General features: G+C 36.9%; 6 protein-coding genes across 9 annotated transcripts; 4 read left to right on the top strand and 2 right to left on the bottom strand.

Moving 5' to 3' along the window:
* Positions 1 to 20581: 20581 nt before the first annotated feature.
* Positions 20582 to 22215, top strand: LOC117314847. The gene is made up of 3 exons (XM_033868966.1): positions 20582 to 20731; positions 20880 to 21169; positions 21876 to 22215. Exons 1-2 carry the CDS (start codon positions 20701 to 20703, stop codon positions 21167 to 21169), a joined length of 321 nt encoding a protein of 106 aa, XP_033724857.1. The 5' UTR covers positions 20582 to 20700; the 3' UTR covers positions 21876 to 22215.
* Positions 22216 to 35794: 13579 nt separating this feature from the next.
* LOC117345369 (sialin-like) lies at positions 35795 to 53817 on the top strand. Its single transcript, XM_033908443.1, has 11 exons — positions 35795 to 35889; positions 39721 to 40388; positions 40756 to 40989; positions 41419 to 41506; positions 42502 to 42597; positions 44099 to 44226; positions 45409 to 45558; positions 47027 to 47159; positions 48554 to 48704; positions 51719 to 51810; positions 52326 to 53817. The coding sequence occupies exons 1-11, from the start codon at positions 35868 to 35870 to the stop codon at positions 52502 to 52504; spliced, it is 1941 nt and encodes a 646-aa protein (XP_033764334.1). The 5' UTR covers positions 35795 to 35867; the 3' UTR covers positions 52505 to 53817.
* Positions 53818 to 53935: 118 nt separating this feature from the next.
* Positions 53936 to 66831, bottom strand: LOC117345370 (sialin-like). Of its 4 annotated transcripts, XR_004536421.1 has the most exons (8): positions 66735 to 66831; positions 64266 to 64492; positions 63632 to 63865; positions 63204 to 63291; positions 62001 to 62096; positions 59698 to 59847; positions 59047 to 59179; positions 58102 to 58214 (listed from the first exon to the last, which is right to left on the bottom strand). XR_004536421.1 is itself a non-coding variant. In XM_033908446.1 (7 exons), the coding sequence occupies exons 1-7, from the start codon at positions 66754 to 66756 to the stop codon at positions 59109 to 59111; spliced, it is 888 nt and encodes a 295-aa protein (XP_033764337.1). In that variant the 5' UTR covers positions 66757 to 66831; the 3' UTR covers positions 58799 to 59108. The 4 variants fall into 4 exon arrangements, 3 of the variants coding, with proteins under 3 accessions (XP_033764338.1, XP_033764337.1, XP_033764336.1); XM_033908446.1 differs by lacking the exon at positions 58102 to 58214 and having other exon boundaries at positions 58799 to 59179; XM_033908445.1 differs by lacking the exon at positions 58102 to 58214 and having other exon boundaries at positions 58799 to 59847.
* A 1057-nt stretch (positions 66832 to 67888) lies between these two features.
* LOC117344451 (uncharacterized transporter slc-17.2-like) lies at positions 67889 to 78546 on the top strand. Its single transcript, XM_033907192.1, has 11 exons — positions 67889 to 67943; positions 68378 to 68607; positions 69447 to 69680; positions 70277 to 70364; positions 70867 to 70962; positions 72378 to 72505; positions 74202 to 74351; positions 75015 to 75147; positions 76693 to 76843; positions 77080 to 77170; positions 78169 to 78546. Exons 1-11 carry the CDS (start codon positions 67928 to 67930, stop codon positions 78403 to 78405), a joined length of 1554 nt encoding a protein of 517 aa, XP_033763083.1. The 5' UTR covers positions 67889 to 67927; the 3' UTR covers positions 78406 to 78546.
* Positions 78547 to 80191: 1645 nt separating this feature from the next.
* Positions 80192 to 97277, bottom strand: LOC117344747 (sialin-like). Its single transcript, XM_033907575.1, has 9 exons — positions 96981 to 97277; positions 96590 to 96677; positions 93558 to 93689; positions 89902 to 90032; positions 87559 to 87708; positions 85422 to 85554; positions 83989 to 84139; positions 83038 to 83128; positions 80192 to 81374 (listed from the first exon to the last, which is right to left on the bottom strand). Exons 1-9 carry the CDS (start codon positions 97275 to 97277, stop codon positions 81132 to 81134), a joined length of 1416 nt encoding a protein of 471 aa, XP_033763466.1. The 3' UTR covers positions 80192 to 81131.
* Positions 97278 to 110153: 12876 nt separating this feature from the next.
* On the top strand, positions 110154 to 117255 carry LOC117344577. Its single transcript, XM_033907367.1, has 2 exons — positions 110154 to 110235; positions 116744 to 117255. Exons 1-2 carry the CDS (start codon positions 110200 to 110202, stop codon positions 117161 to 117163), a joined length of 456 nt encoding a protein of 151 aa, XP_033763258.1. The 5' UTR covers positions 110154 to 110199; the 3' UTR covers positions 117164 to 117255.
* The last annotated feature ends 4641 nt before the right edge of the window (positions 117256 to 121896 follow it).

A 121896-nucleotide genomic window follows, 5' to 3' on the forward strand; every position in this document is an offset into this window, starting at 1 on the left:
CACCAATCATATTCATCCCAACTAGCCACCCAGACAGACGGCAGCAGGTACCAAGTTTGAGACAGCTTTCGTTTGTCTCTACCAAGGCCAGAATCATTCACATTTCTAACTGGGGCGGATGCTGATCAACACGTTCAGAAAAGTCAGAAATTTAGAAATAGGGAGAAAATACAGATTATAATGGTGGCATGGTCATCTCCAAACAGAGGGTACCTTCAAAAATCTCTAACATAACTCCTAACACGAGGCATTTCTGGGTTCTGGTCAGAGATTTAATACACAAACCCTCTACCATAACAACATTTCCTTCTACACACAAAAAGTAACTGAATTGTGACGTCAAACGATTACTTAGGTACTGGGTTTTCTCTGTTTTAAAAGGCAATTTTACTTGTGTTTAATCCAAGTTCTGTGAACCTCGGATACACCTCATACTTCACCAGTATTTCATCACTAATGCAAGACCGTATCATACAACCCTAACGACCAGAAACGCATATAGTTGTTGAAAGAGGTCAACTGACGCAGTTTAAGTTCAATTTAAGTTTTAAAAAATGCTACAAATCACTTTTCGTTTCTGAAGCATGTTCCAGGATAAGATAGATAAGCTACGTAAAGAAATGTTCTGATTGGCTGGAATGTCATTTGTTTGCTTGTTATACTGGATTATGACGACGCCTTTTTATTTGAAAACTACCACTAACATGAAATGAGTTCTGTTTGTGGACAAACGACCTAAATACATCTGACACAACCATTGTAATAATAATGATCAACCTGTCGTCATTATCAATGTAATTGTCTAAATCCTAATGTCACATATGACAATAAAATTCTCTCCATTTTCATCCAAGTGCTAATCATCAAAGCAGGTTGTAGACTCCGTTCCTTGGATAGACTTGCTAAAGTCTTTAATACGTATACTTAATAATCTTCGTTTTATTTTCCAATTAAGTGGGTTTATCTTGTAAGTACAGTGTGACCGGGACGGCTGGCATTTAAATCATTCAGTTTGATGTATATGAGCTCGACAGGCACTTTGTTATGTTAAGCTCATGGCGACTTTACTGTCAGAATGGTTGTAATACGTCATATATCAATGCCTAAATTGATGTGATTTGGATTAATTTTCATTACTTTGTCAGACTACATCGACACTTATCCCCGACAGGAGAAATCGCATTAATAATGATAGCACGTCGATCGAATAAAAACAACATAGATAAGTATTATCGAAAATTGAATATAAATAACGGCTCGTCTTACAGGTAGCGGTCGAGGGATCGATCCGTGTACCGAGAAACCCACTTGTCAATATCAGAGGCGTGAAACAGATTCTGTGATTCCCAATATATTCAAGGCAGTGTCGGTATCCATACGAAATGTTCTCCATCACAAACGCGAGGCCCAACGCAATAGTCTGGGCTTAATGACGTTTAAACTTTGAATCGTCTAAGCCTGTCTACATGTACGGAATTGGATTGGCGTGTATCTCTAACTTCCGGTTTCTAGCCAAAGACAGCCGCTTTTGCCAGCAGTTAGGAGTGTCACTCGGAACACCTCGGCCGATTATCTAAGGTATGACAGTAGGGAACCGGCCGAGGTGTTCCGAGTGTTAGGAGCGTGTTGGATAAAGGGCCAGTCTCTAACGCCTAACCATGTGATCATCCATCTTATTCACTCTCTTACCAAGTGTCAATCACACTTTGACATTCAATAGACCTGTCGGTTAATGACGTGGAGACATGCGCATTCGTCAGATAAGTCGATTAAACACACGCTTACATACGTCCTATTTTATCTATATCATATTTACACAATCAAACTGACCAGACATCTAGGTCAACCAAAAAAACATTTATCCAAATTGTAAAACACAAAACTTAATCGACGTCTTCATATCAAAAATCAAGGTTCAAACAAAACGTAATTGTAATAAATGCAGTAAAAAAATCTCGTTTGTCAAAATCCGTATATTCTATTTACTACCTGCATCTTCAGCTATTTGCAGTCAAAACGAATTAAAGATTAATAAACAGTTGATATTAAAACTGAGATCACGTAGGATGAAACCATCTACGACGACATTTTTTAGTGTCATTAGACTATCCACCCGGTCACACAATACTGATACCCACCCGTCACACATTACTGATACCCACCCGGTCACACAATACTGATACCCACCCGGTCACACAATACTGATACCCACCCGATCACACAATACTGATACCCACCCGGCCACACAACATTAACACCCACCCGGTCACACAATACTGATACCCAACCTGTCACACTCACAATACTGATACCCACCCGGTCACACAATACTGATACCCACGGTCGCAAAATACTGATACCCTACCGGTCACACAATACTGATACCTACCCGGTCACACAATACTGATACCCACCCGGTCACACAATACTGATACCCACCCGGTCACACAACATTAACACCCACCCGGTCACACAATACTGATACCCTACCGGTCACACAATACTGATACCTACCCGGTCACACAATACTGATACCCACCCGGTCACACAATACTGATACCCACCCGGCCACACAACATTAACACCCACCCGGTCACAAAATACTGATACCCAACCTGTCACACTCACAATACTGATACCCACCCGGTCACACAATACTGATACCCACGACCGCAAAATACTGATACCCTACCGGTCACACAATACTGATACCTACCCGGTCACACAATACTGATACCCACCCGGCCACACAACATTAACACCCACCCGGTCACACATTACTGATATCCACCCGGTCATACAATACTGATACCCACCCGGTCACACAATACTGATACCCACCCGGTCACACAATACTGATACCCACCCAGTCACACAATACTGATACCCACCCGGTCACAAAATACTGATACCCTACCGGTCAAACAATACTGATACCCACCCAGTAACACAATACTGATACCCACCCGGTAACACAATACTGATACCCACCCGGTCACACAATACTGATACCCAACCTGTCACACTCACAATACTGATACCCACCCAGTCACACAATACTGATACCCACCCGATCACATAATACTGATACCCACCCAGTCACACAATACTGATACCCACCCGGTCACACAATACTGATACCCACCCAGTCACACAATACTGATACCCACCCGGTCACACAATACTGATACCCACCCGGTCACACTATACAGATACCCACCCGGTCACACAATACTGATACCCACCCGGCCACACAATACTGATACCCACCCAGTCACACAATACTGATACCCACCCGGCCACACAATACTGATACCCACCCGGTCACACAATACTGATACCCACCCGGCCACACAATACTGATACCCACCCGGTCACACAATACTGATACCCACCCAGTCACACATTACTGATACCCACCCAGTCATACAATACTGATACCCACCCAGTCACACAATACTAATACCCATCCAGGTCACACAATACTGATACCCACCCAGTCACACAATACTGATACCCACTCGGTCACACAATACTTATACCTACCCACTCGGTCACACAATACTGATACCCACCCCGTCACACAATACTGATACCCCCCGGTCACACAATACTGAAACCCACCCGGTCACACAATACTGATACTCACCCGGTCACACAATACTGATACCCACCCGGTCACACAATACTGATACCCACCCGGTCACACAATACTGATACCCACCCGGTCACACAATACTGATACCCACCCGGTCACACATTACTGATACCCACCCAGTCACACAATACTGATACCCACCCGATCACATAATACTGATACCGACCCGGTCACACAATACTGATTAATCACCCGGTCACACAATACTGATACCCACCCGGTCACACAATACTGATACCCACCCGGTCACACAATACTGATACCCACCCGGCCACACAATACTGATACCCACCCGGTCACACAATACTGATACCCACCCAGTCACACATTACTGATACCCACCCAGTCATACAATACTGATACCCACCCAGTCACACAATACTAATACCCATCCAGGTCACACAATACTGATACCCACCCAGTCACACAATACTGATACCCACTCGGTCACACAATACTTATACCTACCCACTCGGTCACACAATACTGATACCCACCCCGTCACACAATACTGATACCCCCCGGTCACACAATACTGAAACCCACCCGGTCACACAATACTGATACTCACCCGGTCACACAATACTGATACCCACCCGGTCACACAATACTGATACCCACCCGGTCACACAATACTGATACCCACCCGGTCACACAATACTGATACCCACCCGGTCACACATTACTGATACCCACCCAGTCACACAATACTGATACCCACCCGATCACATAATACTGATACCGACCCGGTCACACAATACTGATTAATCACCCGGTCACACAATACTGATACCCACCCGGTCACACAATACTGATACCTACTCGATCACATAAAACTGATACCGACCCGGTCACACAATACTGATACCCACCCGGTCACACAATACTGATACCCACCCGGTCACAAAATACTGATACCCTACCGGTCACACAATACTGATACCTAACCGATCACATAATACTGATACCGACCCGGTCACACAATACTGATACCCACCCGGTCACACATTACTGATACCCACCCGGTCACACAATACTAATACCCACCCGGTCACACAATACTGATACTCACCCGGTCACACAATACTGATACCTACCCCATCACATAATACTGATACCCACCCGGTCACACAATACTGATACCCACCCGGTCACACAATACTGATACCCACCCAGTCACACAATACTAATACCCACCCGGTCACACAATACTGATACCCAACCTGTCACACTCATAATACTGTTACCCACCCAGTCACACAATACAGATACCCACCCGGTCACACAATACTGATACCTACCCGGTCACACATTACTGATACCCACCCGGTCACACAATACTGATACCCACCCGGTCACACAATACTGATACCCACCCGGTCACACAATACTGATACCCACCCGGTCACACATTACTGATACCCACCCGGTCACACAATACAGATACCCACCCGGTCACACAATACTGATACCCACCCAGTCACACAATACTAATACCCACCCGGTCACACAATACTGATACCCACCCGGTCACACAATACTGATACCCACCCGGTCACACAATACTGATACCCACCCGGTCACACAATACTGATACCCACCCGGTCACACAATACTGATACCCACCCGGTCACACAATACTGATACCCACCCGTCACACAATACTGATACCCACCCGGTCACACAATACTGATACCCACCCGGTCACACAATACTGATACCCACCCGGTCACACAATACTGATACCCACCCGGTCACACAATACTGATACCCACCCGGTCACACAATACTGATACCCACCCGGTCACACAATACTGATACCCACCCGGTCACACAATACTGATACCCACCCGGTCACACAATACTGATACCCACCCGGTCACACAATACTGATACCCACCCGGTCACACAATACTGATACCCACCCGGTCACACAATACTGATACCCACCCGGTCACACAATACTGATACCCACCCGGTCACACAATACTGATACCCACCCGGTCACACAATACTGATACCCACCCGGTCACACAATACATATATCCACCCGGTCACACAATACCGATTCCGCGGCCGTAACTTCAAACTTTAATGCAGTATAGAAATTCTTTCACTAAATTCTGAGCGAGATTGATCAATCTTTTTAATGAACACACTAATAAGCAAAAAAACCGGCATGTTATGTAAATTATTGACAGATGAAAGACATCATCAATTATTCGAAACAACATAATTATGATTGTTATGTAAGCCAATTCAGCTTAAGATTGTTTGTTGCGTTTCAAACATGTGATCCGGAGACTGCCATCCCAGGCCAATTAAAGCAAAATAATTCTTCACGGATGTCATTGTGTTGTTTATTGATGCTATCATATAATGATGGCTTCCGAGCGCTTTCTCCGGAGAACTACATTTTCCTCTGTTAATATAAAATCGTCCTGATCTAGCGATACATAATGCCATGAACGACAGTGCCCAATATTTGTCTGAAGCATGCCGCCATTCTTATCTGCTATTATCATTTTCCATAATACAAATCCGATAATAGAAAAACATGGAAAGCCAATTAGACTGGTCTGCAGTCCGTCATTACAAGACGATTAAACGACAACTATTCCTAAATCGTCAAATTGTGCTACAGGTCTAACGTGGAAGCATATTGATGGGAAAACAAAAGTAGCCAAAAGGCTTCTTATGGAACAGAAACCTGATCTGGTGGAATCTGTCAGTGTAGCTACCGTGATCCTACTCAAACTGGTTAACGTTCGCTGACAACGCGATCGTCGCTGCATTACTGACTTTCATTACTGAACTCGTCACGCACAACCACCTAGTTTGGAGTTCGAGCGGAAATTAAGACAGTTTCATTAAGTCTAGAATGATCATTCGACATTTAGTAAAAACAGGTGTTTTTATTTTGATTACATTTAGATATGTATGCTCCAGGAACTAAATGTTTGCCCTTTTGCCCATTGGAAACTGTATCCGTTAATGGTATTGTTCCATTTTTATGTATATAAAGACAAACAGAACATTGTGTTTTGTATCCGCAGCTTTCGTCGATTCCGCTTTATACATAATTAAGCACGTCCCCTTTCTAGCATACTGTCACTTTGATCAGGAACACTCCATTCAAACGCAAAAATCTTCATCGATCTCAAACTCAATCAGGGGATTCTTGATGCGAGGCCGAACTCATTTCTATATGGCCAGCTGAATTTTATTCCAAGTGATTCAGGATGCACGAGGTCTATGCCTCTCGTTTCAATGGCGAACACTTGGATACAAATCGTTTCGAGGCATGTCTTTGAATTCTAGATAAAGAATTTCCTGAAAGGGTAGAGAAACGTCAAATCGAAAGAAGTGGGAGAGTTCGGGAATGCATATATCTATATGATTATTTTGTATGACTGGTCACCGCGGGCTTATTATAACGATCCTTACTCGGTCACGTCCTGTCTCTTGTAATGTTCAGTGAGCGAACACAGACGCCCTCGTACAACAGTCATTCACGCGCCGGGCTTCCAATAGTTTACTGGCAATGTTCTCGATATTCACTCAAGACTATAGACTAAGAACAAAGCCGGACGATTCGTATCAATACCTCGGGAAGAATTAGTATCGAAATAAACTAAAAATTTCTACATTCAATAATATATTTTGTAGTTGTTTTCTCGATGTGACCGGTGGAAAATGCTTGCAACTCGTATGATCGTTTAGTGACTTATGTAGCGTTCGTATGGTCGTTTAGTGACTTATGTAGCGTTCGTATGATCGTTTAGTGACTTATGTAGCGTTCGTATGATCGTTTAGTGACTTATGTAGCGTTCGTATGATCGTTTAGTGACTTATGTAGCGTTCGTATGATCGTTTAGTGACTTATGTAGCGTTCGTATGATCGTTTAGTGACTTATGTAGCGTTCGTATGATCGTTTAGTGACTTATGTTGCGTTCGTATGGTCGTTTAGTGACTTATGTAGCGTTCGTATGGTCGTTTAGTGACTTATGTAGCGTTCGTATGATCGTTTAGTGACTTATGTAGCGTTCGTATGATCGTTTAGTGACATATGTAGCGTTCATGACAAAATGGATGTCGTTGAGATCACTTTTGATACATGAAACTAATCAAAATTTCACCCATTCACAGAAAATATGTGATCGGATGATGTGGTGTGCTGCAGGTGGTATGGAAAACAAAGAATGAAGTTGTTAAGTAAAGGGAGAAAAAAACGCCTCCAAAGTGTCACAATGGGTCTGTTAGTTCTGTATATGTTACTGTAAGGCCCTAATTAGAGGCCATGCTTCTCATTTATGCTGGCGTTTCCCGAATACGTTATCAGATTCAGGAATATCTATTTAATTTTTTAAGTAAACTCGAATGAAACTGATATGTTGTAGATTTGTCACTTGAAGCTATGACTTTTATTACAAAAACGACGCATGCTTTTAAGTGTTTTTAGGGTTTTGGCGTCCTCGTAACATGTGAGGACGGGTGTCAAGGTCACACGTGTAGAGGGAAACAAAGCACAGGAAGACAGCGTAGTGAAGGAAGAAAGGAAAGATCCAAGATCCCGTGTGCTGTAAAGGGGGCAGAAGATCTATTAGCAGTGAGGAAAGAAAGGAAAGAACCAAGATCCCGTGTGCTGTAATGGGGTAGAAAATCCATTAGCAGTGAGGAAAGAAACAAAGATCCAAGATCCCAGATCCCGTGTGTTGTAAAGGGGATAGAAGATCTATTAGCAGTGTGGAGATAAAGGAAAGACCCAAGATTCCCGTGTGCTGTTAAGGGGATAGAAGATCTATTTTGGGTCTCTTCAATGTGCCCTTAATAACAGACATCGAAGAAATTTCCGAATCTTCAAGGGACCCGAGTTTTAGTCGCATTCTACGACCAACATGAAATGGGATACAGTTGACCTTATTAGTGAGCTCTCCAATGTCCCTTTAACAGAAGACAAAGAAACGGGGCACAATAGCACAATAAATCGACTATTACGTCATACAGTGGACTGGTTAATTTGGATGTAATCTTTGGAAAACAAGGCTGTTGTAACCGGCCATTTCACGGTCCTTTACCGCCATGGTTCCGACAGTAGTCAGTGTTACATTTTATTTTTCTATGTGCAAACTGAGACGAATGTTCATCAGAGAAGACTTCAGATTTCTACTTGAATTCGCTCGTTTGCCACTCATTACAAAGGCTGTTTTTTGTTGTTATTCAATAAATCGAAAGAGAGTCTAATGAACTGTCATCTTTTTACATTTCACAGATGTATATTCTACAGATGTGGGCTAAATATGGAATATAAGGCTCGATGAACGACCGACTAATTTATTATCTATGCAAACACACATCAGACAGGCCCCGTTGTTTATCGCAGCTGGCGATGAGAGTCGACCAGTATAATGGTATAGGCCGCACGGTATAATGATTTCAAATTAACTTGTGCAATATTAAACATGTAAACTCATCGACTGAAGTATAGTAGGGCTATAAACATCCGGGTTATTACCAAAACATGACATTTGCTTCAATATAATATTATAAATGTGGCAGTAAAAGCCACAGAAAGATCTCGATATTGGGTGATCTGTTGTACGCTTTACTGTCGAACTGATACGCGTCTGACTACCTACCGGAGGGTTTACAAATACCGGCGCAATTCTTTCCTTATACAACACCATAAATCGTCTTTATACCCAGTAGCATGCAAGCGAAACTTGACTCGCTGAACGGCCAAACGACTGCTTAAATTGTTTTAAGTAATTGGTCTACTAAAGCATGACCGAACTATTCATTTATGATTCCAATTTATTATTACTATAATAAATCCTAGCCATATTATGTTGTCTAACTTCCTATTGCTGTTCCCAGTATATCACAAAATGTCATTTGATATCAAAAACTGATCGAACACAATTTGGATAAATGTATATCTGGTAGAGCAATGTAAATGTTTTATCGAGTGAGCCTTATTTATTATTTGTACTAAAAAACAATTGTCATAGGCTCGTCATAATTTTATTTTTCGCATATTAACATGTACATGTATATCATGGACATTTTTGTCTTTGACTCCTTGTTGTTGGAGGAAGGTTGGTTAATTTGATGGTTGGTTGTGATTGGTTGTTAGGTTGGTTGATTTGATGGTTGTGGTTGGGTGGTAGGTTGGTTGATTTAATGATTGTGATTGGCCGGTAGGTTGGTTGATTTGATGGTTGGTTGTGATTGGGTGGTACATTGTAGGTTGGTTAATTTGATGGTTGGTTGTGATTGGGTGGTAGGCTGGTTGATTTGATGCTTGGTTGTGATTGGTTGATAGGTTAGATGATTTGATGGTTGTGATTGGTTGGTAGGCTTATTGATTTGATGGTTGGCTGTGATTGGGTGGTAGGTTGGTTAATTTGAAGGTTGTGATTGGGTGATAGGTTGGTTGATCTGATGGTTGTGATTGGTTGGTAGGTTTGTTGATTTGATGATTGTGATCGGGTGGTAGGTTGATTTGATGGTTGTGATTGGATGGTAGGTTGGTAGCTGTTATTTGTATTACTATTTAACATCAGATCAACACATTTAGATCATTGTGTTTATAGGAATTTCACTAGAATACATTTGTATCTGACCAACCAATCCTAACGAGCTAACACACAATTATTAGTGAAATACATTTACTAATCGCTATCATTACTACTGTCATGAATATGGCCAGTCGCCAAAACTGACAATAATTTATTGATGAACATGAATCAGTGTTAATCATAACTCCATGAGGTAAGATTGACGCCCTTTGGGCTACATGTGGCGTGAGATATGTGATCGGGTGTTCAGGGCCCCATTCATCACACAGGCTCCCAGAAGACGTGTGTAATTACAAATGAGTTGTCAGATCGGTCTCAATTATCAAAAGGCGAATATTAATTCGTAATTGATCACGTTTTGCTGGTGGAACAACAACACACTGATATGATAATATTGATAGATATGTTAGTTTCACGCTTGATACTTCTAAAAATGACATTCGAATGGCCATTAATACATTGCATGTTGCTGGTATAAATTAATCCTGTTTGAAACAAGCATTCCTTTGGGCTAAGGTTTTGTTATGTAATCATTCCATAACTGGTTGTTGTTTGATACGCTGATGTTCAGGTTTACTAGGTGAGAAAAGACGATCTCAAAATGAAATGCATGATTCTCGACCCAAATGTTAAAAAAGTAAGTTTGTGTGATTAAGATACAGTTTTTGTTTTTGTTTTTTGTGTTTTTGTTTTTGTTTGTTTTTAATGTTTTTGTTGTTGTTGTTTTCTTTGCATGTACATGATTTCTCTTTTGTTTTATAAACGGGCCATTAAAATTGATATACGGGAAATCAAAATTAATGGGGATAACAATGAGAATGATATTTTTAAATAACTTGTATGACATAGGTATGGTCATTGTGAAATGTAACTGTGTATGACGTAGGTATGGTCATTGTGACTTTTAACTGTGTATGACGTAGGTATGGTCGTTGTGAAATTTAACTGTATATGACGTAGGTATGGTCATTGTGAAATTTAACTGTATATGACGTAGGTATGGTCGTTGTGAATTTTAACTGTGTATGCCATAGGTATGGTCATCGTGAAATTTAACTGTGTATGACGTAGGTATGGTCATCGTGATATTTAACTGTGTATGACGTAGGTATGGTCATTGTGAAATTTAACTGAAATATAATTGGGTATGAACGGCACATTGTATTGTCAATAAATAACTGTTTTGTAGGTAACTAAGGCTATTAGATACATTTTGTTGTATTCCCCAGATAAAAAAAATATATCATTGGATTTATTCATTGATTGATGATAATAGAATTAATGTTTTATTTCATTCTATACCATTGACACATTTCTCTATGAATAAGCTGATTGATGTCCAGTACTTAATTGAATTTTAATGATTAAGCTTACAGTTTGAGAATCAATCACCTAATTGATTTAATTGATTATGAGTTTTTTTATGGATTGCCGGGTCTGTCTATTGACAGACCTCTGTTGACAGACCTCTGTTGACAGAACTTTTCACGGGCGTCTATGCAATAAAAGCTGTGACCATTTTTTTTTTTTTTTTTCAAAAGCTTGATTATTTTTTATTTTTGCATGATTTAATCAAGAATTGTAGTAAATATTACTAAATTTAATATACGATTCTGTAAACAGATACAAAACATGTACAGACGATGCCATAGACATTCAACGTTTGATAGATTGCATCTTGGAGTGAAAACAGTTAAGCATATCCAACTGATACTTTCCGGTCTGTAGAATTCCTCAATGATACATTGACGGATTACGCGCCAGTAAACGTCCTGATTCGACAGTTCCCGTCCCAAAGGCATGGACATCCACGTCACAGCTTCTCCTCCTTTACACATACAACTCTGGAAACCTTTTCCTCGGTATCATTCGATCCTTGAACAAATTTGCCAAGTAATTTGTCAAGTGAGTGTCACATGTCAAAATAAATTCAAATCGTTGCAGATAAATTTCGGTTAACATTGGTTTCTGGAACTGACAGCTCTGCGGTTAGTTTGTGATAATGTTGAGGAGAAGGCGTTATCAAACACCACTTTTAAGCTGAGTTTGCTTTGGGACTTCGATTCCGGGGAGATGATGGATGGGAGACTCGTGGAGGGTAGGGAGAGTATTATTTCTCTCTGTAAAACATTACACTGCGGAGCAAGGCACCATACTCACAAATCACTCCCATCACTCGTGTTTTTACAGACAACTGATAAACGACCTTCGATGTGACCTCGAGTTAAGACGATATTGCTTCTCCGGTGTGTATTTTGTCTTGTAATGAAGAAAATGAATGTTTGTCAGAATATAGTATAATAGATTTCTTTAGGGTGACTCCGACACAGACGTAGCAGGCGTTCCGCACACACTGCAATAGAAGACTTGAAGCATTCTCTCCGGAGATCATCTGTCATCGCAGAACATACTAGTAGACTTGATTTCCCTGTGCCATAACGTATGACAAAGGAACAGTTACCGCAATAACCCGTGATTACAAAACAGGGAACCCCGTACATCTAACTTTGTGGCGTATCAGAAGAGCGAAGGACATCTGATATTTATGACATGGTCTATGTCACGTGACTGACTTGTGGATTTAATCAATTGTTCAAACAATAACATCAAATACACAGTAACATTGTCCGTGGTATTAATCAACTTCAAACGATTTGTTTCGTTATTGTAAATAAGATCTCATATAGGCTGCAAATCAACATAGTATTTTTATATATATTTTTAATCTGTAACGAATGCTAGTGTTTCTGTGACCAAATACATACATGGTTTGGATTTGATACACAAGAGGCGATAGGGGAATCTATCGAAAGAAACGTCAACATCGGCATTGGAAGGTACAACTGCACCAGTATACAACAATTTGAAAATGTTTAATATTTTATTCCAGACGATCGTCAATCACAAAGTCCACAAATATTGCCTGACACATGAAATGTCACAGGATTGTGCAAAACAAAGCCTTCATCTAAGGTCCTATTATAACACCTTGCAGTAATAAGCCTGGCACTACCATTTTAATCAACCGACCAGGGTCACAATAAAAACCGACCAGGGTCATAGTAACAACCGACCAGGCTCACAATAACAACCGACCAGGGTAACAGTAACAACCGACCAGGGTCACAGTAACAACCGACAAGGGTCACAATAACAACCGACCAGGGTCATAGTAACAACCGACCAGGGTCACAGTAACAACCGACCAGGGTCATAGTAACAACCGACCAGGGTCATAGTAACAACCGACCAGGGTCATAGTAACAACCGACCAGGGTCACAGTAACAACCGACCAAGGTCACAGTAACAACCGACCAAGGTCACAGTAACAACCGACCAAGGTCACAGTAACAACCGACCAAGGTCACAGTAACAACCGACCAAGGTCACAATAACAACCGACCAGGGTCATAGTAATAACCGACCAGGGTCATAGTAACAACCGACCAGGGTCACAGTAACAACCGACCAAGGTCACAGTAACAACCGACCAAGGTCACAGTAACAACCGACCAAGGTCACAGTAACAACCGACCAGGGTCACAGTAACAACCGACCAGGGTCACAATAACAACCGACCAGGGTCACAGTAACAACCGACCAGGGTAACAGTAACAACCGACCAGGACCACAGTAACAACCGACCAGGGTCACAGTAACAACCGACCAGGGTCACAGTAACAACCGACCAGGGTCACAATAACAACCGACCAGGGTCACAGTAACAACCGACCAGGGTCACAATAACAACCGACCAGGACCACAGTAACAACCGACCAGGACCATAGTAACAACCGACCAGGGTCATAGTAACAACCGACCAGGGTAACAGTAACAACCGACCAGGACCACAGTAACAACCGACCAGGACCATAGTAACAACCGACCAGGGTCACAGTAACAACCGACCAGGACCATAGTAACAACCGACCAGGGTCACAGTTACAACCGACCAGGGTCACAGTAACAACCGACCAGGGTCACAGTTACAACCGACCAGGACCACAGTAACAACCGACCAGGACCATAGTAACAACCGACCAGGACCATAGTAACAACTGACCAGGGTCATAGTAATAACAACCGACCAGGGTCACAGTAACAACCGACCAGGACCATAGTAACAACCGACCAGGGTCACAGTAACAACCGACCAGGGTCACAGTAACAACCGATCAGGGTCATAGTAACAACCGATCAGGGTCATAGTAACCAGGGTCACAGTAACAACCGACCAGGGTCACAGTAACCAGGGTCACAGTAACAACAGAATGTTGTCCTGATTTCATTGTCATTATGGTATTGTACTTCCATTTGTTAAGGCTTTTTAATGTTACTTCCTTTTTTGCTAGCATGCCTTTCTGAAAGCCTTGAGAGTTGTTGGAAGTGAGTACGACTGCTTTGAAAAATATGTATTTGATTTGAAAAATACATGTTCAGTGTATACGTGTCATATATACAATATTTGTACTACATTATGTTTATTTCGTGGTACACATGTAAAAGCAAAAATTCTGTAGCCAAGAATCCCTTAGGTGTAAGTAAATCAGTGCAGTTATGATTATAATACTTTTTTTATTTTAAAAAAGCTATAAATACTGTGTAACTTTTAAAATCCAGTCATTTTTTCAAAATGGTGCACACAAAATAGCATCAATATCTTGCCATTGTGAAGACTGATTTTATGAGTTCACCGTCGCTTGTGGCTTCCATCGATGACAAATGAACAAAAGAAAACACTGGTCAGTAATTAGTCACGGCACAGTGAACATGCCACTCATCGTGTTTGCTTAAAGTCGACCATGCATACCTGATACTATTTGAATCAATATAGGCTAAAAGTAAATCTGAACACAGGTAAACGTTGTGTATTTCACACCTGATTACATTTCACACCTCAGCGAGATATGCAAAGAACAGAAAATGGGGAACTCGATAAATTATGAGTGTTCCGAGTGCAATTGTATCGAGAATTCCGAACGGAATTTTCCGAAAAGACATTTCTTAAAAGTAGTTTAGGGCGAAATTAAAACGGTGCGAATATCTTTTGTGTTATTCAAGGGCGAAAATAACCTGGGGCGAAAAATACCAGGTATACAGTAGTTTACATGTAGATTCGTCGTTGTGAAATGCAAACGCTTGTTGATATAAGTAATTAACCATTATCTTAACGAATGACAATACTTCATATACAGTTTATATTGTATTGCTATGTTTTCTTATCGTTTTAAGAGAAAACCGAGACTGGACCAGCTGTATAAAATACTACAATGGAGGGTTTAACTGAACTGATCGTTCAAAGGGAGGTAACTCTTTTTCTGAACCAATATCGTGTTTCTAATTTAGATGGTTTCACTGTTTAAAACCCGTGCTGTTCTTTACTTACCAGCTTCCGTATTTCTACATTTAAAGTGTTAATTTCATTTTGCCTCATTCAATTTTGTTTCCTATGATATTATTTCGATCATGCTATGACAGGTATCATTATGTAAAAGTTCAAGGAGTAGTAGTGTGCAGCCAGCCGGGATCGAACCCGCGACTCTTGGCTTACTTTTCCGCCGCTCTACCGACTGAGCTAAAGGGAAATTCATACATGGCCACATTAAGGGTGTCTTTTCTGATTTATCAGTGATCTAGTTACAATTTGTTAAATATGGCTCCAATTTAGCAATTTAGCATGTAGGGTTTATGGAAAAGACATCAAAGTAAAAAGTAAATCTTGCCCTCCCGTACCCCCACCCCCTCCAAAAAAAATGGCATGTCAGGACACAACCGCGTGACGTCTATTCGAATATTGTTGATTGACGTATACAATAAAAGATCAAGCATATAGCTCCAAGGTCACAAACAACGGAAGTGTACCTCAAATTATGCGAGATAGTAAAAATGGCGTAAGATTGTGTGATTTGAGTACGATTATCACAGATTATCCCTGCACCTTCCGGGACATTGTGACGTCATATTTTGGTCAAAATATAACCAATCCACGTAATTCTATGTCAATTTCACTATCTCGAAACGTCCGTGTTAAACAATCAAGCACGAATATCCTATTACCTAAGGTTGTGCAAACAATATCAAAATTATCACGAATATGTGGACGAATGGACAACTCATTCCTATGCGACGATGAATTGTGCGCTTATGTAATCCCAATACCTACTCAGAAGTGGTCGCTTACAGGGAGAGAGGCGACCAAAGTACCCCTGTATTGTATGTCAAATAGTAGATCGGTGAAACTTGTGTTGAACACTTAATTTTCAACAGACCATCCGTTGGGAATTGACCTTTTAAGCTGTCATTTTTCAACGACACGACCCACATTCAACAGCATTCAGGGTCCGAATTCAACGTTGAAAACTGACAAAGGATCCATATTCAACGTTGAGAACTGACCTAAGGTCAATTTTCATCGGGTGTCCATTTTCAACGTTACACCTTTCGTAGTGTAAAACCCAATTCAGGCCTTGACTTTTGATAACTACCAGCACGGTATCAACTGTACGACTTCAGTCATATCTCATGGCGACTTCTGATTGGTTAGACGGGGAAAAACATGCATGTAGTTCAAAACATGGTTTTGCTAAAATTTTATCCCGAAGCACAGTTTGATGAATTTTTTTTTTTTTTTTTTTTTAATAAAATCAATATTTTTCGATGCCTTTGAAGATAATGTTATTAACTTTTATATAAAGACTTGGAGTTACCGCCCTTACACCATACAAGACTATAAGATGTGCATTGTTATAAATGTCGGTCGCCTTGACAACCGTATTCAATATACAAATTAAAGTCGAACCTCCACAACCTATCTTAAACAGTGCTTTTCACTGTTTTCTATAGGCATGGTCCTCCATGATAAATTTATGATGAAAACACAATCTGATAAATGGGCAAAATCAATAGAAGCATGTTTTAAATTACACAACTTAAGATATTAATGACTTTTCTTAAGAGGCGACATTTAGAAACTTGTTGATATAATGTAACTCTTGTTAGGATGAGCTGTATTTTAATCAGATCGAAGCTTAACGGGAATATTAAATAGTGGTAATTTTGAAATGTTAGAATAATCAAGCAGATAATTTATTATATATTTAGAAAGCAATATTCAAGAACCATTTTCATTTTCATACAAAATAAAGATCGAAACTAAAATCTTTAGCGAGCATGTACGGCCGGCCAATCATATTTGTCCGTGAAATCGCTGTCTGCCAGGTAAAGAAAAGCTTCCGTTTTCCAGTGTTCATTAGGCATATGTTTCTGGAATAACAACATAAGATTCCTATCCCCGGCACAATACATTAATTACTGCCACTCGTCCCGTTGAAGCTGTGATTTTGTACTGTTATACGTTCGCTTTATAATAGTTCCTCATTGAAATCCTCGGGACATTCCGAATATCAATCCGTCCAAGTCTCGATATGATTAAATATCCTACCACAGATATTTTTTTTAACGAATTATCCTGCCTCTGAATATTTGTTATGAAGCTAATCTATCACCTGCCTTCGATATCGTGCCACATTTTAAATTACAATACCTATTATTGTGCCTAATGTTTATAACAGTGATGTGATTGGCCCAAACACATCACGTTGCCAGGAAATGAAACAAGCTATTTCCCTGATATGATCTGCGTGAGCCAGTGAAATAAAACAACCTATTTTCCTTGAGCTCGTGCCCCCATGGCGACCTTCTCTCTGATTCTCGCAAGAGTTGTCGTTCTTTTTAGTTTCGTAATGTAATCATTGTTTCGTTTTGTAATTATCAAAAAAAATGTGATTAAATTAAAAAAAAGACTATTGAACTTGACCTAGTCTTATGTATTTTTTCGGGATAATAAACAATTTATGGCCCTCTTGGTAGGGTGAAATGAAGATTCGTCTACTCTCAGCAGTCATATTCCCCTCGGCTAAGCCCTCGGGGGAATATTGCTACTTCAGATAGACAAACCTTCATATCGCCCTACCAAGAGGGCTAAGCCCTTGAGGGGAATATTACTACTTCAGATAGACAAACCGTCATATCGCCCTACCAAGAGGGCTAAGCCCTCGGGGAATATTACTACTTCGGATAACTAGCCCCGTAAGATAGTCAAAGTTACAAATCAACTCGACTAGCTTAGCATTGGGTACCATTTTGTGACCGGATTTTCTTTTTCTTTTGTATACCGTTTATGTCCAACACAAGCTGTCTAGAATATTGAAATCCAATAGGGTCCAAACGAGGTCCAAACTAGGTAGAAGTAGTTAAACCTAATTTTCCAATAGGGCTCCAAACTCCAAGGATACCCTTCATGTAATCATTATGCAGACAAGATTTATCAAAATTCCTTTATTCACAGAGAAGGTTTTGAAAGTAACAAATGGTGAATATGATCAAATTTCCCCAAGACGTTCTGGTTAAGTAGTAATTAGTTAAAAGCTTGCGGTGTAACTTGCAAAAATGATCCGGGTAGAAAAAGTTACCCGGAGTCATTGTTCAACGTAGATAACTTACCCGAGCAGCTGAAGAAAAATGGCCCATGGTTGTTAAAAAAGACCCGGTTACCGGATCAAATATTTACGGTTTAATTTTTCCTAAGGAAGAATAATATTACATCATAATCTAATGGTTCAATGATTTATCAACAAGCGGAAGTGAAAACATGCATGAAGGGCAATCTATGATTATTGATCAACAATCGCAACATCTCCCTGAATGAAGGCTGATTCAAAATATTACATCGGTGACACAGGGACTTGACACACGCGTTGATCGCATTCAATATGAATACATGTATATATATGTTCACGTAAAGAACTCAAAATGGCAATTGCTCTTGATTATCGCTAACGTTTTCAAACCAAGTCTGATAAAATTATGATGTCGGCGCTACAGGGGCTGGACATACACACACACCCTCTCCTCCATACATTTAGATATGTATTATGAAATCTGATACAAAATATGACGTCGGTGGTACAGGGGCTGGACACATGCATCCATCTCAGCGCTGGGTCTCGAACTAACGACCTCTCAGTGTCTAGGTGTTATTAGGCTACAGAGAAATTCCGGCTGACCTCAGCTATCTAGGTGTCTTATACTCTGTACTTTCACACTATCAACATTTGATTAACATGATGGAAGGGAAATTGATTATGATTAATTAACACAGCGAATCTTTTTATTAAAAAGAACGCCAATTAAAAAGATAACAAAGACATAATCAAAATATGCATGCATCCGTAGGCTGGCGTACACGTTCTTCTGCTACTCTGGACGGAGACAATAGTGTGACGTCATTACACTGATGACGAAAGGTTATTTGTGACGTCATGTTCATGTTGCTAAGCTGCTTAGCAATAGGCAAATGCGGAGATGATTAGTCTCTCCGGAAGTATCTACTTCTTATCTTAATTTTTGGATTACCACAATGGATATCAAGATTTTCTTGATATTTATGGTAATTCTGAACGCCATGCAGCAAGGTCCTGCTGCTTATCGGGACCTTACGTGGTAAGTTTGGACATTTTCTGTGATTTTGGTTTTTACATTGATTATATACGGTACCTACGTAGATGCATTTATGACACCCTTAATTGTGTCGCAACATTTCACCTAAACTTTATCACTTTATTTGTGTAGCGTGGAGCCCGATCCAGGATTCACCAAAAGAATGTTGTATTATTTCACCGCAAGAGAATTTGAGAAACTATGCCCAACGAAAGCCGACCTGGTGTGGGTAAGTATTGCATTCAACTAAGATAGATTGCCTTATGCCAGGAACGTCAGCTAGCTCAATATAATTTCCGACGTTGATTATACATAAATGTAATAGGATGATAAATATTTATATTGTGTAAGAATGATATTTTAGATGTTGGTATTATGAAGGTCTTGATGTAAGGAACCTAAAATGGTTGTGTGATGCCATAGTTATGTGAGGAAAAATAGTGGTGTAAGGACCCTTAATGTTGTGTGTTACCTGTACAGTATGTAAGAATGTGTGGAATGTGAGTACTTTTAGTCACATGACATCTACGGACATTCATATTGGTCATGGCTAACAACTGCATGATTTTTTACTTGGGAACTGGTAGAGTTTTACTTACAAGTACATACTGAGTGATATAATTTCCCATTATATGATTGGATGATTAAGACTAAAGAAATTCTGTAAACCCCTGCAGGATCTGTAGGTTTTTTTGTTTTTTGTTTTTTGTTTCTTTTTTGGTTTTGTTTTTGTTTTTTATTAAACACGGAATAAATGGCAGAAACGAACCCAACAGTGTTTTGGATTTATTGAAAACCGTTAGAAAAAGCACTGTAACATAAATGTAACTTTATTTGTTTTAGAGAATCGGAAATGAGGTATTCTGTACCCTTCTGTGTGGGATTATATCACTGATTTTAGTTTACACGTACATGTTTGCACCGTCGATTGGAAACCGCGCCAAGGAAGAGATGGACAGCCATGGTTTCCATGTTCCAAGCATGGAGAACTCGTAAGTAATATTGATATTCGTTACCATTTTACCCGGTTTCTTTACAATAACAGTAAGATCCATTCGGCGGGTAAAACTTTACGATAGGTTACTTGCTGTCATTTTTGTAGTTTTAATGTGTTAAAACACACATCATCTGTTTCTACAGGCCGTTCTCTCTGCCGTTTCTGCGGAACTGCTCCATGTCAGGCCAAGCGAACTTCCTGGAAGCGCTTCAGACCCCGTATCAAGAATGTGGCCGATTTCGAGGGGCGATCCAATGCCATGAGGTTGTTCAGCCTCGGACTGGAGCTGTCCGTTGACCTGACAAAAGAACTTCCCCGTGATGAGCTGTACTGGGCTAGGAAATACTGCGACCAATTCGAGGAGGACCACATGGTTCTGTTCCCGCTGTGTATCCAGCGTCAGATCAATGACTGGTACCCAGTGCCTTACTAGGTTTGTACCTGGCCCCTCACAAGTATACCCCTTTGTCCCTCGTCGGATAGGGAGTCCCCTTACGTACCCCGTCACCCGACTAAGTAGTCGGTTACTCGTAAAATCCTAACATGCCCATTACAAGGTAAAGCAATTTAAAAGTTCATTCAATCATCTTTACATTTGCTCCGAATTTTCCCAATGACACAATACTAAGAGGCAGTGACCACCATACGCCTATAACACCCAGTGCCTCAGGCTATAACACCCATTAAATAATTTGTTTGTTGGTTCAGTTTTAAAAAATGAAGAAAATGGCAAAGCAATGAAAATATAAGCAATGAACAGTGGCCGTAATGTTGTTATAGTCGATATGACAGCAAGATGTATGGTGGGCAAATGCAGCATGGGTACCCAACAGGTTTATCAATTTATAGATTTTTTTTTTTATAATAACGTTTAACGTCAAACGTCTTCCCATGCTTCATTTGCCAACCAAACATGTTGCTGTCATATCGACTATAACAACATTAAACCCACTGTTCATAATTAATAATTGAACATACATATTGCATATCATTAAATAACTGATCTAAACTTCAATTTCAACAATATGAAAACTATATCACGTGACAAACCTATCATGTTTAACAGAGCGGAACTACTGTACATGTACGTTAGTATTACGTTCAATCTGTTATTTTAATTTTTAAACATTTTCTTACAGATTCCTTGCAGCGTTTGGCGGCGATAAGAATGTCGATGATGGAACAGAAATGGTCGTAGTGACGTCATCGATTTGTGTGATAACGCCCCATTTGTCGCAACCGCGATTTTATTTTTGTTTTTTGCTTTTATTTCTAATCAATGAGAAAGTGTGACCTAGTGATATTAATGGTGTTTTCGTAACTTTAGTAAGTTTTACCTTGTAAAATTGGTACTTTGAAGAGAGGAACATTTTACACAGATAACCAGCCGATTAAAACTGCTCCATATTGGTCAGCTACAGGTTGTAACGTTTCTATGGTAACCATTTACAGGTAGTATAATAAAATGTCCTAACCTAACTCGGCTGTTTCATTTATTGTTTTGTTAACGTCTCTATCGGTTTTGATTGAAATTAACTCGTCTGAAATATCAGGACAGATAATTTGATGAAGGTTATTACTACATGTACTTTATCCATCGATCATATAATGAAAATACTGAGATTCCATCCCGTCCTACAATTTAGTTTAGTTTAAACATATTTTATTGACATATAATAATGACAAAGGGATTAGTCAGCAAGTTTTTCCAACTTATAGACGACTTCTCCCATAATAATAACAAAATAATTAACAATAACAAAGTCACATGATGGCATATACAAATATTCAGAAATTCGAAAAAGAAACGAAAATATAATGAGAGAGAGAGAGAGAGAGAGAGAGAGAGAGAGAGAGAGAGAGAGAGAGAGAGAGAGAGAGAGAGAGAGAGAGAGAGAGAGGTACATTTAAAGTTAAATGACTGCATCGGGAAAGATCACGACATATAAATGTTCTACAACCTTATAACATACAATGATTTGTCTTTGGGTCCCCCTCTATCCTCGGGCACGAGAGTCTGAGTAATGACCAAGGCCCTTCAATGCCATACCTTTCTGTACATGTCCAAGTCTGATTTGGCCTCAGATCACACAATTATACTTCCGGGTCGCCGTACTGTACCAATGTAGTCCAACAAAAATTTCAGGACTGTTACTAATTTTTTTTCCTGACTTGGCTGTTGCAGATATGTTAATAGTTTTAGTATAATACTAATACTTATATTAATTATAATTTCAATGGTATTTTGATTTTGCTTAAAACTTTCAATACAGATGATGTTGGACATTTTGAATTGCCAGCCTATCCGTGTATAGAATAGAGGATTTGGTTATGCTGTTAAATGTGTAAAGTCGAAAGAAAACTTTGATGATGTTATCTTCACAGACGAATCTACCATCAAAATTCAAACAACCACCATGAGAACACTTTATAAGCTAGGAGACAGAAACACCACCGCCTTAAAAATGAAGCCTAAACATCCAACTGCACGTATGGGCAGGAATTTCGAGGAGAGGTGCTATTGTCATACTGTACACATTTTAACAAGTAAAATGAACTCGTGCTATTACCAGGACATAGTGAAAACTCCACTTGTTCAATTAGAACTGTGTATTCAGATCATCATAGTATGATGCAGGATAAGGATTCAAAATAAGCTAGTCGATCAATTTTGACATTTATGGAAGAAAACCAGATTAATCACTACCCAACACCCCCAGATTTCCCCTACATGAACCCAATTGAATATATATGGACTGGTTTGAAACACCACATCCAAAAGGTTAAAAAGCCACGGAACAAACAAGAACTGTTTGAAGGCATTAAGGAATTCTGGTCAACAGTGACACCATCAATGTGCAACAGATGCATTAAGCATCTGTACAAAGTTGTACCAGAAGTTATCCGAGCTCAGGGTTTGGTTTATTTAGTTTAACGTCCTATTAACAGCCAGGGTCAATTAAGGATGTGCCAGGTTTTGGAGGTAGAGGAAAGCCGGAGTACCCGGAGAAAAACCACCGGCCTATGGTCAGTACCTGGCAACTGCCCCACGTAGGTTTCGAACTCGCAACCCAGAGGTGGAGGGCTAGTGTTAAAGTGTCGAGACACCTTAACCACTCGGCCATCGCGGGCCCTTAAAAGGGGTGGCCTGTCAGGGTATTAGTGTTTATGTTATCGCGGATGGAGAGACTGACAACTTAAACCTTACTTAGTGCTTGTACAAACATTATAAACTGTTAATACATATACATATATATATATATCTTGTAATACTAAAACAAAAGACACAATAACAATTTAATTTCATTTAATATGAAATACGAGGGGATGAGACAGGCCATAATTTTCTATTATATTATAATTTATCTTATTACTGTCACCATAATATTTATTGCATAGTTAAAACCATAGAATCATGTATTAGTAGTCTCCTATTGATTCATATGCCATATCACATATTTATAATTGCATGCTCATTATTGATAAGTTGTTTCACACAATTATTGTCGTTTGTTGTCACATATTGAGTCCTGCCGTTGAGTTTGTTTTACTGGAATAGCCTTTTCTCAGCACACAAGATTACTGTGTTGAAAATATTTAGTTTATATGATAGATAGTCCATAATGGCTGAAAGGTTGTAGTTCTTGCGAATCACATTTCACAGATAGACATTTGCCTTATCAATTCCTCGCACACAGCCTGACCTAAGTTTCTTCTCCTCAGAGGGTAGACCAGGGAAGTATGTGAATACCTCTAGTCGCACAATGTCAATCTTGTCCGGATTAAGTCTTCGCTTTGAAGGCCCAACACTGACACGCCCACTAAAATTCATGTTGTACAGTTCGTCCAAAGTAAAATAGACATTAACCAAGTTCCTCGAAAATAAATTGATCTGGTTCAAGCTTTCGGACTTAACCTGTGAAATCATATCAGTTTCCAGTACAACATTGCATCCTAGGAGTTTGGTAGCTGCACGTGCCAACACTTCATCAGGACTTTTCCTCAACACTTCTGACGGGGTCAGCTTCCAAAATCCAAGGTCTTCAACATCATAAACACGGGTCGTGGGGGAGGAGATCACAGGTGTGGGGTCTCTGAATACAAGGCGTCTTACTACGGGAGTAGATAATGATTCGTCATCCATAAATGTGTAAGGGTCCATCGGATCTGTACCAGAAGCATTCTGTCTGAGAACATCCACTGAAGACTGAAACGAATCCACCCTTCTTTCAAATCCATCAAGTCTGCTATTGATGCACGACTCCAGCTGGTCAATTCTACCTAGGACCGTTGCCAACAGGTGTTCTGCAATGGTGCTGTCTTGATGTGTCGGTGTTTGGGAAGTATTGTTGAATATTACTGCAGTTGATGTCTGTGTGATTGTGAGCGTGTGCTGACTTGGCAACTGTCTACAATTTCCTGTAAGTGGTCATCTAGTTGGTTCCTGTGGTTCAACATGAAAAGTAACTGTTGGAGTCGACGCTGGTCCTGATGCCAATGTCTGAGCCACAACAGTTCTGTAAGTATTAGTTTTCTAAAAACATAAACAGAAACATGTTCAATTAAACACTTAGTCTATCCTCAACTGTAGCTGTCACAGAGATTCTAATAATCGGGTAAAGTCATGTTCCGGAAATATTATTAAATGGAAAAGATACATTGTATACTATGGTGGCATATTTCTGCCATCGTGTTATTTTAGGTCGCGTTACGGTAACACGACTTGTCGAGATAATTATGTCGACAAGTCGTGTTATTAACACGGCAAGTCGTGTTATTATGACGACCTGTCGCGATAATTTATCACGACCGGTCAAGTTAGGTTATCGCGGATCTCGACCTAAACTGTGCTTTTGCCCAGATATGCCATCTACTTAACGTTGTCGAGATAAGTTATAAATGGACACCCAGCCGTTTCGGAACGTCTCGGGCTTTACACTAATATTATTACTCATGGCTGACAGGGAACAGTTGCTCTGACCTAAAGTACAAATGTAATGAATTTAAAACGTGTTGTTTTTAATCCTGTAATATTCAAACAATAATGTAAACTTGTAATTATTCATTCAAACTAATAACTTATATACCAAGTGCTATATTAGCTAAGTCCCTACCGTTACCAAACGGGATATGCACGAACCAAAGTCATTAAGATGTGTTTATCTATGAAATATTTGATCCCTCGACTTTAGTACCTCTTCCTATATTTCTATATAGATGACAAAGTTCCTTGCCAAACCCCCAGTTACAAATGGTTTTGGCTAAAGCGGTCATATTCTATGTCTGTTCACAATATAGCAATTAAACTTGGCTTATTTATTAAAGCCGTACATAAAAAAAAACTCCGTTTCCCCTGTGCATGGATATTTGTCTCCCATCCCCTCCACTTTGACACCCTAATCCACCTAATCCCGTTCATTAGTCCTCCCCGACACTCATAAAAATCGGACTTGGACAATATCAATGTCCCTCGTCCGTATCGAACATCCGATATATACATGTATACATAGAAAATTATAGAATTGGAAATTGGAAACACTTTTGATCAGTAAATCATGAGAACTTTAATATTGGTTTTGGAGATAATTATACACATTTCCAAATGGTTTTGGCTATATCGTGTACTGGCCATAATTGAACAGACTACCATAAAAATATGTATGACGTCATAATAGACAACCAAGCTGTTATTCAGGAAGTCATGTCTTGTTACCAAAACCATTGTTGTACAAAGCATCTGAAGACTGAAGAAAATAATTTCCGATTTTATTACATATATACAATGTATATGGATCGTGGGTTGAAAATGTGCCAAAACCATGTGCTTTTTTATGTCTCTGAATTATCCTAAAACCTAAAAATTCTTATTTGACACCCTACTGAAAATTACTTTCATGCAAAAATGACATTCCACTGCGATAGCCACCATTCTGCCGCTCGGATCCAATTGGTAGAGCGCAAGATCTGTAATCAGGCGCCCTGTGCTCGACCCGTCGATACAAATGGTTACTTAGGACTGTTACTATTTCACGATACTAGAAATGTGAAAATTCCACACAGCTTGCTAATATTTCGCATTACATGGAAGTAAATGTATTTCTTTATTATCTTACAGAAAGATAAACGGAAATCACTACTTTCGAGCTCGTTGGAGCTACATTGACCACACCCCTTAGTCCCTGGGGATGTGATACTGTCAAAAATGTCATAATATGAAAATCTTATCCCATGGTTATAATGCCATTCAAGTTTGAATGATTTCCAGTAGAAAATAAACTAAATATACCCAAAAGTATCATTTTCCTATATAAACTTTGCCCCTCCCCTGGGGCAAACGTGGAGTCTGGGGGTCATGAAATTCACAATTTTGATAAAGCACCTCAAGACCCTTCATCTATGAAGAGTATTCGTTTCTAGCATATCTGGACCTTTTTTTTTTAAATTTTAGCCCATTTGACCCCTTTTAGCCCCGCCCCTCAGAGCCCCTGGGGTGAGAACCTTATAATTAAGAATTCTGGTGCATATTTCACCAAAGATAGTTCCTGCAAAATTTCATTGACATTGAATCGGTGTTTTTTTAGAAGAAGTTGAAAATGTAAATTGTTTATGGACGCACGACGGACAACGACTTTATCTCAGGTGACATAAAAAGTTGATACACGACGGACGACGTACGACAAATGACGGCGGATGAAAGCAGATGAGAAAGTGGTCACCTAAGTTTACTCAGGTGAACTAAAAAGAGTTACACAATATTAGTAAAATAAACAGAGAAGAAAATAAACGTACCTCTATATTTGGATATGGTGGTAATAGGTAAAATGAATATTTTAATGTGTCAGTTAAGAAATAGTGCCAACCAACTTAAATATATTTTCCTTATTGTATCTGTGGATGTCAAATAGAAAATTTCTCTCATATCTTCTTTGAATGCCCATTATATACTGATGAAAAGCAAACGTTTATACAAGATGTACAGTTTAATAATGAACATGGCTGTCACTCAAGATATGACTTTAAATGGAAGTACTTATTTTACAGATGCACAAAATGAGTATTTGTTGAAGTGTGTGCATGAGTTTATCAATGCTACAAGAAGGTTAAAGATTTTAAAATGTTATTCATGTAATTTATTTTATTTTGTTATTCATCCATAACATTATAATAGTGTTACTATATAACATAACTTGTAAAATATATAATCATATACATGCTCCTGACTACGGAAGCGTATAGGGGACACGACATACTTATTTATAATACATTATGTATAGTTATCATATCCCGTTTTACACACATGTTTACTGTTATCTTGAAATAGATATGTCGACATAACATACTTTATCTTCACATTTTACAGTTAAATAATCCAACTTATACATATAAAATCATCTATCTAGAGTAAACATATGTCGATATACATAATGTCATTATAAGTCCTTATAACACTATCTTGAATTATCCATATACTTAGTTTTTTCAATATCTAATTTGTTGTATTAGAGCCTTGTACTTTCACATTTTAACTTAATGTTTGTGGTTTTTTATAGTTTTTTTTCATATCTCAAAATACTATAATTCGTGTTTGCGAAATATATCTTGCCATCCCAAGAAAAAAAAAACAGGTAAGAATAAGGTATAACATTTGAACACGATTTATATTATCTCGAATTTTAAGTTTGAAAGTTCTAACATGCTTAGTTTACCTGTTTGTTGTAGGTATTTGGGCCGTTCAGCTTCCCTGTCCAAGCCTCGTGTGCACTGGCGCGCTGAACTTCCGAATGGGGGTCACGTGACGTTGACAAGAAAAAATATATGTCAGTAGTAGCATCTAATGCGGCGAGATGTCGAGATAGCGACTTCGTAAACGCATTAAATTATCTCGCTATGTCGGTTGTTTTATCTCGCTATGTCGTTTATTACCTCGCTATTATTATCTCGCTATGTTGACGAAATTATCTCGTTATGTGATGGCAGATCTATGCCACCATAGTAAGTAGATGGCATACCTGGGCAAAAGCACATTTTAGTTCGAGATCTGCGATAACCTTTCTTGATAAATTATCTCGACATGTCGTCATAATAACACGACTTGCCGTGTTAATAATACGACTTGTCGACATAATTATCTCGACAAGTCGTGTTACCGTAACGCGACCTAAAATAACACGATGGCAGAAATATGCCACCATAGTATACATCAGTAATATTTCCATCAAAATGGAAAAAAAATGTTCTGAAACTAATTAAAATTTTATTTCTCAAGTATGTATTTGATTATATTCACTTAGAATTCTATTTCGCACTTGTTACCGGATTTGTGTTGTGCCTTTAGTACAAATCCCAGCAGACGACCGATGTTATAGGTACATTGGGCATTTCCCATTTTGTCTGACAAAGAACCACTGGCACCGACACGGACTTCAACGTTAGAGGGGATGTTTCGAAATATAAACTAAACAATTTTGAATATAATCAAATTATATTCACGCACTTGCAGGTTTTGATGCTCGGAAACGCGGTGTACATGCATGATAGCACAGGGACTCGGCACAAAATTCCAGTCCATATATACAGGTGTGTACGCATGCGCGTGTGATACATATGATACATATGGACAGCGGGTTTGAAATCTCTCCCTGTGCATGAGAGGCAGAAGCTAATAAATACGAATTTGATTTTATATGATAAAATGTGTATTCCATTGATACGAAATAGCCTACATTTGACAAAGCTTTGTTTAACACAATTTAGGGAAGTGTGGTTAGTTGTGTTTGATTGGGCACAATGCTACGTATTATATTAAATATGAAAATCCAACTCATGTTCATAAGTGCCTGTGGATCGTACAGGTAATGCATGTCATACTCTGTGTATACACGTGTTTCAGGACGATATCAGGAGACTATCATTTCCCGGCGTTTCGGAGAATTGTAGGAAAGGTTCGTCCCGTATACACGCAGAATACGTTGGCAAATGTCTGCACCGTGCAAGGGTTTCCGGCACATCCGATTGAAGAACATGTTACGGGTTACTACGAGTAGGTGAATGGTCATTCCAGCTTCGGACGTCCCACGGTACGATACGGGTGTTTTATTTTTTACAAATATATATAAATTCAACATATCGCCTTTCAATTGGTGCTTGTAGGGGCCTTGCTTCTTGGCTCGAACTCCCACCATCAATTTTGTTGAAAACCTTAAGGTTCATATAAATAGCAAATCCACTAATATTTTACAAGCATATACATCACTATTCTGGTGCAAAAGAACATTAATAACTTGACCAACTGTTAATATGTGTCATGGTTACCCATAAGTCTTGATTTTGATATCCTATCTGATAAGCTATCTGTAGATATAAAATGTAAGTTTCAGGAGAACAAAAAAAAAAGCTCATGTGGTTCAGTCCTATAGCACAAAATAACCATGCCGTTATGGTCACAGGTGTCTATAGCAGGTAGTGCAAGCGTTTGTTTGACCAGATTTTACTCTATAAAAACAAACGTTGTTTCTCTGTCCGGCTGGTACACTTCCTGTTCGCCTATTAAGGTTTTCAGGTTGGATGGCTTGCTTGGTTTTTATTATACAATGTAGATATACGGCGATAATCCCTGTGAGGGTATGATCGGGAGGAATGTTGGTGTGAAATGAAATGCAAAACGTATTTTCAATTAATTATATTGAATAAGTGCCGACTCTCAGTACTAACGGTGGAGGAGATCATTTATATAGATGTGTTGGTTTTATATTTTTTAGATGTTTTACGTGTAAGGAGTTATATAGAAGTCACTCTCTACTCATGTATCTAAGTATGGTATATATTTGCATACAAATGTCATATGGATGCGAGCACGGTCCGTGTAATATTTAAAATTTTAAAACGTTTTGGAATTTCAGATTTTTAGATTTCTTGACCAAAAACTTAAAATATCAACTTTCAAAAACTGTTTTGAGTTTTTAGATTTTTTAGATTTGTGACCCAAATTCTAAAATATCAAATATCCAAAAATGTTTTGAACTTTTGAGTTTTTGGATTTTTGGATTTTTAGACCTTTGAACAATTTGAAAATTTTCCTTTTACGATTACATCTTTTAATCAAAAGTGGTGTGTTCTGTAGAGGGTGTTTTGTCCCTCAACCATACGACTGTCTCTAGATTGTAAGGTGATTCCCCAACAAGGAAACCTTAATTAACCTGTCTAAATCAATTATGATGAGCTGTCTCTAAACATGGGAAGTAATTACCTGAAATACTTTAATTTCATCACACGTCCAAAATGAACACCTGACAAAATAGTGGCTAGTCGAGAGCTGTCATGTCTGCCGACGACATAGTCGGTCTTTTTCTTTACTGATTCATCCTCCAACAATGATCTGTACTATGGCGACTGTATACAACATGAATATACTTTCGATTTCGGTTTAGTCGGTCGGAATCATCATCACTCGGGTGCTTTGAACAGACCAACGTAATGTTTGGAGTTTTAGTATACTGTACCGTGTATCGTGTATACCGTACCGTGTATCGTGTATCCCGTACCATGTATCGTGTGTACTGTACCGTGTATCGTGTATTCCGTACCGTGTATCGTATATACCGTACCGTGTATCGTATATACCGTACCGTGTATCGTGTATACTGTAACATGTATCGTGTATACCGTACCGTGTATTGTGTAGATCGTATCGTGTATACCGTACCGTGTATCGTGTATACTGTAACATGTATCGTGTATACTGTAACATGTATCGTGTAAACTGTAACATGTATCGTGTATACCGTACCGTGTATCGTGTATACTGTACCGTGTATCGTGTATCCCGTACCGTGTACCGTGTATGCTGTACCGTGTATGTTGTTAACATGTCAATACACAAAGTACGTACTTAACCAAACGATAATCACCTTATATATATTTGAAGTTTGCTAGTTTTTTCTCTCCTTTCCAGAATACATCTATTAAAATATAATAATACAAATGAGAGAAGTAAAAGTTGTTTACATTAGCTATTGGATAAAATTGGTGTGTTTCGGGACATCCCCGGTAGATCGAAGTCAATATCGGCGTCTGTGTCAGTGGTCCATGTCGGGCAATATTAGGAATGTCTATTACTGACTAACAACAACTGCATGGTAAACAGTGATCGGAATAGCATTTGAACAACATGTGAACTCTGGGTTTTAGAAACAACATATCCTTTAAACTATTATCGGACAATCTACATAACTTGGCATAAGCCGTGCTCATACATACTTGCCCGGTACAGGCGCTCGGTTTCGACCAACTTTCGTGATTTTGAGTACATTAGCACTCGCACACTCGCCAAAACGGAGTTTCTTTTTGAAGATGAGAGTAGAAAATTATTCTATTTGTATTTTTTGACTGGTATATAACAGTTAATAACCGTAGTCCGATACTGTAGAATAAATTTCGAGGTTTGGCAAATAAAAATGTAGATAATAGATAATATCTGGTAAAAACCATGAAATGAACCTTTCAAGTCTGATATTATAGGACTATTAACAGTCACAACACGTAAAACTTGATGGTATCGATGTATTTCAAAAATGACTACCAGTTGTTGTTGTTTTAGATCCATTCTGAGGCCTAGTAAAACAAACTCAAATTTAGAGTGTTCGTACACATGTAGGCCTGCATTCTAAATCAGGGGGTGATGAACCATGACTAGAATATTGTGCAGGGCGTCACTGAGTTGGAAAAAACCTGTGTCCAATCCCAATTTTCAACAATTTATGACAATAAAAATATGTTTAAATCAAATCAATATTGTGCAGTTTTGAGTGAACAACTTACATGCATAAGCAATCTTAGCTGAAGTTGTGAAAGTAAATAAATATTGATCTGTGCAACAATATTACTACCTTATAATCACTTAAATTAAAGTGAACCCTTCTTGAGAAACTGATACAAACATAGATTATATCTATGTAATAAAACAAATCACAGCGGCTGTGCACGTGTGTATAACCCTTTATTTATTTTTAATGACACGACCATAACATTTTTGTTTGTGATTGCCATATAAGTACGCATTATGGTCATTTCCATATAAGTATCCATTATGTTCATTCCATTTAAGTATGTATTATGGTCATTTCCATATAAGTATGTATTATGGTCATTTCCATATAAGTATGTATTATGGTAATTTCCATATAAGTATCCATTATGTTCATTCCATATACAAGTATGTATTATGGTCATTTCCATATAAGTACGCATTATGGTCATTTCCATATAAGTATGTATTATGGTCATTTCCATATAGGTATGTATTATGGTCATTTCCATATAAGTATCCATTATGGTCATTTCCATATAGGTATGTATTATGGTCATTTCCATATAAGTATCCATTATGTTCATTCCATATAAGTATGCATTATGTTCATTCCATATAAGTATGTATTATGGTCATTTCCATATAAGTATCTATTATGTTCATTCCATATAAGTATGTATTATGGTCATTTCCATATAAGTATGTATTATGGTCATTTCCATATAAGTATGTATTATGGTCATTTCCATATAAGTATGTATTATGGTCATTTCCATATAAGTATGTATTATGGTCATTTCATATAAGTATGCATTATGGTAATTTCCATATAAGTATGTATTATGTTCATTTCCATATAAGTATGCATTATGTTCATTCCATATAAGTATGCATTATGGTCATTTCCATATAAGTATGTATTATGTTCATTTCCATATAAGTATCCATTATGTTCATTTCCATATAAGTATCCATTATGTTCATTCCATATAAGTATGCATTATGTTCATTTCCATATAAGTATCCATTATGTTCATTCCATATAAGTATGCATTATGGTCATTTCCATATAAGTATCCATTATGTTCATTTCCATATAAGTATCCATTATGTTCATTTCCATATAAGTATGCATTATGGTCATTTCCATATAAGTATCCATTATGTTCATTTCCATATAAGTATCCATTATGTTCATTTCCATATAAGTATGTATTATGGTCATTTCCATATAAGTATGCATTATGGTCATTTTCTGATACAAGCTATAACATTTTTCTTTGTGTTTTTTTTTTTTTTACATATAAATGCATATGCAGCCCAGAGATTGTCCTAAATTCTATTATGAGACTATCATGGTACTACTACGGTGGCTGATTTGTGCCATTTCGTCCTTTCGTCTTTTCGCCCAGAAAAAAGACGAAAATTTACAAACCTTGATTTTCGTCTTTTCGACTGTTCGCCTCGAAAAGATGAAAATTGATAAGCATAATTTTCGTATTTTGGGGGCGATTAGTCAAAAAGACGAAATTTAAGGTTTGTTAATATTCGTCTTTTTGGGGCGAAAAGTCGAAAAGTCAAAAAGACGAATAAAATGAACCCGAAAAGACGAGAATCAAAGTCGCTTATTTGCGTGCATTTATTTCGTCTTTTCGAGTATGATGTTTCATCTTTTTGTCTTTTCAGCCACCAGAAGTCACCGTAAAGATAGTCATATAATCTAAGACTTTGAAGATTAATATCTTGATTTTTGACTTTTATTATGGGTGTGTTGTTTACGATGACACGAGGAACTTTATTATATCTTCTGGAATATTCGGCCGTTCTTTGTTTCGAGCTTACTGGCGTCATAGGTGGAAAACTCAAACGCATTTTTACTTCAGTTATGGAAAAAACTGAATGAATGTAAATATAAGCGTTGAACTATTACCAGTTGCTAGTTTACAGTCGATATTAATACAATTTGGGTGACAGACAAATGGAATGTAGAACGACATAGATATGTATATGTCACCAAAATTGTATTTATATCGACTGTATATTAGCATCTGGTAACGGTTCAGTACTTAGCCGTGAAACGGTATGTTTTTCGAGGTATTGTCTCACTTGTTAGCTTAAACTGTCTTTTATTTTTCATTTCAAGTATATTAAATATACATGCAATAAACAAGACGACGTTGGAAATAGGAACAAGTGTCACGGATACTTACGTCTACCTATCAAAAAGTTCGACACATTAAAAAAAAAAATCCTCTGAAATGTAGATGTATGATATGAATGATTCGATATCTTCATATGAAAAAAAATATTCTTCTCCCCCCCCCCCCCCCCCCCCCCCCCCCCCTTTTTTTTTTTTACTCCGTTCAAATTTCTATGGTATTGTAACTTTCTATTTATTCTTTAATGCTAGTCCAAGTCATGTTTTCTCTACTTACCAATAAACTTACTTAAGCTTATTATAGGGTTCAGTAATTCACGGTTAATTTAAAGCGATAAGTTAAAAAATTATAGTTTTCCACTATAATCATAAGAAAAAAGATATAACTATATATGTATGTTGAAAACTGCATCATTTTAAGTAATCAACAAAAGATGGCGCCTTTTCGTGTATACAAGTCACCTATTGTGACGTCACTGTCACATTTTTAATGGTTTTAACTGGCCTGAATATTTCCATCAGTTGGCGACATCTGTCACAGAAATCCTGATTATGGGAACAAATCCTTAAACATCAAATCAAAAGGGACTATTTCTTTTCTGGCCATAGCTGGTCAGTACAGAAAGACAATTTTTATGTTTCGAAAATAATTCCACACACATATGACAATAGACATTGACCCTAATGGACTCGTTGATCGCATTTTGCTAGAATTTTGTATTCGAGATTTATCATTCATTTTACGACATGAAATATATAACAATACAAAAGGTATAAATAGAAATATGTAAAATATCTGTTGAGTGACCTATCGCCCGTATAAATAGAAATATGTAAAATATCTGTTGAGTGACCTATCGCCCGTATATACATTGATACAGCATTGATAGTTGCGGGGAAACTTCATTTAAACGGAACTCGATGTATTGGCACGTGCGTAATAATAGGATGGTCGTTACAAAATGATTGTAATGCAAATTAGCGGCCTTAGATAATGTGGTAAATTTCCTACTATAGCCCCATCTCATTATGCCAATTCATAATACAGCCTATATCCTGACACTATATTGTGAAACTTGTTATTTCATCAGATACAGATGTACATCATGTATATATAGATGTTTGTGAGAACTTTCAGGACTACAGAATATCTTGGAAGTGTGAACCATGGGACCGTTACACCGAACAGGTAAGTACTGGGCATCATATTGAGTATATTAACTATATGGACATATTTGATATATTTTATCATTTATACCTATAATTATAAACATTTACCAATTTGTCTGTGTTATTTAACATGAGAATGGAATTTTTCTACGGGGATTGAAGGAGGTTTTCATAATTGCGCCATATGTTTCACAAATGGTCAAAATGACACAACATCTGACGAAAATCAATATATTCAGTTCACTTTTTATCGTCCTTTCCAGGACTTTATCTGAATGTATAAATTAAATGTTATTGAAACGGGTAAAACGGGGTCTATTTATTCATAAATGTAACAATGTAAGAATCAGACTGTCCTGGGGTAGGTAGACGAACTAATTCATGCTTTTTTCTCTCTCGGAGTTGCACAACCTCCGGATATCCGTTGTCATATGAAGACAATGTAAAAAAAAAAAAAAAAAAAAAATCTCAAATACTTCAATAAACATTACGGATCAACTTTGGTTTAATTAAGGTCTATGTCGATTTGATAGTTAAGTTGTTTAGCTCAATTTTAGTGATCGGCGCTTTCTTGGTTAGATCAGTTTCCTAGTCCAATTCTACATAAATGTCAGGTCAAACGCACATTTCACATTTGGGTATACTAAGTATTTTTTCTACTATTTCTGTTCATGGCTGGGCGATTAACAAATAGATTGGCAGGTTTGATGTCCTTTTAAAAATAAAAGAAATTGAAAAAAAAAATCGGCGTTTATGACAAAACAGAAGCAAATACGCACGGACAAGAATTACAGGATAAAAAAAAATTCTAGTATTTTTTAAAGTCTTCCATTAAGTTAAAGCTGCTTCTGTGATTGATTCCGATCAACAGGTTGAAAAAGTCATGATGTTATTGGGCCGCTATAAATATATTGATATTCAGAATAACAGCTGGTTTAACATATACAAATGTAAAATGATATGCAGTTGCATATGAAAAGCTTGGTAATATTTGAAGCGATTTGCTACATTTATTGATTTGTATTCAAAATTCTATCCAGTATCATGTAGCCAGTATACATTAACATAAATTAAACATCTAAGATAGATATTTCTCTCATATCTCGCCATGTTGGATAGAGTTTGCCCATGTAAGATAGCTATGTAAGATAAATCTATCTTACATAGCATTTCACGCGCGCGGATTAATCTGCGTTCAAGGGGGACAACTCTCACAACGTCGTCTGCTTGTGTTCACATCCGACAGTCCTTTTCGTCGGTGTCTGTTTTGAAACGTTGGACTTAACTATAAAAATACATACATTCTTAGATAAATATATATCATATCAGCAGTAAATCAATAGGGCTACACGGTTAAACGATTAGACATTTCATCTGAGCGAACATATAACTCCGTTACTGTAACAAACAGTTAGACTACGCCTACAGGCCTGTTGTAACAGTTACAGTACAATACAGACTTGCCTACCCGACAGAATTGTCATTTGTCATTAAAAACATGTAAACACACACAATCACCTGGCAATGACAGGAAGTAAAATAAAAGCCATACATAAAAAAAATATAAAAAAGAAAATGGCAAACGTCACAACCTATGAAATGATTCCGTTTGCGTCAGCAGGGGGCCCTGGAATTTGTTTACTCTACTGTACTGTAGTACTGTACTGTCAGTAACTGTTAGGCCTACTCAGTAACCTGTGTATTTGGAAGTTGGGAATTGGCTCTTAAATGAACGAACATTCGGTAAAAATGACACCCCTCGATGTTCATATAAAAATATTTATTTTAATTGTAACTCAGAGTCTATATTTGTGTAGAGTAACCATGAAACTAACTCCCATCCTAGCCTTTCAATATGATCATCGTTAGCCTATCGACTGACCTACCTTCGTCATTCCATCAAGACAACCGGTTAAACACATATAATCCTATGTCACAGAAAAGATCGAATACTCGTATAGAGTCACTGTTCGCTGGTTCACACACGAAGTTGCCAAAATCACAGTGAATTTAAAATTACCTGCCACGAAACATCGCCACGTCATGGCGATCGAGATCGACATCACTCTCAATATCCTTGAACTATGAATGGAATTCCAATGACAGTCGTGACGTCATGCAGTGACGTAGTATTTTATAAAAAAAATTTGACTTGACATTTAAAAGTACAGTGTGTTCTGTGAAATGATTAAATATGTCGAGGTGCAAATCAAATTATATGTGAAGTTGGAAAACTCATTTCAGCGTTGGCTTTCAGTATTGTTGATAAAACTTCTTTTTCTCGGATGTCGACAATTTGATCACGGCCACGTAAAAGTCGGTCAAGTTACGGTAATTTTTATCGGCGAATAGTTCATTCGTTCATCACTTAACCACAAAATGAATTAAATTTGTGTTCAAACATAGTTTGTCAAAATAGGGTATGATCTTTCAGAATATCACAAGTATATTTAGTAAAAACGTCAAATAAAGAAATTAAAAAATTGAAGAAAATGGATGGCTGAGGGACACTTTCGCCAGAAATTCGGTAATGATATGAGAGAAAAAGACTCTTTCATTATGTGTGTATGTAGGATAGGGATATTCCACCCTCGGGATCACAAAATGTGGTAAAACCCTCGGCAAGCCTCGGGTTTCACCACATTTTGTGACCCCTCGGGTGGAATATCCCTATCCTACATATACACATATGAAAGAGTCTTATAATATTTTGACATTTTAATTACTATTATTCAAATTACAATGTACATTGTTTAATAGATAAAATATATATTTCCAGGCTATACGGACAAGGTCACGTTTGCTTTAATTAAACCTTTTAAATATAATTTTAATAATCAACATATGTCGATGGTAGTTTGTATCTAGTTAATCTTATTCACCGTCCGCGAGACAGCGAGTCTAGATTGTCCACGACAAAGTCAAAAGGTCAATCGTATTCGATAACGTGACCGGAATCTTCCACAGGGCCATATCGTCATACTGAGAGGTGTTAAAACTTCATTTTACATCCTCCCCACTGTTATTCGCATTTTTGGAATCCTAATTCAAATAAGAAGATACGACCACATGCCTTGCATGTGCATTTTAATAATTTACTGTAATGAATAGTGAAAATAAAGAGATGTGTTAGCTAGCATAGGGATTATGATGACTCGTTTTTCTTTCTTTTTTTATTTATTTATTTATTTTTATTTTTGAAGATTTTTCAACAGTACATAATACATTTACAATTCAATTTATACATACATCATACATACAATACTTCCATTCTTCATAATTAGTTAAAATTCAACAGTATATTGAAGATTATATATAAATGATCTACAATGTAGCTTTAAAAAATTGGTATGTACTATATTTATGAAAGAAAGTACGAGAGATAGAAGAAATTAAAGAAAAGAAAAACGAAAGTCAGTATGGAGAAAGAATTGTTGAATAAGAGGGAGAAGGGTACATGAGGATTTGACAATGGGCTTGATGTATTAAAAAATAAGTGAATCTGATCGTCATATTGCCAGTGACTTTGATAATTACTCGCTTTTCTGGATATGCATTTTCATCTGAAATTTTATTAGTTTGGACATAAAAAAGCGTAAACGACTATTAAAACATAACTGGTGATATCAGCCATATCTTTAACCTATCTGTTATCGATTTGTATATATTGTGATCTGTAGATTACTGATAATGCCATCTTATGATGTATATATATGCAATTGTACATATGTAAAGGGGAGGGCGTTGATAATGTTTGTGAAACTTGTGCCTAATCCTTTTGCTTTTTATGGTAATAAAATATGTTTAAACTAAACATTTTCTAATGATCGTTTTATTTGTGTATTTTCAGAATCAACAAACGATGACCGTTACCTGGACGAGAAGACAGTGTCCAATCATTTTACGTCATCAATAATGTCTGAATCCAGTCATTCAGAGAAAGCTGGCGTAAAAAATGGCGTAGTTCTGCAAATTACGTCACAACAATCAAACCAAGAAGAGGAAGGGGGGAACGATGTAGTAACGTCTACAAAGGGAATCATGGGAAGACAAAATGGCGGATTTGTCCGGGATCAGAATGACCCGCTACATGAAGTAAAAGGAGTCGTTAATCAGGAAAATGATATTTACCAATCTCAGAAACGACATCACAATTCACCATACGAGAAAACTGACAATTCCGGATCAATCCATGGCATCGACTCAGAAAGTAGTAGTTCAACCCCCGTGACGCAAAGAAGTCGAGCTCAATCGAAAGTTTCATTTTCAGACGACACAAAAATAGAAATATTCAAGAGGATGGACAGCATTCCTGCTGAAGGGGAAAGTTTTTGTGAGAAACTGACGTCACTTAGATGGCAGACGGCACTTATGTGTTGTCTAGTAGCGTCATTAAGTATCACAGTTCGACAGTGCATGAGTATGGCCATTGTGTGTATGACCGACCAGACGACCGAACTTCTCACCAATACCAGTCAGGATAATGTCTCTCTCTTTAATACCTCCGTCGAGAAGAGTGTAAGTTTTAAATGTGTACACTTAAGCCAACAGTTGATAAGTACCGCTCGCTTTTGTGCGGATGGCTGCCGTTTGCGTGTTTTTTCTCATATTTATTCCGATCCATCCATTTGGCACGGGTTCATAAGATTAAATAAATGATTCCTTTCAAAACATTTAAGTTATCAATAACGTTAAAATTCATCCAATTCATTCTTAATTTTCTAATGTGACGACACTGTGACCATTGATTTAACTGGTCATTCGCTATGATGTCCACGTGCAATCAGTAGGTCAGGTGATGGGGAAGGTGTTTGTAGGTTAAGGTCAACCCAATAAGCAATATCATATCTACATAATGTTTAATGCTATCTCTATTCTACAACAGAGCTACATGATTCAGTGGGATATGGAAACACAGGGACTTGTACTTTCATCTTATTACTACACGTTTCCCCTCACGCCTCTCATTGGTGGATTTTTGGCGGGAAAATTTGGCGGGAAATACGTTATCTTTATGCAGATTTTCCTCATGTGTGGAGCCTCTATTTCAATTCCGTTTGTCGCCTATATCGACCCGATATATGTTATGATTGCACGTGCTGTAGTCGGCCTTACATCAGTAAGTGTATTTCCTTCGTGTCAGCTCTTACATGCAAATATAAATATTCAAATTGGTATATCTCATCGATAGCAGCAAACGTATTTTAATGAATTAAGAATCATTTATTTAACGTTTAAGACACTTTTGAGTAGAGTTTAAAAGTGTAAGAGCAAGATAAAACTCGTTTCCCACGACTTAGTTATATTTGTTCTTAAAAGTGGCACGATAAGCTTTCGAACATACAAGTTTGCAGAGCGGGCTAAGGTAGCAGCGGATTCGTTATTCGAATCCCCAATCTGCTGACGGCAGCGGATTCGTTATTCGAATTCCCAATAACGAATCCGCTGCTAACTTCAGCCCGCTAATTTACAGTGGTTGGTCTCGATGTTTATTTATTTACAGAGGTAGGTTTTTATTTATTTTGTATATTTTATTTGCATTCGATAGGGAGGATTGATGCCAGCTACGGTTCAACTTTTATCCAAATGGGCTCCACGGTTGGAGCGTTCCCGGATGTTGTCCATCGTCAATTCAGGTAGATGTATAAGTATACTGTAGGTAATGTGATCTGTACTGTTATACATCACAGCGAGCATGTTATCTAGAACACCAGACGCTCAGTAACAATGTGCTATTGGTTTATATTCTGTTGAAACAGTTAAGTATTTAATCTTAGTACCACAATGATGGAATAACTCCAGAGAACAAGATCTTCAATCGAATGTCAGAGCTACATTTGAGTGCAACTTTTAAGAGTTATCCCTCTCTGAGCGCTGTTACATGTTAAATGTATTTTGGAAGCAAGTTAGGCTGAGGCAATAGGAAAATAACAGAGCAATTTCATTGTTACATTAAGCAGGACGTCAAACAGTTGAAATACTAAAAGGAAAATGTATAGAAATCCCTCCTAGCAAACAAAATCAAAAGGATATACAACATGTTCATTTAACATATCTTACCTGACGTAAATGTTTTATAGCTGAACGCTATTCATGGCTCAATATGTATTCAGAGTATTCAAGCAAAACTTGTCTGAAAGTGAAAGGGTGATAATATTAGTTCCTTTTAAAACGTTTCTATCGTCATGAGTAGCTTGATGACAGAAAAAATCGCTGACTGAATGTCCACATTGTTTCGGTTAGATTAAGTTGGTTTATAAGCACCTTTTCCGGAGCAATTTTTCCTGTTCGTAAATCGTAGATTTTATTTATATTTTATCCTCGATTTTTCGAATCATGGTACTTTACAAAATTTAAATGTGTCCGTCTCCTCTCTTTTGTTTGATTATTAATATTAACTTACAATGATGAAGTGCTCTCAAATAGTCTTTTTATCGATCCAACGTTTTGTTCATTGTTGGATACTGTAATGACCACTGACAATACTATTGAACAATGAGACCCCAACAAACGTGCCATGTTAAACGATAACGCCTAAATAAAATCCAACCGCATGTATTTATTCATTTATTATAAATCAATCGCCTGTGCATTCCTAACGGATATCTGACCATACCTATTTTATCTCCAGGACAAAGCATTGGGAATATCTTAACCTTTTTGCTGTCTGGTTTTATCTGCTTGATACCACTACAAGGAGGATGGCCCTTCATTTTCTATATATTCAGTAAGTATACGCAGCATTTGCCAAACGAAAATTGATATTTTAGATGAAGAAATCTTAACAACTTAGTTGAGTTTTCGGCAGAAACCAGAGCAAGGTAAAGACGCGAAATTGGTTGGTTGGTGGGTGCGTTTTCTGATATGGCTTCGTTGCAGATAACCGATGTGGTTGGCAAAATGCGTATTTGACCGCAATTTGTGTGAGTGTCAAATGACGTTTTTCAACACAAAACATGTTATTCGCTGGAACTGAAATAATGTTGCCTAGTAACACATGATAATTAAATTGCATATATCTAGACAGTGTGCAATCAACACATAGCAAACTATGCGAACCGATATCCCATTTGAAAAGAAAAACTAAGCACGATATTTCGAGAAAGTGTTAATAAAGTTCGTGATAACGTGAGTCGAATATATCCAAGTCTTATAGACTTTTAAAGTGTACAAATGCGCCAGAATAGCCAAAAAGGTTCATTTTTCAACGTGTTGACCATATGCGTTGACCACAACTATGTTTCGGGAGGCAGCGTGTAATTGCCGGATAATTAATTGGACGAAATATGGTTGTGGGCGACAAAAGCGGTCAAAGTGAACTTTTACAAAATACATGTAATAGACTTTTTGCGGCAAACGAAAAATTCCGAAATGTGTTTCCGGATCCTATTTACTGATTTCGTACAACCCTATTGCACTACAATGCCTGTCTGTATCTTAAAGGTACAGTAAGTGTTTTTTTCTATCTTCCTTTTTTTTCATGTTTTCACCGGGCCTTTTTGTGTTTTTGGTGGCTCTACCTCTTTATAATGAAATGTGATTATAGTTTTACGAACTAATGTTAAGACCCATGCTGAATGACAACAGTAATGTAATATATAAGAATTCAAATAATGACTTGAAGATTTTACGTGTCAATGATGTATCACAAAGTCAAAATTTAAAATAAATATGCGTAGAGTTCCTAAACATTCGTTCCAAAGATCTATATTAATCAAGAATAAGGCGGCCCCAAATGTTGCTCAAATATTGTGAGTTGTTAAAGTGTCGCACTTACAGAGGGTTGTGTCGTTTATTTTCATTCTGTATGAGTTCGCAGTTCTATGTTTGAATATGAGTGCAATTACCAAATTGTTGGTTAGACGTTGGCAGTGGCAGACAAGTATGGTCATGGGGCGGTAACTGTGCTAAGCTTTGAACAATTTCGTGGAATATTTGTTTTCATTTGTATTCAACCAAAGTTCATATTGGTGTTCATATAATATTGTACAGATATTGTACCGTCCGTGTTATAACATTAGAGTGGCCAAATACAACCGCAAATACTATTTTAACTTTAGCTGTTGCAATTCCGTAAAACCATTACTTCATGTTTGTTTTTGTGTTGAATGTCCAAAAATGATAATACATTTGTTGGTGGAATATTTAACGGATGACACCCTTAAGTTAAAGTATTCGCCGCCATGTTGTTGATATAAATATACCTTTAATGATTTGTATCGTTGCAGCTTCACTCAATCTTCTGGCTATTCTCCTATGGGCATACGTAGTCTATGATTCACCAGAAGTTCATCCCAGAGCAACTGTAAAGGAAATACTATATATCATACAGGAGAGGCGTAGCAGTACATCAAAAGTAGGTAGATTAATTAGAGCGACGTTATAAAAGATCAAAAGTAGCTAGATTTATTAGTGAAATTTAAAATTAAATCAAAATTAGGTAGATTTTTGGAGTGATGATATATTACATGAAAAGAGTGCATCAAGGGATTTGTTAAAAAATATAATCGTACATTTAAGGATTGAATAAAGTTATGTTGAGATGTATGGGAAGCAGTTCATAATAAATTTGTCTCAAGACCTATTGAGGTTTATACCACCATACACCTCAACATAACTTTATTCAATCCTTATATTTATATTTTTTTGATATTTTTGTGTAATATTTTGTCCTTGACAAATAGGGACTTGTGCAAGTCTACCACGGAACTTACCGAAATGTACGTCATCACTCTTCGTCTACATATGGTTATTACTTTCAGGATTTCTTTCGTGAACAAACTTAATAACTAATTAAAACAAATATTATTTTCAATGGAATTTATTTCATATAAATATGATCACTTTTGAAAAGGAATTAAAAAATATAGTTCCCTGCTTCTAGAATGACGAATGTATTCCTATGCCGGCTTGATATAGTTCATTGAAAAATGACTTGAGTTAACTGTGGTAGGTTCATTAATATTAATGGAAGGTTGATGCATTTAAGATTTTCTTGAACATTGGTCAAGATTAGACGTCAAGGCCGCACTTGACCACTTTTTAAGGGTTTAATTGTATAAAAGAGCCCATGCTCACTTTACTTTTTCTACGGATTGCACAAAACACACAATATATTAGCACATTTAAATAATTTAACCTGTCAGTGTTGCTAATGGCGTTATGGGTATGAGGATAGAAAGCGACCAAAACAAAACTCGAAATAGAATTAACGAAATGCCAAATTCTAGATAGGAAGGTGCAAAAGACTGATAAATCAATCAATTTGATAGTTTTCAACGACTTTAACAATTTTAAACATTGCATTTCCAAAGAACATGTGTTAATCTGAACCGCATCATTATTTGAATGAGTTATAAACAAGTAGATAAACTATTAAATTAATCAAAGTAAACACAACAGTTTGTAAGTAGTGGTTTATTATTGTTTGACGTCGTATCTGCAGCTAAGGTCATTTAAGGACGGCCTCAGGTGCGTGCGACAGGCATGCGCGTGGTGGGTGTGAATGTTGACACTTCTGATTTATTCTATGTTACAGATGCCATCACCACCATGGAAAAAACTGATAACTTCGGGACCGTTCTGGGCTATACTGACTGCACACACGGCGCATGGCTTCATCTTCACAGTGATAGGAACCTTCCTACCTCTCTACATGAAGGACGTCCTGATGTATGACCCTACCTCGGTAAGTAATTCATACAGAGATCACATACTTATATACAATATATTACAGGGTTGAAATGCCCTTTCAAAAACTAATGGGGTTGGTCATTTATTTCAGCTGTATACGTTTAAGGTCGTCATTTAACACGAAGGGTCAAGATGACCTATAGCCACCGTGTTTCGTTCGTTGTCGTGCGTCGTCTGGCATGCATACATTTTTCATGCTTCGAATTTCTTTTCAGGTTCCGAATTGTCCTGAATTGACCATGTTATGATTAGGTGTTGTTAATTATCAGGTTGAAATTCAAGATTCACTGAGGCAGCAATCTTTAAACTTGTCAGGAATGATCCTGCCATCGTACTTACACGTCCCTTATATGTCCGTCATAGCCGCCATTTCGAAAAACACATTTCAAGAAAAAAAGGAAGGAGTGATCCTGAGAAGGTCCTGAACACGTAATGCTATTTTCCCACCTGGAAAATACTCCAGTGGTTCTGAGTACAACTTTATTGCTTTGAGTATGATGATACGAGAACTATACCAGATGATCGCCTAGGGGCATCTTACTTTTAATAGGATAAACACTATGGAACAGAGGATATTGATGTACAACTCGATATATTTCAATTTTGAGAAGATATCTACCAGTTTCTTCAGTAATTCCAAAAATATTTTAAGAGTGTAGATAATATTAAAATATTAGCCACACGAGTAAAACATATTTAGTATTACTGAATTTACTTGTTGATATTCTGTTTATCATATTGTTCATAGCAAAATATACCGAGTCAGCTCAATCTCTCTCAGAATTCATCGTGTCGTTATGCATTCTATCTTGCATAATGACGGAGAGCTATATGCAAATCGTAATTTCTCCGTCGTTGTTTGTAAGCAGTGTTCTGATTGGTCAAATCAGAAAAGTTGATATTTTTTACTAGTAAAAAAATATCACTTTGAAAGAATGGATAATTTTCGATATTTCACTGGTGTAATTATTATAAAACTACCTATTTAACTTTTTTTTATCATTATTTCATCTTTTGCTTGGAAATCTCATGGAAATAAAGCAAGCTGCTATTTGGGAGCTTTACAATAACGATAACAAATTTAAGATTCATTGGAGACGGTATTTCTATAAGTGCATCACTTTGTAATATATTTTCTTGTCATCGGACATGTGTGCACGCTTGCGGAACAGCCGTGGAATGATGTTAAGTGATTGGAGTTCATTAGTTTTCTTGAGACGGAGTAAAAATGTAAATATTGGCCATTGAAGTCTTCATTATTTTATTACCTGGTTATTATAAATCAATTAAATTAAATTGATGCTCCGAAACTTCGTCATTATTTGTTTGAGTACGGTCTTTGTGATGGGATGATTTTTGATGCACCAAAGAAGTTGACTATGTTCTCAAATGTTAATCTAATTTAATTCAGATGTATATCAAATATATCAAATTGTCATTGTATACTATTTATTTGCTTCTAGAATGGTGTGTTATCCTCTCTGCCTTTCATTGGACGATTTATTGGAGCTTTTGGTGTAGGATTTTTGGCTGATAAATGTATGGAAAAGAAATGGTTCTCAACGGGAACGACGAGAAAGATCCTGCAGTGTATCGGTACATTTGAACTGACATAATGTCAATGCTAAGGGTTCATCAGCACAAAAAAGTAACAATAAGTTGCTGATAAAACGAAAAATGAAACTAGCATGTTGAGTATTGCTACAGTAATATATGTCCATTAACGGACCCGTCAGTTATTATATAATGACTTATAAAGAAATTTTTACTCCCGAATAGAAAGTACCGATAACCTTGACCTTCAGCCGACAGTCCTGAAACTGAAACAAACCGAAATTAATTCAATTCTTTGTAATTGTTTGAAGTTTGGTGGAAAGAAAACCCTTAAGAAATTAAGCTTATAGAGCACTGACAAACTTTAATTTTACGACTTACACCAAATAGTATACCAACAAATATCAAACGAAAGACGCTGATAGACATTATCTTCATGACCTCGTGTTAACGGTCTAATCAAGGAAGTGTCCATGAACCCGTGTTGACATCTGGGCCAAGTTGTTCAAATTGTCATTAGCTTAATTACTTGATTAGTAAACATATCCTTTCTCCTTCATATCAAATCTGTGTATGTATATTCTTACACTTAAGAGACTGGTGAGTTTTATACATTATTTTGATAAATTGCTTTACGAGAAATGATTTTATTATTATTTTGAAATTGTAGTTAAACTCTAATTAGCCTAATCACCATTTTAAACTGGGCCCTGGTCAACAGTCTAATCTGAGAAGGGTTAATGACTTCTGGTCAACGATTTAATCAAATAAGTGTCCATGACCTCGTGTTGACTGTCAACAGTCTACTCAGAGAAGAGACATTGACCTCGTAATGACGGTTAACGGTCAAATTAGAGAAGACTCAAGGATATATTGGTGACTTCTTGTCAACGGTCTAATCAGAGAAGTGTCCATGACCTGGTGTTGACTTCTGGTCAACGGTCTATTTAGAGAAGGGTTATTGACCTCGGGTTAACGGTCAACGGACAAATTAGAGAAGGGTCAAGAATATAGTGTTGACTTCTTGTCAACAGTCTGATCAGAGAGGTATCCATGACCTCGTGTTGACTTCTGGTCAAGTCAAATATTTGTACGATTAATTACCTCGTAAATGAAAAAAAAATGATTTTTTTGCTTAAAGTTCAAACCTATATGGGATCACCTTAGTCGGCCATCTTAAAAAAGATATTCTGGGAAGCGCTCAGTGATTATGCTGTACACGTTTCTTATTGCAAATGTTGAAGTCCTTCATGTCAGTAGGAAATCACGTCAGATAAAAAATGTAATATAAAATATATAATAATAAACATGGAATGTACTAAAAGCACAAAATATATCAGCACATTTTAAACAAATTGTGAGTTAAATGAAGTGGAACTAAAATAAACTGCACCTATAACTGTCCTTCATCCTAGTTCGCTTTATCTTCCTTACAGGTATGATTGGTTCGGCCCCATTTCTGATTGCCCTAAGTTACATGACTGTAGAGAGAAGGACATTGGCCGTTGTCCTACTGATATGCTACTGGACGATGCAGTCAACAACAAATGCTGCCTTTCGTGTCAACCATCTCGACATAGCACCGACGTAAGTACTACAAACTCAAGTAGGTAATGTTTAATGTACTATCAATTCTTTCCTGTCATTTCTTCCTATCATCTCTCTCCTAGCATGTCATCCTATCATCTCCATCATATCATCTCCTCCTATCATCTCTTTCCTATCCTCTCCGTCCTATCATCTCCATCATATCATCTCCTCCTATCATCTCTCTCCTATCATCTCCGTCCTATCATCTCCATCATATCATCTCCTCCTATCATCTCCGTCCTAGCATGTCATCCTATCATCTCCATCATATCATCTCCTCCTATCATCTCTCTCCTAGCATGTCATCCTATCATCTCCATCATATCATCTCATCCTATCATCTCATCCTATCATCTCATCCTATCATCTCTCTCCCAGCATGTCATCCTATCATCTCCATCATATCATCTCATCCTATCATCTCATCCTATCATCTCATCCTATCATCTCTCTCCCAGCATGTCATCCTATCATCTCCATCATATCATCTCCTCCTATCATCTCTCTCCTAGCATGTCATCCTATCATCTCCATCATATCATCTCCTCCTATCATCTCTCTCCTATCCTCTCCGTCCTAGCATCAAATCCTAGCATCTCTTTCCTATCATCGCTTTCCTATCATCTCTTTCCTAGCATCTCTTTCCTATCCTCTCCGTCCTATCATCTCTTTACTATCATCTCTTTCCTATCATCTCTTTTCTATCTTCTCTTTCCCATCCTCTCCGTCCTAGCAATCATCCTATCATCTCTTTTCTATTTTCTCGTTCCTATCCTCTTCGTCCTATCATCTCTGTCCTATCATCTCATTGTATATCAACAATTAGGCTATCGATCTCTGAAAAAAAAATCCTTTCTTTTGTTCACGATGGCTCTTTAAAATAGATGGGCAATGTCCTCGTATGACAGGGGCGGCACTCAAACACACTCACACAGAAAGGGCTTTGACACTCCTAGGCGTTGTGTCAAGTCTTTAGATAGCATAGTATGTATTGTTTATCGTACGAATCCTGAAAAACACCTGCAGTTGTTGAACCTCTTCCACTTGAAAGTTTATTACACATCCTGAAACGTTATCCATTCAAGGCCTATCTGTACTTTCGCCTTTTTCCGATTTGAAATGTAAAGGTGGGGTTTTCGCTCAACCTGTGAAATACTTCCTTATCTTCAATACGAACATATGTAGGCGCATGGGAAACATGCCTGCTGTATCGCAATTTTTATAGTAACCACTACAAAGTTCTGAGATGGATATCCACGGGATTTGACCCAAATGTGTTGGTAGGACGTCCAACCGTAGTTACTAAAAACAACATTATCCAGCATAAAAAAATAGTTATGTTTGAGTGCCTTATTCCAAGACCTCTGTGTTTCACCTTGTCCTGTCGGAAGGGCATGAACATTGTATTGCTCCAGCCATGGCAGGATTCGAAAAATGCGTCTAAAAGTAATTTGGTCTTTTTCTTCCTTTTTCCTAAGGTCTACTTTGTCATTGGTTTACATTCAAATTGAGCGTTTGTCCAAGTTAGAAATGCTTTGAGCTCTGTCCATTGGCTGAGAGATAGTACAGGCTATACTATTGGAAGAATTTTTCTGCTTAACACTTTGCACCTTGCGACCCCTTGTGTTTTAGAACTATAAAGTCAATAACAATCATGTAACCTCAAAAATGCATATACACTTACCACCCACATACAGCTCGCGTACAAGGGATATCTATATATGTTAAATAATTCTAAATTGAAGCGTTTGTGACCTCACGGTTAAAGATGAATAATTCCTATTTCATTTTCAGTTATGATCAAGAAAGCATAATTGTTCAGCACTTTAGAACGATAATACTAAACTCTGCTTATATCACCTCGATGGTATGACATATAACCAGTGTCTATGACAATTTTATTAATTATGATATGTATCATTTCCTTATTATTGTTCGGCAGGTCGAGTTATTGGTCTGATGACAACCACGTGGACCCGAGGCTGTCTAGGACCGTTAACTAGACCAGTACAGAAAACATAAGATAACGCTACATTTATCAATCAACTGATCATATACTACTTTTACTTGTTAAAAATTTCATTTCTATAACAACCTCAAACACTCTTACATATTAGCCTGTTCCTTATCTAGTAATGTTTTGGTGATCATTTCCGTCTTCCGAACCCATCATGATTATATCCGCGGTTATTTGTAGCAGAGACATACCGTATATCGGTTTTTTAGCGAGTGTCTAATTTTCGCGACCAGACTAGACTCGGTCGCGAATTATAAGATATCGCTACGGTAAGAGTTAGCTCCCTTGTATGGGTGTTGTCATGAACCGATCACCTGTTTACACATGCCGTATACAGACGTGCTTAATTGACCGTGACTCGACCGAACTTTGGTATTCGATAAAGATGTACTCACATTTGACCATATTTTTGTCCTTTGTATAGATCTATTTGAAATCATAACGAGAGTGGCATTGCCAAGTGAAACATGGCCATGCTACGATTTGTAACCGTTACACGGAAGGACAAAGAAAGTCCGGTCAGGGACAGACCTTAGTTTGCTGAAGCAAACAAACTGTACGTGTACTGTACTTCTGCGTTTTTGTTGTATATGAAAGATATGTACGGTAAAATTTGAATTACAGGTTGTGAAAACGCTTAAAATAAAATGTGTCATTTTGTACAGAAAATGCGAAATTTGGCATACGCTAAAAAAACCGATATACGGTATAATGTTCAAGTTTTCTGTATCAATCCAGGGATGCGAAAAAGCACTTCCAAACGGAAATCTTAATATTGGACGGTTTTGAAGCCTTGAAATTTCTTGTCCAAATTGGACGGTTATTCCGAAACAATTGAATAGACAGGTTTCTACGTATAACCGTCATTATCTATACAATTAATAATAGATCATAAAGAGTTTTTTCTTATATATTTGGTTGGCTGATACAACAGTGCAAAACACACATTTTATAAGTGAGGAAATGATTGAAAAAAATTGTGATATCATTACAGATATGCTGGCGTGGTTAACGGCATTACATTGACGTGTGCTTCCTTAGCGGCCCTTGGTAGCTCCTGTCATCACGGCAGCCATCACTACAAACGTAAGGCATACCCATTTTTACGGTCGACTGGTTATAATGTCAGCAACTGCAGGTTACAGTTCCCGTCTAATTTATTTGTTTCTTTTTTATGATCGACATTATTATTTCATTGTTATTTATTTTGATATCAGACCTGTTGGATATTCGTTGATATGGGTAGCAGTTTCGTTGTCAACGGCATGGTTGTGATTTTAAGAATGTGACTTAACCTGTATATGACCATAACTGAAGACACTAACTCTTCCGGATCATATTCCTTATTTTCTATTTAGTTTTAAATTGTTCATATGCCAGTCTATATTACGTTTTCTATTCTGACAATTTTTTGTATCAAGTTTTAGTTAGAATTACGGCTTCGTTTATATTATTCGACAATTAAGAAAAAATGTTTTAGCACTCCAGAATAGTATATATAGCTTCATGATACTATTTCTAGTCACAGGGCTATTTCATTAGTGTCATGTATTAAAGTCGATACGAAAAAATAGATAAAGTGAATTGTTATCATCTTATAGGGAACACGGGAGGAATGGCAGATTGTATTTTCCATATGCGTAGGACTAGGGGTGTTTGGTGCCATTGTTTTCTGTATACTTGGATCGGGAGAGGAGCAAGAATGGGCCAAGGATCCAAACCTCGACATAGAAAAGGAGATACGCCGAGTTTCTATGGATTTACAGGCACAAGCTGTTAACTCAAATGGGGTGCCATCTGGTTTTACATTAGGTGGTAAACGCAGAAAATCTTCAGAGCAACCGCTGACCGGCATCTCATCAATTAACGACCAGGAAAACAGTAGTAACGATTGTGTTAGTTCCAGTGTAGAAAAAATAAATTTGTCGTTTGAAATGGAGACAACTGTAAACAGTGTTTCTTCGACAAATAGCCAAGAACAACCGGAGATACGTTATCGTCAAGATAACGTAAATAACTATTTTGGTACGAAAGATCATCAGTTTCCAACATCACCAGTGAGTCCCACTTTTTCCTATGCGAGCGATGGCTTCGAAAAAACAGACGAAGTTGCGGGAACAGAACTCGTCCCTGATGAAAGCAGGCACACAATGATCGGCATGTATGAGACATTAGAGGCAGAGACAAACGCTAAGATATTTAAAGTTACAGAAGACGCTTCAGAGTCACGTAACAGTGAAGGCAACACGCAGAATTCTCATATGGATCCTAATAACATTATTAAGAACAAAAACCATAAAAATCTATGCGTTGTTCTGAGTCAAAATGACACCATATTAGAAGTTACACATCTCTAATGTATGTTATCAATCATGGTACCATTGTCATTTTTGTGTTTCGGGAATGAACATTTAATCAATAGTCATTAGCGCCCAGCAAACGATATAATGAAAATTATTTTTTATACGTAATCAGTATTAACACTGTAAAATTGTTCTTATGTACTGACAACATTCATAACATATTCAACTACACGTCAAAATGAAATTGTGATAAGTATGTAATTTTAATCATTCAAATCTGCTGCTGTCTAATGTTATTGAGAGAAGACACCTTATTATTTAAACTATTTAAACATCTTTATGTAAAATCATTCAAATTTACTGACACCAGTTATACCACATTCTTTTTGAACTACATGTCAAACAATGTTGTAATCATTGTGTAATTATATTAATTCAAATTTTCTGCTGTCTAATTTTATTGAGAAAAGACACCTAATTATTTATAATCTTTATGTAAAATCATTCAAATGTACTGACAACAGTAATATCATATTCTATTTAAACTACATGTCAAAAAATGTTATAATTGTGTAATTATATTACTTCAAATTTGCTGCAGTCAAACGTTATTAAACAAAGACACCTAATTATTTAAACTATTTAATTCACGATTCTCTATGGAATCTCCCCTGTGAGATATATTCATAAACTGTATATTTCGTCAGCTGATATCTTTAGTATGATTTTATACTTTGGTATACTTAATAAAGATGCCCTCTGTTAAATCGCAGGGTAGGCAATTATCACATATCCCAGATTTGTTCGTTTAATGATGACTTTTCAACCTGGGTGTCACCATGGTGGGCCCTACAGAAAACACCACACAAAACAGAGGTACAAAATAATACAAGGTTTATTCTTTGCTTATAGGTACAATAATAGTTGTGTCGGTGAAGTCAACCGCAGATTCTACCACACTCTCACCAGGGGAATCTCACCCTGGGTAGAAGTTACCAAGTTCTGGGGTGGACTTCACCCTAGACTGTTGGTAAACTCTCCCCTAATTGAGGCTACGACATGCTGTCTGCTCCACTAGCTGTAGTGTCACTAACTGAGGTCTGTTATCGCTCGGCCTGTCCACACTGGGTGCCTGACCCCTGATACACATGCTGCTTGACCCCGGTTAGGCAGTCAAGCATGACACAGGTGAACCAGTCACCAGAGTGACAATGCAGTGCTGTAGCAGACGACAGTTTATATCACATATTAACCAACATAAATTAACTCATTAGTTAACGCAGGTGACTAATTGCACATGAAGTAATACATGTGACCGTAAAACAATTAATTTGTTACAATATGTACATCTTAAGTCTCTTAGCTCTTGTGAGAATGTCACACCGCCATACGACAGATGAAGATCGCACAAACCCAACACAATCGTGCTTGTTGATATAAATAATAGATGGTCATACCATTACAAATACAAATTCAAAATAATTATTCTACATATATGTAGACTTTAATTAACTACACAAAAGCTTCTTAGTTAGTTCTGAAAATCTGTTTCACAAACAAACCAGCATTTTCTGAGATATAACAAACACAACATTATTTATCGAAATTACACATTGGCATAAGGCGACCAAGATAAATGTAGCCCTTCCTGAGGAAAAGCGATAGCAGACCTATCCGATTAGTGTATATTATATGTCAGGACCAAAAGAAACGTATATAGAAAATTAATAAAGATCAATACTATTTAGCGAAAGTAAATAATGAAATTCAGGAAACTAGAAACCTGACCTAGGAATAAAGAAAGCGAGATGGTTACTGATACAAATAACTTGAGCATTAAAGATCTTTTGAATAAGAGTAAATTTCTTGAACCACATTTGGTATGTTTAAATGAAGTTATTAACTGCATAAGAACGCGTCAGACTCCCTTCGTTTTTTGTTGTTTTTTGTTTTTGTTTTTGTTTTTTGTTTTTGTTTTTTAACTATGTTGACTTTACAAGTAAATGTCTAAATATGTTTTCCTCGATTATCAACCAGCGGTGTCGTATCTGCTGTGGTCGATCCATAAACCTTGCTGTTGTTACTGGTCACCATTACCTCCACATCGCTGATAGCCTCTGTATCCTTGGCCCATTCCTGTTCCTCTCCACTGGCCAACAGAACAAAAACGACAGCCCCCATCACAGAAACCCCAACACAACCATAAAACACCACTTGCCACTCCTCAGCGGTTCCCTGAAATGAAGGTGGTTATAAATTTTAAAAAGTCAACTACTTAACTAGAAACTCGAAAACAGCGGAAGCAGTTATTTGCATGTAGGACGCAGAGTTACATAACAATCAATCATGTGATTTATATTATTTGAATTTAATTATATTGATTTATATTTTTTCAGACATGTATGTGTTAATGTTAAGGCAATGCTTTGGAGTGGTTGTAATAGTCTCTCTGAGATCAGATTGAACTTTACACAGAATCTACATTATCATGTCATACATCAGTCAGACTCATCATCGTCCAGACAATCTCAGGGGTAAATATTACTTAATAAACTTACATTAAGTTCCATAAACGCAGTTTCTCAGTCATTTGCTTAGAATGTACTTGTGTTTATTCTTAACAGAAAGAATTGGATAGTGCCCGGAATAACGATATCGAGATATATAAATACCTACGTTTGGTGTAATTGTATAATGCCTTCTAATAAGGATATCGAGATATATAAATACCTACGTTTGGTGTTATTGGATAATGTCCCGGAATAACGATATCGAGATATATAAATACTTACGTTTGGTGTAATTGGATAATGCCTTCTAATAACGATATCGAGATATATAAATACTTACGTTTGGTGTTATTGGATAATGCCTTCTAATAACGATATCGAGATATATAAATACCTACGTTTGGTGTTATTGGATAATGTCCCGGAATAACGATATCGAGATATATAAATACTTACGTTTGGTGTAATTGGATAATGCCTTCTAATAACGATATCGAGATATATAAATACTTACGTTTGGTGTTATTGGATAATGCCTCGGAATAACGATATCGAGATATATAAATACTTACGTTTGGTGTAATTGGATAATGTCCCGGAATAACGATATCGAGATATATAAATACTTACGTTTGGTGTAATTGGATAATGTCCCGGAATAACGATATCGAGATATATCAATACTTACGTTTGGTGTAATATCGAGATATATAAATACTTACGTTTGGTGTAATTGCTGTCACTAGAATCGGGACAAATACGGATATAAACCCATTCAGACACATGCATATTCCATTTAATAATCCGGCAAATCTACAATATTAAATAACATTTGTACATTATCTCATAATATCATCACAATCAAGTCATACCTATTAGAATTGATGCGTGTCTGTGTTTATGTTCTTATGTATTTATGCATTAAAATGTTTTTTGAAAATAATAATAATTTTTTTTTTAAATGAAAACCTTTATACATTATCATATAGGATCATTAAACAAAGGAAACATCTCAGATTGTAGGACTTGGTTTAGTATTATTTAGTATGGACATGTTTACAGGATTTAATAGTAAAAATATACGAGGACAGGACTATCTACCTCGCTGTTTGTATTGTTTTATACAATAAGTTACACGACGGTATTGATTGTTAAAAATACGGAGGAATGTGGACATCACAAACAAATATCTAGTACGAAGAACATTGGTTTTTTAATTGTATCCCCCTTTTTACCGGCCTGTCACTTCCAGTTTGTTATTTTGCCTGGTTACCTGGGAGATGTAAAAAATCGTTATTTACCTGGTTATCTGGGAGATGTAAAAAATCGTTATTTACCTGGTTAACTGGGAGATGTAAAAAAATCGTTATTTACCTGATTACCTGGGAGATGTTAATAATCGTTATTTACCTGGTTACCTGGGAGATGTTGATAATCGTTATTTACCTGGTTATCTGGGAGATGTTAATAATCGTTATTTACCTGATTACCTGGGAGATGTTAATAATCGTTATTTACCTGATTATCTGGGAGATGTTAATAATCGTTATTTACCTGGTTACCTGGGAGATGTAAAAAATCGTTATTTACCTGGTTATCTGGGAGATGTAAAAAATCGTTATTTACCTGGTTAACTGGGAGATGTAAAAAATCGTTATTTACCTGGTTATCTGGGAGATGTTAATAATCGTTATTTACCTGGTTAACTGGGAGATGTAAAAAATCGTTATTTACCTGGTTAACTGGGAGATGTAAAAAATCGTTATTTACCTTGTTACCTGGGAGATGTAAATCATCGTTATTTACCTGATTACCTGGGAGATGTTAATAATCGTTATTTACCTGGTTATCTGGGAGATGTTAATAATCGTTATTTACCTGGTTACCTGGGAGATGTTAATAATCGTTATTTACCTGGTTATCTGGGAGATGTTAATAATCGTTATTTACCTGATTACCTGGGAGATGTTAATAATCGTTATTTACCTGGTTATCTGGGAGATGTTAATAATCGTTATTTACCTGGTTACCTGGGAGATGTTAATAATCGTTATTTACCTGGTTATCTGGGAGATGTTAATAATCGTTATTTTATGTCTTCGACCTTACTTCTGTTGATTTAATGAATCGTGTATAAAAATGAGGTTTGGCATAATATTGTTATCAAAATGTAGTCAAAATGTCTGAAAATTTGGCAGTCAGGATCGTGTGAATCGCCTATGGGACGTTTGCGGTTGAAACTGTCTAAGATGTTGTAAAACTTGCTTGATCATGTTACAAAGGTTATTTCAGCTGTAGGACTTTACTACTTAAACAGTGTAGTAGACACAAACATAGGCCCCTGAAGTGAAAATATGTCACCTTTTGGTGAAATAATCTCTATGGTGTCATATTCAAACCACCGCCTATCACGTCTAAAAAATGTACGTATTTACAACTGATGGATAATGAAAGTATACATTGTCCATTAACTGCCAAAAAAATTGAATTTAATCAAATGTCCGGATTCAATAAAATCTGAAATACCTTGGAGCGATGTCAGCAAAATTTACTCGGAATCCAGAGTTCATTGCCGTGAGAATAAACCAATAGACTACCATGAGGATCACTGCTAGGACCGCGTCATCCTTACCGAGGTATGTTATCCATATAAGGAATGGTGCAGCACCAACCAGTCCTTAAGTATATAGATATGCAAACTTATCAGGTAAGTGGTCGGAAGTCACATGCATGAACTCTCATCATGTTCTTTAATTACAACGAACAATATTTGCCTTGTATCCACCAAAAAGCAACGTCGTTCGAAAATTTAACATGAATTTTCCTATTTTTAATGTAGAGATTATTTTTATAAAAGACATGACCGCCCTTACCTGTTACTTGGAACCCCTTCCTTAGGTTTGCAATGGACAACGATCGTCTAGAGAAAATCTTACCTGTTACCTGGAATACCTTTCACAGGTTTGTAATGGACAACCATCGTCTAGAGAAAATCTTACCTGTTACCCCGAACACATTCCTCAGTATCATAATTGACAACCATTGTCTATAAAAAAAAATCGTACCTGTTACCTGGAACACCTTCCTCATGTTTATAATGGATAACCATTGTCTATAAAAAAATCTTACCTGTTACCTGGAACACCTTCCTCATGTTTATAATGGACAACCATTGTCTAGAAAAAAATCTTACCTGTTACCTGGAACACCTTCCTCATGTTTATAATTGACAACCATTGTCTAGAAAAAATCTTACCCGTTCCCCGGAACACCTTCCTCAGTATTATAATTGACAACCATTGTCTAGAGAAAATCTTACCCGTTCCCCGGAACACCTTCCTCAGTATTATAATTGACAACCATTGTCTAGAGAAAATCTTACCCGTTCCCCGGAACACCTTCCTCAGTATTATAATTGACAACCATTGTCTAGAGAAAATCTTCACCCGTTCCCCGGAACACCTTCCTCAGTATTATAATTGACAACCATTGTCTAGAGAAAATCTTACCTGTTACCTGGAAAACCTTTCTCAGGTTTGTAATTGACAACCATTTTCTAGAGAAAATCCAATCAGATATGTAACCAAACAAGATCGCACCAAATATTCGCCCGACAAATGGGAGGGCGGACACAAAACCATTCTAAAATTACAAAGATTCATGTTACTGTGACAGAAATATCATTTTTACTTAAAACATAATTACATAAATATAATAGGAGACAATTACATGTATGTTTACTTTAATTATGCATATTTGGTATTTTATCGCTGCTGCGCTCTAAAAGGACTTAAACGTGGCATTTACCGCCTCTGGAAGACGACTTTGGTCAGTTTGTTGTCGTTACAAAGAAAACGAACGGGTGTTACGATACAGTTTGCATTGTAATTAAGCTAGAAAAAGAGGTTATCATCTGTACACAGACGTGTTTTCAAAGAATGTTAAACAAAATTAGCAGATGACGCCATGGTGTCATTTAAGGAAAATATTATATTAACGAACCGGGGGTTTAAGCAATATGTATGAAACAAGATATTCAAAAGAAGAAGACATATGAATTCAATAATGATGCAAATGAAATACTATTAATTGGTTGAAACTGATGTTAGCCTGACTGTCGACAAGGCAAACAAAAATAGAAATAGGAAATGACCACTCACCAATGTCGGATCTAGTTCTAACACTTGTTCGAAATACAGCGGCAGACAAATGGCGAGGCTGATAAACAGAAGACCGTAGGTAAGGAACCCCAACACACAACCCCATACAGCCTTCGAGGTAATCAGTCGCACCCATGGTATTGTCAATGTCTTTGAAAAGAACATAAGCATTGTTTTACTCACCATCTACTTGGTAACAAAACAGGATAAAGAGCAATGTACTATTGTCATGCCTCTATATAAAACCTTAGTATGGCATGTAAACACGCGAGATGTAGTGTTCTGGCCAAATAGAATCTCTCGCCAGAATGGCCGACTAATATCTCAGTTCCCCCAGTTCCATCCTGATTTCTACTCTGTCACTATGGAGGGTGGTGTAATACCCCGCTCCCCAATCGACCCTGATTCCCACTCAGCCCCAAACACATCTTAAACTGGCACCAGGAAGGCGGTGTAATACCCCTAAACCGCCTTGATTCCCACTGAGCCCCAAAAAATATATAAACCTGTCATCAGGAGGGCGAACTACATGTAATACCCGGCTACCCATCCAATCTGATTCTCACTCCGCCCCAAACACAGCTAGAAATGTCGCCAGGATCGATAGTGGACTAATACAAAATGGCAGAGCAAAACTGTAAGCAACATACTTCGTGTATACCGAATACTCAATGTTCCATCCTTGGGTGTAAGATGTTGGAAGACATGTCTGGACACGATTACATCTAAAAACATGTGGAAGGGTAAGTAACTACCATCAAATTGTTTACTCAAAAACATAGAGTGTGATGACTACATCAGTGACATTTCACAAAATTTGAATAGAAGTCGTCCTATATAGATAGGCGGATGACGGATGGACAACCTGACTTCAGTGTACCCGTTGTCTTTGTGGCGGGGTATAATTAGAGATTAAATGATTAAACAAATTCAAAATGAACTACTTTGAGATTGGCTTCCATTATTTCTTTTTTTTTTATTGTTAGTAAATATATTATTCGTCAATATTTTATTTCTACAGATACATTATAACCATTCTTAGTGTGGTGCTGAAGTTTAGAGAACTGGAAATGGGTCTGGTCATACCCATAGACAACCGACTAAGACACCTGGTTCGACGGTAAGCTACACTACAAGATGTTACATATGTCGTATATACAGTATACCCCGTGAGATTCCCCTTGAGATTCCCCGTGAGATACCCCGTGAGATTCCCCGTGAGATTCCCCGGGAGATTCCCCGGGAGATTCCCCGTGAGCTTCCCCGTGAGCTTCCCCGTGAGATTCCCCGTGACGGCACTTTCAAGTAAATGCTCTGTATATTTGTGAGAGCTTCCAGGAATCTCTGTTTTTATCTACCTTTTTCTGTACAACCGACGTTTTATGTGAGTTTATATAAGCTTTTTCTGTCGCTGATATCCGTGGGTGAACATTTGGTGCATCATACACCAGGAAGATCCATAACAGCAATACTAACACATTCAGTCCACCTTGTCACAACAGAAATGTCAAAACATCAATATGTTACTATGGTTTGTATTAGCATCACTTAACGTAAACTTGTAGGTACGTTCAATGTACGATCTCACAACGGTCTAAGATATGTGTAGAATATATAGGTATAAATTGGCATTTAATGGTTATCGCAAATATGTTCGCTGAACTAACGTTGAGAGAAATTGAGAGAAACCTTATATACATTAATCATTAGTACAACTATGTATAGTTTCTGAAAAAAGTGATGCTATCTTATGTTAGACAAACCTCATCGCCTGTGTTTAGAAAAAAAAGATTACAGACTTTAACATCAAACTTAGAATCGACAAAATATAAATTGATATGGGAACCCCTGAAAAAAAGAGAGGAGAAAAATAACAGGTTTTAAGGCGGTTCAGTGTCTTCCGCTTGACTGTGACACCAACCATGTACATTTAGGGCAAATCAGGTGTCGAAAAGAGATCTATGGTTTTCATCAACTGCACATCTAGAAACACCGTGTTGTTATTTTTAACGATAGAGTATTTATAGTTACGTTCCTGTATGTCAAGCCCCAGTGCATCTTGGAAAAAGTGATTATGGACAGGTATTTGAATATCGAATCAGTAGGATAGGTAGGAATGGTACTATCCAGAAATGGAAAATTAACTACCCTTGCTGGTTAAATTGCAAGAAAATGTCAAGGTAAGCCGTTGATGTTGAAGAAAAGTAATGTCTTTGATGTCTTTGATAAAAACATCAATATTTGGCCATTATAGAGATTGAAACGTTCTAAAAATGGTCAAGAAGCAAAATGCGTTTACTTACTAAAAACGAAGAAAATGAACGGCCAGCCACCGAAAAAAGGTATTGAGCAGAGCAATCCTGCCAGTATATAGTTCGCCATGCCCCCAACGCTTCGAGCTGTATCAATGAATAGCAACGTATTGGTCACATTTTTCATGGAATTTAACGTTTATAATTCGCTAGAATTTTAACAGTTCTTTAATCGAGAAAATTGCACGAGATGAAAAGTCGTCATCTTCGGAAAAAAAGCTATGTAAAGTCTGCATATACCGCCAAATAAAGCATTAACTTAGGGGTATATATATGAAAATAATAATAAAGGATAGTATATCAGAAGTAAATTTTGTTATACTTATAACAGTGTAGTCTTTATTTTAAATATATCAAACACGTATAACTAGTTAAATATATTCGCCGAATGAACAGCTTCAAATGTTAATTCAAATCTAGTATATCCATGGAGCTGCATTCATCCAGAACTCAGAAAGTCTGTTCAGCTGTACGCATTTATGGATGCATATGTGCCCCATACGAGACAATTAAATTTGGGATATTATATTTTCTGTTCTTCCTAAGCAACTTCTTCGCTATCGCGTGCCCAATCAGAGAATGGTCTTTTCAAGATGGCAGGCTATCATGATCACAGACGATAGTAGTGTACTTTAAGCTACAAAATCACGTATTAACAAGAACAATTTTACTGGGACAAGTACAATTTTGAACTTAAAATCTGTTTAAATTTATATTACAACATTTACCGGATGTTATTTATTTCATGTCTCCTTCACAAAGCAGTGCAAAAAATGGCTTCGAAATGCGAATCGCTGTGTTGTTTTGATCACATCAACTTAGCAAAACAGACTTATGCAAACGCTTTTGTCTACGTTACTTATATTAGTCTTTGAAAATCTGTAGCAAATTAAGCCGAAAATGTTAAGGATTAGTTCCAAGAGAAGCATTTTGATAATTGGTCCAAGATAATTACTGCAACTGAATTTAATCTTTGTCAAGAATAAGTGGTATCCTGGCTATAGAGACATAACTAGAGAAAATATCGCCTTAGATTACAAGTTAATTTCACTTTCATACTTTAAAAGGGAAGGCCGACTGAATGGTGGAGAATATGTTACTGTGGAGGTTATGCATTCCCTGTTATTTAAATCAAACTCTATTTACTCCTATCAAAATTAAAGTAAGCCATTTTTCCACATTCACAGAACATACCTGTTTCTACAAGAACCATCATTTGTGCTCGTTCCTGAAGAGGGGCCCAGTTGGAGAGCAGTTGTGTCGCGCACGGCTCTAGCCCAGACTGTAAACACGATTACATAACGCTATGGGTCAATTTTACCGATCGATCTAAAAATGTCCTTCGAATCAACAGCTTCTTGAGTTTGTTTTCTTATGAAGGCATATTTCAGCTCACATTCTGACATAGCATTTTTTGGTATTTTAAATGCAAAAGTAATTAAAATATTTAAATGATAGTTAAAAGTAGTTGCGAACTCATGCAATTTAACTTTCATTTTTTAAGGATTCTAACGAGATAGTAATACGTTGAGTGGGAAATATCAGTAAGTGAATGTGGCACGTAATTGAGGGACGTCATATCGAAATGTTAGAACCCATAATCAATATCAAAATAAACATACCGTTGCCATGCCTACAATTATTCGTAGGGCAAGAACGGTGTACTGACTGACAAAAACGAATCCCGGCGTGATCGCTGTCGACACGGCCATAACCAACACCATGCTGGTGATAATGTATTTGCCACTGTATCGTCCTGACATTGTTCCTAAAGTCAGAGCTGTTACCACCTGGCCGATGTAGTTTCCGGAAATAAGTAGTCCTTCCATGGTACTGTCCCATTGTACATAATACTTCTGGAATTGGTTGGAGTAGAACATGTTAAGTAGGTAAGTATGTAGGTATTGGGCAATGCTGGAATGTATAGTCACCATATACTTTATATATATATTTTTTTTATATAGTATAATAACTTGGACTCCAAAATTGAATTGGAAATCGGTGCCCATTCTATCCTGCAGGGATGAGTAAGAACGATTAATCAACTCTGATGACATGAGGCGAGATACAAACGCTATATTCCCCTCACTCAAGCACAGTTTCCTAATCGAGGAACATAAAATCGTTCAATTAACTTGCAAGTTTATAGATTGAGGTAAACATTTGGCAAAATATTAATTATGGTACTTATTGCAAAATTGATAATCGGAAAGGAAGGCGATCATGTCAGAAAATATGAAATAAGTTCTGACGTACCATGTAATCATCCACAACTGTCACGTTTGTGCCGTTTACAACAACATTTGTTGTCATGTTTGGAGGGTTCATGCACACCACGACCATACTCATGTTCATGCGCATCAGCATGGTGCACGCCAGTGTTAGGCATGTAACATATCCCACGTGCCATCTGCATGACGTCAGGCGTTCCTTGAATGTCACCTTATATTCTTTCTCTTTGTGAACGATCAAGGCGACCCGCTCTGTGAAATAACCAACAGTATTTGATTCATTAAAACAGAAATAAAATTCATAGAGCATTATCATACACAAAGTCGGCATGCACAAGGGTTATCACACACCTTTTGTTATCACACACCCTTTGTTATCATATACCCATTGTTATCACACACCCTTTGGTATCATTCACCCTTTGTTATCACCTATGCTTTGTTATCACTCACCCTTTGATATCACTCACCCATTGTTATCGCACACCCTTTGATATCACTCACCTATTGTTATCGCACACCCTTTGTTATCACCCACCCATTGGTATTGCACACCCTTTGATAGCACCCACCCTTTCTTATCACCCAACCTTTCTTCTCACCCATCCTTTCTTATCACCCACCCTTTTTTAGATTATGATATTGGGATAGGTGGGAATGAGGAAGTGGCAAAAGCAGCATGTGTTCTACTAACAAGACATGCAAGCTGCTGATTTCAACACGTTTTTACTCAACAGAAATGGTAAACACTTTGGTGTCAGAAAACAAACTGTGAAAGATGTTGTTTGTGATGAACCGTGCTCGAACACTCCCAACGTACAGAGGCACTTAGACATCTGATGAGAGCAATACCGATTTTATACAAATATCTTAATCTAAAGACTTTCAACTATAAAAAAATAAGTTCACACAATTGACCTTTACTATAACCCGTGATCATTTTACAACCAATGCAGTAACAATTAATATCGTATTAGTGTCTTTCAATTGCAGTTTAGACCTTAAGGAATTTCGCCGGATATTAAAACAGTATAAAAACAAATACAAAAACAACTGTGTCTTCAGCATTAACTTACAAAGTAGAGTGAGACGTCACCATGGGATTATTAACATATGACGTGAGCGATGACGCTTTTAAACACGAAAAGATCAACGATTAATATGTTATAATTAATTTTTTTTGTTTTCATGGTAAATACTCAAATCGGATTGGCCGAAAAATTCTTTTCATTCTTCTATGAAAGAAATTCCGAGAATGGCGCGAAAAATGTGATGTCACAATACGACAATTGACGTTGCGTATTAATTTGAGAAAAAGAATCCCATTTAAAACCAGTAAAATTGTACATAAAACATGTTTTAAATTGGAAAATCATTTTCAAAAATTAATTATAAGCGTTGATGTCAATTATTTTTTAGTTTCATCGGGGTATGAAACAAATTTTGTTTGCAAACTGTATGAATCCGCGTAGCGGATTCTTACAGAAGTTTGCAAACAATTTTTTTTCATACCCCGATGAAACTAAAAAAAATGACATCAATGCTTAAATACAACAGCACTTTGTTATCGCGTGCCATTGTTTTCTTGTTAGAAATTATTGTATTGCATTGCATTGTTTTACGGCCCATCGATAATTTAAATCATTTAGAGACAAAATACAAAATAAGAAGGACGTTCACAGAAACTTTAATACTAAAGTGTTAAACGGTAAACATATAATCAATATCAAACGAAATGATTAAAAACACATTACATTCTATTGTATGGAATATCACAATTCTTCAAGAGCACTCAATCATAAAATGCTTGACAGTGAAAGGTTGATGGTTTGACAAAAGTCTGATATAACTGTGATTGATAAAAGGACAACCTCTCTGATTTTACCACACGTGCCAACTTTAGGTTGACAATCGCCGCTAGAGCACTGTCGATCACTGATGATACTGATTATATTGTTTCCGGAATAACGTTTTGATATATCTTCGCATATAATTTATCTGCATCGGGTTCAATATTAACGTCAATTTCGTTTTTTGATTGTCAGAGTTTTTTTTTTAATTCTTAAAGCTATTCCTATGGCACAAAATCTGAAAAATTATACAAATGCGAAAACATAAAACAGGGTCAGGTTCCAACGTTTAATTTATTTGGCGACAATCCCATTTAACGTTTTCACTAATAGACATATTATTCTTATTGCAAACAAACATACTGGTTATTGCTAAAACAAAATACGCCCCTACTGTCTCCTGCTAAAATAGAAACAATAACCTTGACACATACATACATACATACATACATACATACATACATACATGACGGACGGACGGAGAGGAAACATATAGTCCCCGCGTTTTCACGGGTAGGGGGTATATAACCTACATATCGAGGGCATTGAAAATTATTTAGACAATATCCCAATAGTACTCAAAAGTGTAAACATTTTTTTCTGATTTAGTGACTTCGTGAAGAAGAAAGCATGCATTGACTTACCAGTATCATTTGACATCCTCATATGAAAACTGGTACTCACCCGTCACCGTAACAGTGATGCTTAGTCATCTGTATAACGATTGGTTCTATGTCAGACGTGTCGTAACATACATTTGGTGACAGATTATCATTCCTCAATAGCATATAGCTTTGTAGTGACCCCAATAACTAGTATTCGTCAAACATTCGCGTTAAGATATCAAGAACAATGGAGTCGTGTTACTGTTCATCAATTATTTCACATTTTGCCAATAAGACAATAGATAATGGTTTATCTGAACACTTGCTGTAGTTCCAGAAATATATTATAGTACTGTGAACCTTTCACCATTAAATCTTATACATACAACCATTCCTCGTTTTAAAGTGAATAGATTAACTATGATGTATTTTGCAATTAAGAAGCGCTTGGCTCATTATTACTTCAACTGTATTGCTTGCTATTATTGACAAGATATGATTGATTGTTGTAGGGTATTAAGGAATAAGTAACAAAATGGCCTCAACTGTCGAATGGTCATAGAACAATGCAGACAAAATCAAACATGTCGATCGCAGTAAACAAACATACAATATGTCCTTAACACTACACATGTAATCAGATATTGGATCTCCAGCTGAACCACGAATTATGTATTTTAGGAAGATGTGTGAAGTTGGCTCAACATAGGACAGACAGCATTTAAAATTTGAACGTTGTGCCAGCCCGAAATACAATATTCAGAAATTAAATGGATTTGAATGTGTGTCGGTTCGAAAAACGAGATACATTCAAAATGTGACACAATAGTCAGATTTTGAAAGTCTAAATGTCGTTGAATATTCAGCCAACTTCACACGAGTTTAAGAAACATTGTTATGAGCTCATATATCTACTCCATATTCACAATTCGACTTCCATAATGAAAATACTTGATGTGATAAATGCCGCACGGAGTGATATTATAGGGGGAAAATGTTGACTGAAGAAACATGTAACAAGGCTTATATAAAATTATCATGGAACACATTGCATGTTTTCATTAAAAGCCAGGGAAATGCATGGTCATATTTTGTTATTCATGTACTCACCTATCGATATGTGCTGGTACATAACTTATGTAAGTGTCAGAGGATATATATATATATAATATATATCATCTGATAGTGTAGAAGTATGGCTGACTACGGCTGACTGCCTAAGATACCCAAAGATGCAGGAAACATTAGGTAAATATTTAGCTTTAATAAGTGCTAATATATTAATTATCACTAATCATACTGATTATATTGTTTCCGAAATTACTTTTTGATATATCTTCGCATATATTTTTTCTGCGTCGGGCTAATATTAACGTCAATTTCTTCAATATGAACGAGATAATTTGAAACTTTTCTGCAACTCACATGCTTATAACTGTTGCAAGCATATAATAATGTTAATTCTTGTATCGCAGACATCATATTTAATAATTGAATGATATTAAAAAGATGTTTATCTTAAATACAAACAGCACCTGAAACTGTTTGCTAGCATTCCAAAAATTCTGTCTCAAACAAGGAAGACAAAATTACATGGCAAATGGAGGCAGCGAGTTTCGAATAATATCAATTTCATCGGTGTTAACTATCTTCTATGGGATTAACAAGTTTTATGTTTTAAGAGAAGACACCTCTTCTGAAGGATCATAAAAGTAAAGAGTACACCTTCAGTCTTTGGGAGAAATACACGTCATGTCGATGGCAGGTAGGAATCATCGCCGGCTTGGCCATGTCCTGCTCCATACTACTCAGACTCAACATGACCATGGTGGTAGTGTGTATGGCGGCTGGAAACCTAACGGTCACAGTGGTACAAAATGGCACTGACGTCACCATACGCGATCCATACCTGGTATGTAAACTGGTTTTCTTATGCCGATCATTACACCAGAATGCGTTTAAGGTTTGTTTTCATAAATGAAAGATATTATTCGCTTGCACGTTTTTGTTTCATAGTTGATCTTGTTTTTCTTTCTAAATTTCGCATTATATTTTAAAAGATCTGTAATTTGAGCTTTCGTTTAACGCTTGAGATCAAAATGAATGCAAAGTTAGATTTTGTCTGATAAACAAAATGTAGTTATCCATAGAAGAATTTGATTTGAAATATATATTTACCTTTTTGACTATCGATTTTTGTACCCAATTACAAAGCTGTTAGAGTTTAGCCCTGTTAGAATTGAGACTTCAAAAATGGAACGATTTAAATCAGTGTATCAACCACCTGGAGTGAACAGCCAGGACACTTTTACCAAAATATAATTGTGACGTCATCTCTCTACCGACGTTCTTTTTAATTCAAATGTCATCAAACTCAAATTAATTTGATTAATTCCTAACTCAAACAGTGAATCTTTTATAAAAGAAATACATGGAAAGTCCATGGTATATGAAAATCTGTAATTACGTTTTATAAGGTATACAAGAAAATTCATACAATTTACAAATATGTGCATGTTGAAAATGAGGAAAAGAGTGATAACCAAGATGCCTGATCTGCAGCTAGTAAATAATGACAGAGGCCTGAGAGGGTAAAGGTAATGTAGCAATTAAGGATGTAACGATACTCATTTAAAAGGATATCCCTCTGGCAACCTACACAAATCCTACAAGTAAAAGATGTATATCTATTTCAAGTTGAACTAAATGGAACTGATGTTTTGCATGATTATTTATAACGTTGCAATCCAGGACAACTACGTATACTGGGATAGCGCTATGGAAGGATTGTTGATCTCGGGTTACTATATAGGGCAGGTCTTTACCTCCCTCCTCTTCGGAACCTTATCGGGAAGGATCAGCGGCAAAAAGTTTATTCTCTTTCTGACGTCAGTACTTATTGTGACATCGTTTGTGACGCCGGCCTTAACATTCGTCAATCCCTACCTCGTCCTAGTAACACGTATATTGATTGGCATAGCAACAGTGAGTTTTGTCAAGACGATGTTTAAAATAGTAAATAGTGCATGTTGATGTCTTATAGATAAATGTTTGAACATGTCATAACTACAAGCAGCATTAAAACAGATATTGCTGGAATATAATGGCCTTGATCGACAAGGAAAATTGTTTATTGCTAAATATTCAAAAGCTGCCATAGATATTCAGACTGACAACTGGCATTTGTCCTACTTGCTTTTTACGCTGTTTAACAAATGTATCAGTGCACGAATTTAGTTCGCAAACGATAATGATGGAATGGGAGTAATTAACGAGCCAGACTAAACTGTTCCTTCTACTTATAAGATATCTCTTTATAGGTCGTCACCTAGAATTTACCTATATCATAATGATAACAGGATTTCAATATATACGCAGTAATCGTAATTCAGTCATAATGACTCCATTATCACCTTGTACACATGTGAGATACAACGATATAAAATCAAATTCAAATATCTTTAAGTATTATAGTAATGGTGCTATGAAAAATGTTTAAAATATGCCAAATAAAAACCAGAAATATGTATTTATACCCCAAAGTTTGACTTTTGTGATACATACATTACCTTTCATTTCAGGGAGGATTAGAACCTTGTGGCACCCAGCTCTTGTCCAATTGGGCCCCTCTTCCTGAACGGGCCCAGATGATGTCGATCACAGAACAGGGTAAGAATATTAAATATATTTCTGTTTCTATAATTCGAATGCATTTATTGTTGAATAAGTTTCCCAAACAAGTGATCACCGAGGGAAAAAGTTAAGTTGATTTCAGCCTCTCTAATCAGTTCTAAAATGAATCAAAGAATAATTGGGAAAAGTTTTACCCTAAAAGATCTATAGAACATTTTTTTATAAATAGTAAAAACACCATTTAACTGTAACAATCATAGACGCTTACCTGTTAGTCATTTGTTAAACATTTAGTCTCATAATTAAATATGCATACACGAGTCTAAGGGAGACATATATATCAAATTTGGGAAAGTTCCAAGAAAATGAAGATAACAACTGTCTGAATTTGTTATGGTCACGTTTCAGTCCTTTGGATTTTATTGCAAGTCTCACGAACGTGACAAGCGTTTTAAATCACCAGAAGGCTTTGAACGACTAAGGTTCTTTTTTGTTGACCAATCAAAATATTAAAAAAATATTGTTATTCTTTTATTAGCCAACAGTATCGGCGGGATAGGGAATTTCCTGCTGTCGGGTTTTATATGCAACATACCGGTACTAGGAGGTTGGCCATTTATATTTTACATATTTGGTGAGTACATACACCATAAGGATATTATACAGCTCAGCCATCAGCTAATTTCAAACACGTCTGCGTTGTGTTTAAAATATGATGTATTGTCTCAATATTCCAATATCGTTAGTATTCCCATGTGTTTTGATATTCAGTCATAACACTCTCTTTTTCTCTGAAATTAAAATGTTCCTTACTTTACTCTGTGAGAATTTTTTTTTCTATCTAATATATTCTAAACTAGTTTCAATGTAAACAATTACTTACACTGTATATATATTACGTCCTCCCTCTGGTGAAGTAGACAGTATCGTAACGGGATATAAAGAAAGACTATCAATCAAGATATTATTATAAGTAAGATAATATTTCACTGCCTACATTAAAGCAGCATGGTATCCTTATTTTCAACTGAAAAAATCAACTGCGTACCCAAAATATCTTTTGGCTTTTACGTAGGTATAAAGATTGGCAGGTGGTTGCTAAGTGGAGTTAATGAAAATCTTACAGTTAGCAGTCTGTCGTTAGTGCTACAACTTGTGTTTACTTCTCTCCACAAAGCCAGCAGTTTACCCTTTAATATGTCATAGAAATGTCATTTCATTGGTATTTGCGGGATGTTTCATTACTTGTTTATATCAAACGGCCTTGTTGAAATTGTCTATCTTACCGTTACGTCCATTTATTTTTAACGTTCTTTCAGTAGCATCCCTCTGGTGTTATTGAAGGATAATTAACGTCCTTGCGGGCCATTTTTTGACACGGGAGATTAATTAAGTGTTATTTGTAGAATTGTTCTATCTGTCATGATAACTTCTGTTTAATTAAATTCTCTCGACTAAGTGCAGCTGTCTGTTGTGTGGTCTTTATAGACAGGTTTGTCTACACGTGTACTAATAATCATCGGCAGGTCAATCATAAATAAAGTCTCTAAGCTGGATATTCATAGCATACAAGATTTTTTTTAATGAGTTTTTATTTTAGCAAGCCTTAGCGAGCAAAACATATAGTTTGGTCGAGTTTCACAAAATCCCATATGAAATGAAAGAGAGATATTCTTTATCACATAACTCAGAAAACTTACATTTTGACAAGTATAAAAAAGTAAACAAATGTAGAACAATATCAAATGAACACAGCCATTTTGTTGCGCGATAAACAAATCATGACGTAATGCTATTATCCATGTTATGACGTCACAGTTGAACTTTGACTATCACAGCCAATGAGAAACACTCTGGGTTGAATTACAATAGTGATATTTGCAAAATATTTAACCGGTGAATTTACTGGATAATCGGTCGATTATGTGATAATGCGTGATATGATAAATACATAAAATGGTGATGAATTCCTATTAGTCATCTCTTTTAAACCACATTTAACGAAGTCTGTCCGTTGTGTCGTGCTATTATTGAAGTTTTCCCAAACAGGTGGGATGAATGTGATAGCGATGACTCTATGGATTTTCTTGGTTTATGACAAACCAGAACAACATCCTTGGATCAAGCCGAAAGAAGCAGAATATATCAACCGGCATAGAACTAAATCACATGGGAAGGTACAGCGTGAATATAGAAACGTTATCAAGATTGTATTGTGTGTATTGTGGTTTTCGTTAAGATATTGTTATACAGAGTATTTACTCACTAAAATGTGTATGTAGCAGTATTAACTAAATACGGTTTATGCTATTCAGGTGTCCGTATCTTACACGAACACATTTCAACACTTATATATATACTGAAGAACGTACATATTTTAGCGGTTATCTTATTTTAGCGATTTTCACGAAGGAAGAATTTCGCTAAATTATACTTGAGGTAATTGTAGTTTATCTACAAGGTTTCAAATGGCAGGCATTGTCAGTGCGCTAATTTAGCATTCCGCTAATCCGTTGTTATACGGTTTGGCGCTAAAATTTGAGCCTGCCAAAATCAGCACGTTTACAGTACCTTTTTTGGAGTCGAACTCGTCTGCTATTTTTCAATGATGAAGTCGATAGCTATTATTTAAATTTTCATCTCATCAGTTGTTCTAGTTTTAAGCAGGGCTTAGTAATGTATTTATCTCTTCACTTCTATAACAAAGTTTAGTGAACCGAAACGAACTATGAATAAATATAAAAAAAAATTGACACCTTGTCATATGCATTGGTTTTTATTTATTATGTATACAGTATGTGCATGACATATCATCACAAAGCTACAACCATTATCATGGTGGCCTTTTTCTTACATCTAATTGGTCGAAATTAAAATTCTGCACGAAAATATTAATGGCTGCCATTCTGTGTCCTCTCATTGGTTATATCCACCGCTTGAAATGTTCTTTAGGCAAAGATGCTAGAATTGAGTTATTTTCATCTTAAATATGTATTGTAGAAAGAGGATAAAACGGTTTATAACTGTTTGTTATATATCGGTCGGCCATGCTGGTGGCGGGGCTTATTCAAAATGAAAACTTGACCACTTGTTAGTATAAGCCAAGGCAATTTACCCGCTACATAGCATTTTAATGGGTTAGCACTGTCCTGATGTCATCAAATTACACCAATTTAGCATCACCTATTTTACCGACTTAAAACGTAGACAGGACATCGAACGTTTAGGTATATTGTGTAAGGTGACATCATTCTAAAGCTCTAAACCTAATGGGAAATACCCAAATTAACGACTTTTGATTTTCATGAAATCGACATTATTTGCATCATAGGCTAACCAATAGTCTGCGATCGTGTCGAGACATGGTGGCATAGCACCCAAACTACGCTTACTGATAACAATTTAAACTTTAACGTCTAACACACAACACCCATTTCCAAATGAAGGTCGTAGATACCAAGCTTCCACAATAAGCTTCCAGTGTTTAGCCAATCCTAAGAGAGTTAAGAGAAAAACACGTCCAAAATTATTCACAACGTGTTTAGAATACCGGTTCGACCCCACACGAAATCCAGTTTAGAATTGCCACGAACAATATTTGTCTGTATACCTTTACAGAAACCTACACAAATATGTTAAACTGTCGTCGATTAAGTATCCTTTGTTAAGCTGGTACGTTAACGTCTAGATGTGTTATCGGTTAAAGCTTTGTAGTGTTCTTTTTAAGGGCCTCTTCTTAAACATAGTATATACCGCTTGGTTTTTAATTTCACTATTTGTGTTGATATTGACACACTGGATTTTTCTAGTACAGGAACAAGGATCCTGTCTGTTTTGTCTATGTGTAACGAATACATATTCTTATTTTGATAGAAACTGAAGGTTCCATGGTTGAAGATGCTTACGTCGGCACCGGTGTGGGCATGCGTACTAGGTTATTTGACATCCGGGACCCTATTTATGGTCATGGCTGTTTGTTTACCGCTATATATAGAACAAGTTCTCAAATTTGACGTTGGAACGGTTAGGCTTTTCTTGAAAATCTTACCAGTATTTGTTAATTCATATATACTAAATATGTTCATGAGAAGAGCTACAAAGGGTCAAACATCACGTTTCTTTTATTTATCTATTTATTTATTTATTATTATCATAATAGTTTATTGAAGCAGTTGTATGTTTATATATTCAATTTAGATTTGGGGTTTTCTTATATTCAATCTGTAATAGTGTTTATGCATTCCAATTTTAAATTTCGCGCTTTCAATTGGACCTGTTATTGTGACGTAACGCCTTCAGGTGACCGTTTCCCTACCAAAGATATAGTTCATGGAAATAAACACAAAACCATGAATTTAATTTGAACATTTTGACCAATAATTGTCACCGTGAGGATTTTCACAATATATACAGCAGAACTACATAAATAGTAATATTGATCAATCGGGATTTTGATCCGTTAGCACGGACTTTCGTGATGTCACAAATAGACTTAATACAGTGACGTAAGACATGCCGACGTCATTTAGTGACGACGTCTCCAACAACATTGATCTTCATATCACAACAACAATAGTAATTTAGAGAAATGTATGATATAATCAATTTCTGTTTTGTTTGGTTAAGTTATATAGTGACATATCTGACCGCCATTGACTACACGAATGCGTTCGAATCTCGTTGCAGAATGGTTTAGTATCGGCATTGGCATTCGTTGGCCGATTTATTGGAGCTCTAGTATTTGGATACCTGTCTGATTGGGTCTTTACAAAGGGATGGTTGACACTGAAAACAATCAGGAAGACGTGTCATGTTTTTGGTAAGATAAACCCATACACAATCTTGATATCACAGGAGAAACACAGAAAAGGACTGAAACCTGCTGGTTCTTTTAAATTTCGTTTATTCGACCGGAGCAGTTCCACAAAGGAATATTTTCAACCCTACAAATAGAATACAAATATCCTAGTTATTATACATAGCCGTGAATACAAGTACAGTATGTATGACGTTCGTCAGATATTTAATTTAAGTCATGTAAAATGCAGTATTCTTATGTGGCGATGCATGCCTATTGTAGGACGTTGTAGGACAACTCCAGAGGATATGTTGCCTCCTACTGTTTCTGGTGAACTGCGTCCGGGCGCGGTTTAACCCTAGTTTTTATGAAACTCACACTCACATTTCATGCTTTCTTACAAACTCACACGCTCATCTGCATATAAGTCGAAAACAACACCAAATAAGGACACGAACAACCAAACACATGGACGTACTAACACGATACGTGTAAGACATGGACAGAACTATAAATAGTAACAAGTTACAAACGTCAGAACGCACAGACGAAACAGTACACAACATAATTGATAGATATGTATACTTAATTAATCAATATGTACCTGTGACACACACACCCTGTTCAGCAAATGTCGTCCCCGACATTTAATTCCGATACAGATAATCTGTGAATTTAAACATTTTAATTAATGACCTGAAAAATTAAAATATTAATCAAAACACCAACTCAATCAACATCAATATTTTCCATAGATATCTTCCTAAAATCATAAACAAAACTTATCAAATGTCTGAAATACAAGAAAAAGAGTCAAACACCTGAAACATAATCATAAATACATTATTCAATCGAACAACAAAACATTTAAACCAACAACCAATCATTTTCAACAATATGTTCCATAACGTACTTATCGTAACGGTCGGGCGGACGTCTCGTTCGCGTTGATCTCCTCAGTGGTTGAGCTTCTACCACAGGGGCAGTTCGCCAGAAACAGTAGGAGGCAACATATCCTCTGGAGTTGTCCTAGAACGTCCTACAATAGGCATGCACCGGCACATAAGAATACTGCATTTTACCTGACTTAATTGACTAATGGAAGGTATGTGACTTGACATTTATTTAATAATAATTATAATGACTATATTGAAATTATTATCCTTAAATTAAATACCTGACGTACGTCATACATACTGTACTTGTATTCACGGCTATGTATAATAACTAGGATATTTGTATTCTATTTGTAGGGTTGAAACTCTATAAAATATTCCTTTGTGGAACTGCTCCGGTCGAATAAACGAAATTTGAAAGAACCAGCAGGTGTCAGTCCTTTTCTGTGTTTTTCCTGTGACATTGAATTTAATTTAAAATCTGGCTTTATTTTTGTGCATGCTTGCGCGTGGGTATGTGTGTTTTAACCAATTAAACGTGACATATAGTTCAAATTAAATCGAATCCTGTCGGAAATTATTTGTTTAGCAATAGTTGAGCTAATTTTATGCCATGTGAAATTACCAACATTAAACCTGTAGTTTTTTTCTATATTTTTATTTCTTTCAGGCACAATTGGTTCTGTGCCAATTATCATCGGTATCAGTTTTCTCCGACAAGAAGACCAGGTACTCGCTGTCGTACTCATAACTTTCTACTGGTTCGTGCTGACCTGTATGAACTGTGGTTTCCGGGTTAATCCGGCCGACATTGCTCCCAGGTAAGTTATGTATGTACTAAACCGTCCATATACTTCTCCGTATAATGAATTACTTGTCTACTTTCTTAAATCAAACTTTACCTGACCTTCCTTTGGTGATTTTATTAATTTCATAACATACGACATTTTAAGTTATGATTCATTTTACAGTATCTTTGCCTTTGCATTTGATAAAAAGTTTGTAGAATTGTGTGATGTACTTGTTTATTGAATACATGCGTGAAATTGTTTTGAAGGTTTGCTGGCGTGATAAGTGGGATGTGTGTTTTCCTCAACAGCGCGGTTTCTCTGTTTGTCCCCTTGTTAGTAACGGCTGTAACTCCAAATGTAAGTTTGTTATTCACAAGAATAGTTTGGTTTGTATCGTCTAGTGTCCTGTCAACAACTATTGTATATATATATATACAGTATATATACATAATATTTTATTATCCATCACGTTGAGAGAAGGCGTTTCGTTGGTAAGACCATTGTACAATAGCATTCGAAAGTGCCAGACAATTTGGCCTCGTACCATATTCGCCCAAATGCATGCCGCACCAAAACCATGTATTCTCTGGATATATTTCTATGTTTATATAGCTGTAATAATTATATTTCAGTCATTTTAGAGCAAAAATTATTTCACTGCAATTTAAGAACTGCCTTCTCGGTGTGAGTCCGAGTTGCATTCGTGGAATGCATGTGTATGTGCATTTAGGGATGATCCGGTATGTTCGTGTTTGTCTACTTGTCACAGCAGGATTCCTCACCCAGTCACATTAGACTTACAACACGCTAACCAGCTATCCCACTCCAAGAAATGCTTGTATGTCTCTAACAGGGACATAACGCAATACCTTCCCCCATTGGCAACCTGAATGCCAAAAGTGGGGTAGTGTCTAGGGAGACATTATCCAGAAAAAAAATGTTGGTGTAAGCCATACCTTTAATTCGATCAGTCGCCGCTTATGAATTATGCAATGGGGAAGCAATTTTTACGCTCCACATTAAGGGCAGGCCACACCAGGATAACATAAAGTAACAACATTTATATAAACATGTTGGTGTCCTATAAAGGCTCTAGTTTAGGGTTTTACATTTTTGTAACAGGATTAATTGGAGATTGGTGTCTAGGGCGCGGCTAAAACAGAAGGAAACGAAAATTTTATTTATTCTAATAACCAACACTAGGTTGAATTCAAATCTTTGTAGTTTTGCTTGACAGGGATCAACAGTCATCGCAAAACTAGGTTTTTTGTATAGATTTTTTAATTCATCCTCGAAAGAATAGCATAAACGATATATAAAATATGTAGATCATTTCGGTTCTTAAATTACCGCAGGGTACGGCTGATGAATGGCAGAGCGTGTTTTACGGATGTGTGGGTGTGTCCGTGACAGGAGCTGTCACATTTGTCGTGTTTGCCAGCGCGGAGGAACAGGAATGGGCCAAAGATCCCGAAGAGAATAAGGATATGGTCATCAAAGTGACGGGTAACAACAACAATACTTTTGATGACCATCTCAGTCTGTCCACAGAATTCAAGTCACTTCACCAAGGGAAGAACACTTACTCTTAGCGAAAATTGTTTTATTGTGTTGTAGATCTACATTGTTGGCACCGAATCAATTATGAAATGATTGTTTCGACTTCGTGGTATCTGTGTTTGTTTGCATGATATATACATACGAAATCTAATAAAATGCAATGTTTGTTTGTTTGTTTGTTTCCTACTGTTTTACTGTGATTCACCTCACCGAATTGATAATCTTGGTGAATATGTGTGCTATACCGTACTTTGGGATATTTTGGCGTCGTACAAATATGACGGTTTTTTGTTCAAAATAGTGTGGTTCAATATTGGTGTGTCAAATTTTGGCGTTTACTATCATGTGTGTTAAATTTTGGCACTTACCTGTAGTTATGTAATTGATATGGTTGTTCATTACGCTATGAAAGTCTACATATTAAGAAGTCATGTCGCATGGACACGTGTATACAGGTATTAAAAGCTCTGTGGGTAAGTGACAGGATTCGATCACCTACCTGAGATATAGAGATTGTTTGAATAGGTATTTTCTGAGAACATATCAGTATAAGCCTTTTGTATTTCGTCTCACCTGGTTGCACAGGAAAACATGCAGTCTTCGCTTTATACACAAGGTTAATCGATAGATCGAGACGCGACTTGTCCCTGAACACAGTTAATACAACAATCAAATTTATGACACATTTAGATGAAAACATGCCTTTATTGACGCGTTTTTATCAAAAAAACAATATTCCAACACACATCAACACATATCACGGAAGCTAGTAATGGGTATGTATTAAATGAACGGAAAGACGGTTGTTATAATCCGGATATTGTTCCGGCGATATTTTTCGTGAAACTTTGGTGTATTCAATTTTGGCTCATTCAACCTAGACGCAAAATAAACAAAAATATATCCACATTCACATTACATTACGAACGATGTAGCGATGTATCTTTTTTTTAAATCTTTCAAACTCAGCATTTTTGGAGTGGAACGACTGGTCCCCCTGTTGTCAGTATACTGTGACATAGTGGAGTGTCCTGCTGGGTGTCTCCCGCATTACGCCTCAATAAGGTAAAACTATCAAGTCGATATCAGTTTCGCGCAATCACAAGGAGACAAAAGCGAACATGTAAGAACTTTCGAAACCCACACACATTCACCACGCACACGCATCTTGCAATCACGAGAGGTCGTCATCAATTGGCCCTAGGTGATAATAGGGCGTTAAATAATACAAAACAAAAGCTCCCTTTTTGTTTTTGATATTTGTGAAAAAAACTGGTCCAGATACAAAAAATATGACATTGTTTTCATATCGTGTGCAACATCAATTATATGTTAATCAATGGAACTATTTCTATAACAATTACAGATGTAAAAACACTAAAAACATATATAATGTACAAACAAATGGGGGGGGGGGGGGGGGGGGGGGGGGCATATGTGGCAAATACCACCGCAAAACTTCAGTGGAAGTAAAATATAACAGGGAATGTTTCTTTGTCAAAATGGCGTTATCAACACTCAGTTGCTACGTTAGAGACGTGGCCCTTTCTTTACATTCTTATCTAGTTTGTCTACAATCATACTTCACTATGCCAACCAATGACGAAGAAATGATTAGCGCCTACGGTCATTATACGCTTGCAATTTCTCTTCTTTTTTTTCTAGAAGTTTTCACCATATATGGACATATGTGGCAAATATCACCGCAAAACTTCAGTGGAAGTAAAATATAACAGGGAATGTTTCTTTGTCAAAATGGCGTTATCAACACTCAGTTGCTACGTTAGAGACGTGGCCCTTTCTTTACATTCTTATCTAGTTTGTCTACAATCATACTTCACTATGCCAGCCAATGACGAAGAAATGATTAGCGCCTACGGTCATTATACGCTTGCAATTTCTCTTCTTTTTTTTCTAGAAGTTTTTTTGTCCAAAACAGTCTTCTCTAATTTATTTATAATTAACTTATCTTTTTTGTTTATTGACACAAAACCATCAACTGTTAATCATTTGTTTTAATTTTCGTCTTTTTCTGAATATCAATCCCCTTAATTTGTAACTATAATGTTGGAACAGCGGTTGTTGAGGAAATCAGCCTAGTATGGAGAATCCTGTCCACATAGGAGATGGATTGATTGGTTGCTTGGAAACATTTAAAGAACATGGAGTCAGAAAGATTCATTCGCTTCAGTTCTTGAAATATTAAGAGGGAATTAAAAACATCCTTTTTAACAATATATTATTTCCTAAAAATATTAATTCAATTTGCCAAAGCATCAAATCATTTGCCTTGTACAAATCAATCTTGTCCTGGAATTTTATTTTTGTTGTTTTAATGTTTATTATCAAGTAGTTTACGTGACAGAGGACTCAGCCTTATTAAAAACACAAATAGAACGTGACTTCGATGATAAACAGCGATGAATGTGTTGTTCTTATAAAATCAAGTATTATTATACTTCGTCCTCAGTCGAGATTTTTTCAGGTTAATAAAACCATGTATCGGCATATTCAAAATGGTTATTATAGTGCACAAATACATACGATATTGATGTTTTGCGTAAACGAGCAGAAATAGAAATCTTTGTAAGTATTACTTTTGAAAATAGACTGTCCAACAGCCTTTCCACCACACTCATCCTCCATCTAACTTCGCTGTATTCAGATACGAAAACGGTTAACATCTAAGGATGAAAACCGAAGAGAACTTGTTTATTAAGGACCAACATTGTATATCGTTACAAAATGGTCTACTTTGTTATGCATGTAGTCTATTGTTGTTGCTTAATAACGGTTTAGATTCTAAATCTAGGCCATTCTGATGAGATTTAGAGATGGTGATCTCCTTGTCAGACACTCTGATAACCATGTCTGTGACAATTTTAGGATCCTTTGCCCATTCCTGCTCCTCACCACTGGCTAGTATAACAAACACCACAGAGCCTAGGACGGATACCCCAACAACGCCGTAAAACACGCGCTGCCATTCCTCCGCAGTACCCTGGAAACAAACGTTTTATATTAACCTTGGTTACCAATGGTGAAACCTCTTACAATTTACCGGGGCAGGGAAGGGTCGACTTCTTGTGGAAACGATGACAACAAGGTCATCAGAGTGTCGTCTAGGGCACATCGACAACCAGGGGCATATGACGATCTGTGTCGCCTAGGGGACAACGAAAACAACAGTCATATGACGATCTGTGTCGCCTAGGGAACATCGACAACCAGGGTCAAAGGACGACTTGTGTCAACAAGATGACAAGGACAGTAAGGGTCATAAGATGATTGTGTCGCCTAGGGGACAACAACAGGAAGGGTCATATGGCGACTTTTGTCGCCTAGGGAACATCCACAACCAGGGTCATATGACGACGTTTCTCTAGGGTGCACCAACAAGCATTTATTTCATACATTAGGCATATTATTTCACCCGCACCCGTATAGGGAAAAAGGCGACTAAATGTGGGTACAGGTTAGTCGTTGTTTACGATCATACGATAATAATTATTATTATAAATTATCACTAAATATCAATAGTGAATTTTGTAATTATACATATAATTATAAACTTCTGTATTGATATTTAGTGATTTCGACGTATCTTTTTATATGTTCTACATACTGTTATTCGAATTTGATTTTGCCTCATGTTAATTTACTTCATATAAGCAGCTGTCCCATTTCTTCTTGGATCTTCAGCAGCATGCTTCAGTGAGGTAGCACTATAAGTTTGGTATCAGTTCCACACTTTCACAAGGAGAAAATGAAACACGACGTAGCCGCCTAAAACACGCACACCAACCACCGCATGCGTTTTTCACATCGGGGAGAAATTATCTAAATGATCTTAGCTGTTGCTAGGATTTTAGATAATACTTAACCTTTGAATTTCGTCCCTCCATTATCACCAAAGGTTTTGTTAATGTATTGTATGACGTGTCGACATTTTTTATTCTTAAGAGCAAAACACTGCTAAATTGAGATACAGACGTTAAGATACTAAGGTCATGATCATGATATCGGCTAGAAGCATTCTGAGATAAAAGACTCAGAGTTTGTTTAAATGAATGTCCTTGGCCTACTTTCAAAGTCAGAGGAGGGGTCAAATATGTAAAAAGTAATATTACAAGTTAGAACTCTTCTATCAGTAGACATATCAAAAGGTTGGTGACCCATCAGGCCCATGGGCCTTTTGGTTATAAACTGTAGATCGGGTTATCTCGGCCAGGGGACAGAACCCAGTCTTCCTTACTAATGGTCAAATAAATCCCAAATGTGAGGCAGTGTTACGGGAGACATAGGAATAAAAATCTCCATTATAAAGAAGAGATATGATATGATCCAAGTCTTCTTTGCGAATCAAGCAATGATGTTTTGTTTGGGTCTTATTGTTCAACTTCCTATCAACCGCGAGTGTCAATTAAGGACGACTTTCCCTGTATGCGAGAAACAGATGTGTGTGTGACGTGTGTGTTTATGTTAGGAGGGTGTGGTATGTTGGCATTTGTCTCCTGGTGAAAGCGCTAAACTGATGTGGACTTTATAGTGCTATCTCACTGAAGCATACTGCCGAAGACACCCGGCAGGACACCCCACACGATCACAGCATATCGACAACGGACTAACCAGTATAAACATTACAATTATACTTCAAAACTTACATTCGGTGTAATGGCGGTGACAATTAGAGGTGCGATGGCGGATAGGATAGCTGTCAGAGCAATGCTGATTCCGTTGATAAGTCCGGCGAACCTGCAAAATGTGTATGAGTGTTTATGTACGACATTTGAAAAGGTGACAGTTGTTTTGTTGGTTCATTAAGTTATATTACAGAAATAAAAAGCACCATTTGGCATCGTTACATGAAGTGCTGTTTGCTCACGATGTCTGTACGAAAGAGTATATGTGCGGATGATGGGTTATCGAAAGGAAGTGTGTGCGGAAGTTATCGTGGCTTGCACCTGTAATATCATATGTATTGAATAAGGATAATGTTAAATCATTCAAACGATTTTGACCATATTATACATATCGTGTTTCTAAGTAGTAAATATCCTATATGAAATTTGATTTTAAGCTCAGCTACCGCACATTCTGTCAAAAGTTATCTATTTGACAATTTAAATAACTATTTCTCGGAAGTGGCTTGTAGTTCACAAGTGGTTCCAGATCATAATTTATTATCAATCACCATTGGAAATGTGAACTCTTTCACTTCGGATAGAATTGTCTGTTTGATTGGTTAAAATCGGGTCACGTGGTGTCCTCTATAACACTATAGAGGGACAGTGTTTATTAGGGGGCAATACGGCGGCCCGGTCCATTGTGTGACCACTTTACTGAATTGTGCTACCAAGTTGCATCTGACAACAGTATGACTGCGTGATATCTGGATATCGTATATTCCGGTTATAAGAAACATTACTACGCTGTATACCGTAATTAGTGGGGTGGTTTAGACATTTCAGTTCAACTTATTTTAATGTTTACTTTTTGTATTTGTGTTCTCATTTCGTGTGATTGACCCCCAGATATAAGATACTAACATTCTATTGTTAGATATGGAGTAACGACCCCCACCTTCCCTCGAACGTTATTTATAAATACTATACCGCGGAGCAATATCCGCCGGGTTAGCACGGAAGCCAGAATTCATTGCAGACACGATGAACCAGTAAAGAGTCATCAGCACCACGGCCAAAACCCGGTCTCTCTCATCCAGGAAGCCAATCCAAATAATAATGGGAACGGAACCAAGAAGACCTGAACACAAAATAACAAAATATCTATTCCGTTTTTTTTTTGTTTTTTTTTTGTTTTTTTCCTCCCCCCCCCCCCCCCCCCCCCTTTTTTTTTGCGTGTTTTTGTTTTTTTTTATTATATAGCAAAACATTTCTTTAAAAGATAATTTTGTCGGTATACAATTTTTTTATCCTTGCCTATACAGACGTTAAACAATACAAATCAAACCCCGCTCCCTGTTTAACAATGGACTTGCTATATCAAGGTAATTAAGCGTCATATTTAATTTAGTAAGAATAAGGCTCCAAGCTCTTTTACAAAATGCCATCGTACAGCTGTATGTGTAGTTATGATAAATTTTGACATTTATATAAACACTATCCTCAGACCTTTGTATAAGGATGTAAGGAGTCTATACAATCACATGGATGACAACGAACTTTTATTTTTCGTTTTGTAACCTTGATATTTTACACATAAGGTAGGTACCCAAACTTTCCACAATCTGTCGAATTATAAACAAACATACTTAGTTTCGTTGAAGTGTATCCGTAATCATAACCGCTGGATTATAACAAAACGTTTTATGACAAATGTCCATGTACAGTAGGTGTCCAGTCAAACCAATAATGTAGCTAATGTTTGCCAATTTGACAGCTTAACTGGATTGGCCTCTGAATAACTTCCTCATTTTTTTTATCTCCTCACTACAACTCTATTCTTCTCTGACGCTCGTTGACTGACAATCTTGGCATTATCCACAATGATTTTTTTTCAAGATTATACTACCGTAATATCATATGGTCATAAAGTTATATTCTTGCTCATCGTCGGAAATCCACTGTACTAACTGTCAAGGACAGAGACCGTGGGACGATTGGTACACCGAATCGCGTTTCGGATCTAAAAATAGCAACCAATCAAATACCGCCGTACTGCAAATATTTTAAACTTTGTTTTTTTGTTTTTTTGGTTTTTTTTAGTGTGTAACATATTTTGGGGATCCCCCTCTTAGGGGCCACGACCACTAAAGATCAATATCAATTTTACGGACAAATACACATCTTGTAATTTCATTATAGCATCGATATCTGATTTTTGAAAGTCAATCCGAAAGCAGTCTTCTGATTGGTCAAAATACCCGATTTTTTTTGATTTTTTTTTTTTGATTTTATTTGTTTTAGGGGGGGGGGGGGGGGGGGGACGAAAAGTGTATAAATCGTCTCAAGGCCTCTATCCATGAGCGCTAGGGCCGTGGATTACCGACGATGTTTCTCGTTATATTCCAGGATAACTTATTTACCAGCCACTTGAAATAATTTCCGCAGATGACGTATAGAAAGACGAGTTTTAGAATAGACTATGTCGGCCAGATATCCAAACACCACAGCTCCCGCTACTCGGCCGACAAACACAATAGCTGAGACAGCCCCATTCTAAAACATTGATTGTCATACTAAATAATATACTAAATAATTTACTCAATAATTTACTCAATAATATACTCAATTACAATTGTACTCAGTTAGACGAATGATAATGTTTAAAAAGGTTCTGACGCTACATTTTACTTACGATTCCTACCAATTGACAACAGCTAGTGTTGTAGTCCAATCTAATTAAAATCTAGATGGTTATTCTCAACATCTAACAGCATTCCATAAGGGGTCACGTCTGGGTGACCTTTTGGATTAGCCAATCAATGTACTACTTCCAGAATCTTGAAAGTGAAGTTTATATGTCCGAATTAGCATGACTAGAGTGCATAGCTTGCATAATATTTCAATTTGTTTCAAGTCATTTCGTCCCACAAATATATAGCTATATACATGCTGTGCAGAAATGGTTTGCTTCAGATGTATGTTTGTGAAGAAATGTTTTGCTTCGATGAAATCGACAATTTGACAATTCGCCCTGAAAATGAAATACACACATCTCAAAGGTCGTCAGAACGTGACCCCTTATGGGATGTTGTGAGATGTTCATGTAACGTAGTTAGAATGACATCTAGATTTTAATTAGATTGTATTGTAGACATGGTATTATCAATGATTTCGTCTCTCAGTTCGATTGTTTTTTTTTTGGATTTTTTTGTTATTATTTAAGTGAATTCGTTTTTGGTATTTTCTTTGTCTCGTAAGCGACATCGATGAAAATATGGGTCTGTGTAAGGTTCCTATGGTAACCCGTTTTACGCGCTATGCAGCGATATTTAAGCCAGATTCTCCGTCCTCCTTTGAAATGCTTATTGTAAGTCCCCGTGGTGTGTTGCTACTCCAGATGCCACATATATATTTTTATTTAGAACACACAAACGTATCTTAATGGATTTTTGTTGTTTGTTTGTTTGTTTGTTTTTTCTACCCGCCATAACATTACTTTATTGTAAGTCGTTGGCTGTCGCCTACCCTTGTCTTAATACTGGCCTAAAGAATTGAGCCATTCGATGGCCGTTTATAGTACCGTTACATTAAACTATGGTGGTTGATTACGGTCATCTCGCGCCAAAGCGAGATTTAACATTGGCTAACCTCGTCCAGATCCCAAAAGCCATAAAATATTAAGTATGTTAATAAGGCATGTTAAGTTACTAGTTTGCTTAAAACGTTAAACACAGAATATAAATCATTTCGACCGTGAGCAATACGGAAACTCAAAGTTCTGAATTGCGCTTCCCGCGAGAGTTATCACCCCTGAAATTTAGCTCTTTTTGCTGAGGGCGGTAGGGCTTGAACCGGAGGGTCTGAAGCTGTTGTCTCATTATTTTTATGATGTCGGCACATTTCTGTCGGAATTATCTATTGGGTGCCGGTCTGCAATAGGGCAATGAAAAATCTTAATAGATTTGTCAAGTAATCATTGATGGAAGGTCTAAAACTCTTCGCCAAACAGGGAAAAATGAATATTAGAGAAGTTAAACATCGCTGTTATTGTCATGTTTCAGAAAAAAACAACACCCAGACGAGTCCCCACCCAACGTTGTTCCCTTACATGTACAAATCTTTCATATTTGCTCATTATTAAGTATTGTTTTGTGTACTGGGTTGTCAAGATAAACAATTATCGATATTGTTAAGTTCTCTGTATGTAATAAGGCTATAACTACATTTCAAGTAAAATTGAGATGTGTTACGCAAGTCTGAAAACCATGAAGTTAATATTTGTATTTCTACTGGGTCTCTGCATCGTGTATTCACAGTAAAGGCCTATATTGTTCTGGCACCACCAACTGGTAAGTCGGAAATGTACACGCAGTATACCTCTTTGTTGAAGAGCTCACAAGGGGAGACTAACTCGTCCACCTGTTTTGATAATATGTATTGTGATATGAAAGTTATTAAACAATTTTATCTGGAAATATTCATCACAGAAGAAATATTTGAAAGTTAATATTTCTATAATAGTATTTAAATTAACTTGACCATACAAAAAATACGTACCACCGTTGGATCAAATTTCAACACTTGTTCTATATACAGCGGAAGACAGATGGCCATTATCATGAAGATTATACCGGACGTGATAAAGCCCAGAACGCAACCCCAGAAAGCAGATGATGTCAGCATTTTCAACCAAGGTATATGTGATACCTGTACAAATAAAAAAAATATGGATTTTCACATATTCCCAGTAAAAAAAGTAACATAAGATTTTTTTTTTTCGTAAAAAGCAGAACTATTTTCAGTCTATAATTTATATAGAGAAATGCTTCATTATTCAATATTTGGCTTCTTTGGTATTGTTTTACGTAATATCAAAGTATTTCAGGACGCCTTCTACGAATGTAGTGTAATCACACTGAATTGCCACACATGGACATGGCAGTGTGATACCACATCAAGTCACATGATACAGAGAACAGAGAAACATGTCCCTAGTCTCAATTCTAAACTTAAGCTCAAGCAGCCACATGTACGAATTTTACAAACTTTTTTTTTTGTCTATGCGAGGGGCTGGAACCTCTTAAACTAAGACAAAATAGGGCTTTGTCATGTAAACATTTCACAGATTTAGAAATTATTTAAGAAACAAAATATCAGGAAAACCATTTCTTGACCATAGGGAATCTAAAGGAAGAATCGATCGTTTCTGCCCGACTTATAATCGATCGCAAATTTAAACCAAACAAACACCATTCATTTTACAAAAACAAGATTGTCAGGCATGTGATAAACTTTTCACAGTTTAGGCTTTCATAACAGAATTTTCGATAATTGGCATATGAAACCGTATGCCGTGTTAGCGACATTTCTACCACAGTTACTATCTTACCTCTGTGATGTCAAAAGATTTCCGTATTCATTTGATTTATATATTTGATGTATTTATTTTATTCATCTACTTGTTTTTTCAGGGTTTCTCTCTCTCTCTCTCTCTCTCTCTCTCTCTCTCTCTCTCTCTCTCTCTCTCTCTCTCTCTCTCTCTCTCTCTCTCTCTCTCTCTCTCTCTCTCTCTCTCTCTCTCTCTCTCATTGACATGTTTGGAGATGGGAGTTAATGGCATTGCAGAAAATGTTCGTTATTGTGCTATGATCGGTCAAAGATGCCATTTTGACATGATATGTGATTTTAAGTGAATTTTGCTGTTTTTAACTTCTACAGGACAATCCATACAATATCGTCTATATGTGTATTTAGATATATATAGATTATATAGATGCTTGCAGAACTGAAGAAATATAATTTTCTTTTAAATAACGGAGATTAAATACACTTAGCTTGTTTCTTTAAGGTAAAATAATAATTTCAGTTACAAATATCCCTTAATTTCAATTGAAAAATGTTTATCTTTTTCACTGCCCTTTTTTTTCTTTTTTTTTTCTTTTCTTTTTTTTTTTGGCAGATTTAACGGTTTATATAAAAAGTTCTGCTATCAAACTTTTAAAATATTTATAAGACATAAAATAAATAAATAAATAAAAACGGGAGGTCTATGTGTGTTTTCTTTTTTGTCCTTCCTTATCATTTTTTTACAATTTCGGGGTCAGAAATTAAGTTTCAGCAGAAATGTAAAAAAATATATATATATATATATATATATCAAAATTTTATAATTTCTCGCATCGTTGTAAATTTGTTTCATTATACCGAAAATATAAAGTTGTACAGCAAAAATGAATATGATACAATTAGCTTTGGCCACACAATCATGATTTGAGTGATCAAGCAAGAGTCAAAATGATGAAATTTGGGCTTTTCGTGAAAAACAAGAAATTAACATTTTCAAAATGGCCGCTGAATTAGCAATGTATTAAAATTATTATGAAAAAATTTCTAACACAACAGATGTCTAAATTTTTGACGCATTTTTCAGATTCGTGTTTGCTGATAAGATTGGCCATATTCTGTTAAATATTTTAGAAAACATTTCAAAATGAGACTTGAACGTGATTGAAACGACAGACGAGTACATTCGTAAAGAATACGGTTTGTATAATTGCAACTAGATTGCCAATCTTTCAAATTTCTCGAGATCTAGACAGGTATGATAACAGTTTCTCTCTCGAGATCTAGACAGGTATGATTACAGTTTCTCCATTGTATCAACACCAGGCCATTAGCATCAATGTCAAGTCCTAGAAAGACCCTCGCGCGCATCCATCAGGGCGAACAAAAGTGATTGATATCAAGTTAGTATGACATAAAATTTACCTTTTTAAAGTATCAATCAACGACGCAGATACAATATCCGACAAACTTCAATCTGACTTTAAAAAGAAGAAAAAACAAATCTCTTTGAATGAGCTAAAGCTGGAGATAAGGAAATATACAAAAATGACATACCGTGTCGACGCTTCTTTTGTCTCTGTGTTTTTCAATCAAATCAAGCTCCATTGGTGTTATTCGGGGATGTTTACTAGGTTTGTTATAGACAAACAGACCAAACAGAACCAATGCCAGCAGGTTAACCCCACCTGTGGGGAGGTAATGACAGGTATGTATAGTTATAGTGTACACCTGTATGGGAGGTAATGACAGATATGTATAGTTATAGTGTACACCTGTATGGGAGGTAATGACAGATATGTATAGTTATAGTATACACCTGTGGGGAGGTAATGACAGATATGTATAGTTATAGAGTACACCTGTATGGGAGGTAATGACAGATATGTATAGTTATAGTATACACCTGTGGGGAGGTAATGACAGATATGTATAGTTATAGTGTACACCTGTATGGGAGGTAATGACAGATATGTATAGTTATAGTGTACACCTGTATGTGAGGTAATGACAGATATGTATAGTTATAGTATACACCTGTATGTGAGGTAATGACAGATATGTATAGTTATAGTGTACACCTGTGGGGAGGTAATGACAGATATGTATAGTTATAGTGTACACCTGTATGGGAGGTAATGACATATATGTATATAGTTATAGTGTACACCTGTTGGGAGGTAATGACAGGTATGTATAGTTATAGTGTACACCTGTATGGTAGGTAATGACAGATATGTATAGTTATAGTGTACACCTGTGGGGAGGTAATGACAGATATGTATAGTTATAGTGTACACCTGTATGGGAGGTAATGACAGATATGTATAGTTATAGTGTACACCTGTGGGGAGGTAATGACAGATATGTATAGTTATAGTGTACACCTGTATGTGAGGTAATGACAGATATGTATAGTTATAGTGTACACCTGTATGGGAGGTAATGACAGATATGTATAGTTATAGTGTACACCTGTATGTGAGGTAATGACAGATATGTATAGTTATAGTGTACACCTGTATGGGAGGTAATGACATATATGTATATAGTTATAGTGTACACCTGTTGGGAGGTAATGACAGGTATGTATAGTTATAGTGTACACCTGTATGGTAGGTAATGACAGATATGTATAGTTATAGTGTACACCTGTGGGGAGGTAATGACAGATATGTATAGTTATAGTGTACACCTGTATGGGAGGTAATGACAGATATGTATAGTTATAGTGTACACCTGTGGGGAGGTAATGACAGATATGTATAGTTATAGTGTACACCTGTATGTGAGGTAATGACAGATATGTATAGTTATAGTGTACACCTGTGGGGAGGTAATGACAGATATGTATAGTTATAGTGTACACCTGTTGGGAGGTAATGACAGGTATGTATAGTTATAGTATACACCTGTATGTGAGGTAATGACAGATATGTATAGTTATAGTGTACACCTGTGGGGAGGTAATGACAGATATGTATAGTTATAGTGTACACCTGTATGGGAGGTAATGACATATATGTATATAGTTATAGTGTACACCTGTTGGGAGGTAATGACAGGTATGTATAGTTATAGTGTACACCTGTATGGTAGGTAATGACAGATATGTATAGTTATAGTGTACACCTGTGGGGAGGTAATGACAGATATGTATAGTTATAGTGTACACCTGTATGGGAGGTAATGACAGATATGTATAGTTATAGTGTACACCTGTGGGGAGGTAATGACAGATATGTATAGTTATAGTGTACACCTGTATGTGAGGTAATGACAGATATGTATAGTTATAGTGTACACCTGTATGGGAGGTAATGACAGATATGTATAGTTATAGTGTACACCTATATGTGAGGTAATGACAGATATGTATAGTTATAGTGTACACCTGTGGGGAGGTAATGACAGATATGTATAGTTATAGTGTACACCTGTATGGGAGGTAATGACAGATATGTATAGTTATAGTGTACACCTGTGGGGAGGTAATGGCAGATATGTATAGTTATAGTGTATAACACCTGTATGGGAGGTAATGACAGATATGTATAGTTATAGTGTACACCTGTATGGGAGGTAATGACAGATATATATAGTTATAGTGTACACCTGTGGGGAGGTAATGACAGATATGTATAGTTATAGTGTATAACACCTGTATGGGAGGTAATGACAGATATGTATAGTTATAGTGTACACCTGTGGGGAGGTAATGACAGATATGTATAGTTATAGTGTACACCTGTGGGGAGGTAATGACAGATATGTATAGTTATAGTGTACACCTGTATGGGAGGTAATGACAGATATGTATAGTTATAGTGTACACCTGTGGGGAGGTAATGACAGATATGTATACTTATAGTGTACACCTGTATGGGAGGTAATGACAGATATGTATAGTTATAGTGTACACCTGTATGGGAGGTAATGACAGATATGTATAGTTATACTGTACACCTGTGGGGAGGTAATGACAGATATGTATAGTTATAGTGTACACCTGTATGTGAGGTAATGACAGATATATATAGTTATAGTGTACACCTGTGGGGAGGTAATGACAGATATGTATAGTTATAGTATAAACATGTGGGGAGGTAATGACAGATATATATAGTTATAGTGTACACCTGTATGGGAGGTAATGACAGATATGTATAGTTATAGTGTACACCTGTGGGGAGGTAATGACAGATATGTATAGTTATAGTGTATGACACCTGTATGTGAGGTAATGACAGATATGTATAGTTATACTGTACACCTGTATGTGAGGTAATGACAGATATGTATAGTTATACTGTACACCTGTATGTGAGGTAATGACAGATATGTATAGTTATAGTGTACACCTGTGGGGAGGTAATGACAGATATATATAGTTATAGTGTACACCTGTATGGTAGGTAATGACAGATATGTATAGTTATAGTGTACACCTGTATGGGAGGTAATGACAGATATGTATAGTTATAGTGTACACCTGTATGGGAGGTAATGACAGTTATGTATAGTTATAGTGTACACCTGTATGGGACTTAATGGCAGTTACACAAACAAGTCCTCACTCATGAGGAAAAACAATAATTATGTTTAATTGCTATGACAATGGTTTAAGAAAACTCCATAATTTACTGAAGTAAAAATATCATATGCAATTAACAGCAAGCGGTGCCCGATACATTATATATATATGATAGACGTATTTGGTAACGGTGCATTGCAAAACGAATGCCAAATTAAATATGTATATATATATTACAGAGAATAATTTACAAAATCTTTCTGATAAAGTTTGGATGTCGATATCATTGCAACATTATTTGGCCACGGTAACTGATAAGATAAGTAGAGATCGTTTTTTAAAAAGTCAGAATATCTCCGGGAATTACACAGAGCATTTCGTCTTTTAAAAATTCATTAATCGAAATATATCACAAAACAACACATTGTATATGATTAATGACTACAAAGTATGAAACATCCGTTCAAAAATTTGAAGATATATTCCCTTGGGGAAACACAAGTACATCAAGCTGTACAGAGTTGCAAAGATATTTAAGTGAGACAAGGGGTCGAAAGTGAGGCCCATTAGGACGGATTCAGATCCAAAATCTTGTGGCCTCTAATAGCATGTAATGTTAAGGGCAGGTTTATAACTAGAACGACCTTCTTCTAGGAACAATGGTGAAACAGTTACTTACCAAATATGTAATAGATGAACGGCCATCCCCCTAACACTGGTATGGAGCAAATCAACCCTGACAGAAGGAAATTGAAAATCGCACCGATGCTATTTGCTGTAACAAGAAAAAATATCGAGCATCGATTTAAACAGATACATCATAATCCATTCCTTCATTATATTACAGTGATACTTGTAAGTGTACGAGGGCTGATCGATATGTTGTCAGCCTCATATTGAAGGATTTGAATTTTGTCGGACATATTGTATTATTTTTCAACATAATCCCCTTCAGTATCTATACATTTTGTCAGACGGTTTAAGGGTCTCCGTGCCATTTTGTAGAACTCCTTTTGTTGGCTGTTCAGAAAGTCATCCACTGCATGCTAGGGTTAGGGTACGTCAAATAGCTGTGTTCAGTTTTGGAAATAGATGAAAGTCTGATGGAGCAAGATCAGGTGAATAAGGCGGATGCTCAATCAATTTACAGCCTCAATCGTGAATGGCAGCCATAATAATGACAGACTTGTGAACAGGAGCATTGTCCTGATATAATAAAAACATTTAGTGAGCTTTCCACGGCGCTTAAGTGTAATATTTTCCGGTAATGGCCTCAGAAATGAAGCATAGTATGTGCCATTAATTGTTTATCCCTTTTGGAGATAATCTATCAGCAGAATACCATCTGCATCCCAGAAAACCGAGGCCATAACCCTCCCAGCTGATGGAACAGTCTTGCCTTCTTTGGCGGAGGAGAGCCATGGTGCTTCCATTGTTTTGACTGTTGTTTGGCCTTCTTGGGTAAAATAAAGGACCCATGTTTCATCCATGTTGACAAATCTCTAAAGAAAGTTGGCAGGTTATTCCTCAAAAAGGTTACGATTACCACGCGATAATGAGCGCCTGGTGTGCTTCTGATCAACTGTCAGAAGTCTTGGTACTAATCCATCTTTACCATATCATTATGGATATCTTTAGGTGTTAAACCTATTTATGCAAATTTTGGATCACTGCTCTTTCACCGATTTTGTCCATTTTGCAAAAGCCGCTTGTCTTGTTTACTTTAGAGTGCTACCTCGTCGATATAAACTAACCAAATGAAACCAGTCCTTGTGTACACGGCTCTTTATAGTCAGAGAATAGTAAGACTTAAAATTGGTTTGTTTTTGGTTTGTTTTTGTTTAACGCCCTATTAACAACCAGGGTCATTTAAGGACGTGCCAGGTTTTGGAGGTGGAGGAAAGCCGGAGTACCCGGAGAAAAACCACCGGCCTACGGTCAGTACCTGGCAACTGCCCCACGTAGGTTTCGAACTCGCAACCCAGAGGTGGAGAGCTAGTGTTAAAGTGTCGGGACACCTTAACCACTCGGCCACCGCGGCCCCCTAGGACTTAAAAAGAACATCCTTGAGTAACTCCTTTAATGCGAGGCTCATAGCATCAATCATCCCTCGTATATGCTGAAAAAGAAACATTTAGCGTCATTGTTTGTTCTATTGCCTTGTTTATTTCCATTTGTCACAGGTGTGCTTCTGATCAACTGTCAGAAGTCTTGTTAGACAAGTCTTGTCTGTTGACGGAAAATGACATTTGCTGTGAATAATTTTTTTTAGATATGGGAGTAAAGCTTGGGATTGTCGTAACAATGCAGATTCTGATAAAATCGAAAAAATCCTAATGGAAGTCAGAATAGTTACAGATTGGCCTATGTTTGCTTTATTTCGCGTTTTTTGTTTATCGAGGGAGAAAGGACAAAGATTGTCATTCTGTCCTGGCGCAAATTGAAAAAAAAACATGAGACGTTTATTATCCTGTGATAGTTAAAAGTTGCTAAACCATACAAAGGTCTAGATTGATAGGTGTAAGATCCACTATGCATTTAAAATACAATGAGTTAGTACGGTCGTCGTTAAACCACTGCTGACCACGTATTGCTACCAGAAGGCCTGTACACGTTTCATATCTAAACTGAATACTAATACCAAAGAGAAGCATAGTTTTGAAATTCTCCCCAATGAAATATCGTACATCATGGTAAATATAACCATTTTCCTAATTAATCCAGATGATGATCAGAAATCGGCTCTTATCTACATTTCTGTAATTTACAAACACTTATTTATAAAGATGTTAATTGACCCAGCAAGAAACAATTGGACACATCAAATTAAAAGATATAATACACAATGTCACTATACATACGGTATGAAATGAATAAACAATGTAACAACAGATATAATACACAATGTCACTATACATACGGTATGAAATGGACAAACAATGTAACAACAGATATAATACACAATGTCACTATACATACGGTATGAAATGGACAAACAATGTAACAACAGATATAATACACAATGTCACTATACATACGGTATGAAATGAACAAGCAATGTAACAACAGATATAATACACAATGTCACTATACATACGGTATGAAATGGACAAACAATGTAACAACAGATATAATACACAATGTCACTATACATACGGTATGAAATGAACAAGCAATGTAACAACAGATATAATACACAATGTCACTATACATACGGTATGAAATGAACAAACAATGCAACAACAGACACAACATGTAATTAAAGATGATTATCACTTTAGTATATGCTCTTACATAACCATAAATGAAGGTAAGGTGCAAGGTTACGGTTAATGATACATTGGTTAAATCTTTGCTGACAGGCTGTGAGAGGAAAATATAAAACAATTCTTGAATGAGAGGACCAACATGTTTTCTCCGTTTTATTCAACTAACTTTAAAAAAAAACATATATCGGACCAACGAATCCGGAATCAAGTACAAAATAATAAAACAAAAATAGAAAATTAGACCGTAATCTTATAAGATATCTGACAGACCAGTAACATCAAGTACATAACACATGTTGATCAGGGTAATGATCGTGATGGTAGATGACGCGTGATATTTGCAGGTAAATATGATAAATGACAAATGAGAAAGTTACCATATCAATGTACACATTCACAGCATCAAATAAGTATAAATCACCCACTCTTTGTCACTGTTTACCTGTTTCGACTAAAACCATCATCTGTGCTCTTTCTGGTAGTGGAGCCCAGTCGGAGAGTAACTGTGTAGCACCAGGTTCTAGTCCACCCTACCAATAAATACAGATTACATTCCTCTAGTGCTTAATCTCAAGGTTTCTGGTATGAAAACTTCAATATTGCCTAGGAAATCGTGATAGGTAGTCCTAAAATATGTGTTATTTTCTTCTGAGATCTTAGGATATTTTGAAATACCACAAAGCGGAAAGACTTTTTTTAACTACTTACACTTCCATTGTCACATTTGCTTAAAGGGGTTATTTGCCAAAGATTGTCACAAGATTCTTTCTATGTCAGGTCAAGAATTCATCAAGCGCGTACTTCTTTCCTGCAACAAATCAAGTCGCACCTACCGCTGAAATACCAACTATGATCCGGGTAACTAGGACAACATAGGGGCTCACAAAGGTCAAGACAGGGGTCAGCGCTGACGTCACCACCATAATCACAGTCAAACCAATCATCATTGATTTAACATTAATCTTCCCGGAAATTACTCCAAATGGTAATGAGGCGGGGCCAAGTCCAATGTAGTAGCCGGCTATCAGGAGTCCTTCCATGGTACTGTCCCAATACACATAGTTATCCTGAAGTGTAAAACCTCTAGGACAGGTCAGGTGGCCCGAATTATTCTGACGCTTTCCTGACATATTATATGTAAAAGCCGAAAGATAGAAATGTCAGACTAATCCGGGACCATATTTGAAACGAGTAATTTTGCCGAGATTTCCAACCCCAAAAGAAAGATTAAAAGAGCAGTTGAATAAATTCAGTATCTTTTATTAAAATCGACATCTTTTCGTATAAATTGTAAATACTGTATTTGTAAATAATTGAATAAAAGTAGGAGACAATTTCGGGAATTTATTAAGAGTATAAAATCAGCTTTCTCACCAGATAATCGTCCCGTGTTGTGACGTTCGTTTCGTTCTGGACGGTTGTGATTGTCATATTGGGTGGGTTCATACAGACTACTACCATAGTCATGTTCATCCGTAACATCATCGAACAAGACATCTGTAAACAGATGACAACACCGACTAGCCAGCGACACGAGGTAACCTTTTCCTTTAATGTGATCACATGTTCCTGTGTACTTTTAACATGTAAAAGATTCTGCTTTTCTGAAACGATACGGTATATTCCAATGTAGTTTTTAAGAAATCTGAACCTCATAAAAACACACAACTTTAAGTCTAGGAATGAAAACAAATTCAGCACTGTTATTACCCTTTGGTGTCTTGCAAACATTTAAACCATAGTTTATTTACAACAATTGCGAAACAAGTTTTATCAACTTATATTTATCACTCTTGTTGGCCCGGATGGATGCGTGTAAGGAAACCGGAGTACCCGGGGAAAACCCAGGTTGACTAGCCGGTGACCCCTGACTTTTTCTCGTCCGATATGTGAATCGAACCTCGGCCGCCTAGATGAAAGGCAAGTGTGCCACTGTGCTACCCGACAATTTGGTGTCTTTCCCGGTCGATTACGGGATAAGGTGTGTTAAGCAAATATACAAATATGGGATGAGTTGCTTTTCTCAATTTAGAATATCTAATTAAAAATATTTTTTATAGATTGATTCTGATCAGTGAAGCTTATATACAAAACATGCATATTACCCGACAGGTCCAGTGTACGCTGGTATAAATCATTCATGACCCCCTACTGTGCCGTAAACGCACAATGTAGTATTGTACAAGCTCATTCGCCACTCGCCAAACCCTCCTCATGTCGAAAAGAGCGACGCAAGAGCCAAGACTTTGACACTAACATGTATCACACGAACGCTCCACTAATAGTTGTGTCGTTTTCAGAACTCTCCCGTGAATGAGAAATCTCTCTGCCATATAAACCCTGTCAGAACGGGAAGACTCATTCTCATCTTAAATTTAAAATATGAGCTTTATCTTAATTTCAAAACGGTCTTATTAAATATTGCAGGTTTAAGATAGTTTGAGAGCAAGCTGTAAGCCCTTAATGAAAAAAAACCATTACGTGCATGGTGCAGGCATAAGAAAGCGATACGGGACAGGCCGTAGGGGGGCAGAAAAGTAGAGTTTCACCAATCGGTACCAAGTATGCACGGTATCTCTTCTCTGTTTCTTGTCTGCTGACATTCCCACAATCTAACTTTCTCTTTCGGCGGACTCCTTTTTTCTTTCAAGCACGTTTTCGTTTGGCCATTTAGAACATTAGAAGATTAGAACCTCAGTTTCCGCACTGTTTGATGGGATGGCGGGGCCGTATATTGAAAACGTAGTTTGCATTTTATCTCGTCCTCTCGACACTTTAGATCGGTCAGCGAGTTCCGTATATAGTTATGTTATTACACAGAAATACGTGGAATTTAATCAGGGATATAGACGACCTTTGAAGCCCTTTCAATCAAAGGTGTTAAATTACAATCAATACAAACAAAAAAAAGCACAATCTGTATTTTGGAGATAAGTTAATTATTTCTTTAGCTTGTACCTGAACACAAGATTGCAGATGAAATGAGAAATGATTTCCTGAATTCACTAAAAATATACTTACCTTCCATTGTTCCCATTGTCGAGTTTGCCCAGTTCCTTCTGAATAATATCAAATTCCCTGTTCTATAACTGTCAGAAATCGGTTTGTGATTTTAGGTTAAAGTATCAATTCACCACACAGACCTGTCAAACTGAGGGATGTTGATGCATATTGTTTTAGAATAATGCATACTATTATCTTATGAGCGCATGACTAGGAATAACACACGTCATTAACAGTTCATCACTTAATAAATCATCTATCTTACCTATAGCGAAGAGATAGCACGTGCTTGTCATTGTACCCACGTGCATTTAAATGATATTTGAGTAATAGAATTTTTACTTCCTATGAGGTTTGGTCACATTCTCAAGAAGTCTAAAATGACTTTGATATACATAAGTATAAACATAAGTATAAACATAAGTATATACATAAGTATAAACATAAGTATAAACATAAGTATATACATAAGTATAAACATAAGTATAAACATAAGTATATACATAAGTATAAACATAAGTATAAACATAAGTATAAACATATGTGTAAACATTCTAGCGATTGTTGTTATCACTCAAAATCAAATGATAACTATGTTTTGAATAGTTTGTTGACTTAGTATCATAATGTTCTCGTTTGTGGACAGATAAGAGTGATTCTGAGATTTGTTCTGGTTTGGGGACAGATGAGAGTCATTCTGAGATTTGTTCTGGTTTGGGGACAGATGAGAGTCATTCTGCAGTTTGTTCTGGTTTGGGGACAGATAAGAGTGATTCTGAGGTTTGTTCTGGTTTGTGGACAGATGAGAGTAATTCTGAGGTTTGTTCTGGTTTGTGGACAGATAAAAGTCATTCTGAGGTTTGTTCTGGTTTGTGGACAGATGAAAGCGATTCTGAGGTTTTTTCTGGTTTAAGGACAGATAAGAGTCATTCTGAGGTTTGTTCTGGTTTGTGGACAGATAAAAGTCATTCTGAGGTTTGTTCTGGTTTGTGGACAGATGAGAGCGATTCTGAGGTTTTTTCTGGTTTAAGGACAGATAAGAGTTATTCTGAGGTTTGTTCTGGTTTGTGGACAGATGAGAGCGATTCTGAGGTTTTTTCTGGTTTCAGGACAGATAAGAGTCATTCTGAGGTTTGTTCTGGTTTAAGGACAGATAAGAGTCATTCTGAGGTTTGTTCTGGTTTGGGGACAGATAAGAGTGATTCTGAGTTTTTTCTGGTTTAAGGACAGAGAAGAGTGATTCTGGGGTTTGTTTTAATTTCAGGACAGATGATAATGATTCCTAGGTTTGTTCTGGTTTGGGGACAGATGAGAGTCATTCTGAGGTTTGTTCTGGTTTGGGGACAGATAAGAGTGATTCTGAGGTTTGTTCTGGTTTGTGGACAGATGAGAGTCATTCTGAGGTTTGTTCTGGTTTGTGGACAGATGAGAGCGATTCTGAGGTTTGTTCTGGTTTGTGGACAGATGAGAGCGATTCTGAGGGTTTGTTCTGGTTTAAGGACAGATAAGAGTCTGTCTGAGGTTTGTTCTGGTTTGTGGACAGATAAAAGTGATTCTGAGGTTTGTTCTGGTTTGTGGACAGATGAGAGTCATTCTGAGGTTTGTTCTAGTTTGTGGACAGATAAAAGTGATTCTGAGGTTTGTTCTGGTTTGTGGACAGATGAGAGCGATTCTGAGTTTTTTTTTTCTGGTTTAAGGACAGATAAGAGTCATTCTGAAGTTTGTTCTGGTTTGGGGACAGAGAAGAGTGATTCTGGGGTTTGTTTTGATTTCAGGACAGATGATAATGATTCCTAGGTTTGTTCTGGTTTGTGGACAGATGAGAGTCATTCTGAGGTTTGTTCTGGTTTAAGGACAGATAAGAGTCATTCTGAGGTTTGTTCTGGTTTGTGGACAGATGAGAGTCATTCTGAGGTTTGTTCTGGTTTAAGGACAGATAAGAGTCATTCTGAGGTTTGTTCTGGTTTGTGGACAGATGAGAGTCATTCTGAGGTTTGTTCTGGTTTGTGGACAGATGAGAGCGATTCTGAGGTTTGTTCTGGTTTGTGGACAGATGAGAGTGATTCTGAGGTTTTTTTCTGGTTTAAGGACAGAGAAGAGTGATTCTGAGGTTTGTTCTAGTTTAAGGACAGATAAGAGCGATTCTGGGTTTTGTTCTGGTTTGTTGACAGATGAGAGTCATTCTGAGGTTTGTTCTGGTTTGGGGACAGATGAGAGTGATTCTGAGGTTTGTTCTGGTTTCAGGACAGATACGAGTGATTCTGAAGCTTATTTTTTCATCCAATCACTATTGAATTTGCTGGTGTGAAATATTTTAAAATATAGTGCCCTATGGAATAATCAAAACAAAAAGCATGCAACATATCCTTTGTTTGATCCTTGCCAACCTTCTCAATTTAAGATGGAGACCTCCTGGCGCCTAAAGAATGACATAGGTTATCATAAAAACTTCAAACCTACTCATAATTTCAAAATCAAATTACTTATAACTCAAGTCTTGTGGCATCAATTTTGAAAGTGCAAGTTTCAAGAACTCTGCCATTTGTGACTTTATTGCATGTTTATCATATATATATGTGTGTGTGTGTGTGTGTGTGTGTGTGTGTATTTCAAGTACAAATGAAAACACTTCAAATCGTTTAAAACGTACGTACAGTCTAATACCATACCATCTGTTCATGTAATAAAACCTATAGATAATGTACATTGTTGAAGTTCTTCTGGAAGTTTCGCTCGCTCCAAAATCCACCAAACTTCAAAATGATAAACAAACATCCACCCTGTCGCTTCTGTTATCCTCAGAAATTTCCCCAAGAACTATTTTCTTCAAATAAGTGCGCCTAAAGGCATGTGTATGCTAATTATAATTTTGCTTAAAGTGAGAACAAGCAATAATAATGGAAGCACGGAAAAAAACATTGATACACACACGTTGTTTTTTTTTTTTTTTTCATTTCGTAGGTACATTGTAAAATTGCACGTAGACGAGGAATCATTCATTACTATGGTATCTATAGATTCATCGCATGTTTAGTCTTACAGATAATAATACATTTCTATACAATACACAGGTTCAAGATATACGTGCCTGATTATATAAGGAATCAGAATAACTGTATACATGTTTATTAAAACCATAACTATATATATTTATTTATTTTCACAATGCACGATCCTGTAATGCTTAATTCATGATAGGACCATCAACGGTTACATGCAAAGATGGCTGATATTGTATATTTTATCTGCGTCGAAATTGAGCAGGCACGCCAAATTTGAGAATGATTGGTATAAAACACCTCCGGAGAAATAGTGAAAACGACATATCATGTAGCCAGAACTAGAGACAGGGAGGAACAAACATACAAAATACCTATGCAGTCTAGTAAAAAAAGGGAAACAAACTTTGATAGTCAAAATCAAATATGGCCACCTGTCGACAGTATAACTACATGAATTGACAAGGAGAACCTATATACTAATATGAATGATTCACATTTCAAAGTACAACAATATGAATTATTTCGGACTGATGACGTTTGTTTGAAAACAGTTTATCTTTTAAAATGTCAAAGCCGAGATCAACAACCTGTGGTAGGTTGTAATAATTGAACATTGACGTCAGCATCAAATTAAGTACACGTCCAATAAGATAGACCAGAAAAGTGATAACGACGTTCACAGCCAAAGAAATTGATGTCCAATCAAATAGCATATTCCCAATGACGTGTACATCCAATCAAGGTAAAACTGCAGCACACTGTTGTCCAGTGTTACATTGCGAATGCCCTGCTCGATGGTAAGTTCTTTCTGAATGTTATATGTCAATATGTGTTAAATCAGACTCAATATCGATGATTTAGAAAATATTTTATCTATTTAGATTTGTTTCAATGTATACATATTTTATGATATGTTGTACATGTATCATTGATATTTTTGCGATATTACCATGAACAAATATTAATTTTATTCACTGTAACGATACAGAGAAAAGTATAGTACATGTTATGTTTCTACTGGTATACCCAATATTTCATGTGGTCTATCTGTCTGGTTATACAGCCCACATTTTCTTTTGTTTCTAATTGTCCAATAGTTTATGTGGTCCAACTGTCTTGTAATACAACCAACATTCTCTTCTGTTTCTAATTGTCCAATAGATTATGTGGTCCAATTCTCTGGTTTTACAACCCACATTATCTTCTGTTTCTAATTGTCCAATAGTTTATGTGGTCCAACTGTCTGGTTTTACAACCCACATTATCTTCTGTTTCTAATTGTCCAATAGTTTATGTGGTCCAACTGTCTGGTTTTACAACCCATATTCTCTTCTGTTTCTAATTGTCCAATAGTTTATGTGGTCCAACTGTCTGGTTTTACAACCCATTTTCTCTTCTGTTTCTTATTGTCCAAAAGTTTATTTGGTCCAACTGTCTTGTGTTACAACCAACATTCTCTTCTGTTTCTAGTTATCCAATAGTTTATGTGGTTTGGACCCTACAACATCTGATATCTACTGATGACAAAAAGACATCCACTACTTTCTTATGAAATGCTTACCTAAATGAAACAAGTAAAGGAGTGATTAGTGCATCTCATTCGAAAGTTCTTCGCATTGTAGCCTCTGGGTCATTTTATTTAAGGATTGAATAAAGTTATGTTGAGGTGTATGGGGGTATAAACCTCAATAGGTCTTGAGACAAATTTATCATGAACTGTTTTCGCAGTTCATGATAAATTTGTCTCAAGACCTATTGAGGTTTATACCCCCATACACCTCAACATAACTTTATTCAATCCTTATATTTATATTTTTTGATATGTTTGCTTATATTTTGTCCTTGACAAATAGGGACTTGTGCAAGTCTACCACGGAACTTACCGAAATGTACGTCATCACTCTTCGTCTACATATGGTTATTACTTTCAGGATTTCTTTCGTGAACAAACTTAATAACGAATTAAAACAAATATTATTTTTAATGGAATTTATTTCATATAAATATGATCACTTTTGAAAATGATATAGTCCCAACTCGATAAATGTATTCCTACGCCGGACTTGATATAGTTCATTGAAAAACTGTGGTAGGTTCATTGAGTCTGAATTAAGTGGAAATATAAATATTTACATTTGTTTCCTGGTTGTAAGATTAACCCCTAGATATTTTTCACCATTTCATATACAGTACGTGACATTTTTATAGCTATAAAAGTATCTATCGAGTAGAGATAGATAATAACTCGGTAATAACAGTGCTCGAATTAACCGTATACCAATAACTGTTTGGTATACCAAACACTATATGAACAACATATCTAAACTGTGTAACAAACGAACATTGAACAAAGTTGATAATGTTTGTAACTTTAACAAGAACAAATGATATTATTTTACTCCTCTTAATGGCCAATAGACAGAGAAGGTCATGAGAGTCAATACATGGCGGGAACTAGTTACGTTGTTTCCTTCTGCAGAGGCGACCAATGAGGGAATCACTGTATATAAGGAGAATATAAATTATAACGGTAGTCATTTCAACATTAAGAATATATTTTCTCTGTCTTTGACTGATTTTTTCCCATTAAATCGGGTTTTTTTTTATAGATTTAATGTTGAGAGTTTTACATGACGGTATGATGACTTACAGGATAGTTCCGTTAAGTTAATCGGCCAAAAACATCCCTAATGGATATGTTATTTTTCCTAGAGGTGACTAAATATGGGATATCCTTCACTTTCTTTTTTCTGTTTTGCCCTTGAATCTTTCTAACGCCACCCCGATGCTTCCTAGATTTTAGCCTTTAGATAAGTGTTTGCTCTTGTGAGGAATTTTGCGTTCACAACTTGATTATCAGCTTTGCAGCTGACAGTGAGGATTTTGTTTACCCTTCTCCAGATATATATCCATCATGTTATTTGTTCCCTTCTTTTGCAGAAATATGGAGTTCCGGTATATTATTTGTGTAGTGTTGGGTGCTGAGATTGCTTCGGCATCCATTCCCAAATTGCCTAACGAACACACACTGCAAAAGGCTATAGCAAGTGCTGCATCACAGTCCAACATGGAGCCTAACCTTCCCAATAAGCAACAGTTAAACACATCCCATATCAGTCAACAACAGACAAGCACTCTTCCGAAGAGGGTAAAGCGATTTTCCTTCTGGTATTCATTTGGGAAGCCGAAATTTGAAGTTGATGTCTACCAGCAGGTCAAGGGTCATCACAGAATCAGACACTGGAGGAAAAGGGGAACCAGTCGAAGTCCTCATATGGCTGCTAAACGGGCCCATAAGAGAAAAGCATTCCGTTATGGCAAATAGATAAACGATACATTGTTATAATCAGCTTTTCTCTGTCTAGGACTAGCTGTCATTGTTTTAGTACAACAGTAAAATTGTACACGTTGTGCCTGTGACCTATGTGCAGATAACAAAATAAAACAAAAACAAAAACAAAACATTCATCTTGTTGTCGCTTTTGTGTTAAGCCAAAAAGAATGAGGCCTTGGGTGTACCGGGCGTAGGTAAGAAACCCCGAAAAGATGCGCACTTTCCTTAAATACTAACTACACATAGATAATGAAATACTAACTATACATAGATAATGAAATACTAACTATACATAGATAATGAAATACTAACTACACATAGATAATGAAATACTAACTACACATAGATAATGAAATACTAACTACACATAGATAATGAAATACTAACTACACATAGATAATGAAATACTAACTACACATAGATAATGAAATACTAACTACACATATATAATGAAATACTAACTATACATAGATAATGAAATACTAACTATACATAGATAATAATTATTTTGGCGTGGCTATAGTTTATTCCATTCTGTACTGTTTTTAAGCGATCACAAAATGAAATTTTTCTTAATCATGACTGAAAACGACCTTGCAATGCAGCATTTGACTTTCCGACATTGAAGAAGGTTCATGACTTTTTCTGTTCACTCAATTTCAACCTCAAACACAATGAAATGCACGTGGTTTGACAGCCAACCTAAAATCGATCACTCTTGATAGGATGTTGTTTAAAGTCATTAGTGAGAAATCATTGTAAGCAAAATAACATGACATATTCCCCCGAAGGGCCAAGAAAGCTTGTGCTGTGATGTGGCGTCCGAAGTCTTTTCCTCCAATTTTTTCCTTCAACCAAGAAATCAGTAGGTTTTTTTTTCAGCAGCGTGTGCATCTTCTTTCATGTTCAAGGTTACAGTGGTCGACTATGCTATAAACTTGTGTCTAATAAGTATCATCATATTCTTAGCTAAGGAAGTGTATTGCTGTCACAATATTTTTTCCAACTCAAAATTTCAAATTTCTAAATATCTCGAAACTTGATCTTATGCATGTGAAGTTTGGACATACAAACATGTTAATGCTCTCAAGTCAAATACTCCAATGAAATAATAACTCGAAATTATGGTTTTAAGATTTTAAAACAAATATGTCCACAATACGCTTCCGTACTGAACAGTCAATCAGCAAAAAGATCATCGGGGCAAATAAATGGTTTATGAACAGATTGTAATGGAAATGAAATTTAAAATGCAAAACACGGATTTTGGAGTAAACGTTCTTCCGCTCTATACAACAAGAAACGAATTGATGATCTCGTTTTATCGTTTAATACTCTGTATTTTTATTTGCCGCCACATTCTCACATTACTCCAATTATTGTCTAAATTATCATAAAACTGAAAGTCTTGAAGACAAAATGCTTGCCATCTGTCCACGACCAAGCCAAAAATAGTGTAAAAGGTTAAGGAGCGAAATATCTTTCTGAAACCCATCTCTCATCTTCATCTTACACAACGTGTAATGTACTTTACTATTCAACCAATAAAAGGTAAAGGGGAGGTTTTGAAGGGACTTGGGTATATTGGATATGTGCCGAGGTCTTTTCCAGAAGCAATTTAATTGTTGACAATACAGAAGACGAAGGCAAAAACACAAAAGCATTTTTACATCACCACCAATTGCTTAACTTAGTGGCATCAGTGGAACTGGAGATGTTAAAATTGTGTAGCGATTTTGAGCTGAATCGCACTGTTTGAATTTTAAAAGTATGTGTTGGTCAGGATATAATGATACTGAGACAATTTTTTTCAATAAGCTGCCATTTTGATGTTTGACACGGCCGACACATAACAACATCTTTTCGGCTTCCCTTTAATACTATATACCTGGTATTTTTCGCCCCAGGTTATTTTCGCCCATGAGCAACACAAAAGATATTCGCCCTAAACTACTTTTAAAAAATGTCTTTTCCTCGTTCACAGTAGGAAAATTCCGTTCGGAATGCTCGATACATTGCACTCGGAACACTCGAGATTTATCCAGTTCCACCATTTTCTTTTCTTTGCATATCTCGCTGAGGTGTGAAATATAATCAGGTGTGAAATATACAACGTTTACCTGTGTTCAGATTTACTTTTAGCCTATATAGATTCAAATAGTATCAGGTATGCATGGTCGATTTTAAGCAAACACGATGAGTGGTAAGTTCACCGTGCCGTGACTAATTACCGGTAGAGAAGTCTACTGACCAGTGTTTTCTTTTGTTCATTTGTCATCGATGGAAGCCACAAGCGGCGGTGAACTCATAAAATCAGTCTTCACAATGGCAAGAATTTGATGCTATTTTGTGTGCATCATTTTAAAAAATGACTGGATTTTAAAAGTTACTTAGTATTTATAGCTTTTTTTAAAATGAAATATACTAAACCTAGTACGCTGTCTTAGCCCATATTCTCGATTTAACTCCATGTGATATTGCAAATTTACTAGGCCTAGATTTAGATTTTATTTCACATGCATAGATTGGAATAAAACAATAAATTATTTTATAAATTTAGTGTAAATATATAACACGTGTTGCTTGTAATACACACTTGAAAAATACGAGGGTATGTTTTGGATCCGACTACAATTAGCGATAACTTGTAAATCCTGCAATTGAGCTTGAAATTTCGCAGTCATCTTAAATTTGCCCTATCATCAAAGGGCGAAAATTGGCGAAAATTAAACGGGGGCGAAAATTACCAGCTATACAGTATCTCAGCAAATTTTTAAAGATGGCGACCATCGAGGATTTCGGACCGACCCGGAAAATAACAACGCTAGATCAGGACCATCATTTCAGGACACCTTAAGGCAAACCCAATTGGTGAATCTTGAGAAGAATTTGGAAATATGAAAAATATGGAGGGCGTCGGAAATTCGTGTCAGATGACCTTAAATATCGAAGGGTTGCTTAACCCAAACTTATCACCAGATTTTTATAGAACATTCTAAAGTCACAAATTAGCTCTATAATATCAAATCTCGAAATGGATAAGGAATTGATTTTTTATATAATTAAATAATATTTGAAATAATTTTCTAGCGAGTCATCGCCCGTATTAAAGAATGTTTTTTTTTTAATTATTATTATTTTTAGATTTATATAGATAATCGAAATTCTACAGTCTAATTATTTCTTTCAACATTGCCTGCGCCATTTTCGCAACAAGGTAAAAATATTTCAGACTGCCACTGTCATATCATAATCGACACGTGATATCTTCAATATCAAATGATTTAAAATGTGGACTCTATTATTGTAATATATATCCTTTTTGGATAACTGATGGAATGTATGTCCTCAGCCATCATATGATGTTCCGAGGCATTCTTTGTTTAGTCAACATTAACCTTTTTCTCCTCAAATTGGGATAACTTTACGTTATCTTCGACTTGACAGCTTATAAGCTTGATGATTTCATTTTCCCTGCAAGGATGGAGGGTATCTGACAACATGCCGTTGTTACGTACCTCAAATCAAGTCTCGATGTAACGGTTGTTGTTTGTACCATTTTGCGGTAAAATGTCGATCCATGCGAGATGAAAATGTTGGATTGAAAGAGTTATATTTGCCTTTATAATACGTGCGAGCATGCGAGTTGACGATCCTTGGTTGTAAGAGTATCTCATTTTCGTATATAATCATACCTTGATAGTAGTTAAGTCTTAATAGACACACTGTTGTAGCTTATTTCTCCGGTAAACACGTCTCGTATGGCGGCCGCCATCATGTTTTTCTATAGCGTATGTGAACCGGAAGTAAGGTAAAAGTGCGGGATTTTCAAACATATAGTATGCGCGATGGTGCATTCGATAGGGTATTAAAGGCAGAAATTCTCAGCATCTTCTGTCACAACCATTCTTGAGCAGACGATTTACAAAACCTGATAGCGGCCGCCATCATGTTTTTCTATAGCATATGTGAACCGGAAGTGACGCAAAAGTGTGGGAGTTTCAAACATATAATATGCGCGAGGGTGCATTTGATAGGGGTATAAAAGGCAGAAATTCTCGGCATCTTTACCATTCTGTCAGACGACCATATTCCGTTACAACCATTCTTAAGTAGACGATTTACAAAACCTCAAACATGGCTTTATTCAGCTCATTGGTGAGTTTGGTCATAATCAAAAACGAATATTTTATCCAGATTTGGAATTAGTCAAGATAAATATAAATCACATTTCTAGTCTTTGAGCAAATTTTCCAATTTTGGAACAGATACTCTCTGTGTATTTCAATACTAATAGTATATAAAAGGAGATGCTGGGGATTTCTAAAATACTTTAACTCATGAAGTTGTATGAATGCTGGACGTAATATTTTGTACATGTTGTAAATATAAACTTGATCCAATTAAATATTGAACTTTATTTCAACTCTCTGTTCTTTGTACTTTGGTAGAGTTAATACAAAATAATCCATAATTTATGTAACAAATGGTGCAACAACCTGAAAAGTTACACCGTGATAAACGGTAGGTATATTGCTTCCAGGATTCTACACAACAAGAAATCGATATGGCACTATAAGAAAGTTGGAAAAAGCAAGTACCGCTGTATGAGTATCGTATCGGCTCACTGGATAGCAACTGGCACACACCCACAGAATTGGCAAAACATTGTCGTAAAACTTTGGCTAACATAAGGATAAGTGGAGAACGTTGATGATGAATGCCAACAATGGGATCATCAATGTTATTGTAAGTACACTTTTCATACATTTAGAATTACTTTGCTTGATCTACTAGAAAGTTAAGATTTTTTTATTGATATACAAATAACACTGTTCATAGCTGTTGCCCTCGTTCTATTGTAACCATTGCATCATTTCTTTTTGGTTTTAGTCTTATGATTCTTACTTTGATATGGTTTTCGCCGTTGTCACGTTGTATGACTCCGGCTTTTGGTATATCTTTCCATCCTAGCCTACTATAACCCCAGTATTTTTGTGTATTCTTCAATCCCTCCCCAGTATAACCCCGGCTGTTGGTGTATCCTTCAATCCCTCCCCAGTATAACCCCGGCTGTTGGTGTATCCTTCAATCCCTCCCCGTTATAACCCCGGCTGTTGGTGTATTCTTCAATCCCTCCCCGTTATAACCCCGGCTGTTGGTGTATCCTTCAATCCCTCCCCGTTATAACCCCGGCTGTTGGTGTATCCTTCAATCCCACCCCAGTATAACCCCGGCTGATGGTGTATTCTTCAATCCCTCCCCGTTATAACCCCGGCTGTTGGTGTATCCTTCAATCCCTCCCCGTTATAACCCCGGCTGTTGGTGTATCCTTCAATCCCACCCCAGTATGACCCCGGCTGTTGGTGTATCCTTCAATCCCTCCCCGTTATAACCCCGGCTGTTGGTGTATCCTTCAATCCCTCCCCAGTATAACCCCGGCTGTTGGTGTATCCTTCAATCCCTCCCCAGTATAACCCCGGCTGTTGGTGTATCCTTTAATCCCTCCCCGTTATAACCCCGGCTGTTGGTGTATCCTTCAATCCCTCCCCAGTATAACCCCGGCTGTTGATGTATCCTTCAATCCCTCCCCAGTACAACCCCGGCTGTTGATGTATCCTTCAATCCCTCCCCAGTACAACCCCGGCTGTTGATGTATCCTTCAATCCCTCCCCGTTATAACCCCGGCTGTTGTATCCTTCAATCCCTCCCCAGTATAACCCCGGCTGTTGGTGTATCCTTCAATCCCACCCCAGTATAACCTCGGCTGTTGGTGTATCCTTCAATCCCTACCCTGTATAACCTCGGCTGTTGGTGTATCCTTCAAACCCTCCCCGTTATAACCCCGGCTGTTGGTGTATCCTTCAATCCCTCCCCGTTATAACCCCGGCTGTTGTATCCTTCAATCCCTCCCCGTTATAACCCCGGCTGTTGGTGTATCCTTCAATCCCACCCCAGTATAACCTCGGCTGTTGGTGTATCCTTCAATCCCACCCCTGTATAACCTCGGCTGTTGGTGTATCCTTCAGTCCCACCCCAGTATAACCCCGACTGTTGGTGTATCCTTCAATCCCACCCCAGTATAACCCCGGCTGTTGGTGCATCCTTCAATCCCAACCGTGTATAACCCCGACTGTTGGTGTATCCTTCAATCCCTCCCCAGTATAACCCTGGCTGTTTGTGTATCCTTCAGTCCCACCCCAGTATAACCCCGGCTGTTGGTGTATCCTTCAATCCCACCCCAGTATAACCCCGGCTGTTGGTGTATCCTTCAATCCCTCCCCAGTATAACCCCGGCTGTTGGTGTATCCTGCAATCCCACCCCAGTATAACCCCGGCTGTTGGTGTATCTTTCAATCCCTCCCCGTTATAACCCCGGCTGTTGGTGTATTCTTCAATCCCTCCCCGTTATAACCCCGGCTGTTGGTGCATCCTTCAATCCCTCCTCGTTATAACCCCGGCTGTTGGTGTATCTTTCAATCCTAGCCTACTATAACTCCAGTGTTTTTGTGTATTCTTCAATCCCTCCCCGTTATAACCCCGGCTGTTGGTGTATCCTTCAATCCCTCCCCAGTATAACCCCGGCTGTTGGTGTATCCTTCAATCCCACCCCAGTATACCCCGGCTGTTGGTGTATCCTTCAATCCCTCCCCGTTATAACCCCGGCTGTTGGTGTATCCTTCAACCCCACCCCAGTATAACCCCGGCTGTTGTATCCTTCAATCCCTCCCCAGTATAACCCCGGCTGTTGGTGTATCCTTCAATCCCTCCCCGTTATAACCCCGGCTGTTGGTGTATCCTTCAATCCCACCCCAGTATATCCCCGGCTGTTGGTGTATCCTTCAATCCCACTCCAGTATAACCCCGGCTGTTGGTGTATCCTTCAATCCCTCCCCGTTATAACCCCGGCTGTTGGTGTATCCTTCAATCCCACCCCAGTATAACCCCGGCTGTTGGTGTATCCTTCAATCCCTCCCCGTTATAACCCCGGCTGTTGGTGTATCCTTCAATCCCACCCCAGTATAACCCCGGCTGTTGTATCTTTCAATCCCACCCCAGTATAACCCCGGCTGTTGGTGTATCCTTCAATCCCACCCCAGTATAACCCCGGCTGTTGGTGTATCCTTCAATCCCACCCCTGTATAACCTCGGCTGTTGTTGTATCCTTCAATCCCTCCCAAGTATAACCCCGACTGTTGGTGTATCCTTCAATCCCACCCCAGTATAACCCCGGCTGTCGGTGTATCCTTCAATCCCACCCCTGTATAACCTCGGCTGTTGTTGTATCCTTCAATCCCACCCCAGTATAACCCCGGCTGTTGGTGTATCCTTCAATCCCTCCCCAGTATAACCTCGGCTGTTGTTGTATCCTTCAATCCCTCCCCAGTACAACCCCGGCTGTTGGTGTATCCTTCAATCCCACCCCAGTATAACCCCGGCTGTTGGTGTATCCTTCAATCCCACCCCAGTATAACACCGACTGTTGGTGTATCCTTCAATCCCACTCCAGTATAACCCCGGCTGTTGGTGTATCCTTCAATCCCACCCCAGTATAACCCCGGCTGTTGGTGTAACCTTCAATCCCTCCCCAGTATAACCCCGGCTGTTGGTGTATCCTTCAATCCCACCCTAGTATAACCTAGTATTGCTTAAAGTTTTATCAATAAAGCAAACGTCAATTGTCTAGTTCGTCAGTTATCAATATCATTTGACCAGGACATTCTACAATAAGGCTTTCATATAGTACAGCATTTTACATATGTCTCCTGTTTAGAATAGAAGTTAAAAACTTTCATTAATACTCGAAAAATATATCCTGCAGTCTGCAGTTCAATGCGTAAAACGTCTCACCAATATTTGTTGATTTTTAATTATCTTAATTAAAACATTAAAATTAGTTTAAATGAATTTAAAGATAAGCAGGTGGCTGTGATAACGCCAATTGGATTTTTTGTATTTTTTTTTTATTTTTTTTTTATCAGATATTCCCAAATTTTCCAGGATTCCAGCAGATCATTATCTATGAAATAAAATGAAGTCGACATTTATAAAAAAAAAAAAAACACCAGCGTTTTCGTTGTAATTTTAAATTCGATGGCAAAGTGTTGACCAATAGATTCTTCAAATGATTTGATCTATATTTTACAACATAGATTACTTTTTAAAATTTCAAACAGTCAAGCATCGTCAGTTAGGATTGTCATATACCAAAGTTGTATTGGATAATTTTTAGTAAAATTTCATTTTTATCGCACTTTCTTCATGACAAAAGGACACATCTAAAGTCACCACGAAAAAGGAGGAATGGCATCATCAGAACATATACTTATTTCAGAGAGCTAAGCCTCTCTTTCATGTGTTGTTTTGACAAAGTAGTTTCCGTACAACTATCCTCTGCACATTGTTCACACTGCTTATTTTTAAATATTTGTTAAGATTCAAATACATCTGCATCTCAGCCGACGCCACTTTGATGTTTAATGAATCGTTGAAATATTTATATCGCAGATTATTTCGTATATTAGTGTCCCCCAATTAGCGGGTTTATTTTGTCATTCCTACAAGGGAGTGTATTAACATATAAAGTTTTTAAGTCCTGGATTTTATATCGATTAATGATGCCGAAAATGTTTCCATTATTTACAAACACTGAAGCAGAAGGTTGGGTTTATGTACACAAATGGAAAATAACCATTTTGAATTTTCACTCAGATACGCGACACGGATAAATCCGAGTAATGCTTATTACTTTTTCGTCTTTCACAAACATAACTGGATTTTCAAACAACCCTTTATACCAAAAACGTCTTTCATTTCCTTGTCTTACAAAGCACCAGACTCGTTTCTTTGCGTAAACTAATCTTAGAAATACTTCCGAGTACGGAACGGAAATAAGATTTTACCGGGCTTACATTTGCTGCTGTGGATGTATCGCAGGAACACATACCCCCGATACGTAATGCTGCCATAATCAATTTACAATAGAAATGTAACTAACCATTTTGCTCATGTGAATGGCAATCCTAGACCACGGCAGTAGATTGTAATGCATTTCATTAAAGGTGAATTAGTATCGGGGTCGTTCTTTATGCGATGAAATTCGTCAAGCCTCCTTGTGATAAGAAGAGCTAATATCCTATCTTTGCTTTATCCGATTATTACATTGGATGTTGGTCGTTATTTTGACAAATCGCAGTTTAATCATAGATGGTGACCTTCAAGGAATTACTTGTCTGGTTCGTTGATTCAAACCTATTTAACATTATCGATCTTTCATGTACGATTTGTTAAGTACAGCAATCTACAAACGTCATCAGTCATTATATGAAAGTAAAACAATTATATTCTAAAGTTGTTTATCAATATTGATGTATTGCAAAAAGTTGTTTAGTATTTTGAAAATTAATAATTCTCTAACTCTTAGTCATTTCACGCAAAATATATCAGTCCGTCTTTTGCAATCGATTGGTTTAACGGCTCAGCAACTCATGTACGTCAGTAGCATCGTGAAAACTGTCAAAAACAAAGACATTAAGATAGCCAATGACAATAACAAGTGTATGTTAAGAATATCAAGGCATGCATAGTCATGGAGAAAGATAAGGACATTTCTGGAAAATTAACAAGAGGTCAAGTGGGCCTGTGTAACTCACCTGAAAATTTCCATTGATAATGGTAAAACACATTTCTACAGAAGACGGATTTCAAAGAATCACTGTATTCCCCCTTTTTTGCCCCGCCCCTTTAGGCTTGGGGGAGGTAGACCCATCTTTATACAACCTATATTTTCTTTTCCCCAAGGATGCGAGAATATTGAGAATATCCTTTTATTCTTACAGAAGAAAAATGGTTAATAGGAATTACCTATATTTTTCTTCTTGGTTCCGTCATGGCACTGTTGGTCAAACTCGACGTTTGCTTTAGTTTTTTCATTTTTAAAGTACTATCAAAACAACTATGGTAATTCAAGGACAGACTCCTCTTTGTTCGTATGCGTTTTAGAGGTTTGACTAAATATTAACTAAATCAATTCATTCCTACAGTAGAAAGATTTTGCTATATTTAACCTATTGGGCCCTGTCCCTGAAGTCCAGACCTGTCTTTTATACCAAATTGGTGCCCCTTTACCAACGGATGCTTCAGACGAACCCATCGTTAACATACCTTGGGTAAAATTTCACTGAGTCATTCATGAGTAGTAGCGATTTTTAGAAAAATTGAGAGATGTACATACGGCGGACGCTGCCATGTCATAAACTCATCTAACCTATTATAACAATATTTTGTCATATATAAGTATGTAGGTAAACATATATTAAATGTATTTGATGATATTAGCATGATAAAATCAGTCACGGATTTTGTTAAGGGTGATACCATTTATCATTATATGTTTTACTAGGTTTGTGTTCGACTATTGGTACAAACATCACGCCAAATCAGTATTTAAAACAACCTTCAGCGGATTACAATCTAATTAAAATCAGATTTTCAATATCCACTCCGTAACCTCCGACTAGGTTCATACTGGGTTTACGGAGTAGATAAGGAACAACTTATTTTAATTTGATTGCAACAGATCCATGGCTGTTATGCGCGTGCGTTTTTAAAAGTTTTCAATTTAAGAACGCATGGAAGGTCACCTATCAAATGTGACAACTGATAGTTTGTAACATTCGACTCAAGATTGTATTTGCTTTTGAATATTGTTCTTCAATTATAAGTGGCCCTCCGATAACATGTGATCTTCGGGGGAGTTTTAATTTGGACAAAAATGTATAAAAACCTAATTTTAATTCTGAAAATTTGAAGCTATTTCCGGTTGCCAAAATTGAACGTTCAACAGAGTGCGTTGCTCTGCCCTACCGGAAGTATGCGTTAACTCCGAAAAAACACAACATTATACGCAAATATTATCGTTTTTGAAAATATGCTTTTATCGTATTACGGCCCACCGACAATAAGACTCATGAGGGAAAAAAGTAAACGACGATTAAAATAAAAACATCAATCTCAAATTGTTCAGGTGTGAAGTCAAAACATCAGTCATTCAAACGAGCGTGTTCCAATGCATGTCATATCTTATAATGTTTAATATTTCATCATGGAACCCTTAAACTGAGAAAACATGCATGACTTATGAACCCAAAGAATTCAGTTTTAGATCGGGTTTACTGGGTAGTATGTCACATTGCAGTCATTGTTGTACCTCAAAGAGCTATCTTGTAACAATAATAGGAACCATTGTTATTTGCAGGTGAGTACCTGCTTCCTGTTTATGGTGTATGACGTCACGGCACTTCCTGGTAAGCAAATTCACATGGATGGTCGGAAACTCATAACAGGTGGAGAAAGTTTAAGCACAGAAGAACTTCCCGACGATGTATATTTGGAAAACGCTAATGTTGACGATTTACAACAAATCGATTATCCGAATTATGTGGCTGTGAATGACCCCGAGGTGGTTAAGCGATTCCTTGGACGCTGGAGAAACCGGAACTGGATATTGAGACAACGACAGGAGAAAACCCTTGGTATGCCTGTTGGAAAACGCTTCTTTGGAAGGTGGATGAACAGAAACTATATTCTGTCCAAGTTACAAGCTGAACGCGAGAACCGATCTAGGTTGGCAGCCGAACGTGAAAACCGATTGAGAAAACGCTTCCTCGTTAGATAAAGAAAAGGAATGAAGGAAAGATAAACAAATGAATCCAATGATTTTGCTGTTACAGATAACAATGGAGATTTAGCGACTTTTGTTCTATGATAATAAAGCATTTGTCCCTGCATGTACTTTATAATTGTTATCGTACTGTAGTCAACCACGACAATTTGTCCGTGCGAATTGAGGAAAAATAGGTACCAGCTATTATCCACTGTATATTATCGGCTACGACCTCTGACCTCTAACCTAATTCGTTAAAGTGATTAGCTCTACCCCTCTCTGCTTGATGATCAGTTGATGATCAGCTAACACGCGAATGTTTTGTTGTTAGGTTATATTTTGGATATATTCTTCATCTGTGTGCCTAGTGTTGGGTATCTGTTGAAATTTCATCATCGAAATTAGTTTATAATTGGATCGGTCTTCAATTACTAACCAGTTAACTTACTTAGTTCTTTTTTTTCGTATTTACATTCTAATGTTATTTAAGGGTTAAATGTTGCTTTGGTCGATTTCATGGTTCATGGGGTGGTAAATTGAGTTGCTCTCGAGACAAATTCCACGAATTGCAAAGAGATGAAAAAGATAAAAAAAAAAATAAAGTTTTTCTATCTTATTTGCAACATATTACAGATCTATTTCTCAATACATCTACGGTATATGACAAATTTGTTTTGCCTGGAGATAAGGCGTCATCGTCTGTACACGCTATTACATTTCCTGTTTCAGCTAGAACGGTAAGGAAGTGGTTGAATAATGTCCCGCAACCAAATGAGATATTTCGCTTTAAAAAATAGTACTATTGTATTTGCCATCCCTCAAAACCCTTAAATACCAATTTCAGCTTAATGAAAACATGTATATCAATTCGAGCCAATCAGAAGCATTCAATGTGTTTCCATGGTAACAGTTCTAGAAACACCTCATGACTCAAGTTAAGCCAATAACAAATTACACGTTAACTCAGTTTGAACAAGGTCTGTTTTATTTAGCGGCTTGTATTGTATTGTTTGTGAAAAGTGTGGCTTACAAAACTCCAATGTACATACTATGGAAACTCCAATGTACAGTACATACGTATACAAAACTCCAATGTACATACGCATACAAAACTCCAATGTACATACGTATACAAAACTCCAATGTACATACGTATACAAAACTCCAATGTACATACGTATACAAACCTCTAATGTACATACGTATACAAAACTCCAGTGTACATACGTATGGAAACTCCAATGTACATACGTATACAAAACTCCAATGTACATACGTATGGAAACTCCAATGTACATACGTATACAAAACTCATATGTACATACGTATACAAAACTCCAATGTACATACGTATACAAAACTCCAATGTACATACGTATACAAAACTATAATGTACATACGTATACAAAACTCCAATGTACATACGTATACAAAACTCCAGTGTACATACGTATACAAAACTCCAATGTACATACGTATACAAAACTCCAATGTACATACGTATACAAAACTCCAATGTACATACGTATACAAACCTCCAATGTACATACGTATACAAAACTCCAATGTACATACGTATACAAAACTCCAATGTACATACGTATACAAAACTCCAATGTACATACGTATACAAAACTCCAATGTACATACATATACAAAACTCCAATATACATACATATACAAAACTCCAATGTACATACATATACAAAACTCCAATGTACATACGTATACAAAACTCCAATGTACATATGTATACAAAACACCAACTGCTTCCAAGATAATTAGTCATTACCACAAGCTCTTACTTTCATATGACGGTACAAAGAGGCATAATATGACAAGGGCCATAACTCCGTAAAAATACCCTGCAATTTGATGGCATTCTGGGAGTCTATGATACACAAAAACATACCAAGAATAACATGTGTGTGAAGGTTCTTTGAATTGCATGATTCTGGGAGGTGTAATTGTGTCTACAAACCGACGGACAGACAGACAGACATACAGACAGCTGACAGGCAGTAAAACGGACAGATAGACAGACAGACAGACAGACAGCCACGCTTATGCCAGATCCCCCCAACCCCCCAAAAAACGTATAAAAACACACACACACACAAAAACCAACACAGAGTCAAAATTAAACAAAACAATATAGAAAAGATATGTATATGGCCCATCCTAGGAGGGACAAGGTCAACCTCGACTCGGGAATGTCTTTATGGTAAGTAGACTAGTAACCGATTTTTGTCCGATTGCCCGTTTTAGAGGACTTTTAACACACGCAGTAATGGATACTAAATAAGTATCTATAAGTTTGTGCCTATCTATATTGCTAGATATTATAGAAATAGTAAGGGTCTTCATCTCTCCACCTAGACTGACCAGTGAAAACTGTCCGGGAAAAACACGAAATAGTAAGGGTCTTCATCTCTCCACCTAGACTGACCAGTGAAAACTGTCCGGGCAAATAACGAAATAGTAAGGGTCTTCATCTCTCCACCTAGACTGACCAGTGAAAACTGTCCTGGCAAATGACGAAATAGTAAGGGTCTTCATCTCTCCACCTAGACTGACCAGTGAAAACTGTCCTAGCAAATAACGAAATAGTAAGGGTCTTCATCTCTCCACCTAGACTGACCAGTGAAAACTGTCCGGGCAAATAACGAAATAGTAAGGGTCTTCATCTCTCCACCTAGACTGACCAGTGAAAACTGTCCGGGCAAATAACGAACCTTCTGCTTTGGTTGTGCATCATACCGATAATAACAACTCGGGGAGACAACTCTTGTAGTCTTAGTCTCGTCATGAGCAACAGAGAATACCCAGATCTCGTGCACTGCATACGAAGCCGTAATTTTAACTCAATATCGGTTAAAAGAGAGCAAATACGAACACAATATATGATATATAAGTTTAATGGAGGAAAAGTACAAACAAGTTTTCATAAATGGAATGTCGTAATAAAGCTCAAGTGAACTTTTTTTGTTTAGTTTTTTTTGTTTGTTTTGTCGTTGTTGGGTTTTTTTGTTGGTTTTTTTTTTTTTTGAGAGCCCATTCTGTCACATATTGTGCGTTTATGAATGAGTGATTACACAAACGACAAAAATTCTGGACATTATTTCGTATAAATGGTTCGTCTGTTGTCATTAAAAAACTATATTAGCCTTTTACCTTGGCGACAGGGGTTCCGTTCCCCGATTGGACGTTTAAAGATGTCACCTGTCCGACCACATAGCTTAAGACATCTCGCGCGTTTCCATCCGGGTCAACAAGTGTGATTAATATAAGTTGACATAACTTGTTTCGCGATTGTTAAAATAAATAAAATTTACAAAGTACCATGTGGCCAGGTGCGGTGTCGAACGTGGTGAATTCTTAATGGCCCAACAACTGGAAAAGGTCAACAAAACTTGGGATGAAAACGGTTTTAAAAATAGTGACAGCATGTGGAAACGTAAAAAAGAATTGTTCAATCAAATTCTGCTTATACAACTTTATGTCATGCTCCTTTGCAAATGCACAAATATATTAATGAAGGTGAAATTTAACACTGAAAAGAACTAAGAACTAAGAACCTCCCCAAAAAATTCAAATTCGGACATGTATAAAAAAAATTACATCAAATTATATGGTTTTATTTGGTTTTCCATTGAAAAACAATTGGTCATTCATGCAATGTCGAAATACACATATATCAAATTTGAACATAATATGCTAATGATTAAGGTTTAAAAAAAACCTTCATGGAACACCCTGTATAAATTATAGACATGTGTAAGTGCTTAAGCATTGCAGAACAAAATACCAAATTACGCAAAATCACGAATTAATAATTATTTATTAATACATATCTATTTCTCAAAATCTATGGGTTTATTCCAAAAATACAGCAAAATAGATAAAATCAATGTTATCACGTGTGTGTGTTTAGACGACCATACTACAATGCTGTCGGAAAAGCAACACCATTTATAATTAGTCTTGGGGCGAAAAAATATCTAATTTCCGCCAATCACATGGCAGTATTTCCTTCTATGGTGACCGATTGAAAAAAAAAATGACATTCATTTGTACATCAATCTGTTGTTGAAACAGTTTCTGCATTTCATACGGCCAAGCTCTAGCTGTAGTAAGTAAGACAGTCATTCCTTGCAAATATACCACATGCATTTCAAGACTTGTCCAAAATACGTCAGTATGCATATAGCTCCGATATGTGTACGACTTTGTCAACGTGTATGAATATAGCTGTTTAGCTACCATATTTGTATAAAAAAAATCTCAGTAATATTAAAGTTGCATTTTTCTGAAATTAAATCATAATATGAAATAGACATCTGAAATGTACTAGTACACGGTACATTGAAATATTCCAATTAAATCCAATACAAGAGGGTATTGATAAAGTAATATAGCCAAGGTTCAGGGGATTATTTTTATATTTTGTTGACAAGAAAGAAATAAAATCATTGTTACATATGTGCTCTCTTATAATTGAAAAGATTCACACTTTCTTCACAAATGTAGTAAATAACCATACCTAAAAACAAATAATACACATTAAATACTAATTGAATGAAGTGTGATTTGTTGTGTATTTTGAAGAATTAGTGCCTTTAAGACGAATGGTAAATGATTAGACTGACAGAATCACGACAATCTATCTTCAATGTTTGAAATGATTAAGAAAATAGAAACATTCACTCCTGAATCAGATTTTTGTTATAATAGATGTGCACGAG

The sequence above is a fragment of the Pecten maximus genome, chromosome 16 (assembly GCF_902652985.1).
Source record: "Pecten maximus chromosome 16, xPecMax1.1, whole genome shotgun sequence".
Classification (NCBI taxonomy): Eukaryota; Metazoa; Mollusca; class Bivalvia; order Pectinida; family Pectinidae; genus Pecten; species Pecten maximus.

What these genes read in the sequence shown, in the direction of transcription:
- LOC117314847 (XM_033868966.1), top strand. Translation starts at nt 20,701, where the DNA reads ATGGTTTCCATGTTCCAAGCATGGAGAACTC. An exon ending in GTTCCAAGCATGGAGAACTC is followed by an intron (nt 20,732 to 20,879) that starts GTAAGTAATATT and finishes CTGTTTCTACAG; the next exon opens with GCCGTTCTCTCTGCCGTTTC.
- LOC117345369 (XM_033908443.1), top strand. Translation starts at nt 35,868, where the DNA reads ATGGGACCGTTACACCGAACAG. An exon ending in GGGACCGTTACACCGAACAG is followed by an intron (nt 35,890 to 39,720) that starts GTAAGTACTGGG and finishes GTGTATTTTCAG; the next exon opens with AATCAACAAACGATGACCGT. An exon ending in AAAGATCCTGCAGTGTATCG is followed by an intron (nt 47,160 to 48,553) that starts GTACATTTGAAC and finishes TCTTCCTTACAG; the next exon opens with GTATGATTGGTTCGGCCCCA.
- LOC117345370 (XM_033908445.1), bottom strand. Translation starts at nt 66,756, where the DNA reads ATGAGGATGTCAAATGATACTG. An exon ending in GAGGATGTCAAATGATACTG is followed by an intron (nt 64,493 to 66,734) that starts GTAAGTCAATGC and finishes GTTATTTCACAG; the next exon opens with AGCGGGTCGCCTTGATCGTT. An exon ending in GATGGTTCTTGTAGAAACAG is followed by an intron (nt 62,097 to 63,203) that starts GTATGTTCTGTG and finishes TCATTGATACAG; the next exon opens with CTCGAAGCGTTGGGGGCATG.
- LOC117344451 (XM_033907192.1), top strand. An exon ending in GAAGACGTGTCATGTTTTTG is followed by an intron (nt 75,148 to 76,692) that starts GTAAGATAAACC and finishes TATTTCTTTCAG; the next exon opens with GCACAATTGGTTCTGTGCCA. An exon ending in CCGGCCGACATTGCTCCCAG is followed by an intron (nt 76,844 to 77,079) that starts GTAAGTTATGTA and finishes ATTGTTTTGAAG; the next exon opens with GTTTGCTGGCGTGATAAGTG.
- LOC117344747 (XM_033907575.1), bottom strand. Translation starts at nt 97,277, where the DNA reads ATGTCAGGAAAGCGTCAGAATAATTCGGGCCACCTGACCTGTCCTAGA. An exon ending in TCATAGTTGGTATTTCAGCG is followed by an intron (nt 96,678 to 96,980) that starts GTAGGTGCGACT and finishes ATTTATTGGTAG; the next exon opens with GGTGGACTAGAACCTGGTGC. An exon ending in ACAAAAGAAGCGTCGACACG is followed by an intron (nt 87,709 to 89,901) that starts GTATGTCATTTT and finishes TTATTTGTACAG; the next exon opens with GTATCACATATACCTTGGTT.
- LOC117344577 (XM_033907367.1), top strand. Translation starts at nt 110,200, where the DNA reads ATGATGAATGCCAACAATGGGATCATCAATGTTATT. An exon ending in ATGGGATCATCAATGTTATT is followed by an intron (nt 110,236 to 116,743) that starts GTAAGTACACTT and finishes TGTTATTTGCAG; the next exon opens with GTGAGTACCTGCTTCCTGTT.